The sequence below is a fragment of the Misgurnus anguillicaudatus genome, chromosome 22 (genome assembly GCF_027580225.2).
Source record: "Misgurnus anguillicaudatus chromosome 22, ASM2758022v2, whole genome shotgun sequence".
Taxonomy (NCBI): Eukaryota; Metazoa; Chordata; class Actinopteri; order Cypriniformes; family Cobitidae; genus Misgurnus; species Misgurnus anguillicaudatus.
This window is the reverse complement of record NC_073358.2, coordinates 22,343,143-22,487,321: the sequence shown is the minus strand read 5'-3', so window position 1 is coordinate 22,487,321 and position 144,179 is coordinate 22,343,143. Positions and strand designations below refer to the sequence as shown.

The following is a 144,179-nucleotide window of genomic DNA, read 5'->3' as shown; positions in this document are numbered from 1 at the left end:
AAGTTTAATTTTCGACATTTTAACTATTTTATTTAACAAAGAAATTTTACCACAAAGCTCTATGATCCTGCACAGAAATTTAATTTCAAGCCAAATAAAAACTCAATGTTACTTACATTTTTTGCTATTCTTGTTCCCAGGGTTTTTACAAATGGAAAGTGTTCTTTAAGTAAATGCACGGGACAGTCTAATAGGAAGAGAGCATAAACAATCATCTTATTATTTGAGAAGGACTGAGGCTTTAAACAACACAATGCCGGATGTAGGATAGAAAATAAAAGGCATATACAGTGTAGATGCAGAATGATGACATTGGATCTATTTTCCTACTAAAAAAAATCTAACACTCCTGTTTACCAGCATAAGGCCTAATTTGCATGTTGGTACTAACATAGGATGATAGCTACTAAAGCTAGTATGTGTTGGCTTTTAAATGCTGATATGATGCCAGCAAGTCCACAATAAAATTCACACGTCACATCTCTTATTTTTTTATAAATAGCTGAAAAGACCAAGACAATCATATAAAAGTTCAGTGTATATGGCCAAAAACTATTTTAATTGGTTACAACAAAATGTTTTTCATTTTGAACACCACATTCTTTTTGCCTGATGTGTTCATAGATTCTTTGATGTGTCTATAGATTCAGTAAACATGAATGTGTTAAAGGTATAGCGGAAGATTTCTGTTTTCCGGGTGGATCACCACTGTTATTGGTCATCCCAGATGTCAATCATTCTGATTATATGTTGACGTATAACTGTCGTACGTGCTCGCCTCTACGTTCGCTTTCTGCACATGCGCACTTTCACGTGTATGTGTGTTGTGCTACGGTTTCAACCATTCATTGAAGCTCGCGTTCTCACTGTGTTTTTTTTTTTCAATATGTCTGAGGGTCACAAGAGAAAAAGTGTCTACGAATTGTATGACAAGAAGAGAAAGGACTATAAAGAAAGAAACAAGACCAGAGTGTTGATGGGAGACTATTTCACACGCTGGCGTGAGCTAAAAGGACAGGTTGGGCTTCCCACGCGAAGTTTCTACTGAAAAGGTAAATTTTGTCATGCTATTTGGAGAAATCCATTTAAAATCACTACTAGTAAAAGTTCATGTAAGCTATGATTAGCGATGCTAGCCCTGGCACAAGTCACGAACCGCACAGACACTGTAAACATGCCGACAGCAACGAAGAGAAGAACTGAGCTCCTGCATGCTCTCTCTCTCTCTCTCTCTCTGTCTTGTGCACGCGTTTAACAGCCGTTTCCTCTCGGGAGGAGGGAGAGTGTTGCGTGTGCATTTTTTAAAAAACATGGAGGGGCGGTTATTTTAAATAATTCGGGAATCTCCAGCTATACCTTTAAATATTGTTATAAGCAAGCAAAAATTACATTCAGGGAATTACCTTTAATCTTGTACCGAAATTTGTTAGTTTGTGAGACAGGCAGATGAGGGACATTGGCAGCTGCAGAAAAAGTGTGTACATCAGCACTGTTGTCTTTTGGACCTAAAGAAAGTGTAAAATGACAGATTAGATAGACAAAAACTGGCAGACTGGATGAGGAAAGGACAAAAAAGATAGACAGGTCTAGGGAGGATGTATGGAATAATGGAAGGGAGAATGTATGGATGAGAGGATGTATGAATGTATGGATGGACATATAGAGAGTTGGCAGTATAAGTCTTACCTTTTAGTGATTTTGTGACAGGCAGATGAGGGACATTGGCAGCTGCAGAAAAAGTGTGTACATCAGCACTGTTGTCTTTTGGACCTAAAGAAAGTGTAAAGTGACAGATTAGATAGACAAAAACTGGCAGACTGGATGAGGAAAAGACAAAAAAGATAGACAGGTCTAGGGAGGATGTATGGAATAATGGAAGGGAGAATGTATGGATGAGAGGATGTATGAATGTATGGATGGACATATAGAGAGTTGGCAGTATAAGTCTTACCTTTAAGTGATTTTGTGACAGGCAGATGAGGGACATTGGCAGCTGCAGAAAAAGTGTGTACATCAGCACTGTTGTCTTTTGGACCTAAAGAAAGTGTAAAGTGACAGATTAGATAGACAAAAACTGGCAGACTGGATGAGGAAAGGACAAAAAAGATAGACAGGTCTAGGGAGGATGTATGGAATAATGGAAGGGAGAATGTATGGATGAGAGGATGTATGAATGTATGGATGGACATATAGAGAGTTGGCAGTATAAGTCTTACTTTTAAGTGATTTTGTGACAGGCAGATGAGGGACATTGGCAGCTGCAGAAAAAGTGTGTACATCAGCACTGTTGTCTTTTGGACCTAAAGAAAGTGTAAAGTGACAGATTAGATAGACAAAAACTGGCAGACTGGATGAGGAAAGGACAAAAAAGATAGACAGGTCTAGGGAGGATGTATGGAATAATGGAAGGGAGAATGTATGGATGAGAGGATGTATGAATGTATGGATGGACATATAGAGAGTTGGCAGTATAAGTCTTACCTTTAAGTGATTTTGTGACAGGCAGATGAGGGACATTGGCAGCTGCAGAAAAAGTGTGTACATCAGCACTGTTGTCTTTTGGACCTAAAGAAAGTGTAAAGTGACAGATTAGATAGACAAAAACTGGCAGACTGGATGAGGAAAGGACAAAAAAGATAGACAGGTCTAGGGAGGATGTATGGAATAATGGAAGGGAGAATGTATGGATGAGAGGATGTATGAATGTATGGATGGACATATAGAGAGTTGGCAGTATAAGTCTTACTTTTAAGTGATTTTGTGACAGGCAGATGAGGGACATTGGCAGCTGCAGAAAAAGTGTGTACATCAGCACTGTTGTCTTTTGGACCTAAAGAAAGTGTAAAGTGACAGATTAGATAGACAAAAACTGGCAGACTGGATGAGGAAAAGACAAAAAAGATAGACAGGTCTAGGGAGGATGTATGGAATAATGGAAGGGAGAATGTATGGATGAGAGGATGTATGAATGTATGGATGGACATATAGAGAGTTGGCAGTATAAGTCTTACCTTTAAGTGATTTTGTGACAGGCAGATGAGGGACATTGGCAGCTGCAGAAAAAGTGTGTACATCAGCACTGTTGTCTTTTGGACCTAAAGAAAGTGTAAAGTGACAGATTAGATAGACAAAAACTGGCAGACTGGATGAGGAAAAGACAAAAAAGATAGACAGGTCTAGGGAGGATGTATGGAATAATGGAAGGGAGAATGTATGGATGAGAGGATGTATGAATGTATGGATGGACATATAGAGAGTTGGCAGTATAAGTCTTACCTTTAAGTGATTTTGTGACAGGCAGATGAGGGACATTGGCAGCTGCAGAAAAAGTGTGTACATCAGCACTGTTGTCTTTTGGACCTAAAGAAAGTGTAAAGTGACAGATTAGATAGACAAAAACTGGCAGACTGGATGAGGAAAAGACAAAAAAGATAGACAGGTCTAGGGAGGATGTATGGAATAATGGAAGGGAGAATGTATGGATGAGAGGATGTATGAATGTATGGATGGACATATAGAGAGTTGGCAGTATAAGTCTTACCTTTAAGTGATTTTGTGACAGGCAGATGAGGGACATTGGCAGCTGCAGAAAAAGTGTGTACATCAGCACTGTTGTCTTTTGGACCTAAAGAAAGTGTAAAGTGACAGATTAGATAGACAAAAACTGGCAGACTGGATGAGGAAAGGACAAAAAAGATAGACAGGTCTAGGGAGGATGTATGGAATAATGGAAGGGAGAATGTATGGATGAGAGGATGTATGAATGTATGGATGGACATATAGAGAGTTGGCAGTATAAGTCTTACCTTTAAGTGATTTTGTGACAGGCAGATGAGGGACATTGGCAGCTGCAGAAAAAGTGTGTACATCAGCACTGTTGTCTTTTGGACCTAAAGAAAGTGTAAAGTGACAGATTAGATAGACAAAAACTTGCACACTGGATGAGGAAAGGACAAAAAAAGATAGACAGGTCTAGGGAGGATGTATGGAATAATGGAAGGGAGAATGTATGGATAAGAGGATTATGAATGGACAGATAGAGAGTTGGTAGTATAAGTGTTACTTTTAAGTGATTTTGTGACAGGCAGATGAGGGACATTGGCTGCTGCAGAAGAAGTGTGTACATCAGCACTAGAGTCTTCTGCTGTGAAATGGGTAATGTATGTGACTGGATCACAGGCACTTGTTCCTTGAGCAGGCATCTTGTAAAATAAAAATAAATGTTAAAAGGTCAAAATAACAATAAACATTATATTTTTTATGCCCAATTTGTTAAACATGCTAAAACAAAATCCTTACTTTCAAGAATACCTAAGTATGATGTCCTTCTAAAATAAAATTTGCTTTTGGACCAGTAATTCTCAATTCAGGACCCACTGTTGTCCACATTTTGCATGTTTTCCTTATTTAACACACCTGATTCAAAGCTTCATGAACTCCACTGGGTGTGTAGGAAAAGACAGACATACAAAATGTGGAGAGCAGTGAGAACCAAGGACTAGAGTCAATCTAAAAAATTTCAGGGGTGGTGAACATCAGTCCTGGAGTGCCGCCGTCATGCATAGTTTAGCTCCAACTCTAATCAAACACACCTGAACAGGCTGTTCACTAATGGATCACTATAAAGCTACAAGCAGGTAAGGTTTAATCAGGATTGGAGTTAAACTCTGCAGGACTGCAGCTCTCCAGTACCAACATTCACCACCCCTACTCTATATTGTAAAACAACATGTATAATGTGCATAATGTGTGGTTTTTAAATCACATGAAAGGTACAGCACTTTGAATGTGGTTAAGGTCTACATGAGATTATAATAACAATATCAAATTGTTACAGTCATTCTGTTTATGTTTCTGTTGGTTATATTCCTATTTTACATGCCATCCTTATTGATAATTCATTCTACACTAGTCAACATTTGAAAGGCATAAAAAAATTAATCAAAGTTGTCCAAAAACAAGAACAGGATTGAGAATTGGTTTAAAGACAACGTTTATGAAAGGTTTTGATCCACTTCCAATGTTGACTAGTATATTTAGCTGTTTTCCTATTTTCCTTTGTTTGATTTATTTCCACCATTGTGTTTTCTCAGTTTAGTTGTCTGGTATTGTCTGTGATTTTTTTGTTACTAGTTTTTGGATTAAATTTGCTCATAGTGCTTATGGCTGTAGTAAACCACACAATGAATTATATTTTATTAAATGGTGTCTGTGGCTATATTAATTGTACAACAATGTGCTTCAAACAAGTGAGCATACAATCGAACTGTTAACGGAGTGTAAGATCTTTACAGCATGAACTGAACTTTACATTTTAACAACAGTAGTTTAACATAGATCAAGTTTTTACATATATGCTTATTTATTTAAATCATACTAAATAAAGAGTTAACTTAAATCGTAATATAGAAATGCATATTCACTTTAGGTGAAAGTGAAGTTTACATGCAAAAGAACATACCTTTGGGGGTGGAGCAATGACATTTTCCAAGTTAGGAAAAGGGGGATTTGTCAGGCGGGTAGATTTTGGAGGTGAAGCAATAGCTGAAACTGGTAAAGTGAGCTTGTGAGTTATTGTGGGAAACAACATAGATGTATCAATGCAAATGACATCAAAGGTTTTTGTAACTGTTACAAAATGTGATGCTTAATAATTAATTAGATGGTTGTGTACATTTGGTAAATCTAGAAAAGACAGCTGTTATTCATTAACAAAATAGATTATACATAATTACCTTTAGTTTTCTCCAGGATTCTCTTTTTAATTGGTGGCTGGAAGGTGAGAGAGGGTTCTTCTGAGAGATCCACTGGAGTAAGGATTAAAGTTACAACATTCTCTTCGTCAATGCTGGCCCTGGGATTATCCTCTTTATGGAAGGCTGTGGTATTAACTCCAGCACTGACAACACAATCTTCCTCACTGGAGAACATGCTTTGGCTGCTTTCAACTTCACTGTCCTGGGCAGAATATTTAACTGTAAAATAAGTAGCACAAAAGCAGTCAGATCGATGGCTGAATAAATGTCTATTTCTACAGTCAAAAAAGCCTTATACTGACATAGCCTGAAAGGCTGCTCTGTTAGAAAGGACCCATTCCAAATGTTTCGCTAAAAGGTATGGTCAGAACTAACATAAAATATCTTTAACAGTACAGTTACCTTTTAGAAGACTTGAGAAAATATTCTTAATGGTTTCAATGGACAACTTCTCCTCTGGGGATGAAAAGGAACTATCAGTTATCACGTCAGTTGTAAAAGACCCTGACATATTCCTCTTCCCCAAGAGCAGAACAGGATATCTTCCCAAAGCCTGCATTTTGTGCATCTGTAATCACAAGAGAAAAACATTAGTTGGACACTAATATTAAAATACTAAATGTAAAATCATAAACCTATTTAAATAGTAATAAAATGTTTACTACAATTAATAAGCCAGTTTAAATTAAATTTACTGCTAAAACATACTTAATCAGTGGAAGACAGGAAAGATTTCTGGAATCTTTTAAAAACAAACAGTGGTTACTTACTTCACATTTCAGCTTTATCTGAGGCCAAACACACATGCTAACATATAGACACACATATACACATGCAGATACAATAAAGGGCAACTTCAACATTGGAATGTATTAATGACTTACCAGAACATTCGCTGAATTTACAAGTTTACAGAAATTATTTGCTACTTTCATATTTTTGACCCATTTCTCATTTATTTTTTGTTTGGCTACTTGTATAGCTTTTTTCATTTCTTGTTTTTGTCCGCAGTGTTTGCAAGTTTTGCAAGCCACAGAAATGTGAACATTGCATGATTTACACTTTTTGAATGTTGATCCAGGCATCCTGTGACACACGCAAGTGAATACCTGTAAAAAATCATTCAATGCAATGTTATATAGGTTTGCTTCTACAAAATAGCATAGATCAATACAATTTTCATGGTTAACGTTGCTGGTGTGGTGTTGTGTTAGAGTTAAAATTAAACATGTTAAAGCTGGTCCAAGCCGTTTTAAGATAGTAATGAGCAAAAAAGCCGGTCTAAGTTAATTAGGAAATGGGTTAAGTGAGCTTTTTCAAGTGTAATATGAACTGGTGCATTAAATATCTTACATTTACACAGTACAGTACTTAGTGTAAGGGATAACATTAGCATATGCCGCAGACACTTTAATACATTATAAAATTTGAACGTTTTTCGCGTAAAACGAGAAACTACACGTGAAGACCATGCAACTATACACACACTAAAATTATATTTTACTTTGAATACAATATCAGCTAACAAATAATATAAATAAGGAAACTGTTGGTTGGATGGATGGATGGCTTACCTGTACCGCTATATTTCTTTGCACACAGTGCGCGGGAGATGCAAAAGGCGTGACCGGAAGTGGTCCAAGCAAAGCGAAAAAAAAAAATGCGTACCTGATAACATAGCATGTTAAATATTATACAACCCCCCCAAAATACATGCAGATGTTTCTACTAAACTTCCATAACGAAATATGAGCCAAATGCCAAATGGTATTGCTTTTGATAAGTCTAGGCTAACTATATATAGTTTATTTCGTTTTAGTTATTAAAGCATATGCTAATTATAATATTTTTTTTATAGATTTTTACTATATTTTATTTCATTTTTTTATTATTACGCGTCCTCTGAAATACGTCACGTGATTGGTCGCGACATACACCCTTAACCAACCATGATTTTACCCGTTTTTATCTATCTATTTTCCTTTCTCTTCCCTTATTATTTTTTTTAATGTATGTTATTCCTTGTGTTATTGCATATGACAATAATGTATGTCTAACATACTTATGTTCTGTAAAAAACATGATTTTACTACAAGTGATTATTAAAAAATTATGCTACAACGCGAGAGTGTGACACTAATGTCATGCGTCCTGAAAGAATCATTTTTGTATTGTTTTGCAAAGCGTTAAAATCGTGATAAGGAGAATTATTTCAACACATCTCAAATAAAAACAACGGACAAGCACAGACACCAGAAATGTTTTTTATTGGGTATAAAATGATTAGCAACAGAGGCACATTGCCCATGACTTTTTGAATGCTTTTGTTTAATTGGTGACCTACGTGCCATTCTTCCCGGACCCGTCCTGGCCAGGATTTCGGTGCGTCTTCCGGAAGTCGTATTTTTGACCGCATACGCCATTCAGTTAAAAAAAATAAGAAATACCATCGTAGTTTTATTCTTACATTAAAATGTAACGGTTGTTTTTAATAATACTAATAATCCTCTAAGACTTTTGAGGTCGACAAATACGATTTCCGGAAGACGAACCCGAAATCCTAGCCAGGCACGTATGGTCACCCCTGACACCTTTTGTAAGTAAAACTGGTGCTCTTACAGTTTATTGGCGTGTGTTGCAACTTCTTGCACTCAGTAAATGCACAATTGTTTATAAGAATAAAGGGATTTGCAGCATTTAAACTCGTAAGGTGTGTAGGCAATTTAGTCCAAAACCGAAATCATATAATGTCCGAGTATGCCAGTAATTTAACGTTAGAGGCGGTATGTCTGTAATCCATAATTTGGGCTGCCAACTCGCGTACGTGTCGATAGTCTTTCATTTGTCCAAAAACTGCTGTTTTGCGATAACAGCTTTTCCCAGAAGAGAACACTTTTTATTTCCTTCAGCGTACATTATGATTTTAAAGGTTCAGACAAAAAATTGAACAGGGGGCTTACAGTAACTCCAGCAGAGAACTTTCCTTCCTGCATAGCGGGGCGGTAACAACATGCGACTGAGACTGACGTCATCTCACATTCTCTATACGTAAGCATTTTTACGTAATTAATGTGAAAAAACGTAGGAATTTTACGTTTTTGAAGCCTTAATACGTGCATATTATACGTATAGGCATCTATTTAAACGTCTCACGCATACGTTTGCAATAGACATATTTTACGTACAAATAGATACGTATTTGCATGAGATCACGTTGTGCTGCATGCAGTAGTTGCTCTGAACCAATAAAAACAAAGTTTAAATCAAACATGTCAAATTACTGTCATGTTATATTGTCATCATTTTATACTATATATAAGCAACATAAACAGATAAGATAAGTTTCTTTTTTCTGTCCCCAAACCCTTACAAAATCCTTTGCTTGGCCGCTTGACATGAATGTGGTTCTGAGGGAACAGCAGTGTTTCCCCATGCTGAACTCACTAAAACCCACATTTGTCAGCCTGACAGACCACGAGGTGTGCATGTGTGCATTAAGGTGCAATACAAGAAATCCTAGATGACCAGATGCAGATGGTGGCACAGTTTAGTTACTCCCTGGGCAGACCAGTAGTTCTGGGGAAAAGGGGCTAGTTGTCACATTTTTTCCTACAGCGAATATTTCTCAGCGTGAGAACATTTTAATAGCCACATAACTTCAAGATTTTGCTGTAATACAGCAATTAAACACTTCCAGTCTTAAAGGTCTGAAAGATAGATGTTTTTTAACATATGTTCAGTGGCGGCCGGTGCCTCCTTATTTTTGAGAAGGCAACAAAAGCAAAATATGTGTTATATGTGTGTCTCATCATGTCAAAATATGAGTTTGGATGCATCATGGGAACCTATGTGCATTGCGTGCAATATGTTATTGAAAGGGTTCATGATAAAAGAGACACATCACTTCCATCACTTCACTAAACTCTAGATTAAGCAAGTATCTAGCAAACGTGAGCGTCTCCTTTATTATAAATCCTTATGGATCATCTGTAGCAGGCATGTATTTTTCAGACTGATCTCACGGAAAGTTGTGTTATAGTCACAAAAAATTTGATTAATTTATTTGTGTCCATGGCACGAATTTCAGCTTTTTGGTGCCTTGAGCACGAATGTCTTTTTTGTGTGAGTCGCACAAATTTCTATAAATAATTTTTTGTGTCTGTGGCACGACTTTCTTTTTCGTGGCATTTTATGTATTATGTATGTGTTTTTCCTATTTTCTTAACATTGTTGCTAGGGGTTAGGGTTAGAATCACTTTCTGTTACATTTTTGGACATCCTAACTCTAACCCCAACTCCAGGTGAGAATAGTTTTAAAAGCAGAAGAAAAACATGTAGAAACCAATACATAAAAGTACATCCTAACCCAAACCCCAAATCGAACCCCTAAGCGACAATGATTTAAAAATAGGGGGAAAAATGAGATACAATACATAAAATGACACGAAAAAGAAAGTTGAGCCACGGACACGAAAAACTATTTATAGAAATTCGTGCGACTGACATGAAAAAGACATACGCGACCAAGGCACGAAAAAAGCTGAATTTCGTGCCATTGACACAAATAAATTAATCAAATTTTTCGTTACTATAACACGACTTGCCATAAGATCATGTTGGTATTTTGACATGACGCACAATGGACATAGGTTCACATGACGCACCAAACACATATTTTGACATGGTGATCCACACACATGGCGATGTTTTGACGAGTTTCACATTCGTGCCTCCTCAGAAAATAAGTTATGAGCCATCACAGCATATGTTACCTCTACCCTGTCTCACGGCAAGTCGTGTTATTGTCACAATAAAAATTTTTTTAATGTTTTTGTGTTACTGACACGATTTTTCGCTGTTTTTCGTGCCTCTGGAGCATGAATGTCTTTTTTGTGCCATCCAGGACGAATTTCTATAAGTTTTTCCCCATCTGTGCCATGACTTTCTTTATTGTCTCACTTTATATTTTTTCTCATCGTTTTTTCCTATTTTTAACCCTTTGCCGCCATTGACGAGATAACTCGTGAATGAAGAGCAAACGCTTCCCTGCCAATGACGAGAATTCCCAGCTTTCCGCAATACCGCTATTATCCAACAGGTGGCACTTCAGCAACTTATACAACCCAGAAGTAGATCCTCACGTGAAACAGAAAGAACTCCATGTATGTTTTAAAGATTGCTCTGCATCTGATCTTTATCAAAAGTCCTTCACAAAAATGGAATTATCTCAGCTTTTTGGTAAAATTTGGGTGTTTTTGATGAAAAAAAAAACTCTCATATTTGAGAGGTGATAAAAAGAGAACTAATGAAGGTAGGATTAAACTTTTTTTGTTGTTGTTTTAAGCAGAGGGTCTGTTTTTTCATTTGATATATTGTTTGTTTATATATTTAAAGAAGAACATTTTCTGGAAGGCATTAAACTTTTGTAAAAATCATGAAAATGCTGGCGCTGGCTGGCATCTTTTTTAAAAACGCTGGCGGGGAAAGAGTTAAATGATTGTAGCTTGGGATTAGGGTTGGATTCGGGGTTTGCGTTAAAGGGACTGTAAGTAAGATTTTAAGTGTTTTATTAATCAAAATCAATGTCTTTATTCATAAATATGTCCTCGTTGGTGTCAAATGACCTCGGCCAGTGATCCGACTTTTCTTTTTAAGCTTATAATTTCTTCTCTTTACTTACATTGAACGGGTAAGTCCAAGGAGGCTTCCATGTCGTTCTGCCATACTGATAAACCATAATAGCAGAGAGGGACAAAAGGCACTAGTCGACCAATGCGTTTCCACAACGCGTTTTCTTTCAGAACACTTGAACCAGCTGAAACAGACAAGGAGATCAGTGAGTACATAACGGCTACCGTAGTTGCAGCACACATTTGGACTACAGCCCTCTACTTCCTGCTTTAATGACGTCACTAGAACAGTTTTTCGACTAAACTCCGCCCACAGGAATACGTCAGTCGCCAGCTAAGCTAACGGCAAGCTAAGCTGCTATCGAATCACAACACACTAAACAAGCTACACAATCAGAACTCGTTACGTATTTCTGGAGGAGGGACTTCATAAAACAAGTAAGACATCAGCCTGTTTTGAGGACAGTGAAAACAGCGCTGTACAGATAAGTAAATTATGTGAAAAATACTGCATTTTTTTACACGTGAAACATGAACACATGTTATATTGCACACTAACCCAAACCCCAAGCGACAATGGTAAAAAAATAGGAAAAAAACAATGAGAAAACAAAAAAGAAAATGAGACGATAAAGACACAGACACGAAATTTGTGCAGAGTGGAACTAAAAAGACATTCGTACTCCACAGGCACGAAAAACAGTGGAAAATCCTGCCAATAACATGAAAACATTAATCAAATTTTCCGTGACAATAATACGAATTTCCGTGAGATTGATGGTTACGTAAGGGATAATGTAGAGGCAGCCGGTAGTTATTGGGAAATAAGCCCCGACAGTGTGATCAGGACCCGACGCGAAGCGGAGGGTCTTGTATCACACTGAAGGGGCTTATTTCCCAATAACTACCGGCTGCCTCTACATTATCCCGCTTATTACACGGCTACTTGCCACATAAGAAAAAAAACTGAACATGAATATGAATTTTAAACATTTTATTGGCTTATTTGTTTTAAATTAACATTTTTATCCTTCCGCGAAACTTTGCACAGATGCATAAAATGATCGTAATACCTTATTAAGATCCGCTGCTTCATACTTGTCTGTCTCCATTTTTTCTCTTTTAGCCAGTCTTTGAGAAGTTTTAATGCCCATTCTGTATTTTTGTGTGTGTTGGCTTCGTAGCTGTCATGCTCTATTTTGTCAAGTTCAGTCTCAGTAAGCTGTCTGTGTCTTGTGGTGGTTGTCCAGTGTTTGTCACAAGATGGCGCCAAGCACACAGTAATCTTTATTGATCTTTATTGGCGCGGAGCGATTTTACTCGTGCAAGTAGTCCGGCTATGCGTTATTAATTTGGAGCGGTTATTATTTGAAAAGAACGAACCTGCAAATGTCTCAACTGACCAATCAGAATCAAGCATTCCACAGAGCCGTGTAATAACTATATATAAATTTTCCCTTTGAGGAACCAGTATTTACCTTTTAGGTACCAATGTGTACCTTTGAGGTACCAATATGCACCATTTGGGTACAAAAGTGTAAAGGTACCTCCCCAGTGACACCTTTTGTACCTTTTTATAACTTTTTTTTGAGAGTGTTACGTTTTTGGTTTTCCTTATGTCTCTATGTCTTTACTAATATTTACCATATAAGCTGTTTTCCAACAATGCAAAACTGTGTAAAGGGCTCCTAAAATAAACTTCAACTGAATTGTTTTTTTGGTAACACTTTACAATAAGGGTGCACTAATAATCATGAATTCATGCTTAACTAATGCACAGATAATACTGAATTAATGTATTACTCATGATTATCCAAGCTATTCATTAGCTATTCATTAATGATTGCCTCATTAGCAACTAATGAAGAGTCTGTCTGATTAATATATTAGTTCATATATGAATTGTTATTAATTAAACATGTAATTGTGGATTAATTCCATCATCACTTATTTTATGAACTAATAGTGTTAATTAATTTGTTAATTACCACAATGAACTTCCAGATAATACAGGTAAACTAATATGCATTAATATATTATTAATTACAGCATTAGTAGTGTGTTAATTAATACTATGACTAAATAATGAGTTAATAATGATGTGCCTCAACAAGTAAAGTCACAACATAATGATATATTTGCAAACCATTAGCTAACGATGAATTAATAATGAAAGACCATCACTAGAGTTTATAAATGCTATTTATTAAACACTGGTTTCCAAAAACATCACCAAAAACACATTTCCATAACACACTACATTTAAACACAACATTAAAACATTAAAAATATATATAAAATGAAATAATATAAAAATAATACAAAAAGAACACTGATCAAAATTAGTCCACACGTTCAGATACCTCATAGTTATCCGTATTAATCTGGGACCCGTGCTAATACATAACACAAATGTACATTTTTAAGTCCAACCGTTTCAGACTGTCAGTCGTACAAGTGAATCAAACTGTGATAGACAAAACACATGCACAGACAAATCCAAATTAAACCCTGCGGCTCGTGACGACACATCGATGTCCCAAGAAACGATCGGTTTGTGTGAAAAACCAAACAGTATTTATTTTTTACCTCTATCCATTTTTTACACTATCCATAGCAACACGTGCATTCACTTCATCGTCTTATTCATCTAATGTCTAATGGCGGGTTGCGAAACAACTTCATACGTGCATACCGCCCCCTAGTGTATTGGGTGCACGGCATGAGGGCGCTTATAAACTATACGGGGCTCCCGATACAATAGGTGGCAGTATGCACCTATAAAGTTGTTTCACAACCCGCCATTAAACGTTAGATGAATAAGACGGTGATGTGAAAAATAAATAAAACGGAGATGTGAAGGCACGTGTTGCTCTGGGGATAGTGTTGTATTAGAGGTAAAAACTATTTATATAAATACTGTTCGGTTTTTCACACAAACCGATCGTTTCTTAGGACATCGATGTGTCGCCACGAGCCGCAGGGTTTAATTTGGATTTGTCTGTGCATATTTTTTTGTCTATCAGAGTTTGATTCACTTGTACGACTGACAGACTGAAACGGTTGGACTTAAAAATGTTCATTTGTGTTATGTATTAGCACAGGTGCCAGATTAATACGTATAACTGTGAGGTATCTGAACGTGTTGTCTAATTTTGATCAGTGTTCTTTTTGTATTATTTTTATATTATTTCATTTTATATTATTTTTTAAAATGTTTTAATGTTGTGTTTAAATGTAGTGTGTTATGGAAATGTGTTTTTGGTGATGTTTTTGGAAACCAGTGTTTAATAAATAGCTTTTATAAACTCTAGTGATGGTCATTAATTATTAATTAATCATTAGCTAATGGTTTGCAAATATATCATTATGTTCTGACTTTACTTGTTGAGGCACATCATTATTAATTATTATTTAGTAATAGTATTAATTAACACACTACTAATGCTGTAATTAATAATATATTCATGCATATTAGTTTACCTGTATTATCTGGAAGTTCATTGTGGTAATTAATAAATTAATTAACACTATTAGTTAATAAAAGAAGTGATGATGGAATTGATCCACAGTTGCATATTTAATTAGTGGCAATTCATGTATGAACTGGTGTATTAATCAGACAGACTCTTCGTTGGTTGCTAGTGGGGCAATCATTAATGAATAGCTAATGAATAGCTTAGATAATCATTAGTAATACATTAATTCAGTATTATCTGTGCATTAGTTAAGCATGAATTCATGATTATTAGTGCACCCTTATTGTAAAGTGTTACCGTTTTTTTTTTAAGACAGCCTTTCCCTGTGTGACAATGACAACTAGCCCCACTTTTCACTATATGTTGCAGAAAAAATAAACTAAAATGTACTAAAAGCAATAGAGAAGTTTCATGGAGGAGTAAAAAAAGGAGTAACAAATATGACAATACAAAAAAGTTGTAGACAATGTTGACAAAATAAAAGTAATGTGCAATGACAAGATTGATAGAGATAGAGAGATAGAGAGAGAGAGAGATGTTCTACTGTGAATCAGTTGTGAAACTGCCTCTGTGTCTAATGTTTCACACCTGTGAGACACTGAAACAGAGAGGTCAAAGAGGGGATGGACAGTGCAAAGCCCCCATGTGGAAGACAAGCTGACAGCAAAACATGCTGGTCTGTCTGTGATATCTGTTTTAGCTGCTGTTCAGGACCTGTCCCTACAAGCTCCTCTCTCTTTCTTCTTTACCTTCATTGCTAAGTTTTCCAAACAGGAAATTCAAATGTCTGGAATGCATACTGAAGTAAAGTGGTTAATTCCCAAGGGATCAATCCCACATCATGGTCTAACTCCTTGAGTCCCATGCTGTATTTCACATTTTGACATCTGGACGGTTTAAGTGAAGTAACAGCCCTGCCATCTCACCACTCGGAGGGCTGCACTGAGATCATACAGAGATCATTATCATACAGTCTAGACTTTAGTATCAAGGCTACTCAACATCTGCAAGCAGGCCTTTACAGTAAATGCTTAGGTCCGGGGACCTAGATCGCATGAAAGATCACCTCATATGATCCAATTGTTTCCATACAGGAAGCTTGAAGCGGGGAGATATGAGCTATGTAAGGAATGCAGATAATGGCTAAGAAATAAACAAACAAATAGCAAGAAATTAGCTGGTTGCGTCAGTAGCAGCGCACACGTGAATCGTTTTGATAAAGATTTGACATGGAAAAAGTGAGCAAGGAGCAAGAGGAAAGCGTGAAAGGGGCTAAAAAAGACACGAGTTTGTGTTCTGACTCTAAGCCTCATTAATATGTCAAGTGCAGGGAAAATATTACCATGGTGAGGATGGAAAGTTTTGATGTTAGATTAGCTGAGATGTTAAGAGACTTTTATGATTTAACAAAGTTGTCGACATGTGTTTCTGGAACGTAATAAAGACTTAGATAAGGAGAGCTTGGGGAATTGTAATATTCTGAAGAATTATAAATAAAATCATAAAAAGTCTGAATACACAAACACATTATGCCTTATTTGATTTTTGTTACAAAAAAATTTGCTGTTTAAAAGAGCTAATCGTCACTTCAAAAAAGCTAAACACAGTTGAGTGATTCTCGCCAAATTAGACTTATGAGGTGTCATGAAACATCTCTTCATGCACATGTACCTCATGTACATCATACAAACCAATTTTATTGTTTTTTCCACATTTAAAGCAACACTATGTAGTTTTTGTACCTTTAAATAATGTCTCTAAAATTATTTCAGTGATAGAACAACTTTTAACTGGACAAATTGTACTGTTGCTGCAACCTGAGCAGCCTCCTAGCTGCTACAAGCACACTCTGAAAGTGGCGGTGGAGGGTAGAGCACACAGCCCCGCCCCTCCCCCTGCCTGCAGAAGAGTGTCTGATACCAGGCACTGTTGCGCTTTTCAACCACATGGGGGAGCTGTAAGTCATTTTACATGGAAACTACATAATGTTGCTTTAAGAGGAAAATTGTCATTACCGTAACCTGTCCATGACTGGATTTAGGTTATTTGACATGCAAATATTTATAATAGAAAAATCTAAAAATAAAAGGCTTTAGTGCATGTTATACTATAAACATTTACAGTAAAGAAACATGTGGCATTTGGTGATCATTGGTGAATGTAGAGACAATAATAAGAAATATAAATGTGTCCAAGAAAATTTTTCTCATCCTCCGTAACAATTTTCAATCATTGTTAAGCCCTCAAGGAACTAACATTTTCAAAAATATATATATATTGTTTTAAGTTTTGTGACACTCAAGATGGCTACCAGGTAAGCAGTTCTTATTTTTTCTCTCCAGATAAAAGTTGAAATTTTGTTTGTCATAGTACCTACACAAATTTTTAGCTCTCATTACCGAAACATGAGTTTGTAAATTCATACATTTAAAGTAATATTGTGTTGCGGTAATGATACTTTTTATAATGATAATCTAAAAAATTTAAATAATTTGATAGGAAATATTTTTTAAATCCTCTAAAATTATAGTAAGTTCAAACCTTAATCTTATATGTGCAAAAAAAATGGGCTTCAAGGCCTTTTTAAAAAAAATCGACACCACCTAAGTCTGGATTTCGTGAGAATCACCCAGTTTGAATTAATAGTTTGTCATCTAGTCATTTAGCTTTTCCTTTATTATTATAGTTGACTGGCATACAGTGTAAGTTGACTGACACCTCCAAAACAGACACTTTAATGGATATAAACAGCTGTTTTAGCATATCTGTGTCAATTATATTATTTTAGGCTTTGGACCTCTTTGAAGTTCTGTCATTGAGAGTGGATCAAAACCCCCTCCCTACCACACCAGCTGACTTCAAGCTATTAACTGCGACATCTGTACTCTCTTCCTGTGATGTCACAGTCCAAAGTATGTGAAGAACCCCATGCTTGTTTGTTGTTTTGGTTTAGCCACAGTATAAACAAACACATACAACAAATTCAGTACCAATTAAGTGTGTAAATGTTATTTTTATTGGCTTTTGTATATTATTTTTTAATGTTCTATAATTTGTTTAAAAATAATGTACACAAACTAAAAACACTGTACATATTACCATATGTTTTTTTTCAATGAGGTAAGAAGATGTAAATTGGGAAGTCTAACAGAGTTAGACTCTGAGCTCAGTGGTTAGACTGAAGACGAGCGCCCTCTTCTGGCTTCCAATAAATAAAAACACATTAGGAAGTCTGTGTGTAATTTAATAATGTTATTTAACTTAAAGTCTGGAGAACTTCTCATATCTCGGCCAGCGTTACATTTACGTGGTATTAAATTGTAATAATCAGAAATGTATTAAACAAATGTAAAAAGAGAAGTTTCATGTAGCCTACTGTATATTAGTTTAATATATCCTTCAACAACGCCTTCATGCAATATTGCAATAAGCTATAAAATGCTATATAAAAGCTATAAATATCAGATCATATGGAAAAATATGTCAAATGAATCCTGGAAAATAAAATTAACATGGACATTTGAACATTTTCTTGTTTCATTTTATGTACAAAACATCTACGGCTATTGAGCTGTGCATAGATTTGTGGTATGGTTTTTGTGTGTGAGATAAGAAAGTATACACATGCCTTTGTGATTAATACTTGCTTTTCTGACAGAAGTTGTTTGTATGTCTTGGAGCAATTAGTGCAATGTTTTTCTTTCTCCAGAGTTTAGGAGCTCAATCATGAAACATGGACACACAGGAGACCTTAATTAGAACAATAATTAGCCTGTGCTTAAAGTCCATTACTGTAACTAGTGCACAAGTTGATCAGGAATAGCGATCCCACTGGGGGGAAAGACCAGCCCATGGAGAATCAGGAGAATTGGATGAATTACAGAAGGTTTGCTGGGAAAAAGAGCAGCTCATAGCTCCAGGCCTAAAGAGGCCCAATCCCTGACATAAAGATTAGATCAAGATAAATTGGGAAATTTTCCTTGAAATAAGTAAGGTGGGGCAGAGCTAAATAGTGAGTGAGAGAGAGAGAGAGAGAGACAAAAAGACAAAGAGTGACAGAGAGAGAGAGTCCTAATGAGAGGTCAGAGGCTGTCTTGGGTGAAATAAGAGAAATCACATGTGTGCACGTCTGACACTGGAGAGTACAAAAAGCCCTAACTGGTAGACTTCATTTTTATTATGATAGTATGAGTATATACCTAAATATTACTAAGGACTAAGGATAAAAACTGACCACCAGGCAAAATGACCAGCCAAAGCAGGCCTATAGGTACCTAATGTTTGCAGTATGGTTTTAATATGGGTTCAACATGGAGACCTTGTGTCAAGGGTGTGGGTCAGAGTTTGGTGGGACAACATATGGTCTGATTCTTTTCCCACACCTCAGAGTACTGTATGCACACCCTAATGGAATCTGACCACATTTTGAACTGTTGTCAACTGATGTCAAAATGTAAAAAAAAACATTTTTAAATAATATTATGATACATTATACTTGCGTATGTTCAGTACCATTTTCAGTTTTAAGGTATAAGGCTAAATCATGGAAGTATCTCACTACATCATGACCAGTGATTAAATTTTTTTTGAAGACCACCAGTGATGTCATCATAATGAGTAATGACATCATAATAAGTATTGATGTTTTAGTCTAAAATACTTTTTTATAAAAAAAATGATAAAAAGACCCCTCACTGTAAAAAAATCAGTAGAAATTACAATGTTATTGCAGCTGGGGTGCCGGTAATTTACCGTAGATTTAAATTTATGTTATTTACTGGCAAGAGTTTGTTCAAAGTTAAATACATTTTAAATATTAACAAGTCTATCTTTACTTTATCTGTTTTTTTGCTTCAGATTTTGTTTCCCAGAATGTTTTGCTTGATGCAGTTTTTTAGTTTTACTCTGTAAAGACAAAGACTTGTAAATGTTTAATGTTCATTTAAATTTGAACAAAATGTTGTCAGTAAAAAATTTAAATCTATGGTTAGTTACTGGCAACCCAGCCGCAATTTCTACGGATTTTTTTACAGTGCTGAAATATGTTAACTTTTTATTTGGCAAATTTTTCATTCATAAGAAAAAGTTAACAAATGGGATTTCATCCTATCCCCACTTTGAAATTAAATAAGCTCACTTATTAAGTCTCTTTCATAACAAATAAGAAAAACCTAAGATTTTTTAAATTATCATGAGCAAAAAAAAAATCTAAAAATTCCGATGTGTAGAAGCTTTCCTAAAATATTACTATTTTAATATCTATATATTGTCAGGGTGTGGTGGATAGAACCCAATCGCAGACAGCTCGTAACTTAAAGACGTTTAATAAACATAAATACCCTCGAGGGGGCAAACAATAACTAGAAAATAATCATGACTTGGACAAACAAGGCACACGCGACAGCATCTCACAATACACAATGAACCGGCACAAGACGTAAGACACAATGGCTTTAAATAGGGAAAACTAAACTAGGGAACAATGACAAACAGGTGAAGGGAATTAACTAATCAAGACTTAACAAGGAAACAGGAGGGTAAGGTTAAGACTAAAGACAGGAGAGCATGCGGTACACAAAACATACACAGACCACATGACTCTCCACACAAAACAAGACAACAGTGGGCTGCCATGATCCTGTCACATGAAGCACATAAAATACATACAGGGCTGACAGGACCATGACAGTACTCCCCCCTTAACGGACGCCTCCAGGCGTCCCCAGGCAACATCTAAACATAAACACAACAAAACAAAGACAAAGTCCAGAATGGCCGACAGTACTGAAGAACAGGACCACCACGACGAGAAGCGGGACGGACGGTCACCGCACATGAAAAGGGTCCAGTACACAGCATCGCTCGGCCCGCCGATCCCGAACAGGACACAGGACCTGCCGTCCAAGAACACTCGCGGGGCTCACTGACCAGTGAGAATCACGGAGCTTGCTGATCGACTCACTCTCGCGGGGCTCGCTGACCAGAACTCCCTCGCGGTGACTCTCCGATGAAACAAACACACCCACGGGATCCGCCGACCAGGAACTCTCCCGCGAATCTCGCCATCCCGGCACCATCCACGGGGCTCACCGACCAGCACACTCCCGTGGGGCTCGTCGGCCCGGAACAGTCCCGCGGAGCTCCCAGATCAGGAACACACCCGCGAAATCCGCCGACCAGTAGCCCTACCGTAGAGACCACTGATCAGGAACACTCCCGCAGAGCTCGTAGAACGGCCACAGGAACACAGACGGACTCCAAGGACGAAAGACAGACAACAGCAGACTTGACGACCAGGTAAACTTGACAAAAACAAAAGAGCTGTCTGCTGGGTTCCAGAATGGCCGGTTCATTCTGTCAGGGTGTGGTGGTGGATAGAACCCAATCGCAGACAGCTCGTAACTTAAAGACGTTTAATAAACATAAATACCCTCGAGGGGGCAAACAATGACAATAACTAGAAAATAATCATGACTTGGACAAACAAGGCACACGCGACAGCATCTCACAATACACAATGAACCGGCACAAGACGTAAGACACAATGGCTTTAAATAGGGAAAACTAAACTAGGGAACAATGACAAACAGGTGAAGGGAATTAACTAATCAAGACTTAACAAGGAAACAGGAGGGTAAGGTTAAGACGAAAGACAGGTGAGCATGCGGTACACAAAACATACACAGACCACATGACTCTCCACACAAAACAAGACAACAGTGGGCTGCCATGATCCTGTCACATGAAACACATAAAATACATACAGGGCTGACAGGACCATGACATATATTTGTAGTGCAACATGTTTGATTTTGCAATTGATGTATGTTTTTCATGTTTTTTGTCTCTGTCTTTTTTGTATTCCTTGTCAGATGTATTTCATTATTAATTATTGGAATTTTAATTTATTATATTTATTTTGTTTTTGTAACTTTATGCACTAACTATGGCATTATTCTCATGTTGTTTTATAATTAAAGAATTAAAGAAAAATATAATGATGTCATAATAAGCATAGCAATGATGACATAATGAGTGATGATGTCATAATGAGTAATGATGTCATAATGAGCAATGATGTCATAATGAGTGATGATGTCATAATGAGCAATGATGTCATAATGAGTGATGATGTCACAATGAGTGATGATGTCATACTGAGTGATGACGTCATAATTAGCGATGATGGCATGATGATGTCAGGTATTTTGCTATGAGTAAGTGCGTGTTTCACTGACACCAGTGGCTGGGGTGGCAGTGGCTCAGTGGTTCACGTAGCTTGTCTACAAACTGGAAGGTTGGTGGTTCAATCCCCGGCTCAACCTGACCAAGTTTCAAGGTGTCCTTGAGCAAGGCACCTAACCCCAGCTGCTCCCGGCGAGCTGGATGGCACCTTGCATTGCTGACACTGCTGTTGGTGTATGAATGAATGAATGAGTGAGTGAATGGGTGAATGTGAGGCAACTTCTAAAGCGCTTTGGGTGCCCATGGGTCTGTTGAAAGCGTTATATAAGTGGAGTCCATTTACTGACGAAACAGTTATATACTTATACCTACTAGATGCTTCAATTGCAGTGTAAACATCTTTGTTGATTATAATGATCTGGTTTTGATCTAGTTCTTGCTAGCATCGTGCCATGCACCAAAGTGGAGACACCATAAAGCATTGGTAGGCTTATGTAACAGGGATGTAAATGATGTTCGAATAAAAAAAAAACAATTCCTAGTAAATAAATTTCGGTAACTCGTTTTTTTCAACTGAAAAATGACCACATTTATTAACCCGTTACTAACCAAATATGTTCTGATTACCATTAGTAGAAGACAAACAATTTTAAATAACATATTAGACTGACATTTGTCTTAAAATGTACGTAGGCGTCTTTGACAGTGATGGAGTTTTGCTTTTTCATAAAGTTATGAACTTTGCTCTATATAGCAAAGTTGTAGAGAGCAGCTCTACTGTACAACCGCTTAATCCCACATATGTAATGCGTCTGTGTGACTCTTAAGATGCATAAAAACATACACCCAGTGAAAATTGCATACTGGCATTTTCAGGAGCATGCAACTTGTTACACAAATATGCAAACAAACAAAGCCAAAGCATAGCTAAGGTCTCCAAATTGCTATGTGTGTAACCGTCAAATTACAAGGCAACGTAACAGTTTATGCAGCTATAAAAACCGTAATTATGTATTGTGGGTTCATAAATTGGTTGGATCTCAAATTTAGGTCACTGCTAGATGCTAAATACCTTCTGCTAATTTGCTCTCTCTCTTATTTTCTTTGATATACTCATTGTGGTGAGATAAACCTCATGAAATAATAGGCCCCTTGATTGGAACACTCTTCCAAAGCACACCAAGCAAATCTAGTGGTATCTATATATATAATAATGGCAATAATGAAACATTTACAATCACAAGGGAAGTGTTTAGAAACCAAAATGGCTTTCACAGAGAACCTCTTGACCTCCGGGTTACACCGACTCGTTTAGGTCTTGGTTTGATGCTTTATTTAATAGCCCAAACCTTTCTTTAATCTTTTTATATGAGCTCAAACGTCTATTCCAAGAAATGTGATGTTGCCTATAGAGACCTGCAAAGACTCTGCATAGACTTACATAGCACTCACTTCAAAAGACATTGTGGTAGCGCAACTTGTGGTATCCACACATATTCCTCAATACTAATTGGCAGCTAAATCTACACCACAGTTATTATAACCACAACATTACTGTAGATTCTGCTACAACCATTTATGTTTTCAAAATAAACACCAACCATACAAAGTTGAATCTAAATTCTTTATTTACCAAAAATAGTACTGACATTCACCATCCCTCAGCCCAAATGCTAAAACAAGACTATTCAGGAGAAATACTGTGAAGTAAATCATTGAATTTATGAAAGCAGTGTCAGATCCTATAAGGTCAGATGCTGCGCTCACACACTGAAATCACTGACAGCGGCAGAATGAAGTTAATTAGATACAGGAGTGCTCCAGCAGTGTTCGCTGAGCTGTGGCTGTGGGATCAGACTTCACTAATCCGGGTTTGGGAAGAAAACACGGGCTTGTGGTTTCTGGGAGGCTTGTGGCTCTGGACCGGACTGCTGAAGTAAGTGTTGGAGGAAGTGATGGTTTGAATGTAACTAAAAATACAGACTTGCTTTTCCTTTTAAAATATTTTGAAATGTGTTTATGTCGAATGTAAGACATACCCAGATACATTTTCCCAGAGGCTCAACCTGTGTCTAATGTGTGTGGACATGTGTAGTGGACATAATGAGAAGTATTGAGGAGCACATTACCCCGTGACAGGAACACCACCATGGGGGATGTAAGCAGGGACGAAGAAGGAAGGGAGGTGTTCTGATTTTTCTACATCCCCGGCGCGGGGCACCTAGATCTCTTGCATTTCATCCGAGCCAATCTGCTGGAAAAGAAGCTTTGACAAATAAGCTTTGGCTTCTTCTGCACCACGGGCCAAAAAAAATCATTTCCTCCTATTTATTTTAGCTCACTGCATGTGAATGTAAAACAAAATATGAAATTATTTGATTTTAGCACCTGTTGATGGCGTTTTTACTTTTGTAAATGTTTAGTGCTGGATTAAAAATAGTTAATGAAACTTGAAGTGTCTTTAATAAAGACATATTTATTATTTATTTAAGCCTCACCCAAAACAAAGAGATGTAATAGTGCAAATGAGATTAAACTCTTGAGCATCTTGGGAAATGTGTTCCCAGTCAAAGTTTGAATGAGTTCACTTCTGGCTTTTCTCCACATCCCCACACCCATAATCTGAAACATTGTGAAGGAAACCTAAAGGAACAAAACAAATGCTGTTTTCATTATTATGATGTATAAACACACACATACAGATAGTGCTTTGGAACGTATAGAAAATAAAGCATAAACCAAGCTTTGTATTGAAGCTGGAGTAGTGTGTCTGATATGCTTAAACTAAGTTTTAGTGGCTTGATGGGATGTATTTAGCAGTACACTGAGCTCTATTGTGTTTGAAATGTATGTTTGCATGTTTATTAGTAACAGTTGTTTTTCTCACTTTTAGTCATTGCTGTAAACTTGTGTTGTGTTAACATAAATTACACATACATAAATCAAAAAGAATTACACTTTAATTCACACAGGGGCTACATAAATTTTTTCAACATCGATGGCTTTAGAGGAAATTCATTGTTGTTATTATAATAAAAAAGTTTTATTGTGGTGGGGTTTGAATCGAGTGGTTAACTCTTGTGATTTCCTCTCTCTCTGTTTGTGTGCCGGAGATGTTAAGATGATGAGCAAACGTTAAATACAGTTTTAAAAATGCCTGGGCCCTCTACAGGGTGGCAAGAAAACAAAGATTCTGGATACAGTAACAGATTTTACAAGCGAGACGGCTGGCTGTGTGTGTTAGTTAAAACAAACATGTTTACACCTATCATTAACCTATCAGTATGTTATTTTAGACATTGGAAAGTGGAGAATAAATACATTTCCCTAAGGGACCTACAGTGTGTGGATGCGTTTGTCCTATTTCACCCTGTGTATGTGTATGTATGTATGTGTGTGCGAGCAGCTGCAAAAATAGTAGTAATTTATAAGCACCGGTTGGCCTGTTAACAAAACGATGGATGGCAGAGCACTTTAGGTGCTGGATGTCATTCTGTCACCCTCAAATAGCACTTGACTTGACCATGTTATTCTAACACAGACATAATAGCAGTCTGGCCATGGACATGAGATATCAGGATAGATTTGGCATTTGATCTTGTAATATATTGATATTGGTATCAACATAGAAACATTTTTTGTTGTAAATTCTTTAAAACAATTGTATGATTATTTTGTGTTACATTTGGTTACACGTATTTATGGATAATTTTATTGTTTCATTATTTGTGTTCAACTGTTTTACTTTGATTAAAATATAAACAAATTATAAACAAAACAATGATTCAAGGTAAAAATTTGCAGTTCCTGTTGTGACAATATATTTTAAGGTATGTGCACTGTTTTTTTAATTGTTCAGAAATCTTGTTTTTTGGTTGTGCATTCCAATTAATATCAATGCAACTGCAGCTGGTTTGTTTTGATTTAAACCTTCATAACTTAAAAAATGCAGCTAAGTAGCACCATAAAACAAAATAATATATCATAACATAATAATAAACATGTTTTGACAAAAATTTAAATTGATTTATCTCGTTTTGCAACGAAACACTTCATTTACTGCCATAAAAAGTGTGACAACTTGCCCCAGTCTCTTTATATATTGGTTACTTCCACTCACACAGACTGTTATTTAAATACTGTTCAAAAGTTTAGGGTCATTTGAACAAAATGTTTCCCATGATAAATATAAATCTTTTTAATTAAAAGATTAAAACAATTTGAAAATATAATTGTTCTAACATACTTATTTTGGGAAACTAAATTTATATATATATAGAGTATATATACAGTACTGTGCAAAAGTCCAGAAGGAAATGTGTGTATTAAAAACTGCATAAAAATGTAAACTAATGTCAAGTAGGATAAATTCCCCTTCCACTTGAGCAATAGCAGGAAACTGCAGGATCTCTTAAACCTAAATGAAATTAAATCCTAATTTCTAATTTTTAAAGAAATTTGTCTTTTTACTTCATTCTACACACTAAAGATGTGTTTAGTGCCAAGAGAGGTCACACTAAACACCGACGATGCCTAAAGAAGAAATTTAGTCCAGAAATTTAAATTATTTATTTTTTGTACATGTTTCCTGTATTATCTGTTTGTATCTTAATAAAATAGATGTAAAAATAAATATGGATGGACATTAAAACTTCTAAAACAACAAGTCTGGTGGTTGTGTTTTATATATATATATATATATATATATATATATATATATATATATATATATATATATATATATATATATATATATATATATATATATATATATATATATATATATATATATATATATATATATATATATATATATATAGTGAATGTATGTGTAAAATGTTTACAAATTTTAAAATTCTTTTGAGTATGTGAATCTGAATCATGGAATAGCAATTGTTTCTGGCTATTACAAAGTCAAATGTCATATTAGCAGTGTTGGGGAAAGTTACTTTTAAAAGTAATGCATTACAATATTGAGTAACTCCCCAAAAAAGTAACTAATTGCGTTTCTTTTCATGGAAAGTAATGATTATGTTACTTTTAAGTTACTTTTGAGTTACTTTTTCTTACTTGGCTGAGGCTTTATTTCTTTCAGGCCTTGCATGTGTTTTTTATGATCGCAAAAATGTCAAACTCTGGACTGCCATCTCCGTTTCTGACTCAAACTGTTCGTGCGTAATGTTAATGTGTTCAGTTTAATTCAGTACATTATTTTATTGAATTAATTAATTAAACTGAAAAGTAACTCACATTGCTTTTTCAAATAACTAACTCAAATATTAATGTGTTCATTTATAAAAGTAATGCGTTACTTTATTCGTTACTTCAGAAAGGTAATATTATTACGTAATGCGTGTTACTTGCAATGCGTTACCCTCAACACTGCATATTAGAATACAATGTCTAAAAAAACACTTTCAAATCTTTTATCCATAAGAGATTGACTGAATTATATCATATTATAAGACCAGAAGATTAGTCTGACAATCTCTTTGGATTCAGTATAGCCTCGTTCATACTAGAAAAATGCACATCTATTTTTTATTTTTTTTTATTTTTTCAACATACACTAAATAAAAGTAATAAATGTAAAATGTAAATTAAATAAACCTTAATACATTTTACTCCCAAAATAATCGTAAAACTTTGTGTCACTTCCAGCAAACAACCTGCGACTACAATTTTAGACACAAGATGGCGTAAATACTACATGAAGTAACATACGTTCATTAAGGAATTCTCGGGTAGGCTACTAGTGTAGAGAAGATGTACTGCTTGCTATCTTAAAACAGTAACGTTTGTAAAATAGACATTCAGTGAGTATCTTGCTAATTTGTTATCATCAAACAACCTCACCTTATTGCAGGTAAACAAGTTGTGTCGATGTATCATTACCTAGATAAATATGCCTACACTTCTTATCATGGAAATAGAACATACAGTTCACCTAATTGTGTCATATTTTAATGCAGTGTGTTATGTTGTACACTGCGCATGTTAACAAATATACTGTAGTAGTCGTTAGGGTATTTCAACCAAACAGAAAATTTGCATAGGCTGTATTGTTCACAGTATACAAACTGCTAAAATAATTATATGGCTATTCAATTGAACATTGAACAGTCAATAAATTGCTACAGTGTCTTCTATATCCATATCTTTCAGTTCTATCTTTAAGACTATAAAGAGAAGCATAAACAGCAAATTATACTGACATGGCAAGTCTGATGATGGATTCACAATGTATGACATCAAACCAGAGCTGTTAATAATTGGTATTTAAAACTCAACCACCTTGCTTGTCAACACATACATTCTTCTAGGCAGACACAAGTCAAAACATATAAAAGACGGATAGTTTGGCTAATGATAAGTTGTCAACAATGACATGCACTCTCAAAAAAAAAAAAGGTACATGAATGTACAAAAGTTGTGGGCGGTTCCTTTTTAAAAGTACACTTTTGTATCTTCCTCAAAGGTACATATCTGTGCCTATTAGGACCTTTTTAAAAGGTACTGTCCCAGTAAAAAAAATATGAAACTTATGTACCTTTTTTCTGAGAGAGTGTGAGCTGTAAATGCTTCATATGCTTGTAATGCTCTTTATTACAGTTGAGTTGATACTACTAATGTACGTGTATTTTTATCACTAATTTTAGTTTAAAACTGTAAAAATATTATTGGTTTTGACTAATATTTTCTGATATGTCGATTTGGGTTTCACTTTTACAATCTCTGGTCTGTCTGCTAAAAATGCCTGTCCTAAAGGCTTGGCAGCACTGCAATGTGTATATTCACCAGTAGATGGTGCGAGTGTTTCATTGTCAGGTCAGCAGGTGTTTAAAAATAATGGTTTGAAGTATTGAAATGGCATTGATATGTATACACAGCTTATATAATATTACATAGGGCATTATGTGTACATTATAGATTTCTATTTTCATCCTATTTATTTTGTATTTTAATTATTTTTCTATTATGTTTATTCCATGCACAGTTTAAGTAAGCTAACCAGATCAACATTACACTGCTGGTGGTATCCTGTCTATGTGATAAATAAACTTAATAATTTTTACAATTTTGTTTCGTTAGATACAATTAAAATGAATAGCATTGCTCCATAGCGCCCCCTCAGGCGGATCTCACGCTCCTATTATCCGGAGGGAGAGAGAGATAGAGAGAGGGAGAAAGAGCCGCACCACCATCTACATTGTTTCAATCCTCCCATTTCCTGCAACACAACACTTGTATGTCTCGTTTGAAGGGTATGCAGCATTATCGTTTAACACTTCACATTACCTGCTACCAGGACGCTGACAGCAAGGAAAACATAAAGGTAAGCTACTTTAACTCGCTTTGATCGAAGTAATGAACATTGTCCGGGTAAACCATGCTACACTATTAAATCGTGAGTAATGAACGCACGATCAGGTTTCTGTAATCATATTTAAATAATATAAAGACGCGTGTTTTAAAGAAATTTGTAATTTTAAGCAAGGTTTCACACACCAATTCCTCAGTTTGATTCAGTATTTGTCGTTTTGTTTGCCGTGGTGAATACCGGGCTTACGTATGATCAAGTGCAGTTCCTAACATACACACACAGACGCGCGCGTACGCACACACAACGCAGCGCAGCGTTCTCTTGGCAACGCCAAGCAAGCAAGCGCTGTGGACGGTCGCTCGTTCACTTCGCTTTCATGCACGACAAATCTGCGCAAAACCACTCTTGCCTTCTCCCTTGTAGCATTTATTAGTTTTGACCCCCTGGTTAAACTGCTTGAGCGCGCGCGCGCACACACAAAGATTGATGTTCGTTTGGGTCTCATAAGAGCACGCGCGAGGTTGGTGAAGGCAGAGACGCGGAAAATTTACGCACGACTGGGACTCGGACCCGCGTTTCCAATTCTGTTTGTCTATCTCTCTGTAGAGTGAATATGAGAGGGGCTCGCCGCAAACTGTCATGAGGTTGACAGAGATGGGCTGCTGATTTGGGAATCCCGGAGCGCAGGAAGCACCCAGCAGCACCATGACTGTTTTCAACCAGGAGAATGTGGAGGATTATTATGAGATTGGAGACGAGCTCGGGAGGTATGTGATGTTTTTCTTAACAGATTTGGGGCGTAGTGTGAAGTCTGTTTTACGTAGTTGTCTGTGTTGTACACTTCATTTAGCTCTTCTTGAATGCATCTAATCCTACGTTGTATTATTAGCATGCACACAATCATTTATTTGCATTTATTGATTTATGGGGTTCAGATGGTTGATAAAGGTCCACTGTGTAGATTTCTCTTCAAGAAAGCCTAACTTGACAGGTTGATCGAGACAAATTGGTTTAGCCTGCTATGCTTTGACTCACTGACAATTAGATTTTCACTTTATTATTTGACTGTTAAAGACATCCAGCTGCACAGTACCTTATAGCTCGGACCATGCAGTTAATGCATTGACGTTATGCTGGTTCTGGAAACATCAGTTGTGCACTTGTAATATTTTGCTTAACTTTATGACCGATGGTGATGGATAGATGAGCCTTTGAACTGGTTCATGAGAAGGCAGATTTGTAGATTCCCTTTGACTGGTGTGTCTTTGTGTTGGGGGGTGGACTGGGGTGATAAATCACCACGCACATTTTGATGAGTATCCTTCTTGTGTGGGTTGTGGGAAATCGGGTTCTTTTGTATTTAGGAGAAATAATATACGATAATCTATAGGATGCGTAAGTCTGTTGTATAAAACGCATCACAAGGGGCATTTGAATAGAATTTTAAGTATCTAATGCTTCTGACCACCATCATCTACCAGTTGTTGTGCATGCGTTATAGACTGACTGTAGCTGACCATTTTACTTGTTTCTGTATTAAACTGCTTTTGCAATAGAGAAACAAGGAAGCAGTATTGTTGTAACTGAGCTTTAAGAACTGTTTGAAGATTTGTTTAGAAATGGTTCTATGTATATTCATGAGGATTGATTGCATGATACAATCTTGGCGGGTTTTCATTGATTACCATTTAGTACAATTATAACCTTGTTGGCAATTTTGTCATTAGTAACTTACACACATATGATATTTGTGTGATTTGTCCTTTTACATATTCAAAATTATTTGAATATTATTGAAGATAGAACATTTAAATATTATGGTTTCTCTATGAGGACGTTATGACTAGTAATTAGGTTTAGCAGGTGTATGCAGCAACTTACTATTGGCATTGGGCAATAAATGGATTGCATCTTGTTGACGCTATCTATGGCTTTCAAAACACAGTTTATAAAGAAAACCATTTGAGACCACCACCAACCACATTTTAAGTTCACAAAAACAAATAAGCCCCTAATTTATTTACTCTCCTCACTATTATTCAATGGCGTGCCTTATTGAAATGTTAAGAAAGCCCCCCAGCACTGAAGCGTTAAATAGCACCACATCATACGGTGCTTGCATCCTACTCTGGCTGTAAGGTTAAACACACAGACACTCTTGATGGGGCTTATGGGCTTTGGCCCATGCAATCTCTTAAGTGAGGAGGTTTCTCTTTTCTTCTGATGAGAACTGCTCTGGGTGGTCTTCCTCAGAATATGAGGAACAGTGGTCTGTTGGCTTTCATGTAGTTTAACGTTGGGAAACATAGCTGCTGTCACTGACTTTTATGATTTAACATGACTTAAAGGTGAAGTGTGCATCATAGAACTGCAAAAATTATAACTTTTTTTTGAACATCACCCACATCTGCCATTAGAGAAACAAACAACTTAGTCACTTCTTTTAATCAAAGTTTCTATGCCGAGATGATCAGACAAACACTACTGTTTTGACAACACCACAGTCTTTAAACTTTACCAGGAAATCAAGTTGCTTTTTGCATACCTGCTAACCTGTAGTGGAGTAGACCTGCTGATCTGCTTGAAGATGTCACAGCAAGTCATATTTTGCATTATGTCTTTCTACAGTCAATGCAAACCTGCAGCTAGTCAGGTTGCCATTGTAACACTGGAATGATGGTTTTCCCATTAAAGAAAAGCAGATTGTGGTGTGCTCAAGAAACAGCTGACATGAATCTCTGAATGAATACTTTCTTGACGTGGTTTCCATCACTCATAAAACTTTATTCTCACTTGATGCCATATTCGTTCCATACTCAATGTATTTTGTATATTACAGAACATCCTTTGAAGATGGTTTGTATGTCTGTTCCTTGTGGACCACTTTTTAAATATCTAGCATCAGATTTAGCATAAACGCTAGCTCTTTCTAATGTGGCGTTCACACCAGACGCGGAAGAGGCGGATATTCGGAAGCTTGCAGAAGACCCTCCCATGACGCGAATTTCTGCGTGAATGTCTTAAATTACTAGAATTTCACACGCGCAAATGAAGCGAGTAAACTCAAAATGTTTAAGCGTCCAACTACATGCAAATAGCGCATTTTTGCCGCCTCTACCTCGGCTGGTGTTAATGCACAGTAAGTAAAGATTAATTCGCCTATCTCATTTTCAGTAAAGATATTAAGAGTTTGGTTCCAAAACGCAATAAATCCATTTTGACTAATTTCGGTAAAAACATGTTTTCTATACCAAGAAAGATGAAAACTACTATTTTCTGTTACAAACGTTCACATAGCATCTTTAGGTTATAAAAACATAAAAAAATTAAAATCCATAATTTGATTTTCAAAGATTTATTGTAAAAACTTTTTTCCACAAAATGCAATAAATCCATGACAGTTTTTTATTTCAAAATGCTATAAATCTATTAAATCAATGTATAAATGTGCATTCATCTTTACCATTTTATAGTTATTTAGTTGACTAGTGGTATACAATGATTAAAAAATAAACATTAATGGCATTAACCAAAACACTTACTTTGTTATATTAAGAACACATTGCTGCGGTTATACTTGACGTCGTCTCTTTACATTTTCACAGTGATCAGCTGTAAAATGTTTTGGTCCCGCTCGATTTTCGTTGAGTAAAATAATGTAAAGTTTTCATATAAGATCCTCTGGGGTCAATGTTTAAGCATGAGAAGCTTCATGCTGTCTGGAGAACAAGCACCCGAGTGCCTCTCGCGGAAATTATTAGATGTTGATGGCTTACGTTTCTTTCCCGTCACAGAAAACCATCACAGGTTTAGCAATGCAATTAAAGTATTATTTTGTTTTGTTTGTTGATCACGAAGTACAAAGTAGATGAGGAAAACTAGGACTCCGTGTACTCAGCGCGCCGCCATTGTTTGTTTACATTGCGTGACTGGTGGTCTGTAATTTCAGGAATAAATTTATTGCGTTCTGTAAAAAAGAGGAGTGGCGTTTGTCGCATTTTGGGAAAAAAGGGAGAAAAGATGACAGAATATCACGGCGGGTATTGGATTTTGCGTAAAATTAAGAATTTACTTTTAACTACTGACCTGATATAATACTGATTTTGGCAGTAACTCATTTTTTTCAAAAATGGCGTTTATCGCGTTTTGGAACCAAACTCTTCATATCTTTTAACTGTTTCTCTATTACATTACGTCTCTTGGACTCACCATAAGCTAAACCTGGCTGCCGTCAGTCTGTCCTTCCACTAATTGGTTCCTCTTTGTGTGTCGATCTGCTCTGGCTGTTTGTGTGAAAAGGGTGGAGCAGCTTTTTACTGGAGAGGCAGTACGTCTTCACCACACCACCTGACCATGTTCTGAAGAGCTTTAGAGAACTTAATACTCGAACTGTGATGTTAATGAGAAGCCTGTAACAAAAACTAAGTTCTTAAGCAGGTTCGAGTAGGACCACTTTAACAATTGCCCCACCCCCTCATAATGATATGCAGAATATGCAGGATGTTTGGTGTTGGCCTATATTCGTGCCCTAGTGAAAGAGGTGGTGGTGTATGGTGGTGTGACCAGGGTCAGAATTAACTTTTTGCTATAATATGTATACCACTGAATCTTACCTTATGAATTGTAAGGTTTTTATCTGCTTTGTATGAACAGCATTTCCTGATTTGGTGAGTTTGTTTGAAGCATTCCAAACAAAGTGGATTGTTGCACACCATCCCTCGACTGCTGAAACGAAAGGCTAAACAAAAATCTTAAATGCATATTTGCAAGTGCTCTATAAAAAGAGCATGACTGAAAAAATCATAATAAATTTCATGTTTATGCATTTGGCATTTTATCCAGAGTTACTGAGCTGCTGTCAGGTGTTAACTTCCCACCTTGGGTGTGGCTGTACCTGAGACCCCCGGTATCATGCTCAAGTATGATGGTGGTAATGGCCAGACGAACAAAACTACTAGGTCTAGTACTTCACTATGGCTGCTCGCCCATTTGTGAGTGATGTTTGGGTGTCTCTAGTGAAGCCTAATAAGATCTGTGGGGGTGAAAGTGTGAGAATGTGTATGAGATCAGAGAGTTTGTGAGCGAGCACGCCAGGAGGGTCCCGGTACACTGCAAGACAATCCTGCTGCGAAGTAATCGCCCTGACCAGTGAAGTATGCTAAGACATAAGCAAAAAAGAGAGACAGAGAGAGAAGCTTTTTCTATGTTTGGCACATTGAATGCTCCATCCAAACCAACCTTAGCTTGGGTGTCCTGCATAATACAAAGGTTAAACCGGCCACATTTGACCACAGCATGTTAATTAGAGGCAATAGAAACCCATTGTTAGTCACTGAAAAAATGTGGCGTATTTTATCTTTATATTTTAAGACTGTAAAAGCTGTTAAATCATTTAAATAATTTATTCAGTTTGCCATTGAATTCTTAAAGACATGTATTATTGTGTGATTCACGTTTTTAAATTTCCTTTGGTGTGTAATGGCGGTTTTCCATTGCATAGTACCACACGGTTTAGTTTAGTTTGGGTCGGGTCAGCTCACCTTACTTTGGCGTGGTTAGCTTTTCCATCGAGTTTAGTATCACTTCGCAGTGGGAGGGATAATAGGCGTGTCGTTGTATTTGCGCTGCCTACTGCTGTGACATCATACAAGTGAGAGCGTTGTTGTACATTCCCATACTTTTATTTATTTATCAGTCTGCCACAAAATTAAAATTGGCCACCACAAATAGATGTTTGCACATCGCGTTTATAACTACCTCTGTCTCACATGACAGTTTCTGTACAAACACCCGTGGCGTCAGTCGACTGCGCTCCGCTGAGCCTCAAGCTGCATTTAAGCATATAATGCGGACGTGCACATCGCAAATGTGCCGCCAAAAACTGCAAGTCTGGAAAAAACTGGTGTGGTGTTCCGGATTCTCAACCTGTGGATGTTTTTCATCGCTAAAAGGGAATTTGGGAATTTATAGCAGAACACAGATGACAACAGATTTGCTCGAGACAGCGCAAGCTAGCAGTAAGCTAAAGCTAATCTTTTACATTATAGCGATGACGCTGTAGTGACGATTCTCTCAGACCAATCAGTGATCTACTGTGTTTTCGCGTCACGTTTGGTATCAGCTCGGGTTGCTTGGAACCCCAACCGAGGAGGTACGAAAAAAGTATTGGGTACTACGTACTGCGCCCAATGGAGAAGCTCCCAAAAGTAAGCTGACCCGACCCAAACTAAACCAAACCGGGGTACTATGCAATGGAAAAGCGCCATAAGTGTGCATTAGTACATGTTAACGATATGCAAAAGGTACATACCCCAAAGTAAACGATGAAGCGAGTTATCATCTCCAGCGTAAATCTCTTTTTTTGAACTACAACAAACACACGGATTGTAGGCAACAGTTTACTTCCTGGGATTGGTGATGTAGACAAGACCGATCATAATTTCTTCCGCTTTGGATTTACAGCCTGTAAGTTTACTCCTGTTAGCATTGCATTGTGACCGAATCTTTCAGACATAGTAAGGAGTGTCACATTTCCGGACAGGTTAGCTGGCCAATCAGGGACACAGAGCTTTTCAAATATGTGCGTTTCAGAAGGAAAGTGAAATTTGGAGCTACAAGAATCTACCTCGCAAATACATTGTATAATACCAAATACACAAAATAACATTGCTGAAGGCCAGCAGTAGAAATATTGAAAAAGCTGTTCAATTATTGCAATGACTTGGTTTTAGAAATGTAATATCTGTTTACATTTCTGAATGCTTGCTCATGTTAATGTTGTGCATGTGGATCCTAAGTGAAACTATGTAGTGCGTCATGCTTGCTGGTGGCCTGTGTTGGCAGGTGTGCATGCACAAAGAGATATTTGTATATAGTAACCTGATTTTATTTTGCGGCACTCCTTGACAGCTAATTTGCTAGACATTGAGTGCTGTGTGTGACCCAAGGAACACCCATGCTGATGAATGTGTACCTGGAATATGCCTTGAATAAAAGCATTTACAAAATGCATGAATGTAAATGGATTATGCATGAAATTTGTTTTATTTAATAATATCTAAATTACATTTTCATTTGCAAATGTTTCACACATTTTTTTCATAATTACGGTCTTTATTACCTTACCTCTTACCATTTTTTTTTACCTTTGCAGCAGTAGCTCATAAGTCAGTTACTGTATAACATGCTGAGGTCTTTACTAATGTGGGTAATTATAGTTTGCAATTCACACTGGAGTTAATATCCCACATTGTTGTCATACACACAGGAGACCCCTTTCAGAGTCTAGGATGAGTTGCTTTACTGTAAAATATTCACCTTTTTTATTCTTTAGTGCCTGATTTATGATGCAGTCACCATAATAATTATGTGCATCGGCCATTGTGTGATTATTTAGCCTGGTGTTAAAATATGTATAGGAATAATAGAAATCCCTCTGTAAGCTGTAGCATGTGCAATATCACAAACATCAGGATTCTCAATAGAGCACCACTGGGATTGATATTCCGAATCTTGGAGTTAGAAAGTGGCTTGACCAAAATCTGTGATACAGCATTTCCTGTGGCACATTTGTGAATATTCAGCTATAAATTTGTGTGAACAGGTTATGAATTCTCCTCACACGTTTTCAGAGCGCTATAGCGCTGTTAATGCTGTTGCTAAGCTACTGGCAAAGTGATGCCGTGAAAAGAATTCAGACTCTCTGTGCTGGTTATCAAGTGCTTTTCCTTATTCCTTGTACGTCTTTGTTAATGCCTTGTTGATCATTTTGTTCATCCTGTAGTTTTGTGAACTCGCAAAGTGTTTGAACCTATTAATTGTGGCAAGAGTTATATCTTGTAACAGATCTGTCATATCACTGTTCTAGTTAAAGGCGGAGTCCATGATGTTTGAAAGCCAATGTTGATATTTGAAATCACCTAAACAAACACGCCTCTACCCCAATAGAATCTGGACCTTCTGTTGATAGACCCGCCCCACACATACGCAACCCGGCATTTGATTTGATTTGATTGGCTATAAGTGTGTTTTGGTAGTCGGCCCGTCTCCTTTTCCAACGCGTTTTTCAAACATCGTGGACTCCGCCTTTAATGCTGGCTAATCACTTTTATATAGACATTCCAAAATTCTTCCTCATAATTGAAGATGATTATGGAAGGGGGTTATTGTTATTCAAAGTAACTGTGAATATGTTACTATTAAAGCTAAAGAATTTACCTTTCAACAGTTAGGCTTATGTTTTGACAGTAAGCAGTACTTGTCGAAACCAGGTGAATGTCAGTTTCTGTCTACATTAGGGCCTTCGGAAGATAAGGCCCATAGCAGACTTCAGGTCTCCTCCCCTGGGTTGCTATGGGAACCACCCATTTATCCACTTCTTTCCAGGCGTAGCTATCAGTTAGGCTTGGTCATCTGTGCGAGGCTTCCTCCATTAGCAACGCTCCGGTAAATGAGTTCTGATTGACTGAATGCGAAACACGGAGTAAAAGTCCTTCATGCTCATAGGAGAAAGTGAATTAATCCGACAAAGCTGGTTTTATGATTGGTTCCACCACGATGATTGAATTACAAATGAGACCTCGTGTTTAAGCTGAATTTTAAGAGAGGACTGATGTTTAGTAATGGTTACTTCAGACCGTGTCATAGACTTTTGCTCCCAGTGCATCCAGACAGTGTGTTCTTTGTAACTTTAAATCCTCTGAAAAGGACAAAATTACATTCCATTGACATGTCAAATACCTTTCTAGACAGATCAAAGAGAAATTATGTGGTACCTTAAAGTGAAGTGGGTTATTTCTGCACCACTATACAATATTACAAAAATTATTATTGTACATCAATCTGCTATTAATTGAACAAAGATTTAGTCTTGCCCCAAACTTTTTGTTGAGGAAATTATTTTACATACATTGTTTAATGCTGCTGGTAGTTTACACACTTGACACTAGTGTGCTGTAAGTGTTTTTAAAATACATCAAGATTTCCCTGCTACCTAGTATTTGCATGCATTTTGGATCACAAGTGAACGGGAGGACACATTCACCTAAACCTGGTATTTTAATACATCTCTTTTGTCCACTTTCAACCACTTCTGTCCTGATATTCTGAAGGGGTGGTCTGTGGGCGAGTCCCTCTGCTTTCAGTTAAATGCCAACGGGAGAAGTGACGGGTTAAAATTAATATTAGGTCCGCTGCTTGTGCTGTTAGTAAACATGCTGCACAGAGTTTTGTACATGTAGCCTATATAAGCTTTCTCTGATATTTCCGAGCAATTGATGAAATAAGCTCGCGCAGCTTTCACACTTTTCACCAAATGAAATGAAAGTGGCGGAAATCGGCTGCTTTCGTTTTTTCAATGAAAGCCTAAAAATTGCGCTTAAACAACGTGGGTTCGCACTAGAAGTCATGTCCAATAGAAAAACAATGTGGTCGGAAGTGGATGAGTTCAAAACGCTTTACACCTGTATTTACCATCGTTCACTTGTAATACAATAGACCAAAATGCATATTAAAGGGCATCTATGGTCCGATTCACGATTTCCTTTAGTGTCCAAGTGTGTATTAGTACATGTTAACGGTATGTAAAAGGTACAAACCTCAAAGTAAACGATGGCGCGAGTTATCGTCTCCAACGTAAATCTCTTTTCTTGGACTACAACAAACACACACATTGTAGGCAACATTTTACTTCCTGGGATTGGTGATGTAGACAAGGCCGACATTATCATAATTCCTTCTGCTTCATACTCAGCCTGTAAGTTAACTCCTGTTACCATTGCCTTGTAAGCGAATCTTTCAAACATGGTAAGGAGTGTCATATTTCCGGCTGACGTCAGAGGTATTAAGGCCAATCACAACGTACAGATTAGCTGGCCAATCAGGCACACAGAGCTTTTCAAATCAGTGCGTTTCAGGAAGAGAGTGAAATCTACAAAAATGGACTGTATGTGGAAAATAATGTGTTTTTAAACCACAAGAACACATCGTATTACACCAAATACACAAAATAAGGCTGTTTTTTAGCAATGAAATATGTGCACTTTAATACCAAATGTAAATGGCCTGTAGGGACGCATTTACTGTAGGTTCACACCAGACGCGAGTTCAACGATATGCGCGAGTAGATTACATACAAAGTCAATGCAAAGACGCGATCAGACGCGTCCTCGTGTGGGGCGATGCGAATGATGTGATATGGGTTGCACGTTTGCCGCAAAAACGCGCTTTCACCTCAAACGCGTCTTCGCCCAAGTTAAAAATATTCAACTCGAGCGAAAAATTCGCATTACACGAAGTTAAAGGGACACAAGGCAGCATTTTTATGTTAATAAATCATCTTCGTAAGTCGGTATATGGTTAAATGACTCATTACATGACGAATAAAGACTCTCTCGCCCGCCCCTACCGTCTGTAGGAAGAATACCCCACTTGCAAGTTCGCTGTATCCGACCCGGTGTCCTTCAGTCTCGTAAAGTCTCAGATATAGAAAGCATGTACTCCCAGACACTAGGGGGAGCTAGTAGAGAAATAATACTCAGACTTGCCTTGTGTCCCTTTAAATCCCTCGAGTAATCTAGAGCGAGTAACGTGATGCCCCACGTTTGGTGTGTACGTGGCATTACACTACTTGTTGAAGTGACTTAATTCCGATTTTCCTCTCTCTTAAGTGGCACAGATCGTATATAACCCACAGACGTGTAAGCAGAAAAAAACGGCATAGATTCCAAAATTCTCTTATCGGTTTCAGGCCTCATTCATATGTGGTAATATCGGATACATGCATTCGCGTCCGCAGTGTAAGTCGTGCGTCATTGAAACCTGCGATCATGAGTCTTCTTCTTAGTGCATCTTTGGTGCAACGGTTCCACTTAGTGGAGTAATGTTAAAGTTTTATGTCTTGTTACAGAAATAAGCTCTATAATCTTGTACAATCAATTTGTCTGTTTCCATTACTTATCACAACGCTTTACTTCCTCTGTGGTTTAAGTTGCTCTGGGTCAATATGCCTAACTTGAATCGTTTCGCCTGGTGTTTAGTGTAAATGCATATGTCGGTTACGAATCGCTTTTAATAGATGATGTAAACAGGTCGTCAAAAAAATTGAATATAGTCATCAAATCAGAATTAGGCATCAAGATCTGCAGTGTAAATCCAGCCTTGGGTGTCACTAAAAGTTGTTCCTTAAAAAAATCACCAAATATTTACCCTAAACACCTAAAAGGAGTAACAGCCCAGCCAATCAGTAAATGCTCTTTGTCTTTGTATTTTAATGTGGTTGGATTGCCTGACTTTTAAGAGAGAGGTCATGCGTTTGAGGTTTCCTAAATGTTGAAACAAAGTTTACGAAATGAATGACATCGGCCACATCGCTGTTCTTATTATGCATCTTATTTGTATCTTTTATTTGGAGATACACCCCAAACTCTTTTTTTTCATTACTCATGCAAAGGGATGTTTTACCTTCAAGTTAGGTTAACAAATAGAGAAGTCCTCAGGAGAGAGGTGAACATTTTTCTTAATGCATAATTATAAAACCATGAAGAAGTTATTAACGAAAAACAAAGAGAAGTTAAGTTTTCACATGAAGTTACCATTTTGTTTTTTTCCTTTTTTGATTAAATCTGACAGTTTCAGTTCCTTAGATGATATTTGTTTTGGTAATCCAGAGAGCCAAGAATAAGCTTACATTGTATCTACACCAGCAATGACACGCATTTAGAAAACTTTGTTCCTGTTTTTGAGCTACATAATACCCATACCCATATGTCTTAAATAAATAGATTTTATTTACAAATACAGTGTAAATGTATTTTCTATTAATTTTATTCGTTCATTTCTGAATGATTCTGACTAATGTTAGCTGAAAATGTTTCTGGGTCTTTCGATTTCTAATTCATGTCAGCTTTTGTTTCTATCCGTATGTATACGCAGCTGTTCCAAAACTAACTATGTATGCAATTATTTTACAAGTTGTTTTGCAATTATTCTGTTTAAAATAATAAGGTCAAGTATCAACCTAATAGGTTTGTATTGAAAAATGCAGCTTATACTGTAGCTGATTCATAAACTTGACTGTATTTGTTGCAGTGTGATGTGGCACCATGCAACATTGTTCCGGTCACTTCCAATGCAAATATGGTTTTATCTGCATTGCCGTAGAGTTTCTTTGTACTCCATCCAGCAATTAAAAGTATATTCGAACTTTAGGTTTTTTTGTGGTTGACTGTAGAATGAGTTGTAATATGATGATGGGAACTGAAACGTACTAGCCTAAATGTTATGCAGTGAGATTGCCTCCTCTGATCCTACAGAGTCAAACCCAGACAGTCGTCCTTTAAACCCCCAATATCCACGGCCCAAACCTCAGATGCGTGTCAGCTCTACTACCACAGCTCTGTTTCCTTGGTTACACTTGTGTGGCACTACAGCAGAGATATTGCATAACGTGTGCAGTTTGGGTGCTAAAGATTAGTGGGCTCTGTTCTCTCTGAACTGTCCACCCACATTCATTTTTTACTAATGAACCAGTATGACTCACATAGACAAATGATCATTCCAAAATCTGCACATCTAAACAGGCTAATTTCTTGGGCTAAGATATATAGACATGTGCCCAGCCCACTATTGCCATAATATGTGAGTTATCTATATTTGAAACCGCAGCTTTGCCTTGAATATTTCTGATATGGCAACCGATTCTTGTTGACAGATGTTTACATTTTGTTGAATATTTATGATGAACATTGACAACAATAATATGATCAAGTAAACTTATATTTTTTGTTTTCGCAATGTTTCAGAATCTTTTATGTATGTTTGTTTTTTTGTTTTTTTGTTTGTTTGTAGTGTGGGACAGCACAAGCAAGGTTTATTTAATTACTGTTATCCTGAATGCTCTGGTTCAAAAGTCATTTCAGACTCGGCATAGGCGCCGATTTCTTTTTCGCCAGTGGGTGCTTTGCACAATGTCATACAACGCTTAGGTTGCTTGGCAACGGCAGATGCTACGGGAGCACCCAAGTGCTTTGGAAAGAAGCAGGAATAGTGTCACGGATGCATTTTCTGCATGGTTTAAGATGTGAAATGTGAAGGGCCCCTTTATCAAAACAATGTAGACAACTCGCGAGATCCACCAATCAGAGAGGCTCCAGAGTTTCAAAGCGTTTTTGATTAAAACTAATTAAGTATTTCTGTGGGTGCTCGGTAGAGGTCTTCACAGGTCTACTTAGATCTGAAAACCAGAGGTCCGACCCGAGACCCGATCGGGTTTGGGTCTAAAACTTTCACATGCACCTCCACATGCGGACACGGGTCGGGTACAATAATAGTGGCATCGGGTCTCTGGTAATTTAAAATGAATGTGTTTTTGCTGAACGGACCCGAGAAGACCCGAACTCTCTCGCATGTGTGCGTCAATGTCCTTTTCAAACCTCTCATCTGTTTGCCAAGAGCGCTTGCGACATTGTGTGGCTGGTAGTAGGTTAATTTTCGTTGAGACAGACATGTCAGTCAAATTTAAATGGACATTTTAGCGGTTACCTTGGTGTCGTCGTCAGGTAACAAAGTAAAACAAATGGAGCAGCTCGCCAAATTGGTTGCAAGGCCACTGGAGTTTCTTTCTGACTACTGCGTGAGTCTGCAGAATGCACACACGTCAGTGCCGTTTACATTCGGGTCCAGTCGGGTTAAAAAAATTGTCAATAGTTTGGGTCAGACTCGGGTCAAATTTTCTGAGGTTTGTGTCAGGTCGGGTCTTTCTTTAAAAAAAAAATGATGCACGTCGGGTTCGGGTATAAAGTGATTCGGGTCATTTCGGGTCGGGTACATTTCTTTGGACTCGAGAAGACCTCTAGTGCTCAGCCATTTCAGGATCAGAAACAAAACCCAAACAAAACTCTGTTCATCAACAAAAAAGAGGATCTTTGATTTTTTTCATTACTTTAAGTTTATCAAGCAAGTATTACTAAATTATTTAAATTAATAATTTATGCAAAAGTTCTAACTTCTTTTGGACACTATATCAGACTCCATTCACACCAATGGAAAGCATATTTACATTGTCTGAATAATTGTTTATGCATTCAGCCGGTCTCCGGGTCTGGCGGTACCACTTTTAGCATAGCTTAGCATAATCCATTGAATCTGATTAGACCATTAGCATCGCGCCCAAAAATTACCAAAGAGTTTCAATATTTTTCCTATTTAAAACTTGACTGTTCTGTAGTTACATTGTGTACAAAGAACAACAAACAATTAAAAGTTGTGATTTTCTAGGCAGATATGGCTAAGAACTATACTCTCTCTGGCGTAATAATCAAGGACTTTGCTGCCTTAACGTGTGTAGCAGGCGCAGCAGCAGAAAATCTCCTTTTTCTCTCTAACCATTTAGACAGAAAAGGTTCTTCTATGGCATTATTTGTAATAGTGTAGAGAACATTAGATTGGACAGAAACTTGATGAGGAGCATGATGGGAAATTTAATCAGTGTTTTCATTTGTTCGGTCGAACACCGAAATGCCTTTTTGCCTATTTTCGCCAAATTATTTTAGTTGTCGAACATTTGGTTCATAACTGTAAGTATGCTTATATCTTCTGAATGCGAATTTTGGCAGCATTTAGGAGGACCACACTTAAGCCTTAACAAATTTATACTAAAAGGAACAAGTTTAAATTTTATTTCATGGGAACTTTAACTGGTAAGCCAAACAGTCCCACTCCAAACAAGGTTGCCAGTTGCTGGTCGGAATGCACAAACAAATAGCATTCTTTTTAAAGTGCCATCAAGCAGAACATTGTTTATGCTTTTCTGGGAAATCAACCTCCTAATGCTTTAAACCAAATTTGTGATCCTACACTAAAGTTAGGATCAAAACGGTGAGCCAACCACAGTAAAAGTGATTTTGTTAAATGTTAACAAATCAATGAAAGAGGTGCATTTGATTGCTGGAAACTTGGCAGATTGCCTAGAAGGCCAACAGCCTGCACTTTTCACACTGTTTTAAAATCACTCTATTGATCTAACAGTGAGCATTGACTTTAATATACCCAAACTGTTTGCATGCATGTAGTCAGCATTTTTTATTCATTCACTTTGCAATTTTTGCTGTGTTAACATGTCCCATTTAGACAGTGATGCTGAGTAAGCATGTTACTTGAAGTCTGATAGATGGCTACATAAAAGTTGGTTGCACTACATTTTCTTATGACTGATAACCAAGATTATGCATACATTTCATTAAATGCTAAAATGTAATAAATATCAAATATAGCAACAAAACAGCGAACTAGTGTTCAAACTAAATAAATGAATGATAAATATCACATTTTTTGTTCGTTTGATATTGCATTTACATTTTGTGATTTATTGTACCCATATTTTCATTATAATGGGTGGGCATTAAAGGGACACACCACTTTTTTGAAAATAGACTCATTTTTGAGCTCCCCTAGAGTGAAACATTTAAGTTTTACCATTTTGGAATCCATTCAGCTGAACTCCGGGTCTGGCGGTACCACTTTTAGCATAGCTTAGCATAATCCATTAAATCTGATTAGACCATTAGCATCAAGCTCAAAAATGACCAAAGAGTTTTGATATTTTTTCTATTTAAAACTTGACTCTTCTGTAGTTTCATCGTATACTAAGACTGACGGAAAATTAAAAGTAGGGCTGGGCAAAAAAAAAGATTTTTCGATTAATCGTTTTATTTTACGTGGACGATTCAAAATCGATTCTCAAAGAGCAGAATCGATTTTTCTTTCATATTTATTTCCTCAAACATTGAACGATTAACGTTAATCTAATCACTAGTATATTTCACTAGATGTTACCCTCTTTTTTGCCTTGCGCGATGTTACCAAGGAGCGAGAAGCGAGCCTGTCATTCATTTATTCAGTGCTTAAAATGGCGGTTTCACATGCTTCATCGACGTTGATGCCACCTTCATATAAAAAGTCAGAGGTATGGAAGCATTTTAGATTTCGCAAGCAAGTAACGACAATAGTGTTGTGGCTTTTAATTCCTAATTATTAATTACCCACTTGTAAACTACGGTTCACTGTTCTTTTTTATTAATATAGTATTTGTATTAAATCTATATCCATTGAGTTGAATCGAGAATCAAGTATAAAAACCAACCTGAAAAACCGCCTCCACACCCTTTACTTAAAACAAAGCGCCAAATTGGCATTATGGTCTTAGAAACAAGTCTTTTTGAGTTGCTGCGCATTTCTTTTCAAGTGTGTTTTTATCAATCTTATGTCTGCCTGCTGCAGCTGAGTCGTCTAACTTCCGAAATTTGGATGCACATTCTTGTTTGTGCGTGCGACCGACCGACCGAACGAGAGAGAGAGAGAGAGAGAGAGATGCATCTGATAATGTTGTCATTTTCTAGTTTATTTCATCAAAACCGCATCTCCGCTATAAGGAGTACTCGGCATGTACTCAATGATTTTTTTTAACTCCTCAAAAAGAATGGAGTAATGGTGACAGCCCTAAATTCAACATAGAAATAGTCCTCCTAACACACATTTAAAGTAAAAAAATGTTTTTAAGCAGGTAGTTCTTGTCGGCTTTATCATTTTAAAAGTAGATTGCCACACCAAAAGGCTGGACACCCCTGATTTAATGTTTATGCTTAAAAAAGTGCATATAGCTGCTAATTGTATTTGTTGTTTGCTGATTTTCAAAAATAAAACTTGTTAAAATGTTTTCAGTGTGTGTATCAGTTCTTTTTGAACATTTCCATCTCAATGTAAGAAAACCATGATAATACTGATAACCGTGATAACTTTGGTCACTATAATCATGATATGAAATTTGCTAACCGTCCCATCCCTAGTACCATGGCTGCAGCAGGCACAATGATATTACGCAGTGCCTCAAAATAGTCCCCAGCTTTTGAAAGTTACCAAAGGGACTATTTTCGGGCATTGCACCCGCTGCAGCCATGGTATGTCCAATATTTCGTTGTTCTAGTATACAATGTAAATACAGAGGAATCAAGTTTTAAATTGAAAAAATATCGGAACTATTTGGTCATTTTTTTTTTATGCGATGCTAATGGTCTAATGAGATTCAATGGATTGGGCTAAGCTATGCTAAAAGTGCTAGCACCAGACCCGAAGATCGGCTGAATGGATTCCCGAACGGTAAAAATCAAATGTTTCACTCTAGGGGAGCTGGAAAATGAGCATATTTTCAGAAAAAGTTGAGTGTCCCTTCAATAATAAGCTTCTCTGAAGAAGCTTCAGTGTAATTGTCAGATTTTAGTACGTCCATAGATCAAACATGTTAATAATACAAACCATGCCATTTTGCAGTTTCGGTCTGAACATGGAGAATTCACTCTTAAAAACTCCCATTCAGTGAGAAAAATAAACCTATCCTATCCAAAAAAGTAGCTTGATCTTAAGCACAGTTGGAGCCCATGTAATTCACAGATACTTGAGCAGATAATCCCTGGTGAGGACAGAACAGACATGATCTGATGATGTTAAGGATTGAAAATGCTACTGACTCACACTTGAATAGGAACAAACATTTGCATGCATGCAGCTATATTGAATTGGACAGAACACAAATGAATAAGTGATTATGCTTGGTCTGTGTTGGGAAAAACTGGAATTATGCACTGTCAGAAAAAAGAGAGTACAAAACTGTACATTTTCCCTTGCTGAGGTGGTACCCCAAGGTTCCATTTTGTACCTTTACAGGTATACAAAACATAATACAATGTTGTACCCTTTGGGTACATTGCTGTACCATAAAGACCCATTGTGCACCTTTACAGGTACAATTAATACACAATAGGGTACAACAATAAGGGTATACCCAAAAAGGTACAACATTTCAATATATTGTACCACACCGGTGACAGAATAGGTACAGTTTTGTACTTTTTTTTCTGAGAGTGTAGCCAGAAAAGACTCAACGTTCTCGTGTATCACAAAGAGCAGTGATTTAATCAAAACCAATCAGAGGACCGCATGATTTATAGACATGAGCGCTAGCTAAGTGCTGTGTATTAGTATAAAATCAATTGTGCCCCTGCCTGTGTGAAATCTAAGATATAATCTCATAATCTAATTATGAGATTAGAACCAACAAAGTTTGATTTTAACTAGGGATGCATAACGAGTGATGGCGATTAATCTTTAGCAGAATAAAAGTTTTGGTTTACATCATATGTGTGTGTGAACTGTGTATAATAACTTTGTATAGATAAGCACACACATGCATGTATATATTTAAGAAATGTGTACAAGTGTATATACATTTTTATACACATTTGTACATATACTGTATATCAGCATTTATCGGTGAACCCCTCCTATTCAAATTCACTCTCAATTTACCCCCTGTAAAACTTTTGAAATGAGTTAAGCCCCATCAAAATTGCTGATGTCATGCCCCACCTTCTAAAGGAAACCAAATTTGGCTCCCTTTCCTAATGATGGCTCACATAGAGACTAAAGTAGATGTTTGGCAGACCCTGCTGCCAAGAGACAACTTTGTTTTTAAGTCTGGAGAAAGAAAAGCCAGGATGAGAGACAAGAGGAAGTGAGCAGAAATGATGGTAACTGAAACGGTGCCACATTCTCAGGTGTGGTTCCCTCGCTGAAGAGTTCAAAAGTGCATACCTTTCAAAAAATGGTGGGAGAAATTGTATGGTGACCCCCGCTACTGTAATGCTTTCAGAATTGTTTATGGATCAGACCGGCTTGGATAATTAACCACTCTTATCGCAGGGCTCATTGGTTGTAATAATATGAGGGTTGTTGAAAGCTGTCTGGGGGCTGGTGTTGTGTTAACCAGTCAGGCACCCCAGCGGACAGCCTGACTAACCAACGGTAGAGCGGCACAAAAGCTGCTTTGTCACAAAGATTGCAGGGGTCAAACCCCAGGCAACATGATTATACAGAGCAGTTATTACCAGATGAAGGCAGAGGCCAATCTGAAATCCATACTAGTGTTAAGTCTTTGTGGCTCTATATTTTCACCCAAAAATACAGATCCCACTATTTATATCTACTTATATATTAAGTGTTTGAAGAATGAACACTTGGTAATACTGCCAATTAATACTTTTCAGATTGTATGTTGCAGTTATTCTTTTTGAATAGTGGAATTTCTGGAGTTTCTAGTGCTGGGTTTTCCAAATCCCTGCTGAATCCAGTCTCTTAGTTTGGTTTTCCCCACACACATGTGGATGGAGACCAGATCAATCTCTCTGCTACTATTCTAAGCTTTTGCAACGTTAGTCTGGCACCAGGTGAAAATGTATTTCATTTCCATAGTGTGAACCTGCTGCAAAGCCCAGATGAGAACGAACACATTCCCAGAGCAACCCGACAATCACTTCTTCAGGTGAGACGTTTGGGAATTAAACCAGGGCTGATAAAAACCAACAACAGACTTTGCATACTGAATTGGCTTGTAAACATTACTCTTGAGGTTCCTGATTTTTCCCTTTTTATTTAACAACAAATTAAACAGTTTTCTTCCAAGGATCTGCCGATGGATCTTATTTTATAAACTGATATTTACGTTTATTGTTTAGGGCTGTGTATCAGCAAGAATCTGGCGATAAGATAGAAAAACACGATACAGGGGTTGCAATGCAGTGTGTGTTGCGATACTTTGCACTACTGTAAAGCGGTGCAGTATATTGGAATATTTTCTGTTTTGGGAAAATAATAGGATATACTTTTAGGAAAGGTTAGGAACAGACCACCATATGCAAACCTCAGCAATAAAATAATGTGGCGCACATCTATGCTAGTACTTACTTTTACTGTTTAATTTTAGAGATAAGAGGAATGCTATTTAGTGGTAGAGAATTAGGCTTGGGCGGTATCCAAATGTTGATACCATCAAACCTCCTCCCTATTTTACCTCGGTATATGGTATTACCGTGAATAATTATTAAATTATGACATAAGGCTCAGACAGCGTCACCAAACTAAATTAAATTTAATCATACCGTTCTAACAACTTTTAATAACAAAAAGCAGCTTATAAAAAAAGTGAAAATAGACTCATTTGCGGTGTCCTTTTTGTTGCACAATTTGCAAACAGCCTCTCCCTTCTCGTTCGGTCGAAACCCGAAATACTGCCAAACTGTAAAAGGTGTGTTCTCTTTTTGAGACCAGGTCACTCGGTGCGCGACTCGCCATCTTCCCCCCTCTCACTTTCTCTCCACACTGTCATGTGATGACAACCACGCATATGCATTTTTAGGCATTAAATAAATTATATTTAATATTTGATCATTGTCTGCTATATAAGTGCATTGTTTGTTTTATGACGGTATTGAAGCTGATACCTTTGCTATTTTTCGATCTTGCAGTATACCGTATTACCGCCCAAGCCTAGTCGGGATGTAAACTCCAAATGAAACAACTGTCATATAGATATATAGAATATAGATATTTCCTTTTTTTATCCATACAGTATTGCCAAACAAAATATCACGATACGCGTGTATCAATATTTACTTGCACCCCAATATTGTAAATTGTAAATAAATATATATTTTATATTTTATGGTTACCAAAAAAAGAATGCTTACCATTAAGCATTGCTTAAGTACTACTTATAATATACTGTAAATAGTTAAAGAAAATTGGAAGAATATTAAAGATGAAAGTAGTGATGCACCGATGTATCAGCCGCCGATATTTATCGGCCAATTTTTGATGAATTTGAAACCATCGGCATATCGGCAATAGCACGAGAAAGGCCAATACCGATTGTTTATTAATTAACTGCATAAAGAAATCCATTATATGTAAAAAAAAAAAAAAAAGGTTAAGGTTGTTAATAAAATAAATGCTGAATAGCAAAAACCACCTTTGAAGGTTGTCATGCTGTTTTATTATATTTGTTTTAGCTTAATTTGTGCCTCTCTTATTATGTTGGTCAGTTGAATGGTAATTAGATAGACCAGCTAATAGACCAACTGTATAGTATTTTATACAAGTGTTTAATATCGGTATTGGCCAGAAGTTGTCTGTTTAAATCGGTATCGGCCCAAAAAAGATTATATTGTGCATCCCTAGATGAAAGACATTTGGCTATAAAAAATGAACACTTGGTTTACACACTTATTTATTTTGCCGTGGGCACCCACTTAATGTAGGTTCACCTCTGACCGGGGGTAGTGTTCATGTTCAGTGATGGGAGTAACGCGTTACAAAGTATATGTGTTGTTTTTTTGCTTGTTATATAAATAAACTACGTTTAAAGAACTTGTTGTTATTTATTTTTAGCGGAGTTTATCGGAAGTTACGTGCGGACCACGACAGCCGCTTGTTTATGTTGTTACTGCTGAAACCGTCTATACAAGCATAATGCTAGTGCATAACATTAAGAGAAATGTGGCCCCCAGTGGTTCAGGGGGCCCATTTATACACACATTATAAGAATGCTTCAAATTAATGAAATCCAGTTTTTGTCATTAAGGGAAATCATCTTGTCTCAGTTACAAATTTAACTGGTAAATAATAAAGAAGAATGATTCGCCCTTTTGTATTTATTGCATAGCATGTTGTATGTTCAGTGATGGCCGATTGATAAGCAGACATGCTATTTATGACTGGATGTAACTTTTGATACGTTGCTGTAAAGGGGCTCTCCTATTGACTTTGACCTATCAGTGTGGCTTCAATAAAAAAAATAGTAAAGACCACTGATCTAGTGTTTCCTTTTGGCACATGCTGAGGAAACAGTGGTCAGTGATGAGAGTGAGAGATTCAAAGATCATTGCTTGTTGCGCTCTGACATTTCCTTTCGTATTAAAGAGTTTTGATGAGTCTCATTTTGATTGGGATTACTGCAGGATTGGGGTCAAAGATTAGAAGAATGGTTATCTTCTGATCCTCCACCTGCTTAAACCCTCTGTTGGCCTAAGAGCAGCAGGAGAATGCCCTTTGCAATGTCTGTCAGTTATAATAACCCATGAGCTGATTTTAGGTCAGTGTTAGTCTTAAGGGCTCTTCACACGGCACTTAACCCGTTCTTTGGCGATGTAAACATATACACATTATAAGATTTTATAAGATCAATCTTTATCCATGAAAATATAAATTCGTGAGCATCACATGAACCAAAAGGACAGCAATTTTAAAAATATTCCAAATCCAATAAATATGTACTTTTGTACCATAAATGGTTTCAGCAGTAACAACATAAACAAACTGCTTCTGGTAAACGTCCACAAAGAATCAATAACAACAGAGTCCTTTTGGAGTAGTTTATTAGTCGGGAGTGAGGATGTTACTGCACCGAGGTTGAAGTGCTGCAAACTAAGTGCTCTTCTGCCATACAATATAGTTCTCATTTTTTATCCGCTTAAAAAATCGCCACGTTTTGTGCCACCATACTCGTGTAACTACTCGTGCAACAGTCTTTAAATAGAGAAAACATGGAAGTGTTTGGTGGCTTCTAAATTCATCTCTCTTTGGATCCTAAGGGATGAATGGGGCTAGGCTAAATGCTAACAAATTCACGACACGCTGGACAAAAATTAAGTGCACGCATTGAATAAAGATAGGTATGTATTAATTCATCTAAGTTGAGGTTAGAACAAAGCAAAAAATTAAAAAACGGTGGTGTTTTTCTTTCACTTTTTACGTAGTTGTCCAGTTATGGAGCAGTTAACATTTCGGGTCCTGAGTATACATTCTAACTAATTTTATAATTATTAATTGCTGATAAACTAACTGTGAAACCAGATACTAGTAACACATTACTTCTGCGGATATTATTTTCTTGTTTATAGAAGCTGGTTTAAAACCAGTATCATAATGGCAATTGTATGCTGTTGTACTAAATATCAGCACAGTTGAATCCGAAATTCGTTTAGCTTTTTTATCATTATAAACAGTATAGCCAGTTATAGTGGATTTGTGATAACTTGTTTATGAAAACTAGTCTGTTTTATGAAACCAAATGTATTCAGTACCGTTAAAAGGCTTGATAAAAGATCATATCTGCATTTTCATTTTCTTAGTCTATAATAGATGAGGCATTCCTGTATGTCTCAGTGGTTGTAGATCACAGTAGAAATGCTGCATAATGACTGTGCAGCACAACAAAAGGTGCTCGGAATCCTAATGGCAAGTTGGACCGATGTTTAGCTTCTTCGCACAGGAGAGAAGAAAATCATTCAAGGAAAGAAATCACGAAACATTCAAAAGGGAAAGCAAGCACAAAGGAACATTCCCTCAACAGTGGCATCTGATCATTATTGGTCATTATTTCTCCCCTGAGCCCATGTTCATTACTTCTTGGCTGTCATATGTGAGATTTTGATTTTGACAGGGACTTAAAAATCCTTTTTCAGCGAGCCAAGAAAATGCTTGAATCTGTAAGCAGAAGCTCTATGCCGGCCCGTGTTTGTTACGCTAATGGAGCACACCTGGCATTGTGCTTTCATTATGAAGCAGCCACTTAGTGAAGAATCTTTTAAAGTATCTTGGGCCTTGTCCACATGGACACGGGTATTTTTATAACCGTGACTTTTTTTACGCGGTTCGGACGTTCGTCCACAGGAAAACGCAATATCAGGGCACCGAAACCAAACATTTTTGAAAATCCCTGCCAGGGTGAGGATTTTAAGAAACGCCGGTTGCAGTGTTGTCATGTAGACAGTAAAACCAGGGTTTTTGCCTTGCGACGTCACTTTTGTTAGGCTTCTGATTGGGCAAGGTGGCTTTACGATTTGGGTTATATCGCCACTTGCTGGTGTGGCATGCTCTTGACAGTGCTGAATAGCGTGTTTTTGCTTTTTCATGAGGACTGAGATTTCTTTTAAACCGACAGGGTTCCCACAGGTCCTTGAAATACTTGAAAGTTTGTGAATCTGGGGAAAATAATTCAAGGCCCTGGGAAGTTTTTGAAAATATATATACATAGAAACAGGTGATTTAAAGTGCTTGAATCTATTTTATGCAATAAGTTTTCTGAAAAAATATCCATATTATTCCCAGTGTAATGTAGTATATCATAAATATCATAAAATATCATAAAAAATATTTTTAAGCACACGTGCTTAACAGTTCACTTTCAAGGTTCTCTAAGCGAATTCACGCGTTTTAGACCATACATTTTTTTTGTTACATACAGCAAACATCTCCTCACTGTCTGCTTCCTACCTGACCGCTGATCAAACTGTAAAAAAAACGCGATCTCTGTAGACAGCTCAGGCTCGACAAACGGCAATAACAACATAGTGGCCAAACCTAGCACAACAAAACATAACAAAGTGTTCCAGCCAATAAACGACAAGAAGGATTTGGGGGTGGGGGTTGAGCGCGTTCATGAAAGCACGGACGGGAGAGGGAGGGGGAGGCATTAGCTACGCTCCGTTTGTTTGAAAACAGTTCAAACATCAACAGGAAGTGACATCGCACATTATTCGCTTAGAGAGCCTTTAAATGCTTATATCTTCTGTATGCATAGTTGTGTTTGACACATCAAAACGTCTCGGGTTTCGTATGTAACTGTTGTTCCCTGAGAAGGGAATGAGATGCTGCGTCTTCATTGCCATACTTCCTGCATCCCTGTAACGCCGTCTTTGCCAACATTTCAGATAGCGATACTTTCTGGCTCCTGCGTCACCCTGTCTTTGTCGTTAAGCCTCACCATTGGTTAAATTTGATATACACATTTAGACGAACTTACCCCTGGAAGCGTCCCCAAAGTGTCACCGCAGTGACGCAGCGCGAGTTCCCTCGAAAGGATGTAACCTTGCTCACCTCACTTAAAATGTGTCCCCACATTTAGTCCTACATTTTTAGGGTATAGGACCTGGAAAGTCCGTGAAAGGTCCTTGAATTTGAAGTTAACTAAGGTGTGGGAACCATGAACCGAGCATGTTTGGACGGGATTTTTTTGGAAGAAAAACTTGTGTTATATAAATATAATAGTCCGTGTGGACTAGGCCTTGTCTACTATTCATTTTTATTTGCTTGTCTTCATGTTTTTAGGACACAACAACAGCTTCCTATCTGACAGGATACAACTTAACAAGTAACTTATATTGCATCCGAGACATGCATTTTATCAGTGTGTGTTATCTTAGAATCAAACCCATAATAGTGGCATTGCTATGGCCATGCTCCACACACTAAGCTACAGAAACGCATCTTGTTTGTCCCGTAAATCTTCATTCTTACAAAGCAGAACAAGAGTTTGTGGTTTCACGAGAGCCAAAAAATAGCTTTTGACACGCACCTTTGTTCAGGAAGCTCACAATTACACATAATTGGGCATTCAGACGCCAACAGGCTGCATGAAAGACCAAAGCACCTGCGAACAAAGTACGCCCCTGTGCTTCAGAGTCAGACTTGAGGATAGGTTAGATCATACAGCTAAAATGATCAATCTTGACTGTTCAGTTTTCCTTCTATACACGTCAGAAATTCTACACCTCATGTATGAAAATCTGCGTGTTTATCAGCACGAAAGATACGTTTCAGTAGAGAAAATCAATAATTAACTGTCACTTTAGGACATACAACGCAGATGGTGTTTGAACAGCATTCCTCTATCCTGTGTCATATTCTGATTAGCAATCCTTGTGATCCGCATATATTAAAAGGTTGCAGTAAACAGATGCTATAAAGCTACGTATTTCATACAAGCAACTTCTGCAAATGTGGTTTCCTCGATCAGCATTCCCACCCATTTGTGTTGTGTAATGCAAATCTTTGTCTCTCGGTTCGCCTTGCTTAAAGATCTTTTCAGTCAGACCTGGACTGGAGTAGGTACACAGAAAACAGGACGCAGAAGGGAAACAGAGGATGTTCTCATTCCTCCCTCTAGCCCTTCTCCTGGCTCAAGTTTCACTGCAAAAAATTGAAGGCTGTTTTCAAAGAACAACACGATCCCTTGCTTGGCGCGTCTGGGAGTAGAAGTTTAGTTTGCTAGGCTTTGTTTACGTTTTAATTTTTCATATGCCATTTTAGTTTAAACCTGCTAATTAAGTCATTAACAATGCTTGGATATTTGGCATCATTAAGTTTGTGCGGGGTCTACAGTTGAAAAGTGTGGGGTTTTCCTTTGGTTCCCAATGGGAATAATTAGAGAGCGCAGGATTTTTTGCTGAATGAGTTGTTGTGAACTTCATATAATGTAGTTGTAAATGTGAGTTAACTGTAGTGGGTTTGAAATTGGCATGTATGCCTTTTACAATGTACTTGGCAGTGTTGGGGGTAACGCATTACAAGTAACTTGAGTTACGTAATAATATTACTTTTCTGAAGTAACGAGTAAAGTAACGCATTACTTTTTAAATGTACACATTAATATTTGAGTTACTTTTTCAAAAAAGTAACTCAAGTTACTTTTTTAGTTTAATTAATTTGATTAAAAAATGTGTACTGAATTAAACTAAATGTATGCACTCTCTGTGCCTGTGTGGAAACAGTTTGAGTCAGAAACTAAGATGGTAGGCCAGAGCTACACATTTTTGTGATGAAATATGCAATTTCTGAATGCAGAACTTTTCAGTCATAAAAACACCGGCAAGGCCTGAAAGAGATCAAGCTTTAGCCAAGAAAAAGTAACGCAAAAGTAACTAAAAGTAACGTAAGCATTACTTTCCATGAAAAGTAACTAAGTAATGCAATTAGTTACTTTTTTTGGGAGTAACTTAATATTGTAATGCATTACTTTTAAAAGTAACTTTCCCCAACACTGGTACTTGGTTCTTTGTGCTCTCTTAAGGCCACTGTTTTTCTGGGTTTAAACTCTGTTTATAGCTTATTAACTCTGTATGAATCACTTTTTGCCGAATTATGTAACATCCTAACCGATATATCCTGTTATAAATTTGCTATTATTATTTTTTTAAACATAAACATTTTTGTATTTGTACTGATTACCTGAAAGTTTTCTCAAAGTTGCTGCCATGATGATGTGTTTTCCATGCGTTTCTGTGCATTTGCTTATGTGTTTCGAGTATACAGTATATTCAGGTGTAGTTTTTTTTCCTATATGTTTTGTGTCACCAGACTTTATCGCTGATCTGTTTTATGTCACCACCAGCCAGCTCTAGTCAATATTTTCTAATCAACAAAAGTGATTTAAAGGCGGGGTGCACGATTGTTGAAAAACACTTTGGAGTTGGGTCGAGTACCAAAACACACTCGTAGCCAATCAGCAGTAAGGGGCGTGTCTACTAAACGACATTGTTGCGTATGTGTGGGATGGGTCTATCAAAAGAAGGTCCAGATTCTGTTGGGGAAGGGGTGTGTTTGTTTAGGTGATTTCAAATGTCAAACATTGGCTTTCAGAGATCATGCACCCCGCCTTTAAAGTATTTATGTTACACCTTTTAATTCTATAGTGACATGAATACATGAAAACATGTTTTGTTTGCTAATACCATGTAAAATCTTCATAATATTTATTATTATTCATATTATATTGGAGATTGATGTACAATTGCAGAGAGATTGTGGACACACGGTTTAAATAATGCCTGCTTTTTAGTCTTCTGTAATATAATATAAGTTAGATCCACTGTTATTTATTTCAAAATTAAATTGAATATATATTTTGAAAGCTTTTTTTCAATCTCTTACACAGTTTTGTCACTCATGCTTTCATTGCACTTTTGTTTCTTTTAATGTCGTTTATAGTAATTGAGGAACAAATTTGCCTTTGAGAATGTTTTACTTTTCTGAATTTTGTATGCGTTTCTTTCTGCCTTTACATAGATGAAAGAGCCAGGTTTTAGTATTGGTTACACAGAAAACTTAATACAGTAGATTTAACTCAAACACATTAAATAACAACTATACTTTTTCATTAAACTGTATGTTGTACCTTCTTGACATGTTCATGAAGAGTCATGTGAGATATACTGTGGATGATGTTTCACTTCCCTTTTAGCATTGGCCATGACTTGGGATTTTATGAAAAGTTTATGAAGGATCTCATGAACATTAACCCTTTATCATATTTACCCATGCATAATTCACTGGTTTTCTTTTACACGTGCATTCAGTCAGATGCTATGTAGACAGAGAAGGGCCCTCCTAATAGCACATGTTATTATTTTCATGACCATGATGTAGTCGGTGGAAATTTGAAAAAAAAGTGACTTATCCCCTTTGATATGCCTCACCCAACCTTAAATTAAGTGCAAAGCCTGTTCGCCCTTTCTTGTCTTTTTAATTGAACCTAAAAGGGACATCCCACTTTTTTTGAACATATGCTTATTTTCCAGTTCCCCTAGAGTTAAACATTTGATTTTTACCGTTTTGGAATCCATTCAGCTGATCTCCAGGTCAGGTCACGTTACCAATTTTAGCATAGCTTAGCATAATCCATTGAATCTGATTAGACCATTAGCATCACGCTAAAAAATAACCAAAGAGTTTTGATTTTCTTTCTTATTTAAAACTTGACTCTTCTGTAGTTACATCATGTACTAAGACCGACAAAAAATTAAAAGTTGCGGTTTTCTAGGCAGATATGGCTAGGAACTATACTGGCTGCAGGATGTGCAATGATATTACGCAGTGCTCGAAAATAGTCCCCTGCTATTGAAAGTTACCAAGGGGACTATTTTCAGGCGCTGTGTAATATCATTACAATAGAAAAAATATCGAAACTCTTATGGTTATTTTTTTGCGTGATGCTAATGGTCTAATCAGATTTAATGGATTATGCTAAGCTATGCTACAAGTGGTAGCGCCAGACCCGGAGATCAGCTGAATGGATTCCAAAACAGTCTCTTTTAATTGATGGATTTTTAATACAAATGTATTTATTATTTAAATTGTGTCATACTTTTGTGGTTTCATAAAAATAGCTGGTAGCATAAGGTACTTCAGGTATTTGGGTAATCAATGCAGAATCATGATCAGCTTGCATTTCATAACTTCACTTTGTTGAAAGAAATCAAAGAAACAAAATATAATGATGTCATACTGTGAAGCATCTGTCATCAAGCAAAAGACACAAAATCAAATGGCTTAACAAAACTCCTACTCCAGTATGACAAAAGACTTGACTGACTGCAGTACTTCAAATGGATGCCATCTTCTTCAGACTTCATAATGGGGCAAAACTCATGGTTTGTGCCTGATTTGAAGAGTGCTTTCATTGGCGAGCTCTTTTTGATATTCACTGTGATTGCCATAGCACTTTATCATCGTGTTTCTGCCAATTTTCAAGCCCGAGAGCCGTGCCAGATCGACATCTTGATATGCACATTTGCCCTTTTCACCCATTCAAAACCGGCAGAAATTGATCTAATGCTGCCTGACTTTTGTAACTGAAAAACATGCTGTCTTTTTCGTCGGCCGGTTGCTTAGTGATGTGTGATGTTGTTTGGACCGTTATGCTCCACAGGCCCCTTTCTGGCTGACATGACCCCCTCCCTTCCTGATGCCCTGCCCTAGCACTGCTATTGGAACTGGCCCAGATAAAGACCAATGCCCTCTTCTCATTGAGAAGTGTTGCTGACAAATAAGTTTAGACATGCTTGAATGCCAAAAGCCACACTATGAAGACTGACCTTTTGACTCTTAACTCTTTTATGATTCAGTTTATCAAACATCAAGTGCACACTCTAAAAATGCTGGGGGTTTTCAACCCATGGCTGGATCTAAAAGGGACAAAACAGTCTGTTTTAGGATAGGGGTTCTTTTCATAAAGACCCCATTAAATTGTATGACAAGGGTTGCTTTCGTGTTGACATGTTTCAGTTTGGGTGACTTGTCATATTTTTATGCAAGGATTCTTTAGTTTTGTCACAGCAATAAATCTACTTGAGTCTGTTGCAGGTGGTATTATGGTGAGGATTTCTTTGGACCATTGCCAGTCAGACCATTCATTGTCAGTATTTTTTCAAACTAAAAAAATTAAATGTGTTTAGCTGGCAAAAGTTAAAGTAACTGTTTAGGTGTACTTTAGAATAGAGTTCATGAGGTCTTTAAGGTTACACAGCAAGCTTGTCTGCTACCTCCAACCCTTTCAGGCCCCAGTTAATGCAAATGCACCGTCCCTTACTGCTGTGGGGACTGATTGCTGGATGACAAAAAATAAAGGCCCTGTGTTTTTAATTTGCATGAAAAAGCCCATCCCAAGATCCTCTTTTCCTTCCTCATGTTTGGCTTTTTGTTTCTTTTCCCAAAGGCAATTATCAATTTCTTGGAAGAAATCTTTCAAACAGCTGTATAACAGTCAGTCATGGTTTTAAAAGCCAAATATGTTGCAAGGCTGTGACAGTACAGGAAAGATTATACGGATGTGCTGTAAGGGAAGAATCTTTATAATATCTTTAGTTAGCTTTATTTGATATTATTTTGTTTTGTATTCCACTATGTAGTTTATAGTAGCTTCTAGTATATCGGCTTGTGTACTGGTGTTTTGGTATGGTGCCATAGATTGATATAGCACTGGAGTTATTGTTATCCACCTCAATAACATCAACCTATGAAACCATAAGCAAAACATTGTTATCACACTGTATTGTGTTTAATCTGCTTGTGTTTAATAATAATGCTTTATTATGATTGGTTGAGAAATGTTTCATGCTTATGCATTATTTTTCGATAAACGCACACCTGACCTGTCAAATGTCTTGAAATAACCATCAGAGCAATGTCTGTGGTAACCGTGGTATACGTGGAATTCTTGACTTCGGCCCTTTAAATTAGGCTATTGGAAAATAATGCTCATCCGTTTGTGCATTCCGCATTGCCACCTTGGGTGTGCATTATTTTCAAATAATTCAGTGGCCTATTGTCAATTATTCCTTACATAATAAATGACATCATCTGAAAGAAATTCTTACTGGAAAGTAAATGATGCAGTAGTTATTATCTAACCGGTTTGACATTAGTGATTGGATAGGGTTGTGACTTGATTTTGTTGTCGATTAAAGTTCGTTTAGCTTGAGCGACTGTCAGTTTCTGGCAGTGATTCAGCATGCATGTCGTGACTTACAGTGACTGAAATTGGAACATGCTGAAGAGAAATGTGGCCGGTAATGTGCTGTAGAGGAGCAAACCTATAGCAATAGATTTAAAGAGATATTTTTTTCTGTGGATGTTATAGATTTCAAAACAAGGCCTGTCATTTTTTGGAGTAAAAAATATGAAAAATGTGCATTTGTAAAACAAACCTCTCCATAAATTTAGCAGGCTGTTGCATTGACTAGACTATTTTAATTCTGGGTTTTAGGAAATGTGTGCCTAAGAAAACCCACCTAAAGGATTATTAGGAACACCTGTTCAATTTCTCATTAATGCAATTATCTAATCAACCAATCACATGGCAGTTGCTTCAATGCATTTAGGGGTGTGGTCCTGGTCAAGACAATCTCCTGAACTCCAAACTGAATGTCAGAATGGGAAAGAAAGGTGATTTAAGCAATTTTGAGCATGGCATGGTTGTTGGTGTCGGACGGGTCGGTGTGAGTATTTCACAATCTGCTCAGTTACTGGGATTTTCACGCACAACCATTTCTAGGGTTTACAAAGAATGGTGTGAAAAGGGGAAATCATCCAGTATGCAGCAGTCCTGTGGCCGAAAATGCCTTGTTGATGCTAGAGGTCAGAGGAGAATTGGCCGACTGATTCAAGCTGATAAAAGAGCAACTGTGACTGAAATAACCACTCGTTACAACTGAGATATGCAGCAAAGCATTTGTGAAGCCACAACACGCATGGGCTACAACAGCAGAAGACCCCACTGGGTACCACTCATCTCCACTACAAATAGGATAAAGAGGCTACAATTTGCACAAGCTTACCAAAATTGGACAGTTAAAGGCTGGAAAAATGTTGCCTTGTCTGATAAGTCTCGATTTCTGTTGAGACATTCAGATGGTAGAGTCGAATTTGGCGTAAACAGAATGAGAACATGGGTCCATCATGCCTTGAAACCACTGTGCAGGCTGGTGGTGGTGGTGTAATGGTTTGGGGGATGTTCTCTTGGCATACTTTAGGCCCCTTAGTGCCAATTGGTCATTGTTTAAATGCCACGGCCTACCTGAGCCTTGTTTCTGACCATGTCCATCCCTTTATGACCACCATGTACCCCTTCTCTGATGGCTACTTCCAGCAGAATAATGCACCATGTCACAAAGCTCGAATCATTTCAAATTGGTTTCTTGAACATGACAATGAGTTCCCATATCTCAACCCAATAGAGCATATTTGGGATGTGGTGGAACGGGAGCTTCGTGCCCTGGATGTGCATTCCACAAATCTCCATCAACTGCAAGATGCTATTCTATCAATATGGGCCAACATTTCTAAAGAATGCTTTCAGCACCTTGTTGAATCAATGCCACGTAGAATTAAGGCAGTTCTGAAGGTGAAAGGGGGTCAAACGCAGTATTAGTATGGTGTTCCTAATAATCCTTTAGGTTAGTGTACATAAGTAAGTTTTGACGTGTGATAAGTTGACATAACTTATAAAAAAAATTGAAAAATTGAAATTGTTTTGCTTAAAGTAACATGAAATAATGTTAATTTGACATAATTTTTTTTACAGTGGCTCACCCACATTAACAATGCAAATGTCATGGGTTCAATCCCAGAAACATACATATTAATAAAAGATATAAAATCGTCAAGGCACTTCAAAGTCTCTGAGTAAATGTTTATGACAAATTGAAACGTAAATATATGACCACTGTATTTTTTTACATAGTCTTTTTTGTTTGTTTTTTCAGTGGCCAGTTTGCTGTTGTTAAGAAGTGCCGTCATAAGAGCACCGGTGTGGAATACGCAGCCAAATTTATCAAGAAGAGACGCAGCAAATCCAGTCGGCGAGGAGTATCAAAAGAGGACATTGAGAGGGAGGTCAGCATCTTGAAGGAAATTCAGCACCCCAATGTCATCACTCTTCACGATGTATTTGAAAACAAGAACGAGGTCATCCTCATCCTGGAGCTGTGAGTGAATTTTTTTTCTCTTTACTTTTCTGAGTCATGGAATAATTTACAGCCTTCAGATATTTTATTTCACAATGCAAGGCTTAAATACAGTAGGCTGGAGAAGTTGCTAGTTCAAACCAACTGATTGCTTTAGAGCTCTGGAACTACAGTGCAGTCAGTTTTCTTTCTTAAGTCTCTCATTAATAAGAGTTCATTGGATAGGAGACAGGAGAAGACCGGAAGGGAAATATAAAAGGGTTGTGAGCTGGAGTTGCTGCCCACATGAGCATCATAGCTTATTATGTCAGAGCAAATGCATCAAAACAGCTTTGACACTGTGTACACTGTAGTATTCTAAAATTAGCATTTTGCGTAGAAATGGGTCTATAAAAGAATTTGTCAAAGGCTCGCCACTGAATTCATTTTTACCAGCCATCGCTCACAAAACAAACACTTGACAAGGTCAACAGTTGGGGGGTGAGGGAAACCAGTAAATTGAGTGGATGGACCAGTTTGGCTTGTTTCATTGTTTACATTCATAAACTAGTGCCGGTGTTTTCAAACAGGAAAAAATGTGTATTAAAGGAATAGCTCATCCAGATCATGTCATCCCAGCCTGAGCCTATATTAATTTCTTTTTCTGTTGAATGCAACAAAATTATATAAATTTGAAAGTGCAACCAGGTTAGGGTCAACGTGGCGAAGCATCAAAAATGCGTCCATCAAAATGTACAGTATACTGAAGTTTTGCTTTAGATGACATTTATTAACTTAACTAGTATTTACTTTATTGAGGGATGAGCTCACCAAACCAATTGTGTGTTCCAATTAATCAGTGCTAAGTAGTTACAGGTATTCAAATCAACAAAATGACAAGGGTGCCTTTTGTCTAATTTCGTTTTGATGCGTATTGCACATTTTCTGTTAATCCAATAAACCTAATTTTGCTACTGAAATATTACTGTGTCCTTCAGTTATTTGATAGATCAAAATGAAATTGCGGATCCAAAAAAATATTTATAAATGAAAATCTTGGAAATTGTCAGGGTTGCCCAAACCTTTGCATACGACTGTATTTGCTTTAATTAATCAAGTTTATACTACAGGTCAGTTGAATGCTTGAATCTGATTGGCTGATGAACATTCTAAAGTGTGTAATTATTTTCTGGAAAAAGCATGGCAAACGTAGTTCCAGGCAGCTTTTTTAACCGCATTACACTTACATATCACTTCGCATGGTTAACTGTAATAACAGAATAACAAAAACAACATAACATACGATTTTCCAAGGCAATAACAGCGCTGTTTAGAGACGCACAGAGGTAGCCTCATTCACACAATCTCTCTCTCTCGCTCGCCCTCTCTCTCTTGCTCGTTCGCTCGCCTTCACTCTCTCTCTCTCTCTCTCTCTCTCTCTTTCTTTCTTTCTCTCTCTGTGTCTCTGTTGCTCTCGCTATCTTTCTAATAACTTCATTAATAACTGCATTTAAATGCTATCAACGGCTCAAGCCTCCATTGCCAGCTTTAAAAGGATGTTTTGGAACAAACAAAAGAGCCGTTGGATAAGGCGTGGAAGAAATAGTCCTTCTCACGATTTAAGTACAAAAACTGGACAAATACCTTAAAATATATCATGTGATTGATGTTTTGAGGTATGGTAACCGTAGTATAAGCGGAATAATTGACTTCGGGCATTTGAATCATTGAAAAATAATGCATCACCACCTCAGGTGTGCATTATTTTTCCTAATAATTCAGCGGTCCATCGTCAGTTATTCCTTGGAATCTGAATACACCTTCTGGTGCTACTTGGACACGTCATCAGTGAAGCCGCGTCGTGCCGCATTACCATCTTGGATGTGCATTATTTTCAAATAATTCAATGGCCCGTCGTCAATTATTCCTTACTTAATGCACAGATGAGATGTGTTTTAAATGCCTGATATGCAATTTTTGGAGCTAAGCTAAGAAATAGAGACGAACTCACAGAGTCACGTAGACTGATCTATCGAATCCTGTCCTAATAACGACGTAGCTTAATTAATTAAATTAATTTTTCTGTTATTTATGCTTATCATTACCTTGTAAAATCACATTCATGTTTACTCACCAGGTTGAAGGCTCAAGCACAGCCACCGCATGTAGCTAACTTTTAATAAGATTTACACTAAGTTATATTAACATTTACTAGATAAAAATTATTGCGCTAAAACATCTAAATAAATGTCTGTGGAAAGTAAGTAATTATTTATTACCTCAGCGCGCTAATGCAGTTTTATTCAGTTAATGCATGAGTAAAAGCATAGATAAACAGGGCTTTGTCAACAGCCATTTCATAAGCTATAACAACAAAATACCAGTGAGGAAATGCAATGATATATATAAGCTGTTTTGTTTGTTACTTTCCTGTCAATGTATTATTCCAGTTATATTATTCAGTAAATGAATATTATCCAGCAAATTATTTAAATCACTCTTTCAGACCCCTCTATTTATAGAGGATATACATCACTTTCCCACATGACCACGCGAGAGCTTGACCGGTTGAGTGGCAAAACGTGCAACAAAATGGCTGGTTTTCATAGGGCTGCTGCAAAAGTGCCAGTAAAACTGACTGTTATCAGCTTAAATTAAATTTAGTTGGACTTGATAGCAGAGGTGGACAATACTTAGTTACATTAGTTACATTTTCCAAGCATGTGTGCTTTATTAGGGTGTTTGTATTGGGAAAAACATTACTTCACTACATTCTAAAGCATAGAATCATACTGTGTATTCTTTAATAGTGCATATTAAAATGTATTTAATACCTTATTACATTTAAATTGTGTACTTTTACCTGAGTAAAAGTATGTTAATGTACTTAAATATTAAATGTAAAACAAACACGTGTATTTATGAAATGTAATAGAATAAAAATTATAATAATATGCTTTGGAATGTGTTTTCCAAAGAAAAACACGGATAAAATACGAATACTTGTAAAATACTTTTAAAGCCTCTGCTTGATAGTGGCCCTAGCGGCTTGTCGACCCACCTGTGGTCTGTGGACGTTGGCGTGAACGATATATTTATTTCTTCTTTCGGTGTAAAACAATAGCTCCGAAATTCAGTCTATCGCACAACAGCTTTTTCCCATTTAGACGCGTTTTCACCGTGTTTTCACCGATGTCACGCTGTACACTCATTCTGCCACTCTGTCTTTTGCCACTCAGTGGCCATAACCGCAGTCCCTCTCGCTGACGGTGATGTCATATGCATACCCTCTATTATCTTGTATACAAAGAGGGATTGATTGTTATTATTATTATTATTATAAGGGTTTGTTCAGTTCAGTAGTGTTGTAGTGATTGTGTGTCAAAAACAAAAGTATAACAGTAAATATAAATCAGTTCAGCATATTGGTTATCGGGCACATAAGCATCCAAATATTTGATATCAGTATCGGTTATAAAAAAAATCAGTATCGGTTTCTGGAAAAATATAATCTTCATGTTTAACACTGGCTGAGCAAGTCTATGCCAAAGATTGAAATTAGATTATAAAACAGAGTCACATATATTGAATGTTGTTAAACTGACTTAATGACTGAAGTTTATCATTTCAGTTCTTTCAGTGAAAACCACAATTCAACGCCATAATCTTGTTTTCAAATGTTTTGTAGATGTATTTGCTTTGTTAAAATACAGTAATATTATGTGCTATACATAATATGTTGTATTATCATGAGATATAATTTCTGGTTTTAAAATTATCCAAACTGAATGTTAAAATGAGTCCAGCGATCATGGCAGGGAGCTGATTACGAAAGGTTTTGATATAAGTAAATATTTAGGGACCCTTGTTGTAAATTGATACTTTGTCATGAGGGCCATGAGGAAAATGCTAACTAGTAATTAGATAAGATCTATGATGATAGATGATTGTTAAACAATGTTAACAAAAATGGAATGCAAAGCTTCAACATTTCAGTAGAATTTTTTTGTTACACATCAATTGCGTGGAGGAAGTATCCTTCTTCTAAAGCTCTCGAAGTGTGTCTCCTAACCCAACTGGTTTGCATTACTTCTTCATAACTTGCCGTATGTATATAATCTTTTTGTCTAGCAGCCAGTACTACTGTTACAAGGGACGTCCCTGGAGCTGTTCTGATCTCATGTTTTACACATTACTCATCTGTGAAGCTCTTTTTATTGTTGTTTGTTTTTAACTGAGACATCTGAAGCTAAGTACCTTACATACACAATTCCGACTTCAGGTCTGAAGGTCAAGTTTCTTTTCCGGGTCATTTAGCGTCCTTCGTAACCCATGTACGGTTAAACGCTATTGTGAAGTGAGATGTTAAGCTATCATTGCTGTTTCTCACGTTGTTCAGGGTGGGGGCGGGTGTTTTTCTTTCTGTTCCCATGAGGGGAATACAGACCTATCTGAGGCGTGTGTTTTTGCAGCTGGGCGGCTTGTCGCTGCACTTGCTCAAGCTCTCTATTAGCAGCATGTGTTATCATGTCATCAGCGTGCAGCTGGTTTGCACCTTCTTTGCTGCATAAATTCAAACCCAGATCCCAAAGTCTATGATTATAGGCCATATTTGCCAAAGTTAATCCCTCTGGGACATATAGAGAACCCATTGCTTCTATTTAATAAGCCAGACTCTCTCTTGGTCATTTTTGGTTAATCTGTATCTATCATATTAACCTTAGTCACCTCAAGTTTAATTTTTTGCAAAGGACAGGGAGGATGTCAAGTATGGACACACAATGGGATAGTCTGTTTAATGTATCTAGTTTACTAAAAAATTCAAATTCTTCCATTTACTTTAACAATGTATTGATTCATTCCAGATATTCATTCAATTATCTTTTGTTTGTTATTTTGGAAATTTTTATTGTTCAGTAAACAATTTATTTAAATGGGGTTTAATGGTGTTTTATGCATTCTGACTTATTAACACAGTTTAAGAGTTGGATTCTTCATGCTAAACATAATCAAAGTGTTAAAAATGCAGTTGGACAAGTATTTCTGTGCCGAATGCACTTCCCCAGGGTTCGTACAAGTTTCTGAAAGTTTTTTTAAACATTGGTACATTACTTACCATAGGTAAACGTTATTTATCTCATTTCTTTTGTGGGCACTTTCCCTGGAAAAGCACACCCACACGTCAATCAGCGTGAGAGCGAGAACAAGGACGCTACAAGTCACAACCATCACTTCACGCAACAGCTTTGTTTTATATCAGGGATGGGCAACTTTGGTCCTGGAGGGCCGTCGTCCTGCAGAGTTTAGCTTCAACCATAATTAAACACACCTGAAGCAGCCAATTAAGGTCTTACTAGGCATACTAGAAACATTAAGGCAGGTGTGCTGAGGCAAGTTGGAGCTAAACTCTGCAGGACACCGGCCCTCCAGGACCTCAGTTGCCCATCCCTGTTTTATATCAAGACTTAACAATGGCACGAAAGAAGAAGTGTGTTTTTGGATTTAAGAAGAAGAAAGCCGTATTCAGCTTTCCAAGTAAGCCAACCTTATGGAAACAATGGATATAGTTTGTTTATCCGTGGTAGAAGTGGATTTTTGCGTGTGTGTGTTTGTTTAACACTGGATTTCGTTGAAAAGTCCCAACCGGGTCATGAGTTGCAGGCGGTAAGACAGACTTCTGTGTTATGTTGGAAATCGGCACGTAAGTGCATATAATGTAAACGACACCAACATGTAGTGAATCATAAGTTATCACGCCATGTCCCAAGGGGGTTGTGTTTTTCCGGAAAAATTAGCTAGTTCTCAAAAACCATAACATTTTTTGTAAGGGATTGGGAGCTTTAAGGTTTCACACATTAGATTTTCAAAAGATGTTTTATAGATCCTTTTTGTCACTTAGATATGTTGTGGAAAGTTGTATTTTCAGTCAACACAACAATACCAGCCAATTTGGCTACAAATTTTTTTTAATTACCAGGCATTTAGAACTTCTACTAGCCAGAAAAAAAAGACTTTGTTTTTGTATGTACTACTTAAAGCAGCATAATACATTGTTTTTTATACTGTTCTTTAATATTTTTTAAATAAGTCATAGAGATGTGGTTTCTGCGTGAAGCTTTTTAATATCAGTTTCAATAAGGACGTCACCGAAAAATAAGTCATCAAGTAGGGGAGAGCGGGGTATGTTGTCACACTTTTCACACTGTCTAACATTTACTGAGCACCATACATCAAAATGGTATAAATCTCATACCAAATGAAAGAAGGAAGTCTTGGGTACATATGTTGTATTCATAACATCTTTATATCTTATCTCATTACAGAGTTGTAGACTGTTGAATAGTGACTGTGCACTTGTGACAATTTGCCCCATCGGAGGGTAAGTTGTCACACTAGGGCGGGTAAGTTGTCACACTAGATTATCTAAAAATAAGAACACAACTACTTAATTGTGAATATTGATTTTAATTTTTAAACTCAAACCAAACTGGAAATATAAACATCCGTGCCTGGAGAATCTGGAAAAACAATTATTTCAATCCAAATAATGCACATTTCAATTAAGTGGCAAGACCACTTTACTTTGAACTTTGGTTCAAATGTTCTATGGCTTTCACATAAAACCAGATAACTGAATGGAACGCTGCAGATAACTTGCTTAACTTAACATGTTTAACCTCTGAACAAAACAGATGCCCTGTATGACTAATAGGACTCATCTCCAGAATCACAATTCTGACACACATAAATTGCCTGGCCTGAGGTGCAAGCATCATGGGCCCAATTGTTGCATTTTAACCATTTTACCCAGGTCTCCTTTGGACGACTCTTTGAAAATGGCTCTACACAGACGAGGCAGAAGCACTCTTCATCATCTGATGATGACTCTTGCATGATTTTTCTTCTTTTAGCTGCCTTGTTTTTCATAGGTCCAGATTTCTGCTTCCCTTTCTTTTGAAACAGCTTTTTGCTAGATTGAGGCTTATTCTTTTCTATATCATGTTTTCTGAGCATGTTCGATGTGTTTGTTTGTACAGGGGCAAGTTGTCAGATGTGACGACTTGCCCCAAAGTCATTGAGACAACTTGCCCCATACTTACTTGTGTGCTAATGTTGTCTAAATCTCAAGTTTAGCTCATCATATCACTTTAGCTAAAGTATCAAAAGACACTTTACGGTCTCCTCTATTTTGTGCAAAATAATCATTTTAAACATTCACACCTAACAAAGTTGTATTGCATAAAATGTAAAGTGATTTTTTTTTACTTTTTAAGCAGAAAAATAAGAAAATTGTGCTAACCTCAGATTACAGTGATCTTGACCACATGTGAACAGGAAGTTCACTATAGAAGAAGAAGTCACATAAAGTGGCTATTTGATTTTTGAGATAGAGCCTCTACTGTTGGAGTTATTAACAGTGTGACAACTTACCCGTGTGACAACTTACCCCGCTCTCCCCTATGTATAGTGAGCCATGTGTCCTTACCAGGGCCAAGCCCCTATACACGACCTAGGGAGCTAGGGAACTGATTGAGACACACAAATAGATGAGCCATTTACGTCCAGTTTGCCACTTGGTATTGAAACTTCGGCTCATCTTCTCTTGGTCTTCTTGGTTGTTTGGGGTTACTTTCCTTTTTTTGTTGGGTAGTGAGGGGTGAGTTCAAGTAAGCCATAGATGCGCAGATGCTGCGCAGTAATGCTGTATGTGTACCATGATGACTCACAATTTAAGTATTCGGGCTAAAACTGTGCAGATTTGGCTTACAAAGAAATTAACGATTTAACATAAAAATGCGGTATTTTTCACACAATTTACTTATCTGTACAGCGCTGTTTTCACTGTCATAAAAACGGGCTGATGTCCTCCTTTTTCTATGAAGTCCCTCCTTCAGAAATACGTAAGCCATTAGCTTAGCTGGGGACTGACGTATTCATGTGGGCGGAGTTTAGTCAAAAACTCTCTTATTGAAATTAGGGATGCACCAATGGGATTTTTTTTGTCGATACCGATTTAAACAGACAACTTCTGGCCGATACCGATATTAAACACTTGTATACAATACTAAATTGTTTGTCTATTAGCTAGTTTATTTCTGCATCAAATTATTTTTACTGAACATGGATTGGATCTAATTAACATTCAACTGACCAACATAATAAGAGAGCCACAAATTAAGCTAAAAAAATATAATAAGACAGCATGACAATCATTTACTCATTTTTTACATATAATGGATTTCTTTATGCAGTTAATTAATAAATAATTGGTATCGGCCTTTCTCGTGCTATTGCCGATATGCCGATGGTTTCAAATTCATAAAAAATCGCCCGATAAATATCGGCGGCTGATACATCGGTGCATCACTAATTGAAATCATTAAAGCAGGAAGTAGAGGGCTGTAAAGGGGAATTCTGTTAAAGAAAATATATCGCCTTCCAGTGAACTTTGAGCTTTATCATTTTGCAGGTATTATTTATGCTCTAACAGCAACATTGCACACTAACTAAAGTTTGAAAAATGAGATCAGGAAAAACGTGACCTTTAATTTCAAACTCTGAACATTACAACCTTTTCAACAGACTGTACATCTGTACTTGCACAGTTCTGTTTTCATTTTGCATTAATTTGGTGAATCCTAACCTAAGATTATTCTTAAGAATTAACTATTTGTCCAGGTAATGTGATTCATTAGCATACCGATTTGAGTAAATTATAAGAGAATTTACCCTATGGGGTGAACTATCCCTTTAAGCAATCTAGCACCCAGATGTATTAACTCAGCTTATGTGCATTTTTCACATCAACCTCAACGTTGCTCATCCGATGTTTCTGCATTTCTGATGTTAATCTGGAGTACCTATAGAGTAGGATTACATCCTTTATATTTCCGAAGAGTCTTTAGTTTTATCAGATTTTTTAAAGAAAGATACCGAATCTTTCCGATAAAGTGCAAATAAATGAAGAAGGAGGAGTTACTACCACGGAAGGAGGGAGTACGAGTTATGCAACACTATACAACACTGTTTAAATTATGATTCACTACATGTTCGTGTCACTTACCACATGCAACTCATGACCCGGTTGAGAAATCCTGCGCAACAAACACACACACAAAACTCCGCTGCTACCCAGATAAACAAACTATATCCACTGTTTCCCTGAGGCTGGCTTTCTTCTCCTTACATCCAAAAACACAGTTCTTCTTTCATGGCATTGTTGAGTCTTGATATTAAACAAAGCTATCACATGAAGTGATGTTTGTAAGTTCTAGCCATAGACTGTAAAAAAATATGGACGACGCGACGTCGCCTCCCACCATTGTAATGAATTGAAGCCAAAAATGTCCGACCACGGTCGCCGCCATGTTACATAAAAACGTCAGTTTGGAGCCGAGGCATGCGCAGAAGGAATCGTCCGTGAAGCCAGAGGCAGAGCCGCGGTATTAAACTTCCGCCCAAACGCTCGCGCGGCCAATTCAACCACTCCAATCATAACGACACGCCCCGTTTCTATAGCATCAAATTACAAGCTAAAATGAAACTTATCACAAAAATTAACACTTGAACATATATCAGCGTGATAACAACTACTTGAAAGGACCAAAACCATCTTTCGAAAACTTTTATTGGAAGTGTAAATATTTTTTTAATTTAGAGCAAAGTCCTATTCATTTGAATGGAGAGGGCGGGGTTATGACTTGTACTGCAGCCAGCCACCAGGGGGCGATCAAAGAGCCAAAGGCTTCACTTTTCAAGGCTTATGAGGCACACCCGGTTCTAGCGTCTCCCGCTGATTGACGGGTGGGCGGGGTTTTCCAGGGGAAGTGCCCATATAAAGAAGTGATACGTATAGAAACTCCTAAAATGTCAGCTGGACCTGTAATCTCAAAAAACTTTCAGAAACTTGTACGATCCCTGGCGAAGTGCATTTGGGACAGAAATACTCTGTAACACGTCCAACTGCTTTTTTGACACTTTGCTTATGTTTAGCATGAGAAAACAACTCTATAACTGTGTTAATAAGTCAGAATGCATGAAATACCATTGAACCACCCCTTTAATATAACTCTGGCATGTTTTTGGACAAGAAGTCTTGTTGTAAAGAAGATATTTTAAAGATTTTTAAAGGGGAGGTTTAATGCTATTTCAAGCATTCTGACTTATTAATACAGTTTAAGAGTTGCAGTCCTCATGCTAAACATAAGCAAAGTGTCAAAAAAGCAGTTGAGCTTGTAACAGAGTATTTCTGAGCCAAACTCACGCCTCCTTTTTCCTACAAGTTTCTGAAAGTTTTTTTCAAATGGGGGTATCCGTTACGACTGATTGACCCCATATTCCTTTTATGGGCCTTTACCCCCAGAAAAGCACGACTGCCCTCCAGGTCAAGTGAGAGCGAGTACGCGCATTAGCATTGCACCGTCGAGTAAAAGTCACCGGTATCACTGCACAGCACGCGACAACTTTGTTTTAGCAAGACAGTTCGACAAAAGAAGTGTGTTTTTGGATGTAAGGAGAAGAAAACCTTTTTTAGCTTTTCTTGTAAGACAACAGTGGATGCAGTTCGTTTTTCCCGGACAGCAACGTAATTTCGAATGAGTTTGTTTGTTTGTATTTCAGAGAGGACTGCTTTACAAACAGTTTGATGCCGGATTTTCCACTTTTTTTACAACTATTGAAGCGGTCAAAACTTTAAAAGACCCCGTTTAGGAGTCACAACCACAGGCGTAAGTAATTCAAAATCTCACGTGTTTTGTTTGCAATTGCGCATACGTGCATGTAATGTAAACAACACCAACAACAGCACTTTTGTACTGCATTTACAACATTTACAACATTTAAAACGGGCAAATGCAGTTTAAAATTTGATTATGTTGCTTTTTTATTAAAATAGCGGATAAACAAGCAAGGATTAATTACCTGATAGAGACGTCCTGGTGTAATCGTTGCTGCTATTCTTCCTGTTCGTCCATTACTGACTAAGTATCTGATTCTGGATCATATTTATAATATAAGGCTGGTTATTAAAAAAAAGTTTTTTTAAAATTTGATTTACATCTATGTCGGCTGTAAATCCAAAAGTAGTATCCGAAGCTGCGCGTACTCGTAACTCTTCAGCTCCGCCTACCGCACGCCTTCAAGTATTCGACCTTTTACGCCAAAAATCGGAAAGGCTGTTTTTTTTTATAAATCTGACTAAACAAAAGACTCTTTGGACATATGAATGATGAAATACTACTCTATATATAAGCAAGATTAACATTAGATTGGCAAAAACGTCCTGTGTTATGTCAGCTTTAAGGAAGTGTTTGAAGGTAAAAAATAAAAAAATGTTATAGCAGTTTAAAATTTTTGTAATATATTAAAAATTACGCAAAATTGTATTATTTTATACATTAAATTATTTTAAAAAATGAGGTTTGTGTTGGTTTGTTGTGAGGATTGCTGCATACTCTTGTCACAAATTAATAAATTACAGTCACTGCATTATTATTGCTGCTAAAAGGTTTTTAAAATATGAAAACTACATCTTAGACCTTTCCAACAATATATAGTTTGTTGTGATAGAATAATACTGAAGTAAATTCTGGTGTGCCGCTCACGGGACAGTGACCATTAACAGGTTTAAGCCAGTTTTTTATGTTTTATACTGATTGTTTCCAACAACTTTTTTAGTTGCAAGTACCAGCATCTATCCTCTCTTTACAGAGTGGCAGGTGGGGAACTCTTTGACTTCCTGGCTGAAAAAGAGTCACTGAGTGAAGAGGAAGCCACCGAGTTTCTCAAGCAGATCTTGGATGGAGTCAGTTACCTGCACTCCAAACAGATCGCCCATTTTGACCTTAAGGTAGGCAGTCTATTCTGAATAAGTTGTACGATTTGATTTGCATTTGCATTCATGTCCTTAACCGACTTGTCTGTGATTGGTCAGGATACCTAACATTTTAATCGAAATGCAATGCACTTGTAATCTTCTTTTTACCTGTATGTTATTTTTGCCTCTGGCACAATAACACGACTGACACAAATAAATAAACAGAGATTATGTTTTTTCCCCCTTCCACTTAAATCACTTCCTAGTGTAACCGGTCTAACTTGATGGCTAACATGATGTTTAACACTTACAACAACACTCACATTACCTACAGAACAAAATTAAATAAATGACACAACATTAACATTTATGTTATATGTAATCCCTCGTGTCATTCTAACAATGACATTTATGTCATTAGATCCCTTGCTTTCAGAGCAGTCATCCATGCAACTTTCCTTAGCATATCTGTGACATATTTTCAAAGTCATTTGAGCTTTAAAGAGATTAGGGCATAAATAAAGAAAGCTCACTTCAGTAAGTATTGTTTCTATGGAATGTTAAAATAAGAATCTGTTACTGCCAGGCTTGAAAACGGCTGTGCTTTCTTTCTAGAGAGCGTTTCTGAAGCTTTGCATGTGATTTTCATGTGCTATGGCCAGTTTCCTGGTTTCTCTCTCTCCCTCACACACTCTCTATTCGTCCTGCTTTTTTGTTCTGTATATCATTAGTGTCTGTATTTTGATCGTTTCTTTCTTTCTTCATGTCATCTCAGCCGGAGAACATCATGCTGTTGAACCGGAGCGTGCCTCATCCACGCATTAAGATCATTGACTTTGGCCTGGCCCACAAAATCGATTTTGGCAACGATTTCAAAAACATCTTTGGTACTCCGGAGTTTGTAGGTCAGTGTTATCCACTGGTCATACTATGGAGATCTGTTGTAATTACACCTGCTTTTATTGTTATGGGACTCTTTACTCCTTTCATGTGTAATCTGCACTTCTGACATGACTGTAAAAAGCACCATGAATTAATCCCTTGTGACCCAGTGAATCCTGCTAGATAATTGAACTGTCATGTTCTTCACAGTTGCCTCCTCTATGCATTCGCTCAAACAACTTTATCCTGGAAAGTAAAGATTATGCAAACATTTGACAGGTAGTCAGTATTTATTTTTGTACAACTCGAAAAAAGCCATCAACAAGCCCCCAGTCATCCTGTAAAGCAAACAGACATGTACTCACACCCACCCTGCTGTGTGTCTTTGACATTACATCCAGTACTACCTGTATGACAGTCAGTATGGCTTCAGGCAGTGATAATAAAACGGCGCTATAAGAGACACAGTGCTAAAGGCTATTTCAGTGCACAAAAATACACCCAGGCTCTGGTCAATCTGGACACATGGTCTTAAAGACATTAATTCAATACAGTCCTAAAACAGTAGTTGACCGATTAACCAATTACACAGGCACAACTCTATTGATTTTTATATAGCCGCAGGGTGTAGCTTGATTTCTTATAGGCATGATCAAGGACCAAATCCAGACTTCAAGCTAGATAAGCGAAATTGTTAATCTAGTCACTTCTCAGGCTTAGGGGGCAACATCTCTCCTGTCTTTTTTCCGTGTTTGTTAATTAACACATCAGAGACTGAGATCCGATGAGTCATTTTACAGCTTCTGAAGAGAGAAACTATTATAAAATCCTACGTCATCAAGTCATCTTTTTCGGACAGAACTTTTTACTTTAAACTGCGATTTTGTTTTGTTGTTTCAGCCCCAGAAGTGGTAAACTATGAACCTCTTGGGTTGGAGGCAGACATGTGGTAAGAATTATTGTTAATATTAATATAATTTACTGTTACCTCACTTTTCCTATGCTAACTGGTTGTTGTTTTTCTTTCTGTCTAAATATAGGAGTATAGGAGTGATCACTTACATTCTGTGAGTATCCATATAGCTGTCAGTGTTGAGATGTTGTAAAGATAGCAGATATCGTTACAAATGAAATCTGAATGCATTTATGGATTTTTACTCTGGCTGGAAATAGTCTCCATTTTCCTAATTGAATTTTTTCACATAGCATTGCTGTAATCACATTCCACCATAAAATTAAGCATAGTGGCCAAATATAGTTAAATATGGAAAAAAAATTACTTTGTTTTGCACTAACCGTGTTAGTTACTTTAGTTGGTTATTCATAAGCTTGCTTAATAGAAAAACAGCATCCACAACTATGGCACTGCCTTGGGCATTTATGTTTCCATGATCTGCACATTGTCTGATTGTAAAGCTGGTGCTGTGTTTCCTGAGGGGACAGTAGGTTTTCCTGTTAAAACTATGTGTGTGTGCGTGTGTTAATGGGAAAGGGACCTGTAAGTATACCACAAAGGGATAAGAGCTGAAATGGCCCTTCTTTTTGATTGGAAATATATTTTTATGTCTCTGAATAAATGGAAGACTAATCAGTAAATGAAAGAGTCTTTCAAGAGTGTCTCTTATAAAAATGATCATTAAGATGGCATATAAACTGTATTAATGGTAATGGTCAAAAGTAATGGAACAGTTAAAAGCTGTTTTATGGACAGGCATTGTCTATTTTTAAATAATGTCCTCATGAATGACAGATGTTAAAGGTCTAGAGTTGATTGTAAGTGTGGTATTTGCGTTTGGAAGCTGTGGCTGTGAACCCAAATCATTCAGATCAGGGACATCTTCATGCAAGTGACACAGACCACACCTAGGTCCCAAAAACACAACAAATCCACCAGAGAGATAGCAGGGACATTAAGAGTGACCAGATCAACAATTTGGTACATCCAGATTAATAAGAAAAACACACTGGTGAGCTCAGCAACACAAAAATCCTGCTTGTCCACATAGGACAACAGTGGTGGATGATCACATTATCCTCTCCATGATAAAGAAAAACCCCCCCACAACGTCCAGACAAATGAAGAACACTCTACAGGAGGTAAAGATATCACTGTCAATCAAAACAATAAAGAGAAGATATTACAAGGAGAAATACAGAGGGTTCACCACAAGAAACAAAAGCCACAAGAATAGGAAGGGGAGATTAGACTCCAAAAAAAGTCAGACAAGCTTTCAGAAATCTTTTTTTGGAGAGATTAAACTAATATCAACCTGTATAAGACTAATGAAAATAAAAATTATGGAGAAGGCCAAGAACATCTCATGATATCAGCAGACAACATCTTCAGTAAAATAGTGTTCAGGCAGTGGGATTGCATTTTCATGCATGGTTTCCTAAGGCACTGGATCACTGGTGTTTTTCTGTGATGTATCAGAAGACAGAAGCATTCAGATTTATTTTTCACTTCTCTGGACGTTGTGACGGGGTCCTTCTCTATCATGGAGAGGACAATGCGATCATCCAACACTGCCATCCCACAAAGACAAACAGGATTTTTATGTTGCTGAGCTCACCAGTGTGTTGTTTTTTAATCAGGATGCACCAAATTGTTGATCTGGTCACTCTTAATGTTCCTGCTATCTCTCTGATGGATTTGTTTTGTTTTTGAGGCCTAGGTGTGGTCTGTATCACTTGCGTGGGGATGTCCCTGGTCTGAATGATTTGGGTTCACAGCCACAGCTTCCAAACGCAAATACCACACCTACAATCAACTCCAGACCCTCAACATCTGTCACCCATGAGGAAACTATTCAAAAATAGACAATACCTGTCCACAAAACAGCTTCCAAGTCAACTGCTCCATCACTTTTGACCCCTTCAAAAAGGGGGAGTTACATATAAAACAGCTGTAATTCCTGAATCCTTCAGCCAATTTGGATGTGAATGCCCTTAAAGTAAAGCTGAGTGTGTGCACTTTAAGCCAATATTCATTATATGACTTTAACTGGAATACATTTTGGTAAACAGCTAAAATAACACAAAATGTGCCTCTGTTCCAATACTTATGGAGGACACTGTACTTGTCAGACAACAAAAGATAAATGTCTACATAATGCTTGGATTGTATACTTTTAAACTATTTAAGTGAAATCGAAAACAAATATTCTTATTTTGTGTAAACTGTATTAGAAAAAGGAGAGGTACAGTCTTTCTCCTGTTACTTCATTACTTGAAATGGGCCGAGATCGCCACACCTCCACACTATTGACAAATAGAAGAGCTGAGAAAGTCCATATGCATAGATCACGGCCCACATTCAAGGGAGAGTCAGTGCATCATCCAGTTTATGCATTCAGTGCTGTGAATCTGTTGAATCCGTGTTGTTTTACTCGAGTGCAGCAAACAGGACATCTAAATCCTTATTTACTTGCGTTTGTCTCTTCACTGCAAGTTCTCTCCAGACACGAGTGAATAATTTTTGCTTCTATCAAACAGTACGAAGCGATGGCCACACACATCCGCAAACACACGAGGCATCATATTTGATGCGCTTTGTGCTATTCTTATAAATGACGTGATTGCAAACGGGACATCCCGTCTGTCTTCGCACAGCAAGTACATTAGATGCACGTTCACACCTTGCCAGGCATTCCTTTGTGCTTCTTTCAAACAACACACGATGGAGTAATGTCGTCTGACCACGTGACTTTCCTCTACGACTCCTCTGGATTATCCAGATGGTCATTGGCAAACTTAAGACGGGCCTGGACATGTGCTGGTTTAAGCAGGGGAACCTGCAGGATTTCAAACCATGACGTCTTAGTGTATTACCAACAGTAACTTTGGAAACAGTGGTCCCAGCTCTTTTCAGGTCATTGACCAGGTCCTCCCGTGTAGTTCTGGGCTGATTTCTTACCATTCTTAGGATCATTGAGACCCCACGAGTTGAGATCTTGCATGGAGCCCCAGTCCGAGGGAGATTGACAGTCATGTTTCGCTTCTTCCATTTTCTAATGATTGCTCCAACAGCGGTTCTTTTTTCACCAAGCTGCTTGGCAATTTCCCCGTAGCCCATTTCAGCCTTGTGGAGGTGTACAATTTTGTCTCTAGTGTCTTTGGACAGCTCTTTGGTCTTGGCTATGTTAGTAGTTGGATTCTTACTGATTGTATGGGGTGGACAGGTGTCTTTATGCAGCTAACAACCTCAAACAGGTGCATCTAATTTAGGATAATAAATGGAGTGGAGGAGGACATTTTAAAGGCACACTAACAGGTCTTTGGGGGTCAGAATTCTAGCTGATAGACAGGTGTTCAAATACTTATTTTGCAGCTTTATCATACAAATAAATAGTTGAAAAAAATCACATATTGTGATTTCTGGATTTTTTTAGATTATGTCTCTCACAGTGGACATGCACCTACGATGACAATTTAAAATTATAATTTTAAATTAACCACAAACAAAACTCTCACATTCATTATGCGCCTTATTATGTGAGTCTTTGTTTCCTCGGGTGTCAATCACAGATTATTCAGGAGCTTTCACGCCTCCTCGCATATGGCATTTTTAAGCAAAAAGTGTCATATTTAAATTTGTCAAATACCAATGAAATGACTGAAGTGACATTTGTAAAAACAAAGCATTTTCAATTACAGACTATAAAACGTTTTCATTGCCATTAAAGTCTTTCTATTCATCCATCAGCAAACGCTAATATCAACAGTCTATAAATAGCAGGAAACTCCTCATTCATGATTGGCAAATTAAAATAAAGCTTTGCTTCAGGTAGATCTCACTCACCATTTTCATGTGCAATTTTGTCACTTGCCTTGCGGTCTTATTCTACCTTTCTTTTTTCACACTTTTCAAGACAAACTGTTTCTCAACCACAGGGAGTGCATGTAATTGGCAGTGTGAACTGAGAACAGCTGTAATGCTACAATAAGTAATGAAGTTGATCATCGCACAGATTTATCAGTTTTTGAACTTCAGTTATAAATTAAAAAGGTAATCATGAAAGAAGTGGTCTGCACAGTGCAAACCTTAGTCTATAATAACAGAGAAATTCACATCACAAAAGAAAAATAGAGCATAAAAAGGCATTCATGCATTAAATGCTATATGCCAGGCCTATTCAATTCTGTTCCCAGAGGACCATGTCCTGCAGAGTTTAGATTTAACCCTGATCAAACACACCTCCCTGTAATATAAAGTAATCCTGATGAAGCTGGTTTAGATGTGTTTGAGTAGGGTTGGACTCAAATCTAAAAGACCTCCTGTTACACTTCAGCAGGTACTTTTGACCTGCAGTTTATAAAATTGGTCCCACCGTGCTTGCCTCTGTTGAAGACATCCAAAAATCGTGTATTTACTACCTTACCTGGATGTGTTGGATGTCACTTTTTTATATCTTTAGGCTTAGTGGAGCATCACCTTTCCTGGGTGAGAATAAGCAGGAGACACTTGCCAATGTGTCAGCTGTGGACTATGAGTTTGATGAGGAGTACTTCAGCAGTACCAGTGCTCTGGCCAGAGACTTTATCGCACGGCTACTGATCAAAGACCCAAAGTAAGAACACTGAAGTAGCTTGTTATCTGTATTAAAATATCAATACCACTTAATGTGTTAGTAATGATTTACATCTTAGAATAATAACATCCCTAACTGATAAAATACTGAATCTGTTAACCCTGCAAGGTCTCCTCAAATCAGATAACTCTTAACTGCAAAGGAACTGTGTTGTCAATGAACAGGAACAAGACCTTTGCACGTTGCGCTTTAGACAAAAGATATTCCTGTTCTAGTTACATATTCAACCAAACTGCATCTCTTTTCTAGTTGACTGTCTTAACTTAGTTGTAAATTAACTGGATTGACTCAATTTAGTTCTCTTTTCTTTAAATGTGAGAACTTGCACTACTTCCATGGAAGTATTCTCTGTACTTTCCCAAAATGCATCATTCACAGCATAAATGCTGTTTACGTCAATACCGACTGATGCTGATATGCAGCATTCCACCTTAGACAGCGTTCAATCACACAATTCCTTCTGTAGCGCATACTCTGATAATCATCTTTTGCTTTGTACTATAAATCTGCTGTTGTTTTCCACCTAAGGTCATGTATATGCTTCTCTGTAACTGCTTATTGTTTAACTTAGAAAAAAAACTTGGCAAAGGATCAAGATGAAGAGAGATTCTAGGACTGCTTGGCTGTTGCTTATTACAAGAAATGAGTAACAAAAGTGTAACTTTCTTTTCTCACAGAAAAAGAATGACAATCTTGGACAGTCTTCAGCATCCCTGGATCAAGGTTTGCCCAACAACTATTACATATATAAATCGGTTATCAACCAGCTCTAATGTTAGCTTAAATCAATGGTTCTCAAACTTGGGGACGCAAGATGGTGCCAGGGGGTCCAGTTTTATGATATTTTATAAAATAAATTTATCATAAATTCTGTGCAATTAAAGGGGACATTTCACAAGAATTTTTAAAGATGTAAAATAAATCCCCAGAGTACGTATGTGAAGTTTTAGCTCAAAATACAATATAAAGAATTTATTATAGCATGTTAAAATTGCCCCTATGTAGGTGTGAACAAAAAATGTGCTGGTTTTGGGTGTGTCCTTTAAAATGCAAATGAGCTGATCCCTGCACTAATTGGAAGCACCGGTGTTTGGATAGTGCCGATTAGGGGGCGGTATTATCCCCTTTTGACCAGTGTTGTTTTCGTAAATGATGACTATAACAAAATGATTTCATTGACCCACCTCTTTTTTATGATGATAACGCAATGATGACTAGCTAAAAATGGCTCTAAGGTGACGAAAACATGACGAGACACTTTCGAGTTTTCGTTGACGAGACGAGACGGAACGAAAATGATATGTCTGACGTTCACAATGCATGTCATTTCTACCTATTTTGCGTGAAATCTGCTAAAAAGTATCAGCAATGCTGCCGCTTCTTATCCTTGTTTTGGGTACGCCCACCACCCAGTTGCCGCCATGCCGCGCACCAGATTTCACACAACACACCTGGGGCTGTGGCGAGTTCGAAGGACCGTGGCGGTGACGCCAATAAACGGAAACGACGAAATTACTTATGGATATACTTTCAGTATAATCCATCAGAGAGAAAAACGGAATGCATATTGGGAGACGACGGAAAATGTGGCCACAAACTAGGTGGGAAGAATACCACCAACCTCAAGCGGCACCTGAAGGCTCATCACGCTGATTTTTTTAACTTCTAATCTTTTGACTAGGGTAACTAACAAGTCACGCTGTTAACATATCATATACATTAAATTTTACTCGACAATAGGCTTGTGACACATTTCATGGTAAGCTTAAGGTTTTACATGTATCTACTTGTCAAACCTAAGCACATTTTCAAACCTTTTTAACCTAAATTAATTTGTTAAAGACTACTTTTATTACTAAAATTGACTTAAACTTAACTAAAACCTTTTCGTGGTTTCATCGACTAAAACTTGACTAAAACCTTTTCGTGTTTTCATCGACTAAAACTTGACTAAAACTATCAAGTTACTAAAATGTGACTAAAACTAAAAAGCATTTTCATCCAAAAGACTAAGACTAAAACAAAAAGGGCTGCCAAAAACAACACTGCTTCTGACATCACAAGGGGAGCCAATTGAGCTATTTTTTCACATGCTTGCAGAGAATGGTTTACCAAAACTAAGTTACTGGGTTTATCTTTTTCACATTTTTTAGGTTACATAGAAGCACTGGGGACACAATTATAGCACTTAAACATGGATAAAGTCCATGATATGTTTATGATATGTCCTCTTTAAACCTTAGACAAATAAGGCTACTAAACAGCGCAACATTGCATCATTTAATATTTTTTGTTTAATTAATATTCTACGTTTTATGTCATGAATGGTCTTTGGGGGCACTGAGGAATGCACCCTACATGGGGGGTGGGTCACACCAAAACGTTTGAGAACCACTGGCTTAAATGTATTAAATATGTCCTGATAATTTGTTTTCTTCTTTAGCCAAAGGACACGCAGCAGGCACTGAGCCGTAAAGAGTCAGCTGTGAACATGGAAAAATTCAAGAAATTTGCTGCACGAAGAAAGTGGAAGGTAATTTGCAAATATTTTATCTAAATGTGAATTTAATAATGCTTTCAGAGGAATCAGCATTAGGTACCATAGTAAAACTAAGTCATTTTGTCTCCACATGCTATTTAAAGTATACAAAACAAACCCTCACCTCTATAAAACAATAATCAACCTTGCACACAATTGCACTGCTCTTAAGCGTAGTATTACAGTAATTTCTTAAAAACACATAATAAGCAGACTACATGTTTGAATTTGAAGGCTTATCTTTATTACATCTTATTTCAATTTAACAAGATTGTAATTGCTGGGTTTGATGCTATAAAATAAAAAAAACACGGGGGCAGGTGTTATGAATATGCTTTTATATAGTTTGTTTGTTTTATCTCTCTTTCTCAGCAATCGGTTCGCCTCATCTCGCTGTGTAACCGGCTCTCCCGCTCCTTTCTGTCCAGAAGCAACATGAGTGTAGCACGCAGTGATGACACACTGGTAAGAGCTCATGTTTAGTCACCATTTATTATCATTATATCCCTGAGTTACACTTAAACATTAACCGGCATGTGGGGAGATGAGTGGCAGACACAATTTGTGTTGAAGCTTCTGCATTACAAACCCAGTTTCCAAGTTCAGGCAGATACACAAAATAGCAAACAAGCACAAACTCGTCTCCTTGGCAGCAAACTGGTAAAAGGGAAGAGTAAAAAGGAAGAGCATAAAGCCTGACTACAGCAGAGGAAGCCAGTGTGTCTGAGTGCTTAAATGCTCGGTCTTTATAGAGAGAAACAGAGTCAGCGCTAATGAGTTTCTGTAGCCTCCCACACACCTGAACATAAAGAGAGACTCGCACACAGACTAAAGACCTTTTCACACACAGATCGCAGAAAATACATGGACAATGTGTCCAGGGATAATTTGATTTTGATTCATTCACACTGCCAATGATTTTGCATTTACACATATCCCATAAAGACACATGGCGTAACGTGACTTCTAGTCGTTCTGTTTCTAGTCGTGGATTTTGTCCGCAGCGACTTTATTTTCTTATTATCTGCGATTTCTCTTTCGCAAAACTTTTTTTTTATCATGAACTAGTGCATGATGTTCATTTTTGCAGGTGAACGATCTCAGTTTTCTCACGGAAAGTGATGTGCTCCCTGATTTTTTTCTTTATTCCAGTTTGCAGACATTTCTCGTCATGAATGTTGATCTGCATTTAAAACCTCTGCGTCAAAGCAATTGAACGATTGACTGACACACCTGTCCTTACTACAACACGCCCCTTATGCCATTGTTTTTTTACTTTTTTTCACCCAGGACAGCAATGTTACTAGGTCCCCTTTCCCAAAAACAATTACAGGACTTGTTTAAGTTCACACAGATGCCACACTGACAATTTTATTGGTCTTTTCTGTAGGGATGTAACGATTCAACCGTGTGTCCCATTAAAAATGCCTGTCTGGAGTCGATTCTGAATCGCAAGGGTGCGATTCTTTGTGCGTATACTACGGCATTTGGTCGGTGGGAGGTCCTTGTCAATCTGGGGTCATGACGAGTTGGAGTCGTTTGTGGCGTGCATTTAAAAAAGCAACACTCGTAAAAACCAAATCATTTAAAATATTCTTTATTATCATGAAAATACCTGAAACAATTTGAAGAACAGTGATATAAATATGCATTTAGACATTTCCTGGAATAGCATTCGTAATGCTACTTCTTCCGTGGCACAAAGGGAGTTTCTGCATGGGAGCGCCCCCTGGCCTTCGGATGTGCCTGGATTTCACCGTAATTCATTCAAATTCACTAGGCACTTTTAAAGGGAAATTCAGTCATCATTTACTCACCCTCATGTTGTTTTAAACCTGTATGAATTTCTTTATTCTGTTGAACACAAAAGAAGATATTTTAATAAATGATGGTGAGCACACAGTTGACCGTAACCATTGACTACCATAATATTTGTTTTTGCTCATATGGAAGTCAATGGGTACCGTCAACAACATTAGGGTGAGTAAATGATGACAGAATTGTCATTTTTGGGTAAACTCTGCTTTTAATATTGAACTTGGCTTGATTATATAGCTAGGGATCTTTTCATTTATTTTAACTAGGGCTGTTAAAAGATTAATCGCGATTAATCGCATCCAAAATAAAAGTTTGTGTTAACATAACAAATGTGTGTGTATGGTGTATAATTATTATTCATATATAAAAACACACCCAATTATGTATATATTTAAGAAAAATTTATTATATTTATATATAAAATATTTATATTCATATATAATATAAATTATATAAATGTATATACAGTATTTAAATGCAAATATTTCTTAAATATATTCCCTGAATGTGTCTGTATTTATATATACATAATATTTAGACACAGTACACACACATATGTTATGTAAACACAAACTTTTATTTTAGATGCGATTAATCGCGATTAATCTTTTGACAGCCCTAATTTTAACATTATTTTCCCTGCTGTCCATTACTTTACAAAGCAAATTGGCCAAGAGATCTGAAATATCATGTAAAGAGACCTTTTATCAGAAACTCAATACAACTTTAAAGGAACCGTATGTAGGATGGTGGCCAAAAATGGTACTGCAATCCCTTTCAAATTACTGTAGAGCGGTGTATATTGCCAGATAGTAGGCTGCAGGATCCAACAGGAACGTACTGGTTGATACAAGAAGCATCCAATGGCAAGTGACAGGGGTGGAGTGGGACCAAAAAATCTACCAGGATATTTTGTATACCACCGGCCCTCCGTGGTAAAAAAAATGTCTCGTAGCCTATTTGTAGTAAAACTAGGGTAATACAAATCGTAATCAATTTGCCCCCCCAAAAAACATTTTCATAATATTAATAAAATCATTAAATCATGGCTAATTTTCCTAAATGAGTAACTATACAAAATGATACCTGGTTGAAAGACGGAGATGCGCACCTCAATCAACTATTACATAACAGAGCGAGGCCAGAGATGAATGTGCTCATAAACGGAGTAATATGGAATAATTTGTGCATCTTTGAATAACTGTAAGAATATTTCCTTTAAATATAATTTTTGTCATCTAAGTTTTGAGAGATAATAATGGTTTTTCCACGGTTATTGCTTATTTGTTTTAACGTGTTTGGCGCATTACCTCAGAGTTTATTTCAGTAATATTGCTTTTTTTCCCGCTAATAATAATACAATTTACATGCCAATCCTGCTTCCTTGTCTTTTTATTCATTTCATTATGCTGTAATGTTAATTTATATGTGGATATTATATAATCTCGTCTAATATTCAAATCATATCTGGAATAATGTGTGCATCTTTGAATAACTGTAAGAATACAGTTCATTTGAAAATAATTTTTGTCAAAGTTTTGAGAAATAATAATGTTGTGAGGATATTTATATATTCAAGTTGAATACTCTCGTCTATTAATATGGAAATCTAATAGAAGGAAATATAAAATGTGATACTGCCAAGTTACCCTTCTAAATTTTATTTATGATATCTAGCCATATGGAGCTAAACCTTTGCAAATGTGCTGATTTTATCCATTCAAGTACTGACCACCCGGCTAGAGAGTGTAAACATCCTTCATCCACACTTGTTATCAAATAGTCTCCGCTTGATGGATCAATCCGACCGCATATGTACTGCAATAAACAGGCATTCGGCGACGCTGCTTTTCACATCAAATGCAGACAGGCTATGCAATTTGGAGAGGGGCCGTTCAATAATCCCCCTATATTAACTTGGACCTGCCGAACAGGTTGATCACTTTTATATAGCCTACGTGTTGAGCAAAGAGGCTGCACAGTTTGACCAGCGGGAAGCGGCCGCACATCAGGCCGCCAGACGGGGTTGCTATATAACTTGCAATGTATAACTATTATCAGACCAGCCCTCGCAGCCTCAAAACACTACCGGCCCACCGGGAAATGTCCCGACTCTCCCGATGGCCACTCCGCTACTGGCAAGTGACGAGTCCTACACATTACGTTTTTTACTTTTAAACCTTTTACGACGAGTCTTTGTTTACAAGCTATTAAGTTTACAATGTTTCATATTGATAGAGAAGAGTATTAAACTTGTCATGCCGTATATCATTACAAAGGGTTTAGATGTCATTTTGAAGTGCTGTTTCATAAATAATGCTCTAGCAAAATTAATAATACATTTAATGCAATGAGGTCATATCTGAATTGTTCATTCATAAAATGACATCATACCTTTAGTATGAAACAGCACGTCCATAATAACTCCAGACTCCCGCTGCTCCATGCCAAACGTTCACAATATAACATCCACTTGCAGTTTTTGTCCACAAACATATTACATATGAGTAATATTTTTTTTTCAAACCAATTTTTATTATCCAGACAAGTTTACATTAAATCATTAAAGAAACAAACATTAAAAAAAGAGGAAACATTGCCTGCGCTTTTATCTTTTACATTAAACTAAAAGAAAAACAAAACAAAAAGAAATCACACTAACAACAGAATAGCTACCATTCAAAACCCCCACACCCACCCACTCAGGAGGATTAAAAAATATTGACGGTCTCTACAAGCGATTATACTTAAAAACTAAGAATAACTTAAAAAAAATAATAAGTCAAAAAAGGAAGACCAGTATGAGGCCAGTTTTGGGCAGCTAAAAAAGTATTGGTGTGATTGGCAGGAGAAAATGAGCATCTGATACAGGAGTAATCTTTTTCGGGAAACAACCTATGAAGTTTAGCTTTGGTAAAATGAATTCGATGAATGACTTTTAGCTGAATATCAATATTACATATGAGTAATATTGATATTCTATTGGATTTTGTATAATATAATCCTCAATACATATTGTTTTTCAATAATTGTGCACAGAGAGCATTTCTACTATGGAGAAGGCATAACGTTATGCGATCAGGGCAGATTCAAATTCTTCTCCGTTACAGCCGTCTCCATCTTTCAAATGCATCTCCTATAGACCGTTTCAGCAGTAACAACATAAACAAGCGGTTGTCGCGGTCCGCACGTAACTTCCGGTAAACTCCGCTAAGAATAAATAACAACAAAGTTCTTTAAACGTAGTTTATTTATATAACAAGCAAAAAAACAACACATAGATTACCTAGGAAACCTAGGTAACACAGACTTAAGTAGGTTAATCTGACTGTAATCTATACATACACTTAAGACATAAACAAATGTTTTTATTAGAAAAAGAATACTGTGGAGATAATTTTGTTTATATGTGCCCTGTCAATAACAGCGAGATTTTATGTTTCCTTGTTTTTTTTTTAAACGCGTTTCTCTCGTATGTGCACTACCGAGGGCACTTAAACGCGTGCACATACAGAGACCGAGAGTGAATCGCAAACAGCGCAACAGTCCCTCCACATAAAAACGTTACGTTGTTTTTCATTGCTTTATTCGCCAAATGTATGTTAATGGATTACAGTATGAGACACATTAGCGCGCCTCTCTCTAAAGTTTACACATCAAGACATGCTTAATCTTTGCAGACACGTGCAAACAGCTCGAACGTGAGTGAAACCTGCTTGAGCACGAAGGGGAGGAGTGGGAGACGACTGATCACCGTGAGTGAAACCCAAGCGCTAGCGCACAGATGGGAGGGGCGCGGTTGACATTCATTTTCGTCTGGATTCGGCCCGAAACCGATAATGCCATTTTTGGCCGAAATTTTCGCCGACCGAAATTTCTGCGCACCCCTAATCTATACAAATCCTTGTTTTATTTCAGACTTTGTCACGACGTAACTAGAGCAGATTTGGCAACCTGTATTACAAAACACTTTTGACTTTGTGATTGGTTGGTAGAAGTAGGGTGGCGCATCAGACCAAACAAACACTACATGACAACATAAACATCAGTTGAACTCCACTTTTTAAATGACAATATCCTGGCCATACCACTGTTGTGAGTGATATAAGTATTTGAAATGAACATGATTTCTTAATGTCTAGTGACATATCAGGGCCATTTTATGATTAATTGATATATTACTATAATTTCTTACATACTGTTCCTTTAAAGTAATTTGAACCATGTTAATAAGATGGTAAATTATACTGTACTTACCATTACAAAGGGAGACTCACAATTGACAGCAGATAGGTACATAGCAGGTAACATATATACAGGATAGTAGAATTTTTTGTCTTTAGCTTATCACAGATGTTTACAAACAAAACATAATCACATTAAATCACATTGGAGTCATGTGTCACAATCCACGAGTGGCTCTAACATGAATATCCTTAGAAGCCGTGGGATGTTTTTGTGTACAGGGTGTTACCTTTTGTGCGTAGAGTATGTTAGTGCGTGTATTGTGTGTAATTGGATATGCTTGTCCAGTATGAATGTATATGTATGTGGGTCTATCTGGGTGTTACTCTATAGTGCGCTCAGCTTGCATGGCTTCGCCGCTGTGCCAATGACAGCCAGTCCGTTTTCTCTCCAGCTGCGTATTTGTGTTTTCTGACCCAGAAGTCAAAGCTATCAGTTGCTCTGTGGGGGTGACTGGGTGACATGGCAGTGAACATTGAGGAGAAAGTCTCTGCTCCGCCCCCGTCTGCATTATTCAACAGGATTAGGACTTCACGCTGTGTACTTGCTGATAAAACTGTCTGTAGTACTACTGAGCGTAAAAGGATTTGCTCAAACTGTGACTGTCAAGAAGCTGCGCTTGTTTTCCTCTCAAAGCTTATTGTATAGTTTTCAAAATATTTTTTGTATTGTCTAAGCTCATATTATTTCCTTTTTTATTATTTGAGATAAGCATTTATTTTAATGAATATATATACGAACCATGGAGCTCAAATGAGTAGCACAGGTTCTTGTTTGGCCTGCTATATGCTGATACATTGCCTCTTTGAGTGTGTCTCAAACTATATCGAAAGGCATGTTAGTGAACAGCAGTAATCCTTTTATGTGCAGCATCCACTTACCGGTAAATTGGTTACTGTAGGACTTCTGAACAGTTATGACATAACCTAATTAATATTCATAAGGTTTACAATATGCCCCCACCACATTTCGAAATGTTTTACGCTGATGAAAACTATGCAATCACTTAAATGATACTTTAATTTCAGTGTCATTATGAAAGTAATATTTCGATTCATTCATGCAAGGACATTTTGTCTTTTGGCAGGATGAGGAAGACTCGTTTGTGATGAAGGCTATCATCCACGCAATCAACGATGACAATGTTCCAGGCCTAAAACACCTACTTGACTCACTGACCAGCTATGATATCAACCAACCCAACAAGGTAAGAGGGAGAAACAAACAAACAGACATACACTCACCTAAAGGATTATTAGGAACACCTGTTCAATTTATCATTAATGCAATTATCTAACCAACCAATCACATGGCAGTTGCTTCAATGCATTTAGGGGTGTGGTCCTGGTCAAGACAATCTCCTGAACTCCAAACTGAATTTCAGAATGGGAAAAAAAGGTGATTTAAGCAATTTTGAGCGAGGCATGGTTGTTGGTGCCAGACGGGTCGGTGTGAGTATTTCACAATCTGCTCAGTTACTGGGATTTTCAAGCACAACCATTTCTAGTGTTTACAAAGAATGGTGTGAAAAGGAAAAAAACATCCAGTATGCGGCAGTCCTGTGGGCGAAAATGCCTTGTTGATGCTAGAGGTCAGAGGAGAATGAGCCGACTGATTCAAGCTGATAAAAGAGCAACTTTGACTGAAATAACCACTCGTTACAACCGAGGTATGCAGCAAAGCATTTGTGAAGCCACAACACGCACAACCTTGAGGCAGATGGGCTACAACAGCAGAAGACCCCACCGGGTGTCACTCATCTCCACTACAAATAGGAAAAAGAGGCTACAATTTGCACAAGCTCACCAAAATTGGACAGTTGAAGACTGTTCTGATGAGTCTCGATTGCTGTTGAGACACTCAGATGGTAGAGTCAGAATTTGGCGTTAACAGAATGAAAACATGCATCCATCATGCCTTGTTACCACTGTGCAGGCTGGTGGTGTAATGGTGTGGAGGATGTTTTCTTGGCACACTCTAGGCCCCTTAGTGCCAATTGGGCAAATCGTATAAATGCCACGGCCCACCTAAGCATTGTTTCTGACCATGCCCATCCCTTTATGACCACCATGTACACATCCTCTGATGGCTACTTCCAGCAGGATAATGCACCATGTCACAAAGCTCGAATCATTTTAAATTGGTTTCCTGAACATGACAATGAGTTCATTGTACTAAAATGGCCCCCAAAGTCACCAGATCTCAACCCTATAGAGCATCTTTGGGATGTGGTGGAACGGGAGCTTCGTGCCCTGGATGTGCATCCCACAAATCTCCATCAACTGCAAGATGCTATCCTATCAATATGAGCCAACATTTCTAAAGAATGCTTTCAGCACCTTGTTGAATCAATGACATGTAGAATTAAGGCACTTCTGAAGGCGAAAGGGGATCAAACACAGTATTAGTATGGTGTACCTAATAATCCTTTCGGTGAGTGTACAGTATAAAGGCGATACAGGGACTGCAAAAGATAGAATGACTGACGGCTACGCTCATAAACATGGAGACTGAGTGATGTTATAAATGAAGTGGTGACTTGGTGTCAGTCCAGGCGATCAGTAGCCAGACTGAGCTCGATTGAGCTGATATCAGTATATCAGTGTCACTGGGAAGCACTGACGTCTGAATTAATGCACGTGGTTGAATTGCATTTTTCAGCCCTGCTCAGCATGTGACTAAGAAAAAGTCATAAGACTCTCATGCTGGCACTTTCCACAAATTTGGGGAACAAAATGCTCAGAAATTGTGTGTCAGAAGGTTCATACTTAATATTATGAGCTGTTTAGGTTTATTTACAACACTGTACATGTCTGAATACTGTTAACAATGTTGGTTTGTGTTATTGATTAATACAATATAAATTTGCTGCTATGCTAGTAGGCTCCAGCTTGGAAGCAAATGTCGGTATGTGCCGATGTGTATCAATGCCTGTTATTGGAATTTAAGAGCGTTTAAAATAAAATAACGTGTGGCATTAATTACCATTATTGTTTAATCATGTTAGATATTTGCAAGAGTGTAAGGATGTGTAAAAGTGTTTGTGTTTGTGTAAGTGAAGAATGGGGCAGGGGTTTATTGAATTTGTATCAGCTCACTAATGTAAAGAGATAAGTGTGCATTTAATTGCTTTGCTCAGAGGTGTCTTGTGTATGCATGTGTGTGTATGCACTATTCCCACAGCTCATGCATTTATTCATTTAGATGAGTTGATCGTCATTTTAGAGAAATTATTTCAGTCTTACTCAAATTTTTGGGCAACTACTGAGATCCGTCTTTGTCAATTAAAACTGCTGTGTGAATGATTCAAATTAATCACGCTTATTTGACTCGGCCTGTTCACACTAACTGGCATAAATTGAATTAAAGATGCTTTTAAAAGCTGTGAGGAGCTATTAGTGCCTTGTTATACTAAATGCATTGATTCAATTTTTGTTTCTGTTTGTGTGCATACTTCAGCATGGAACACCCCCACTCCTGACTGCTGCCGGCGGTGGAAACGTCCAGATCATTGACGTGTTAATGAAAAAAGGGGCAGAGATTCAAGCCCTTGATAAGGTATTCCATTCTCTAAGATGATTGATGTACATGCACTAATAACCTTGTTTTCTCTTGTAATATCACAAATTGTTTCTGAGCCTTTACTAAATGCAGCAAACACCGGTTATTTCATGCATTATGTTTGTCAGCAACAAAAGTTGCATTTGTGCCACAAAAGCAAGCTAAACTATCTAAAGCAGGAGAATCAAAGGGCTTTATAGCCTCGAACTCCTTAAATTATGGACCAAGGTGTCTTTGATATTAGTAACCTTATTGTATGAAATCTTTAAAGATTTAAATGTAAACATTGAATGCAATTTTGTTTACCATTAATGATTATGTAAGGAATAATTGATGACAAGCCGTTGAATTATCTGAAAATAATGCACACCCAAGGTGGTAATGCAACACGACTCAAAAACATTTTCACAAAAGTTTCACAAAATGCCTTCCAGAAAAATTTTCTCCTGAAAATATATAAACATACAAATATATAAAATGAAAGAACAGACCCTCTGCTTACAAACAAACAAAAGGAAAAAAGTTTCATCCTATCTAGGGCTGGGACAACGCGTCGACGTCATCAACGCCGTCAATGCAAAAAATACGTCAACGCAAAATATGCGCATCGATTCGTCAGACCCAAAATGGAGGCGCTGTAGAGTAGTAGCAACGCGAGTGGCTCCAGTTCACGCCGGTTTCACACAGCAAGTGTGAGCAGTGCGTATGCACCGTGTGTTTTTTTCAGCGCCCATGTTAACAAGTATGCACCCCGCCGCATGAGCAGTGTGAGCGATCGTTTCTGCATCGGTTCTATTTTTGCTGCGCTGCTCACGCTCAATTAAAGTGACAGTGCTTTTTTTATGGTTTAAATGCTCGTGGATTGACGCGAAAAAGTGTCATTTTACCATAAAATCGTGAATGTGATGCCAAGTGTGTTTTAAACAGTCATGACTTTGAGCAATTTAACAAAAAGCGATTAAATATGTGAAAACACACTGTTGCCAGAAGACTGCACTTTCATTCACTCTCTGTCCAGCAGTAAGAGTCCTCATCTATCTTAACAAACTTAAGAGAAAGAGATTTAATAATGTATGTGCTTCTTAAGTCTATAATTGATTTATATCTGTTATTACATGGACTAGAACAGCATGAAAACAATGTGGATTAAACAAATCAAGTTATAAAAATTACACTGACCATCAAAAGGCACATTGAAGAGGTTTTGCTCATAAATGCATGTAAAATAAAGTAATGTGAACTTTAGATTTTTATACCGTTACTAAACTGCACAGTATGTGCTGCAAACGCTTTATTGAATGCTACCTCTGACTAAGAATGCATTATTTTGTATAGTCTTTTTTATTTTGAAATTTTAAGAGCAATAAACAAATATTGAAATGTTTCCATTCAGATATGAAAATCAACATGTATAAATTGCTATTAGTTAATTAATGGGGAGATAATGGAGAATCGAACCGAAGTCGAATCGGAATTATAAAATGAATCGTTAGATTAATCGATGCATTGAAAAAATAATCGGTAGATTAATCGTTTAAAAAAAATTGTTTATCCCAGCCCTAATCCTATATTTATTTTTTTCTGTTTATAAACTCTTAAATATTGGTATTTTTCTTCAAAAATATAACATTTTGAGGAAAATAGCTAAAATAATCACATTTTGTGAAGGAAAGTTGTTATCAAAACATAAACACAGTGTAAAATTAATAAATAATGTTTTGCTTCAGGTTTTTTTAATAAATTGGGTAAGGTGCCATCTAGTGGATTGGTATTACAGATTAACCTAAAAACTAATCAGGAACATGTTTTCTCTTAATTGACGAGATAACTCGTCAATGGCGGGGAATGAGTTAAGAGAAAACACTTCCTTGCCAATGACGAGTTTTTCCAGCAATCTATATTTCCGCTATTATCCACCAGTTGGCAGTCTTACACAACATCTTAGGGCAAACAGTAAGAACTCCATGTATGTTTTGTTCATCGCTCTGATCTCTATCAATAGTTCTCATTATTTTAAATTTGGTATTTTCGAAGAAACCTACCCATATTTGAGAGGTGATAAAAAGAGAATAAATGATGGTAGGATAAAACGGTTTTGTTTGTTTGAAAGCAGACGGTCTGTTCTTTCATTTGATATATGGTATGTAGGGATGCTCCGATCAATCGTCCGAAAACGTCATTAAATGACTCGATCGGCCCTCGCTAAATTTGCCGATTTCATGAACCGATCTTTGTGTTTACTTTTGTCATCATAGGGCTCCTGAATGCGGCTGCAGTTAGAGACCATTTTTACACAGTGCAAGCATTTTTATAACCCGTCGTTCATGTGCGACATGCAGATTTGGAATTCTATCTTTGCCTTTACAGAGATATGTGTATTATCTATGAGGACGCGCTCCGGTCCTAACAGCGCAACGCGTTTTCACATCCCCATCAAACAGCGTATACAACACATATCTATTGCGGACAATTGCATCCATGCCAAACGTTTATTATTTGCATGCGTTTTAAAGTTTTGAGCCTTTAAACTTTAATTTTCCTCACAGCTGCTCTCGTCCGCGTACATCCGACGCGCGCACACACAAAAGCCTGTCATCAGTGCACGTGAACAGAGCGATCTCTCTCACTTCTTAAAGCTACAGTAACCTAATTCATCTCTTGATAAAATCTCTCTCTGCTCTTTTCAATAAAGAACTGTTATACTTCATACGAATGCGTGTATATTTAATTCATACAGTTAAGACTGTGAAGTATTTTATTTTCATTACTTTAACAGACATAAACCTTTTTAAAGGCATATTAAATTTCTTTTTGAAGAATAAATATTTGTTGTGCTTCTTTATTTGATTCTCTATTAAAACAATAATATATCTAATTACTGCAAGTAATATAACAAAGGCAACATCTGTGGTATTACTTTTTCTAGAAAAAATTTTAACAGTTACAGTCGCCAAAGAGCTTGCATATCATCTTGAAAAATGCCGGTATTGGCATTGGTATCGGCCGATTACGAAGACAACAAAGCGGTGATCGGTATCGGCCTGCAAAAATCTTGATCGGAGCATCCCTAATTGTATGTTTATATATTTAAGGAAGAACATTTTCTGAAAGGCATTAAACTTTTGTGAAAATCTTAAAAAATGCTGCCGTTTGCTGGCAACTTTTAAAAAAAGAAACGCTGGCGGGGAAAGAGTTAAACTACCCCTGAACTCCCATTTTTTTACAGGAGAAGCCCTGAAGTGTAATCACTTAAACTTTAGTAGTCATGCCTAAAGAGAGGTTTAAGGTATAAATGCGGAAATGCTAATCATTAGAGTCAGCACCAAAACAACTCCTAAACCTTCAGTAAAAATGCCATCCTGTTTCTCAGACTGGAGCCAATGCTATCTACTACGCCTCCCGACATGGCCATGTGGGGACCTTGAGATTCCTGCATGAAAAGAAGTGCCCTCTGGACATCCAAGATAAGGTACCTTCATCTCAAACATAAACACAGCAATCACAACCCCAGGGAGAGGACATTCGGGTTTTTTTCAAAGGCTTTCCCCGTCCTTCACCTTTTCTCCAGAAAACCTTTCCCACCGAGTTCACACGCCTCTCTTATTTCCCATTGGTAATTTGCAGTTGCTATGGTTACCTACCGGCCCGAGGTTAGCCGTTGTATGAAATAATTGTTGACTGTTGTCGACCGCCTCACTACTCAGTGAAGTGTGCTCAGTCAGCCGAAATCACAGAGTAAAGTGTTGTTGAGGCGGTCAGAAGTGCCAAACAGAATCACTCTTTAAATGTTGGCGGCGTCATTATGGGTGTAAATTGAATTCTTTAAAAGCATGAACTGTTGCTAGGAGGAGCACGTTGAACATTAACCTTAGAAGATATAGTGCAACGTTGCCCTCTTTAGATGATTCAGATTTAGCAGTTCTTATCTTCCATAAACCAGGCACATTTTGTGTGTAGATGATGATTTTTTACGCTTTCTTATTTATTAAGAGAGATACTTATGGGTGTCTCTGAAAGTAGTTGGTCATTCTAGAATCATTCTAGAATATCGTAAATATATGCATCTTTTTGCAGTTTTTTTATTGAGAAATATCAACATGCAATTCACAATATAACATTTTTCATTTTGTTGTAGTCTGGAGAAACAGCTCTGCACGTAGCAGCTCGCTATGGTAACGTGGATGTAGTCCAATACCTGTGCAGTATCCATGCTAACCCTGACCTACCAGACCGGGTGTGTATCACACATACACGCTTTCACACTGAGTTATACTGCTGTGAACAGCTTTTGTTGTTTCTTTCATTAATTTATATAAAAAAATTAACAATTTTGTCTTGGCTCTTAGAGGTGTTGATACAACATTTAGCCAAAAAAAGTAGGAAGAAAAAATTTTTAACTAAAGAAATAGCTTAATTTCAGATGTCTACGTGCAGAAAATGCTTGTGTTATAGATGGTTTTGTGACTGCTGACATGAACAAAACGAATATGAAAATGAAATATGAATATGAAAACTAACAATTTTTTGCCACACCTTATTTTTGCAGTGCTTTGAGCTCTCAGTAGTAACTTTAATAAGCTGATATTCACAGTCTTGAAATTAAATATTGCTTACTGGGGACACATCAGTGACTAACATGTTAGGTGATTGATTTTCAATGTCTGAGTCACTATAATAAAACATTTTTAATAAGTTGCATAACGAAATCATTGTGTTAAAGGAATATTCCATTTTCTTTAAAGAAAAAACCAGATAATTTACTCACCACCATGTCATCCAAAATGTTGATGTCTTTCTTTGTTCAGTCGAGAAGAAATTATGTTTTTTGAGGACTTTAATAGAGGACTTTAATAGAGACCAACATTTAATACTTAACTCAACACTGAACAGTTTCCTTCAACAGAGTTTCAAAGGACTATAAACTAGAGGTCGACCGATATGGGTTTTTTGATGGCCGATGCCGATATGAAGCAAGCAATGTGGCCGATTGGCCGATATAAGAAATGAAATTAAAGTAAATAAAAAGCATATCAACAATTAATGAAAGTAAATTAACATTTATGTAGCATAATATGTATAAACAATTAGTGCAATTTTTGTGTTTAACTTAAACATACAGAAATTAAAGATTTATAAAAAAAATTATGCAAAAAATATAATAGTACTTTACTTAGTAAGAGGTTGTTTTTACTTTCCTAAAGTTAAAAATATATTACTAAACAAAAAAGATTGGTAACACTTTACAATAAGGTTCATTAGTTAACTACATTGGTTAACATTAACTAATAATGAACTGCACTTATACAGCATTTATTAATATTTTTAATGTTAATTTAAGCCATTACCAATACTTTATTAAAATCTTGTTAACATTAATTAATGCACTGTGAACTAACATGAACAAACATGCTTTATTTCTATTAACTAACATTAACAAAGATTAATAAATACTGTAACAAATGTATTGCTCATGGTTTGTTCATGTTAGTTAATACATTAACTAATGTTAACTAATGAACCTTATTGTAAAGTGTTACCAAAAGATTTATCTCTGTTTTTCCGTTTTGTCTTTGTAAAAACAACACGACAAAATGCACAGCCTACGTTATAACAGTATTTGCTTATTTAGCGACATGTAGCTTAGCATCAAAACAAAACAAACTTAAACATGACAATGTACAATCCGGTGCACACATTAGGTTATCATGCACAGTTAAATGCGGTGGCTAATGAAGAAAAATATATAGAAATGCAAACATATTAGCAAGTTATGTACTTACCATACAACGTGCGTCTCGTCCTCCTAACACACACCTGCGTGCACGCCCAGCTTTCATGCTGGGCTTCGGTGGCGCTGGTAATTGCGGAGGGAAACAGCGATTTTTTTTATAAGTTACCGACAACAACGCGCATATCTGAGGAAGAGCCGGTCGCGGAATTTGTCACTGTTTGGTAGGTAAAAAAATTTCAGTATGTTTTAAATCTATTTGTGTCCCAAGTTGTTGTTACCGCCGAGCTGCGGATATGACAGCTCACGGAACATTTTAAGTGAGACTTTGCTGCATGCCGGAGTTTTATACACAACACAACATCATTTTTATAAGGAAATGATGGTTGGTTATTTCACTGTGGCAGACTAGCTATGTATTTGACGTCGGGCGGCGCAGCAAGAGCCGGTCGACGTGAGGCACGGGGATCTGTGGGAGTGTTTTGAAAGCATATGAAGCAGATTGCTCTCGCAGTGCATTGACGTCATGCACCAACCCGCGCTGTGGGGTCGAGTGTATTCGTCTTCCTAAGGAACAAAATGCTAATGCGCTAACGTGACCAAAGCGGAGGATTTATCGGCCAAATGGAAAGATTTATCGGCCGATGCCGATAATAAGAAATGTCCAAATATCGGCCGATTTATTGGCCTCGGCGATATATCGGTCGACCCCTACTATAAACGATCACAAACGAGGCACAAGGGTCCCATCCAGCGAAACGACCGTCACCCTTGACAAGAAAAACAAAAAATATGCTTTTTTAAACCACAACTTTTCATCTAGGTCCGGTCCAGCGCGACCTCACGTAAATGCGTGAGGTGACGTAGGGAGGTCACGTGTTACATATATAAAACTCACATTTGCGGACCATTGTAAACAATAAACTGACACAAACACATTAATTAGTATCAGTTGACATTCAACAACGTAGGAACGGTCCTCTTTCAACACACTTGTAAACACTGGCGTGGAGTTTCGCGTTCGTCCCCTGTGACCTCTTGATGTCATGACGTATTGCGTGGGGTCACGCTGGCGCATCACGACCGGATCTAGACGAGAAGTTGTGCTTTAAAAGAGCATATTTTTATTTTTCTTGTCAAAAATGACATATAACCAAATATTGTTATAACCATGTTATAAGTGTTTTATTAGCATGTAAATCGCATCTGTTCTGTTTGTAAAGGATTTTTTTCATTACTTTATTATAGGCATAAATTTAAAATTAGCAGATAAACTATTGAAAATGGATAATAAATAACATTTGAGTTCACTTTACTTAAAGCCATCTATAATGCATTTATAGAGGTTAATAACTGCATTATAACTCATAATAAGTAACTCACAGCATGGCTGTTTTAGATAACATCTTCATGATTTCCTAACATTTTGATTAGGAAACTGTATCCTATGCTTTCACTTTACTGAAAGCCATAAATAATGAATTTATGACTCCTAATAAGTAACTTATAACATGGTTATAACAATATAAATTAAATAAGCTATTGAAATAGAACTAAATCTGCATGATTAATTATATCGTAACTATAATATAATGACAGTATACCAATGTATACGACTGAGTAGTTATTACTTATAAATCAGTGTAAAGTGGATTATGAGCATGTGCATTAAAATGCAAACGCATCACTTATAAGTAATAATAAAAATATTATAAATGTAACTACACTGTTCTTATAATGGGGTATAGGTGTGTTGTGTCTTTATAAATATATTTATAGAATAGTAATAACTGCCTATAAATAATTTTATAAAACGGTTAGTTCCAATCCTTGATTCTGATTGGTCAATAGGTGTGCTTTATTCATGATAAAACACTGCTTTGACCGCTTCACCCAACGGTTCTATTTAATATCACTGCGCCCTTAGCAACACCCTTAGCAACACATAAACATATAATGAGGCAAAGTCTGAGAACAGTTTGTTGTTTTTATTTGAGCTTTCATGTTGTTGTTCGCAGTCAGGGACTATTTTTTCTAGCGGAAGGAATGCTTTTATTGATTTAACTTCATGAAAGTTGCCCTAATATTTTTTTTACTTTAATATTGTGTGGTAACCGTTTTATAAAAGCAATAAGGTACTCGAGGCAAGTGCTGTATCGTGAATAAGTAACGGCTGAAGGGGTTGCAGGCACTCCGCTTCGCGTCGTGCCTAACAACGCCCTTCAGCCGTTACTTATTCACGATACAGCACAGCCTCTCGTACCTTATTGCTTACATAAAGGGGTGTTATAATTCATTATAAGCATGGGCTTCATAGAAAGTGTTACCGAAATATCTTATGCTCTGTTAAAAATAATATATATTATATTATATTAATATTTTTATTGGAGGTGACTTAGAACAATACATCATGTGATAGGAACTTGGCACAGACTAATGTTGTTTTTTTAACACTGTTTTAAGGTTATGATTTCGTTCAGAATGCCAATGATTATTTTGGTAACTCCACAGGAGCAAGAGACCCCTCTGCATTGCGCAGCGTGGCACGGATACTCAGCGGTGGCCAGAGTTTTGTGTGAGGCTGGCTGTGATGTGAACGCCCGAAACCGTGAGGGCGAAAGCCCGTTGCTCACTGCTTCCGCCCGGGGTTTCAAGGACATTGTGGAGTGTCTGCTGGAGCACGGGGCGAACATGGATTCTGTTGATAAGGTGAACACTGACACTAACAAAGTTTGAATTTTTTATGGATTAGTCCAGAACTTTAAACTTTAATTGTAGTTTTGATTGGCAAAGTTCTCAGGGCGTGTTATTAAAGCCATATAGGGTTAGAATGAGACTAGGCTTAAATGTGCAGTGTGTACATTTTGGCGGCATCCAGTTGTGAGGTTGTGAATTACAACCAGCGGCTCAGTCCACTGCTCACCCCTCGCTTTTGAAAAGCATTAAGAAGTTATAGCCGCCACCGGAAAAACATGTAATTGATGGAGACAACTTAGTAAAAAAGTTTATCCATTAAGGGCTTCTGTAGAAACATGGCGGCACAAAATGGCGACTTCCACTTAAGGGGACCCTCTGTGTATGTAGATCAAAACGTCTCATTCTAGGATGGTGAAAGCATAACGGTTCATTATGAAAAGGTCTTTGTGCTCCCCTGATAGTGTAGTTTTGTGTATTGTTTTGCATTTCTGTCGAAGGATCCTTCTGAAAAATTACACATTGCACCTTTAAGCCATGTCTGGGAAACCACCCCTAAAGTTTCTGAATTGCTCCCATTTATCTTTTGTCAAATTTGTTATCCCTTTGTTTGATCATCACTATATAGACTACATAGATATATTGTTTTAAATTTAAAGTATTTTCTTTTGTTATGACCACAGTCTCGCAGTCAAAATAATCCTTTATCACAGTTTTCATGGTGTGTGGATCTGTGTATTTCAGGATGGTCACATTGCTCTCCATCTGGCAGTGAGGAGATGTCAGACTGAAGTGGTCAAGTGCTTGCTAAGCCATCACTGTTATGTGGACCACCAGGATCGCCACGGCAACGCACCCCTGCACATTGCCTGCAAGGACGGCAACCTGCCAGTGGTCATCCAACTCTGTGCTGCTAAAGCCAATCTGGATATTCCTAACAAAGTCAGTTCTTGCTGTATCATATGTGCATGATCATCCTTTAAATGCGTGTCTACATTACAATGCAGGATTATGTCATTAAAAATGATTAACATGTGATGTGATAATGCTTACAGTAACTCGATGGAAGACCCAATTTGTAGTATCATTAGATTTTGATGTTAGCATGTTGCTAAGCTAATGGTGTGGAACAGCTTGCATGTTGGGACCATGCCATTAAAAGCGATCTTCATAGCCAACTCCCTCCAAAGTCCCTCCAGTTGACCGTGTTTAATTTGTTCCAGTTGTCCTGATACCAATTGCCAAATTTTACATTGTTTTCTATTTGTGTCACTGTTAGTGCCATTTCCATAAAAGCAAACTCAAGATTTACGATTCAAGCTAAGGGCTTTACAACTTAGGAGAAACTGAATTATATTTATGCGAAATTGAATTATGAGCATTTTACACTAAAAATTTTCTGTCTCTTCCTTTTGTTTACTGGTTGCCATTTGTGCTAATTCATTCCCAGAGGAACGTGCTTAGAAATATTTGTGTTTTATTTGTGTGTAGTTTGGAAGAACACCGCTCCACCTGGCAGCTAGTAACGGGGGTCTGGAGGTGGTGCGTCATCTTTGTGTTGCGGGAGCCAACACTGAAGCCATCACTAATGTAAGTTCAACCGCAGATCCTGGTCCCTTTAGGGTTTGACATGATGAAATCATGGGTGTCGTAGTTGAGTTGAGCAGTTGCATGATTCGATTTTGGCCTCAGACCACAATATAGTCATATTGTGATACTAGTTATTAATTTATATTGGGTAAGAGCTGTGGAAAGTGCACATGGTTGCGACATAAAACTCTTGTGGTTACTGGCAAATAGCTTCAAATCCAGTTTATTTGTCCTGATCCTATTCCCATTCTCTCTCCCTCCACTTTCCTGTCTGCTCTAATATATATCTACTTTCAGGGAATTGTCTTTTAGTATTTTCTCTCAATTTTTGACAGAGGTGGCATTTAGCAGTTTTTGCATTAGTTCTATGTTGATATGGATGTGTGTGTGGAGTACACCAGTGTACCTTCTTTATATATTCTTGCACATTCTCTGCACGCATCAATTCTCAAATGCCTGTAATGTAATGATGTTCCTGCAGGTCAGCACAATACAATGGCTTCTCCAGAGCGAAGCTTATTAATGAGAATTGCCAACAGAGCCACCAGAGAATAATTGTTTCCAGTGAAGGACAACATGCCCCATCATACCCCTTGCCAAACGGTTTTCAATCAATAACCCACATATCCCCCCAAACAGCCCACACACCCCCACTCATGCCCCCCTACCTAGACAGCCCTCCTCCACATTGTTAATATTGTATACTGGCTGATACAGCACACAGGAATTTAACAATCTATAATTTATTGCCAGAGGTGTATGGGTCAGCAGCATAAAGGAAATAAATGATTCACATGCAGATTGATATGGCCTGTGAAAAAGAGCTGTGCAATATACAAAAGCCAAAGAAAATCATAATTTGTAAAAAATAAAAAAATGTTACTCAACCATAATTTCAACAATAAATCTAGTTAATGGCAAGGTTAAAAATGATCAATGCTTGTTGTCTACAGAGTTTAGTTATATATACAGTGAAGAAAATAAGTATTTGAACACCCTGCTATTTTGCAAGTTCTTCCACTTAGAAATCATGAAGGCGTCTGAAATTGTCATCGTAGGTGCATGTCCACTGTGAGAGACATAATCTAAAAAAATCCAGAAATCACAATGTAGGATTTTTTTATTATTTATTTGTATGATACAGCTGCAAATAAGTATTTGAACACCTGAGAAAACCAATGTTAATATTTGGTACAGTAGCCTTTGTTTGCAATTACAGAGGTGAAACATCTCCTGTAGTTTTTCACCAGGTTACCAGCTTTTTTCAGGTCATTGACCAGCTCCTCTCGTGTAGTTCTGGGTTGATTTCTCACCTTTCTTAGGATCATTGAGACCCCACGAGGTGAGATCTTGCATGGAGCCCCAGTCCGAGGGAGATTGACAGTCATGTTTAGCTTCTCCCATTTTCTAATGATTGCTCCAATAGTGAACCTTTTTTCACCAAGCTGCTTGGCAATTTCCTCGTAGCCCTTTCCAGCCTTGTGGAGGTGTACAATTTTGTCTCTAGTGTCTTTGGACAGCTCTTTGGTCTTGGCTATGTTAGAAGTTGGATTATTACTGATTGTATGGGGTGGACAGGTGTCTTTATGCAGCTAACGACCTTGAACAGGTGCATCTAATTTAGGATAATAAATGGAGTGGAGGTGGACATTTTAAAGTTAAAAATAAATAGTTAAAAAATCATATATTGTGATTTTTTTTTAGATTATGTCTCTCACAGTGGACATGCACGTATATATGATGACAATTTCAGACCCCTCCATGATTTCTAAAGCCCGGTGCACACTGTGAGATTTCAGCCACGATTTAGCTGTCTGGGACAAATTTTGAAATCCTAAAAGATTTCTGGAATCCCAGGCTAAAATCTGCCGTCTTTGATCGCTAGTTTGACATGTTCACAGACAGCCGATTAATGACCGTTGCGATCAAAAATATCCTCCGACAAAAATCTGGCAGTGTCAGAAATTTTGAGACACAATCCTGCTGTGTGACATCTTCCTACGACAACCGGCAGATCAAGAACCAATAGAAGCACAGAACCCGATGATGCAATTAGTACGGCGACAACAACAAATCAACGCAGACAAATTTCAAAAAGAGCCAGGTTGACTATACAGCAGGAGGAGAAACTTGAGGAGTTATTGAAAGATAAAGAGTGTTTGTACAAAATGTCATCACCATGATAGGATATAAATGAAGCAGCCCGGAGAGAAACCGCGCTGGAAATTCAAATGCCAGGTACTCGTCTCCTTCTTTTTATGCTTATTATTAAAATGAACGGTAAATGTTGTTTGCACAGCCGTCGTCGATCGATGACGTAAAACTGCGGACTAATTTAAAAGTAAAAAGACTAATTTCTTTCAAATTAGAAATTAGGATTTATTTTTATTTAGGTTTAAGAAATCCTGCAGTTTCCTGCTATTGGATTGTGGTCTCAGACCTTTGCACAGTATTTTACATATGCAGAATTAATAACATATATTAGACTGTATTTACAAATGATTAACCCAAATGCATGCTTGCTCATCTTGTTTGGACTTTAAACTAGTTTGAACACATCTTGACTTAAAGCCGCTAGGAATCTAGGTTTGCATTTTTTACAAATAAGCTAAAAACATAGATCAAATCAATATTTCCTGCACATATATTAATGGCAAGTAGCCATTACTTAAAGGTCCACTGTGTAGATTTTTAGCAGCATCTAGTGGTGAGACTCTGAATTGCAACCAACGACTCAGTCCACAGCTCATTCCTCATCTTGAAAACGCATAGTGAAGCTACGTTAGACGCCACAGGACAGACACATCATCGCCTTAGACAACATAGTGACAAAATGCGCTATATAGAGCAGTTTGTCCATTTAGGGCTTCTGTAGAAACATGATGGCGACTTCCATATAAGGGGACCCACAGTGTATGTAAATATAAACAGCTCATTTAAGGTAATAAAAACAATACAGTTCATTTTGTAAGGTCTTTATAGACAGTTTCAGCAGTAACAACATAAACAAGCGGCTTTCGTGGTCCTCAAGTAACTTCAGGTAAACTCCGCGAAGAATAAATAACAACAAAGTCCTTTTAAAGTAGTTTATTTAAATAGCAAGCAAAATATACAACACGTAGATTACATAGGAACGCAAAACATTTGTTATTTTAGACGAGGTATTTGTTTAAGAGTTCAGTTTTAGCAACTAGTCAGGCCATTAAACAAACAGAAACCGAAATTAAAGTTCAGACCAGACGCTTATTGCGTCACCGCACGTGCGCCCGATGAAACAATCAATACACCACTAATAATATAGTTATTTATATTGCATTTCTTTCAAGAGATCATTCTAAACGTTACACATTGCACTTTAAACTAATTTAATATTTAAAAATGCCAGGCCAAGACTTACAGTACATAATGAGTAAACAAAAAAGTAAAAATAAAAAGTGAGTAGTCGCCCTTCTGTATATTTCTTGCTTATTTTTTGATTTGTTCTGTTCGTCCCAAGCGAGTACCATACAGTACATTTTTCATGTCTCCAAGACTATAATGATGCCATGGTCTCATGTGTCAAACAAACAGTAGGTTCTCTTCCTTCACATCAGGACTCCATTCAGCCCTGAGATATTCAAGACACCTTTAATCTTTTGGGAGACAAAAAATCAATAAATAAATGCAAATCTGTCCTCAGGGGGACAGGTTGTGGGAGACGAGTAGACATAAACAAAAAATGCTCGGGGATAAAGAAAATGGAAGGAGAAAATGGGTTTTGGATGACCGACTTTGCAGTCATATCTTTTAAATGCTCTGTATTAGATGAGAATAATTACAGTGCGGTGTAGCTCTCCTATTACTCTACTTTTATCCGTTTTTGAACACCTCTGCCGTGTTCACGTTCTCTATGGCTTTCATTTGCCTATTCATGTAACGGAGGGGGCTTGTGGGCTCTCTATTAGATAGAAGCTGGTTAATTTCTCCCCATTGGTTTTTGAGGAACACAGCTGTTTCTGGCTCTGTGGTTTGTGCTCGTGGCCCCAGGTGTTAGGTTGAATTGTGTTTGCGTGTCCCGTGGTGCTAAATCATTAATGGTTTTGAGTCAAGCACTATTACAACTGTGGTGGGTTTTGGGGTAAAGAGGGCTTAAACCAAGACGTACCCAAGGTTTATGTACGGAGTAGCACCATTGAGATACATTACTAATACTGTTAGTCTTGGTGGTTTTACATATGACCTTGAGGTTCTGTGGTTATATACCTCGTCCTCCCCAGCTACTCTCTCCCAAGGCTGATTTTTTTCCAGTCACATGCGCTTCTCCTGGGAAGTTACTGTTCCTATACCCTTTGGTTGGAATGAAATGAGCATTTTGGGCCGTTTAATGCTCTCTCTGTATTATCCTGACAAAGACTAAGTGTTTTTAAGTGCTAGTGCATAAGAGGAAGCCGCAAAGGAGTGTAAATGAATTTAAAATGTATGTATTTTATAGGCATGTACAAAACTACTTTTTCATAAATGACTAGTAGTTAGGTGGTCCCAATGATTAGTTGGTCTAAAAGAAGCCTTTTTATAGCTAATGGGGTGAAACAGGGAAATGATTGTAGGAGCCCACTGGTGTAGGGGGTCCAATGAATTCTTAGGGGGGCGTGTACACCAAGGCATTTTCGCCTGCAGCCAGCGTATGTTTTCGATTGTTTCCAATGGAAGGTCCAAGCTTTTCAAATACAGCAGGGTCATTTTTTATTTGTGGTGGCAAGATGTGTCCCTCTACTTTACAAACAGTTGAAATAAACTTTAAATGCCAATTTATTATAAAATGTTAAAATTTTTGTATCCTGTAGGATAAAAATTCGTGCACTAGTAACAATTATATTTTGTGTTTTAAAATACATATTTAATTGAGTTTGAGAGATTGGATTTATAACAAAATATGCATGTTCCCGCTATACCTCACAGAGGTATCATGGATTGTAATTGCAACAACATTTTAAACACAAATGTCCCAATAAAAAGTTATATTTTGGGAATATAGATTTTATTTGACATGTACACTTTTATTAAATACATTTGTATTAAAACAATTTAAAATACATATATTTTGTCATATTTAAGAAAAAAATAGTGTCCCCCAAAATCATGTATGTGGTGTTACAACAATGGATGTCGCCTCTTTAAGAAAAGGGGAAATCTATTTAAAAAATCTGGGAAAAAAATTCAAAAATTTGATAAATACATACTTATTAATATTTCCTAAATTCCCTCGATCTTGAAATCATCATGATGGCAGCCTCCATTTTAGAAAAGACTGGATTTAGGCTCAGTTGTCTGTTTTGTTACTGTCTTTATACTTCAAATATTGGTAACACCACAGACATGCACTCACCTAAAGGATTATTAGGAACACCTGTTCAATTTCTCATTAATGCAATGATCTAATCAACCAATCACATGGCAGTTGCTTCAATGCATTTAGGGGTGTGGTCCTGGTCAAGACAATCTCCTGAACTCCAAACTGAATGGGAAAGAAAGGTGAAATTATGCAATTTTGAGCGTGGCATGGTTTTTAGTGCCAGATGGGCCGGTCTGAGTATTTCACAATCTGCTCAGTTACTGGGATTTTCACGCACAACCATTTCTAGGGTTTACAAAGAATGGTGTGAAAAGGGATAAACATCCAGTATGCAGCAGTCCTGTGGGCGAAAATGCCTTGATGATGCTAGAGGTCAGAGGAGAATGGGCCGACTGATTCAAGCTGAAAGAAGAGCAATTTTGACTGAAATAACCACTCGTTATAACCAGGGTTTAAATTGGGATTTGTTCTGTGGGGGGGGGCTCTGCAGGGAGGGTACTTTAAGGGGTAACATGTTTAATACTGATGACAGCAAAGCCACTGGTGTGTTTTAATGACATTCTGGACCTCTGATAGGATTTGATAAGTTTCAACTTTAAATCTGTTCCAGAGATTGACCACAAATATTTTATAAAGAGTGTCTGAATTTTAAATGATGCAAATCTATGAGTTTGACACCCTATATCCATCTGTTGCACATGTCATTATGCACAGTTGATCAAACTTTAAATGAATTAAAAGGAATCAACCTCCTTGAATAATTCTATATGCATAAGATAGGCTACCCAAAAAGATTAAATTAACAAGAAAAGGTACAACACACAGTACTGTCAACATGTCTAATTTGTGTAATCAAAATACATAAATGTAATAAACTATACAGTAAGTTTTATGCAGTGTTATCCAGTTAACATACTGTAATTAGATGAGTGACATACATACTTTAGTCCTTAACACGTTTCTAGTCTTCTATTAAATTTCCTCGACGTGGGCACCATTATTATCTCTCTCTCTCTCTCTCTCTCTCTCTCTCTCTCTCTCTCTCTCTCTCTCTCTCTCTCTCTCTCTCTTGCGCGAAGACGCGTTTAAAAGGAAAAGCGTGTGTTTCCGCGGCAATTACGCCGCCCAATTCGCGTCATTTGCATCGCCCCGTGCGAGGACGCGTCTGATTGCATCTTTGTATTGACTTTGTATGTAATCTACTTGCGCAAATCGTTGAACTTGCGTTGGTGAGTATGCCCCATAATGAATGGAAACACATTATTCCCTTCGCGTCAGTGCACACGCACCAGGGCAGCGAGTACACACGCACAAGCGCAGCGGGTACACTGGCACGAGCAGAGCGAGACCTTCAGCCTATGTGCCGGAGCTTAGCCCCGGATGGCCCCGGCCCAATTTAAACCCTGGTTATAACCGAGGTATGCAGCAAAGCATTTGTGAAGCCACAACACGCACCTCCTTGAGGCGGATGGGCTACAACAGCAGAAGACCCCACCGGGTACCACTCATCTCCACTACAAATAGGAAAAAGAGGCTACAATTTGCACAAGCTCACCAAAATTGGACCGTTGAAGACTGGAAAAATGTTGCCTGGTCTGATGGGTCTCGATTTCGGTTAAGACATTTAGATGGTAGAGTCAGAATTTGGTGTAAACAGAATGAGGACATGGATCCATCATGCCTTGTTACCACTGTGCAGGTTGTGGGGGATGTTCTCTTGACACACTTTAGGCCCCTTAGTGCCAATTGGGCATTGTTTAAATGCCACGGCCTACCTGAGCATTGTTTCTGACCATGTCCATCCTTTTATGACCACCATGTACCCATCCTCTGATGGCTACTTCCAGCAGGATAATGTACCATGTCACAAAGCTCGAATCATTTCATATTGATTTCTTGAACATGACAATGAGTTCACTGTACTAAAATGGCCCGCACAGTCACCAGATCTCAACCCAATAGAGCATCTTTGGGATGTGGTGGAACGGTATGTGCATCCCACAAATCTCCGTCAATGTGATGCTTTCAGCACCTTGTTGAGTCAATGCCACATAGAATTAAGGCACTTCTGAAGCCGAAAGGGGGTCAAACACAGTATTAGTATGGTGTTCCTAATAATCCTTTAGGTAAGTGTAAGTGGATGTTTCACCTGTGTTTTTTATTTTTAAAATATTATTAAGCTTCAATTTTAATGGATATAGCATATTAAACTAATTTTAAATGCATAACAATCTATTTTATTAAAAGAAAACAAACAAGCATTTTACATTTTACAATTTCTGCCTCTCATTTGCCACCCCAATTGAAGAATGACCCAGCAGCAGCTGGTAGGTTTACAGATACATTTTTAAAGACATGTTTTCATAAACAAATCAGGACTGAACAGAATATTATTCATACAAGAACCTAGTCTGGACACTAAAATAGCCTTTAAACTGGGTGACAATTTTTAAAGATAAATAACAAGATAAGACCTACTATAATCTACGCAAAAATGGAAATCTTATTGTATGGAAGTCCATCAAAGAAGTTGCATTTCTGTATTTGTCCTCTTTAAAATACTGCTGCAAAAATAATACAGGTCATATTCATTGAGTGACTGACAGACATCCACACAGACTGATGAATGATAAAGTTACATCTTATACAAGTTTAATCTTCATCGAACAGTACTCAAATAACAAACAAACTAAACTAAACCAGTTATTCTGATCAATGCCAATGAGCTTCCCCATTATTCTTCATTTGACTCACCAAGACTCAAGACTCAGATTTTTCTACTGTTAATATGTCATTGTGGTGGTGATCATGTGCTTTCATATCATAATCACAATCATTCTGATATTGTGAAGACAGCATTACACCCATAATTAGTTTTCAATTATAATCATCACTGTACGCACTGTTCGTCTCCAGCAGCTTTTGTAATCTATTGTGGGTCACGACGTTGAGCTGTAAGGTGATATTCCCCCTCTGTCTTTCTCACTTTCTCTTGTTTACTTCTCACTTCTTTTTTTACACCCTCCAAACTCACTGTCTGTCTGGCTGTATCTTAACTTTCTATCTATCCATCTATCGAGCTTTAAATTGTGTAGGATGGACAAGTAATACTGAGCAGTCAAAGGCTGATGGACTTTTATTTATCCAGCTTTACTCATTCATCTGTGTCAACGGACGCCTGGCGCTCCCTGCATTGCCTGTAATGTTCTTTCGCTGCACTTTATCCATCACTGTCATTTGTCTCTCTCTCACTTGCAGGATGGAAAGACAGCAGAAGATCTTGCGAATGCTGAGCAGCAGGAGTATGTCGCAATGCTGCTGGCCAAGCTGAGGAAGGACAAGTCTTTATTATTCGTCTCACTGGAACACCCGCCGTTATATACCATTTTCCAGACTATAAGTCGCTCGGGAGTATATCGCAACAGTCAAAATGCGTTTTGTAGAGGAAAGAAAAGTTGTACTGGACTGTATATTGTGTTTATTTAGAAAATGATTTCACAAAATCCAAGCCGAAGAACAGACATTTAATCTGGAAAGGCAAATTATTCAACTAAACAATAGCACAGAACAGCAGGCTGAATAGGTATCCGTACATGTTAAAGTAACATAAACAGTTTTTAACACCATAGACAATAGCATACAGAACATATCTGGGAGGCTAAATTGGCCAAATTAACACGACAAGCCAAATCAAGTTCAAAAAGTCATTCCACATCACTGAATCCATTGAATTACATAAATACAGGAGCAGCATAGAGCAGACTCTTACGGCTGTAGACGGTAATGGTTACTCTTGGTTCATATGAAATAACTTTGACGTATAAGTCGCACCTGACTACAAGTTCCAGAACCCACCAAACTATGAAAAAAGTGTGACTTATAGTCTGTAAAATACGGTAAATGCTTTGTTTTAGAAATAAGTCATCCGATAGTTTGTATGATAGTGTGTTATTCACTGATAATCTTAGATCTGCCAAATCTTGGATGTTGTTCATGTCTGTATCCAAAATGGGACAATAATGCCATCAACTTCAAAAGGGCATTTATTCCTGTATTTTTATAGGAAGACAAAATTATAAATGAATAATGGGTGGGTAGCACTGTTGCCTCACAGCAAGAAGCCCCCTGGCAGGTCAGGTGGCCTTTCGATGTGAAGTTTGGATGTTCTCCATGTGTCAACGTTGGTTTACTCTGGCTACTCCGGTGTCCTCCCACAGGCCAAAAACATGCAAGTTAGGTGAATTGGAGATTCCAAATTGCCTGTATATGGATTTACTTGTGTGGATCAACTTGTGTATGGATCAACCGGATCTTGCCTTGAATATAGCCATAGATGCTGGAATGATGTGAAGAATAAAGAAAGAAAGATGAATGAATAATGACTAAAAAGCTCTACACTGTCAGAAAATAGTGAAAACATTGCCCTTAGCTGTCACTGTGGTAGTACCCATTTAAAAAGTGCACATTTGCACCTAAAGAGTTTATATTAGTACCTCAAAGGTACCAAATGTCTACATATCTGTACAATAATAGGACCTTTTTTAAAGAGTACTGCACCAGTGAAAGCTAAGGACCTTTTTTACCTTTGTTTTTTACATTATTTGAAACTGCATTAACATGACATAGAAATAAAACAATTACCAGTTACGCACATACACAACAGTAGAAATGTGATGTGCCTGACTAACACTAGTAAGCCAGCAGCCATATCACCCTGTAGCCCAAGACAGCTTGCCCACTGAAGCTAAGCAGGGCTGAGTCTGGTCAGTACTTGGATGGGAGACCACCTGGGAAAACCAGGTTGCTGCTGGTAGAGGTGTTAGTGAGACCAGCAGGGACCCTGTGGTCTGTGTGGGTCCTAACACCCCAGTATAGTGACGGGGACACTATACTGTCAAAAAAAGCACCGTCCTTCGGATGAGATGCTAAACCGAGGTCCTGACTCTCTGTGGTCATTAAAAATCCCAGGATGTCCTTCGAAAAAGAGTAGGGTTGTATCCTGGCCAAACTTGCCCATTGGCCTACTAATCATCCCTCATACTAATTGGCTATATCACTCTGTCTCCTCTCCACTAATAAGCTGGTGTGTGGTGGGCGTTCTGGCGCAATATGGCTGCCGTCGCATCATCCAGGTGGATGCTGCACATTGGTGGTGGTTGATGAGATTCCCCCATTCTATGTAAAGTGCTTTGAGCACTGAGAAAAGCGCTATATAAATGTAATTAATTAATTAATTAATTAACTAGTAGCAAGCATTACCCCAAATATTATTTTTGACATTGTGTGTCGTATTCTGTGGTATTCTGTAGATTATCAGTATACACAATGGTACAGATTACATGGTAATTCGTGATATGTAGCAGAGTATGATGATATTAGCACTAGCTACACTAACAGTACAGGACTTTCTCTAATGCTGCGTTCACACCAGCCACGATAGAGGTGTCAAGCATGAGGGATTTAAATTCATTTCAAGTAAATGTGAAGACGCGTTGACGCACATCTGGAGGTCTCGCGGTGCGAATGAGGCATTTAGCGCGGCGCGGTAGACACGATTCCACCTCATTCGCACGTCTAGTTCGCGAGAATGGCGCGAATTGAGCGTAGCCGCGGCAAACGCGCGAGTTCAAAAATTTGAACTTTGGGGGGGAAACGCGACGCGTTAATTAATCAGGAGCTTGCTGTAGTAGTGACGTGATTACAAGATTCGAGCGGAGTCGCAGAAACCCCTCCCATGACGCGAATTTCCTCGTCAATGTCTCAATGACTAGAATTTTACGCTCGGCTTTCACGCGCGAATGAAGTGAGTAAACTCAAAATGTTCAAGCGGCAAACTAGACGCGAATTTGACGCCTCAAACGCGGCTGGTGTGAATTCACGGTGCAAGTTATTTTGGGGCGGTTTCCCGGTCCCAGACTAAAATGCATGTGTGAGCTGCCTTATTTTAAAAACACTTTGTACTGACATGTCTTAACATATATCAGTGCAATTGTTTTGTCACACCAGAACTAATTTTTGTAAGATATGTTTGTAAAAACTACGTAAATTTCCTAATATAACTAAGGCCTAGTCTTGGATTAATTTAAACTCTGACTAGGAAACCGCCCCATTATGTCTTAAATGCTTGTGATTTTATTGCCTCAATAGCTCTGATTTGATACACAACTTAATTTTTTGGTTAATTATTAACCACAAACTTAACGAAGGCATAACAAAATGTTGTACATGACATCAGCCCTTTGGTATTCGTTTATATTGCACTGAACACTCAATTGGCAGACTCAGGGTAGCCATTAAGTACCTATAAATTCAACTCATTAGGATTCACCACACATTACCATTGTGTCATCAGTCCATATGTCACACTGTAACGTGATTGGATCGTGTTAATTTACGCGCCCTTTGTGATCGGTCTGACAGGACAACCACAAGGCCATTTACATCCAGCAGCTGCGGCCTACACAGACCCTCCAACCCCGTATCAAACTCAAGCTGTTCGGCCACTCGGGAGCAGGGAAGAGCACTTTGGTGGAGTCCTTAAAGTGCGGAATCTTGCGGAGTTTCTTCCGGAGAAGGAGGACCAGGCTGACTAACCCGGTCCGACATCCGGCCTCACCTGCCACTTCCAAACCTTCAGGTACAGTAGGTTTGTTTTATATGAGTACCCTGAAGTTTCAGTCAAAGAACATGACAAATTCAGTATCTATGTGCTTAGAGTTGCCAAACATCCAGCACTTCTAGAGTTTTTATCCTCACACGTTCCCGGATTAACAAATTCACGTCATCTATCTCTATTATTAGAAGGTGGAATCACATCAGTGTCAAGCGATATCTATGAAGCTTGTTTTTTTTCTCACAAATACTGCCGCTGCCAAACTGAAGGAGTCTCACGGTATCTGTAGGGAAAGTTTCTATAAAAAGCCAAAGTTCAAAGGTGTTGATTGTGTGAGACACATCCACCACAGTGTGACTAACTGCATGTAAAAAAAAATCTTGAGGAATCAAACACCGTATCTCTCTAAATGAAGTTTCTTATACTGTAGCACTTCATTTGTCTGAAATTTACTTTTTACATACTTTTTTATTTTATTTTTAGGAGAATAATGTTTGTGTTTTTATATCACAAGATATTTACTAAATATTTTGTTTTTGTCAGCACAGAAATATATATAGATATTTTTTTTAGGAGAAAAGGGTTTGTGTTTTTATATCACAAAATATTTACTAAGTATTTTGTTTTTGTCAGCACAGAAGAAAAAAAAGAGAGAAAAAAATATATATATATATTAGGAGAAAAGGGTTTGTGTTTTTTTATCACAAAATATTTACTAAGTTTTATTTTGTCAGCACAGAAATATATATATATATATGAAGAGTTTGGTTCCAAAACGCGATAAACGCCATTTTTGAAAAAAATGAGTTACTGCCAAAATCAGTATTATATCAGGTCAGTAGTTAAAAGTAAATAATTAATTTTACGCAAAATCCAATATCCGCCGTGTTATTCTGTCATCTTTTCTCCCTTTTTTCCCAAAATGCGATAAGCGCCACTCCCCTTTTTTACAGAACGCAATAAATCAATTTCTGATATTACAGCCCACCAGTCACGCAATGTAAACAAACATGGCGGACGCGCTGAGTACACGGAGTCCTAGTTTCCTCATCTACTTTGAACTTCATGATCAACAAACAAAACAAAATAATACTTTAATAGCATTGATAAACCTGTGATGGTTTTCTGTGATGGGAAAGAAACGTAAGCCATCAGCATCTAATAATTTCCCTGAGAGGCACTCGGGAGACGGGTGCTTGTTCTCCCGACAGCATCAAGCTTCTCATGCTAACACATTGACCCCAGAGGATCTTATGAAAAACTTTACATAATTTTACTCAAAGTCAACGAAAATCGAGCAGGACCAAAAACATTTTACAGCTGATGACAGTGCAATGACAGTGTTCTTAATATGACAAAGTAAGTGTTTTGATTAATGACATTAATGTTTATATTTTTAATTAGTGTGTACAACTAGTCAACTAAATGAATATAACATGGCAAAGATGAATGCACATTTATATAGGCGATTGATTCAATAGATTTATAGCATTTTGAATAAAAACTTGTCATGGATTTATTGCATTTTGTGGAAAAAATAATCAGTTTTTATAATAAATCTTTGAAAATCAACTTATGGATTTGAATTTTTTATGTTTTTATAACCTAAAGATGCTATGTGAAAGTTTGTAACAGAAAATAGTTGTTTTCATCTTGTCACTTTCTTGGTATAGAAAACACGTTTTTACCAAAATTTGTCAAAATGGATTTATTGCGTTTTGGAACCAAACTCTTCATATATATATATATATATATATATATATATATATATATATATATATATATATATATATATATATATATATATATATATATATATATATATATATATATATATATATATATATATATATATATATATATATATATATATATATATATATATATATATATATATATATTATTTTTTTTTTTTTTAGGAGAAAAGGGTTTGTGTTTTTATATCATAAGATATTTACTAAGTATTTTGTTTTTGTCAGCACAGAAATATATATATATATATTTTTTAGGAGAAAAGGGTTTACTTTATTACATAAAGTGACAGCATTACAAGTATTTTGTTTTTGTCAGCAAATCTAGGGTTTTGGCAAAGAGCTCCCCCATGTGGTTGGTTTCAACATAATCAAATGCTTTGATTTAAATGATTATACTTTTTTATAATATAATAGACATCCTTTAAATATTTCAAAAATGTATTATTTTTCCAAATTGTATTCCTTTGTTTATGTTTTCATCCAGTTGACCGTCTCTGTGTTTTCTCCTTCTGTTTATGTGGGTGTTTGTTGGTGAATTTGTGTGTGTAGTGTCTGTCAGTATCTCTAACTTGTATCCAGGCTGTGAGAATGTAAGCGTGCGTAGTCGCAGTATGATGTTTGAGCCCAGTTTGACCAAAGGCGTGCTGGAGGTCTTCAGTCCCGTACACAATGCTCTCTCCACGGCTGATGACACCGCCACCAAAGCCATCGACATCCAGAATGCCAACGTCAATGGTCAGAGTTGTTTTGTTTTATTGTCATCTTGTCGTTTACATATTTTGCAACTATATATACAGTTCAGGTTATTTTTAGTGGACCAGTAAAGTTAGTCTGTCTCACATTCACACAGGTATCCTAACAGAATAGCCACAGATATGTGCTGTAGTTCATTACATTACGCACATGTGCCAAAATGTAAAGTGTCAGGATACTTCATCTGGTATATCTATTTCTAGGTTCTATTATTTTAACTTAACAAGAATGTTTTTGCTTACAAAGAGTCACTAATATATTGTTTAGGTATACAGTAAGTGTCCACATGCTTCCTGAGGCCACTGTATTTTTTAATACTTGTGTCTGTGTCTATGTGTGTACTTTCAGGTGTTGGAGACTTTAGTATATGGGAGTTCTCTGGTAATCCTGTCTACTACTGTACATATGATTACTTTGCTGCGAATGACACGGCAGCGATTCACTTGGTTTTATTCAGCCTGGAGGATCCGTATGAGACTCAGCTCAACCAGGTCGCATTCTGGCTTAACTGCCTCAAGGCACTCACACTGCCAGAGGACAACATCGGTATGTGCCTGTGTGTGTGTGTTTATCTCTTGAGACTAAAGTGTGTAGTGTATAGATTTTTTTTCCTCTGAAGGGTTTTCCATTATAATAATTACAGGTATCATCTGAAACCGTGAAATGCTTGATTAAGAGGTCTTGGTAGAAGTACCTTGCTCGGTTTTCTCTATTTTACTGAATAATGTACGTTGTTATTATACAATATGAACGCTGTCATTGTTGTTTTTTATAATTGACTTGGTGTTTTGAAGGGAAATATAAAATTACAATTTTCTGTTTATTGTGTGTTTGTAAAGAATCTGTGTAATTTTAGTTTTATTTAGTAGTTTCTGTAAGTCATATTGTTTGAGCTTGATTTCCATAATAAACAGAACAATATTTACTAACCAACCTTATGTTTCATCCATGTACCCTGAGCTTTATTACCAGAATACTCTGAAATTATAGCTGTGAATTGATTAAAATAATAATAATGGAATTACATGAAATTCAAATTTATAAAATTTATCACAATTGCATATTAAAATGTTTTTTGCTGAGACAATATTCCAGATGAGGATATTTTAGGACTTTTATATTATTGTTGCAAATGACAAAACATTTATTAGACATTACACTGTCAAAAAAAGTTGGTTTAACGTTAAACAGTAAGTTACCTGGTTGCTTTAAAAGTTTTTGTTAATTCAACTTAAAAATATTTCTTTTTTGAGTCAACTAATATTTTTAGTTTAATTAATTAAAATTTTAAAGGGCCCATATTTTGTGGGTAAAAGCACATTACTTTGTGTATTTGGTGTAATACAATATGTTTGGCTGGTTTATTGTTTAAAAAAGCATTTTTCCACATACTGTACATTTTTAGCACCTCTAAGTCCCGCCCATCTGTAACTGATTGTTTTGTACAAAGGTCATCCAGCTATCCAATGCGTTGTGATTGGCCGAATACCTAAATTACGTAAACAGAAATGTGACGTTCCTTACCATGTTTTGAAAGATGAGCTCCCAAAGCAATAGTGAAAGCCAGGAGATACTATCGTATTTACTAGAGCCGAATCTGACCCAGAAAACACAGATGCGTCGTGAGCAGAACGTAACAGATTGGTAAGGTAAGGATACTAAAACATAAAACCATGTCTGCATTTGTGATCGTAGAAATAACATACAAGCGCTAATCTGCACTGCTCAAAACTCGCATTTGAATCGTCAGTAGGAAATAAATGTAATATGAAAACAGGCGCGTCTCTGCTCAAAACTACTTTTTCAAGTTGAACCAACAAATCGTTTTTGTACAGTGTACCAAGTGTCATTAGAACAAGGGTTCCCAAACTTTTTCAATCCAGGACCAGACAGGAGTAGTCTATTTCAAGACCCAGTATATTTTCTTTACTACCAATGGTAATATGGAAAAATACACATTTGTTCCCTTTTAGTAGAAAGTCTCATTTTCCTTACTGTATAAATGAAATACAAGTTTAATTGCAGCTGCTTGTAATATTTTTAATATAAACATCTAAAACAATACTCCTAGTATACAAATCACAAAAGGTCATCTATATATACACTACCATTCAAAAGATTAGGATTATTTGCTTATTCTTTATATTTTTTTCAAATTTAAAAAAAAAAGAGTAAATTCATTAAAACCATGGAATAAGTCTAAAGCAGTGATTCTTTTTCAGCGTGCATCCTTTTGTGGCCCCAGAAAGAAAATTTATGACATAAAACTTTGTAAAACTTAACATTTTAATTAAACAAAACATATTAAATTATTCAATGTAGTGCTGTTGGTTATAGCATTATATTATTTTCTGAGATTTAAGTACACAGAATTTATGATAAATTTATTTATTTTATAAAAACCGGGGCCCCTGTGGCACCATCTCAGGGCCCCCCAGGGTGCCACGGCCCCCAGTTTGAGAACCACTGGTCTAAAGTAACTACAGGAAGTGTAACTAAAGGATGAAAGCAAGCAATGTATGTATTTTGTCATATCAGCTCATACAGCATGTTATGGTTTAACATGTTGTTTTATGTGTGTGGGAGGTGATCACTATCGCATGAGAACAGAGTGTGATGATTATTAAAAACTAAAACAATGCTATTAAAAACAAAAGCAAAAGTAAAATAGGCACTTTTAACAGTTTGCATTTCAATAAAGTAAAATCAACTCCTTGAAATGACATGTTTTGTAAGTTAAACGTTAAATGAACTGTTATGTAATTCTCTGCAACAGCCATGACCCACATTATACTCATGTGCAACCCACAAGGGTGTTAAAAACACACTAATTTATGATACATTCTGTTAAACCTCAGAAATATAAGGCATTAACCAACAGCACTACATTGCATCATTTAACAGGGCTCCAGACTGCCACCGAATGAAAATTTGAGAGTGTGCCACTGAATTTTAACATGTGCGACCTGTAAATTTGACCCTTTTTTTTGTGATGTCCCACTGAATTTGAAACAGCACATTGTACTTTCTGCATCTATCATCAAAGTATTTATTAGTAATACAGTAGAAAGTAGTAGAAATGAGAATATTTGGTTAGCCGGTTGATTTACGGTGTGTGCCCCTAAATTTTCTGGCTGCCCCCCTAAAATTTTCAGTTGGGGGCCACTGTGCTCCCAGTGAAAAAAATTTAGTCTGGAGCCCTGTTTAATATGTTTTATTTTGTTTAATTCAAATGTTTTAAATGTTTTTTGTCATTAATTTTCTTTGGGGTGGCACGAAGGGATGCACCATACATAAGGGGGGCCGCACAGCGAAAAGTTTAAGAAAACAGTGCTTTAAACACATCTCAGGAACCCTGTGTTCTCGTGTGAACGACTGACTCATTCTGTGCTGCCTGCTCTCTCTGTGTGGTTTAGCGAGACACGTTGCCTGTAGTAGCAACTGCAGCTGACTGCAAGCTCACAAACATTTTCATTTCACATTTATGCCTTTGGCAGACGCAGACGCTTTCATCCAAAGTGACTTACAGTGCATTCAGTCTTTCATTTTTTGACAGTATGTGTTTCTTGGGTATCAAACTCATGACCTTTATTTTGCTAACACAATGCTGTACCAAGTGAGGCTAAAGGACTAGTAGCGAAAAGGTTCAGGGGCTATGAATAAATGCATCATTTTGTACTAAATTGAATTGAGTGTCCTATAAAAGAGATGAGTTAATGCATGCATGGATGTTTGTTTCCATTTACCATTGTGTCACTGTTTTCTCCTGTTAAAGGATTAGTCAATTTTCTTTAAAAAAAAATCTAGATAATTTACTCACCACCATGTCATCCAAAATGTTGATGTCTTTCTTTGTTCAGTCGAGAAGAAATTATGTTTTTTGAGGAAAACATTCCAGGATTTTTTCTCATTTTAATGGACCCCAACACTTAACACAGTTTCAAAGGACTCTAAACGATCCCGGACGAGGCATGGGGGTCTTGTCTAGTGGGGCGATTGTCATTTTTGACAAGAACAAGAAAAAATATGCACTTTTAAACCACAACTTCTCGTCTATCTCCGGTCCTGTGATGCGCCAGCGCGACTTCACGTAATTGCGTAGTGACGTAGAAAGGTCACGTGTTACACAAATGAAACGCAAATTTGCGGACCATTTTAAACAATAAACTGACACAAAGACATTAATTAGTATCATTTAACATACAACAACGTCGGAATGGTCCTCTTTCAACACACTTGTAAACACTGGGGCGTAGTTTCGCATACATCATCCGTGACCTCTTGACATGATGACGTTTTGCGTGAGGTCGCACTGGCGGATCACAGGACCGGAGATAGACGAGAAGTTGTGGTTTAAAAGTGCATATTTTTTATTTTTCTTGTCAAAAATGACGAATCGTTTCACTAGATAAGATCCTTATGCCTCGTTTAGGATCATTTAGAGTCCTTTGAAACTGTGTTAAGTGTTGGGGTCCATTAAAGTCCATTAAAATGAGAAAAATCCTGAAATGTTTTCCTCAAAAAGCATAATTTCTTCTCGACTGAACAAAGAAAGACATCAATATTTTGGATGACATGGTGCTGAGATATTATTTGGATTTTTTTTTTTTTAAGAAAATGGACTAATCCTTTAACTGTCATTCATTTTGTATGCTCTCATTTGACTTTCTCTCTCAAACTCTCTCTGGTAATTTTCAGCTGGGCTTGCCTTTGCTTTCACTGTGTAGTGACGGTTGATAACTGTGTGTAAGTAATGTAGCAGCAGGCATATCCGTAATGCTATGGATGATGCCGAAAGAGTCAGTGCATTATTTTATCTGTCTAAAGCTAGGTCTTTAGATATTGTAGGTTTGTGTTTCTTAGTTCTTAGGTTCTTATAGTTTGTCATTTGAGATTGTATGTGTTGGGTGGTGAAAAGAGATTAAACCTGGTGCTTTGTTATGTCCATAGCCTTTGGAGGGAAGATCAGGAATCCCCTGCGTGTGGTGCTGGTGGCCACACATGCTGACATCGTGAATATCCCCCGATCATTCGGGGGAGAGTTCAGCTATGACAAGGAGAGATCTCTGCTTAGAGAAGTCAAAAACAGGTAATTTAATATAAACTAATGTTTTGAGGGGCTGTGATATCAAAATATCAAAAAACTTCCTATTTGGACAATACATTGGACAGTAATTTTACAGTATGGACTGATTAAAGTGATAGACGGACGTTAATCATAAAACACGTTATTTAAGAGTTAGTTCTGGTTCCCTAATCTGTCCCTAAACTAAACTGGGGTGCGTTTCCCAAAAGCATCATTAGCTAACTATAGTTGCTTTCGGGAAACGCACCCCTGATTGTTTCAAGTTTGGTAGGGTATATTCGTAGGGATGCTTTGATGGTTGTAGATCAAACTGTTAATCTTTATGTCTGAAATAATTTTCTTTAGCATAAAATAGACAAATTAACTGTCAATGTTGTGTCTAAAACTTATGCTACTTTCAATTCTAGTTTATAAAACTGTTGTTTAAAGGGACACTCCACCTTTTTTTGAAAATATGCTATGTTTCCAGCTTCCTTAGAGTTAAACATTTAGATTTTTACCGTTTTGGAATCCATTCAGCCGATCTCCGGGTCTGGCGGTACCACTTTTAGCATAGCTTAGCATAATTCATTGAATTTGATTAGACCATTAGCTAAAAAATAACCAAAGAGTTTTGATATTTGTCCTAGTTAAAACTTGACTCTTCTGTAGTTACATCGGTACTAAGACCACCAGGAAAGATAAAAAGTTGCGATTTTCTAGGCAGATATGGCTAGTAACTATATTCTCATTCTGGCATAATAATCAAGGATTATTATTTTTAGCCATATCTGCCTAGAAAATCGCAACTTTTAACTTTCCGTCTTTCTTGCTACACAATGTAACTACAGAAGAGTCAAGTTTTAAATAGGAAAAACTCTTTGGTTATTTTTTAGTGCGATGCTAATGGTCTGATCAGATTCAATGGATTATGCTAAACTATGCTAAAAGTGGTACCGCCAGACCCAGAAATCAGCTGGATGGATTCCAAAACGGTAAAAATCAATGTTTATTTTTTTTAAATAAGCATATTTTCAAAAACTGGAGTGTCCCTTTAAAAGAGGTATCAGACTCACAATGAACATCAGCTTTGTAAAGGGTTTGTTTCTAATAACCTGATCGTATTGCATTTTGTCGCTCAGGTTTGGTAATGACCTGCTCATCGCCGAAAAGCTCTTTGTCATGGATGCAGGAGCGTCCAACTCCAAAGATATGAAGCTGCTAAGAAACCATCTCTTAGAGCTCCGAAACAGCATCATCTCAGTAAGATCAATTATCGCTCTATTACACTTCTCAGTTTTTTTCGAGCTCCGAAAAGTTCAAATAGTTTATTTCAACTGTTAAAATGTACCAATCACATTTAATGAGCCACTTTTTATACAGCGTGTGTAATGTGTCTTGACACATTTTAAACTCTGTAATGAGGCTTCCTGGTCCTCATTAACATGTCTAACCTTTACGCTGTGTACCCAGAACCCTTGCTGATACATTTTGCTTGACTATCTTTCTCCTCCTGCTCTCTCTATCTCTCTTTCTTTCTCTCTCTCTTCATTTTACCTTGTTATTCTATTTGAAAAGTAATATCAAGAAATTAAAGGACGACCTTTTGTTTGCGTTTGGTTTAACAAACGTAAAATATGATTTCTGCACACGATTTCTCCTTTTGTCCCACTTGAAAAAATGCTGTTGTATAGTTTAGTATCTACTATAGTAAATTAAAGTATAGTGTAGAATATTATAGTATTCTTTGTAGTATTGACTATAGGAAATTGATAAACTAAATACTGTAGCATACTTCAATATTTACTGTGGTAAGGTTTAAAACACTATCCACCTGTTTCTTGACGTAAATGTGGGCACCGCCATCTTTGAGCTTTCCTGTTTATGACTTCCGGTGAGCAACTATAGCTAATGGTAGTCTATTGCGAAGGACACAAGTGTGCTGTTTTGACTGGCTGTTTAATGGTTATTATGAAATCAAGGAAGACCGACATAATTTGTGCAGTTAGGGGTTGCCATAATAGCTAATACAAACGCAGTAAATCTCTACAAAAAAACATTTGTTTTAACCCCATGCACAAGAACTGAATGTGTATGGGGCGCACATGCACTCATGATTTATATTAAATACATCCAGTAAAACCTTTCATAGAAACTGCCAGTAAACAATAAATACAATAATTGTTTAAAAACAACTCTTATGCTGATAAAATTATGCTGATTTATTTATTCTGCTACTCTATATTATTACAAAAATGTGATTACAGTACAGAGTATACACGACATAATCTGCTTAGTTAATGTTTATAATAGTTCATAATGTGTTTGCGTGTACTTTTGTTATGTTTTAAATGAAAAAGAAAATACTTTAAAAAGTAAGCAAATAATTTCATAAGCGCATGTCTCCACCTGCGTAAGAAGCGATGTAATAATATTTTCATAAAATGAAAACAATACTCAATACATGTAGTAGTTTAATATGTTTATTATGGTTTGTTCAAATAACTTACAATGTGTTGAATGAGAAAGATACTGCTGATTGTGTCGGACCGCATGAAGCTCGACGTGTCGCCATAAACAAGTCCATTAAAAATTGCCATTTTAAAAAAAACTTTATACCAGAGGGACAGTTGTGACATTTTAAACCAGCCCCTGAAAAGTTAAAAACATGAAGTCTTGATAAATCCCATGTACAAAAACTCGACTGACTTTCCCATTGTAAAGATACTGTTATGTCTCTGTGCTTTTATATTTGCGCATTGAAGACCTGTCATCTCCGATCAACACGAAATGATTGAATATATCTTCATATCAAGCCACTTCTTAATTTCATTCTCACACTGGTTCATACATGGCAGGTGTAGTAAATATTAACTCTTTAAATCATGTTTTATGTGTGCTCCCACTACACTGTTTTCTACCGGCTGGCTATTGAACCGGAAGTCTCGCACCAGAAAGGAAATGCGTCATATCCCTTACTTCCGCGTTCGAGAAAAAGGTGGATAGTGTCAATTTGTTATAGTTGGTTATAGTAAATACAAAGTGTACAGTATTATTCACATAACTATTTTTCATTTGGGCATAACATTAATAAAGTATTATATTAAATATATTATAGTGTATTGATTAAAATGACGAGGCTAACGGGTATTTTTGGGTCAGATCAATTTCTTTTTAGTGATCTTGCTTCACGCTGCATTTTTCAGGCTTCCTTTTATTCTGCTTTTCTAGCTGCCCAATATACTGTAATACAAAGATGGTTCGTTCAGACCATTTTGAATCATAGTTTGTTCGATTTGCGGCATATGAATGTTTCCTGTCATAAGATGATTTCTGCACCCGGATCTCCATTTGTTTCTATGTTAGATTGATAAATGAGGCCCAATCTCTTTTCACTCCTACACATACTTGCAGCTGTTTCTTTGTCATCTGCAGGCCTCCGGATGTGATTGCATTGATGTCTTTTTGTGCATATAAAGGAACAATACTATTTTGAGCAATTTACTATGATTTTAGATCAGGGGTAACCAACCTTTTTTGTGAGCAAGGGCTACCACAATAGATAAAACAATCTGGAGGGCTACTTTTTATATAGTCAACTCAAACATTTTTGTTTTACATGTTGATTTTATTTTATTTTACTTGTTGATGTGTTTTATCATTGTTTAAAATGTTAACAGGCATAAAAGGTCTCGTACACACTGCAAACTTTCGGGAGTGACAACCGCATTAAAATGCGGGAGTGAATCCCTTAAATGTTTGTTTCATGTCTGTATGGAACAAGACTCACTCCCGAAAATGTGATGATTGACAGAAATAACCATAGCAACGTTCTGCCGTCTCGCGTGCTTATCACTCACAGCTTTGACCAAAATAATAACAGCATTATGTTTTGCAATAAACCTCCGTCTTGGCGTTGTGTATTTTACGCTTTTGTGAGGCTGCTTCACAGCGCGCTGTATTGCAGTGTTGCCAGGTCCTCGTCTTTTTTGTACGTAAATACCGTTTAGGCGCTTAACCGTTTATGGCTTTTGGCTCATGAAGCGATCAAGTTTTTGGTGTTAATAAAGTGTGAGGGTGCCGGTCCCAATATTTTGATCTTTGAGGTAAAGCATTTAGATTTATTTCGGTTTATTATTGGATTTTTCTTGTTCGCTGTTTTTTTAGTGCAAGATCTGGCAACACTAGTCAGCAAACGCTTGTGCCTCTGTCATTTTCTGAGCCGCGCATACAGAAGACTTTTTCCTCTAAGCATTTATTTTTTCAGAAGAGAGACCTGTCCTGTTTATGATGAACGTTTAAACACTTGATTAACTACTAGTTGTTCAGATCGGTTATGTACACACTGTGCAGAGTTTCAGTAAATGCGGTTGTCACTACCTGCATTTTGCGGGAGTTAATTCGGTTGTAGAATGCGGTTGTGAGTCCCGTAAATTACTGAACTGTGTGTGTACAGAACAGGATTAAGCATTAAAAGGTGAAGTGACAACCAAATTAATATGCAGTGTGTACGGGACCAAAGAAGCCAAGCTTATATAAAAAATATGTAATAAATAAATATTAAAATTGAGGCTATTAATAGAATGTGCATAACGTGCAACCATGTTGGAGACCACTGATATAGATTGATAAAGATTTTAGATACCATAATACATAGTTTTTTTTTTTAAGAAATATGGTTTAAGTTTATATGATTGTATGATTGTGTCATTTTGAGGATCTTTCTATGTTTTCACTCTGTTTACAGACCTGCAGGCCTATGACTCAGTTGGCAGAGAAGCTGTTGTCCACGCTGCCTTCCTGGAGGAAATTGAATGGTCCAAACCAGCTGATGTCATGGCAACAGTTTGTTGTGGATGTACAAGAACAAGTCAACCCTCTGGCCAGTGAAGAGGATCTGCGGGAACTGACTTTACAACTTCACAGCATGGGAGAGGTGTGTGTGTGTGTGTGTGTGTGTGTGTGTGTGTGTGTGTGTGTGTGTGTGTGTGTGTGTGTGTGTGTGAGAGAGAGAGAGAGAGAGAGAGAGAGAGCAGATGAATGATTAAATATGCAAGCACATTTGTATTAAGGCTGTATTGGTGTGGGTGGAAGGTGTATGAGCTGTTGATTGTGTTGTATTATTAATTAAAAATAATATAACCCTGTTATACTACTGTATACACCCACACTGTTAATTCCACATCCATTACCCCAAAGGCACTCGGTGCATAACAAATACAAACATATTCATGAGGTTTACATTTATTTTTGTGAATCCGAATGGTTTGAGTGTCAGCAGCTTGAATAGTAGAGGTCTTTTCAATCTATTGGACACCCACAGCTATTATAACAGCGGCTTTAGAGAGGTAGCAGGTGAATTAGTCATGATTTTTCATCAATATTAGTCATCAACATTTCAAAGGTAGAGCCGGCACTTAAAACCATTTTAGGGAACGTTTTGGTGTTGATGGGCCAAGCTATGACTCAACTTTAGCATTTACTTGTAGGTAAATATACGATGGAGAGGTGTTCTGCACCCCAGATGAAAATGTGATTTGCTCTTAAAAGAATAGTTCACATAAAAATGTTGTCATTGTTCACTCACTATTGTGAATTTATCTGTGAAACCCAAAAAGGTAAATGTACTGATCATTTTTCCATATATTAAAAGTGAATGGGAATATGGCCTGTCACAACAATATATATATAATTCCTTTTCAATTCCATAATTTCAAAACTTCTAACCAGTTTAAAGGTGCAGTGTGTAAATTTTAGTGCCGTCTAGTGGTGAGGTTGCGAATTGCAACCAACGGCTCAGTCCACTGCTCACGTCTTGCTTTTGAAACACATAGAGAAGCTACGGTAGCTGCCACCGGTCAAACATGTCATCGTTGGAGACAACTTAGTAAAAAAGTTTGTCCATTAAGGGCTTCTGTAGAAACATGGCTGTACAAAATGGCGGCTTCCATGTAAGGGGACCCTCTGTGTATGTAGATCAAACGTCTCTTTTTAAGGCAATAAACACATAACAGTTCATTATGAAAGGTCTTTATACACCCCTGATAATTTAGTTTTGTATATTATTTTGCATTTCTGTCAAGAGATCCTTCTAAAAATTACACACTGCACCTTTAAGGTAAAACTCTGTTCCCCTCTTAAAAATTCACTTCTGGACTTTTTCCCCCCATGTCCCCCATTTAAAGCCCTGCCAATAACATTAGGCCATCCAGTAACAGTAGTGTCTACTAGCAACCAGCAGTGAACCTTGATGACCTCCGGCAATAACATTCAGTAATAAACAAAACTTCTTCTTCCTTTCTTTTCTCTAGATTAACATCATGCAGAGTGAAACTGTCCAAGACGTTGTCCTTCTAGATCCCCGCTGGCTTTGTAGTAATGTCCTCGGCAAGCTTCTCTCCATTGAAACCCCCAAAGCGATCCACCATTATCGTGGTCGCTATCGTGTAGAGGAACTCCAAAACCTCGTCTCTGAAGGCGATATTGACGAACTGCTCCAGGTGCTGGATGCCATGGACGTATGTGCCCGTGACACAGCCAATCCAGGCATGGTTGACATTCCCGCCCTCATACGCACAGGTGGGCTGCAGCACACCTGGACGGACGAAGATGACATAGAAGGAGAGGACACTTTGCTTTACGGTGGGGCACGCGTGGTCCCTGCAGAGCACTTAGCACCGTTCCCCTGCGGACTCTTTCATAAACTTCAAGTAAACCTGTGTCGCTGGAGCCGGCAACAGAAACCTGAGGTCGAGCCTGAGGATGTGCGGTTATGGAGCGGCGGAGCTCGCGTTGGGCTCGGTGGTGCTGAGGCTCTAGTTCTGCTTGTTAATCATGGACAGGGCTTGGAGGTGCAGTTACGAGGCCCAGAAGCAGATCCAGGACGTTGTTATGCTCTGTTGGACACTCTATGTGGCATGACAGAGGGACTTGTGGCCGCTACGTTACCTGGTTTGTTAACTTCTCGACATTATCTAAGCCCCCAGCAGTTGCGGGAGCACCACGGACCCGTCATGCTCTACCAACCTAGGGATTTTTTCCGAGCTCAGGCGCGTGGCGAGAACGCGCTATCTAATACCATGGGAGGCTATCGCGAGAGCTTCGTTAGTATCGTAGCTTTAGGCTGCACCCAGGTCTACAAGCAGGGCAGTCTCGGCAGGGATGTTCCCGTGGTGGAGCTCAGTCACCTGACTCGACGCAAACTCTGCCGCCTACTGGACCCGCCCGATGCCCTCGGAAAGGACTGGTGTTTGATCGCCATGAATTTGGGTCTGAGCGAGCTAGCTGCTAAATACAGCGGTGGCACCAATGGGACTCCACCCGCAGACCCCTTTTCTCTTCCCAGCCCAACGGCCACACTTCTCCAAGACTGGAGCCAGCGATCAGATTCAACCATAGGCATTTTGGTGGATAAACTGAGAGAACTTGGCCGTCGAGACGCGGCAGATTTTCTCCTCAGAGCCGCGCCAGTGTTCCGGGTCAACATGGAGATCCTGGGAACTCCGCCAGAGCCGTACAGCCCAGTGTGCAATGGAGGCGGCACATCTTACAATTCCATCAGCTCTGTTATCTCGCGTTAGGGCTCAACTTGTGTTGTCTGTAGAGAAACGTGCAATTATTCAGCGGAGTGCTGTTAGATCTCAGCTCCCTGGACTTCTAGAACTAAAGTATTTGAATTAGATACTTTGTGTATGCCCTTTGCGATTTTTGAATGTTCATCCTTGGTATCTTTGAAATGGTGCCTATGTAAATTTGTCTTTCTGCAAATCTTTTATCAATTTCCCAAGGTAAAGCTGCAGAAGGCTGCCTTTCTTATTGAATGTCCTTAATATGTCCTATTAAAAAAAATTTAACCACATTTGATGACCGAATGATGGATCAACAAGTGCTTGGCAGCAGTACTTGATAAAAAGAGATAATGACGCAAGCAATTGAGTGCCTTGGAGATGGTAAACTGTTGTCATCTTTCTAGATGATTTCAAAGTTGGATGTGCCATATGTCACCATCTAATAACAAGTTTAGTATAAACACCCCTGCAAGTGTTTCAGTGTTTACCTTTACTATTACCTTTTAATGAACAAATATATTGGATAACTATTCTCAAACATTCGGAGTGTGGGTAATATAACTTTACTACCTAAACATTTCCTACTGCAGCAAAAGCATATTTTTTCAGACAGGATTTTATTCAAAAGCTGATACACACAAAAAAATGATGCAGAATAAATACCAAAACATTTTAAAGTCTGCTTCCTAAAATCATGTGAGTCTCAATGTATTTACTGACTTACACGCTCGAGTATATTTGTGTCATTTTTTTGTGAAATATTGCAGTTCTAACTGCTTGTCATATGTAAATACTGCAGGCATTTACATGGCAAAAAATGTCTCTCCATAAAATATAAAATGTCTCTCCGCAAGCATGATCCGAGTATTGTTACAGTTGTTCGACTGTTGTATCAAAAGTTTCTGTTTCACACATTGGGCAAGTTTATTTTGGACCGTTTATGTACTGAAATGATAAAAATATATATTTTTGGGACGGCATTTGGGCAAAAGCTTAATTAAATGTGTCAATATTTGCATTGAAAATTGGGAGCTGTTAAGATAATTCAGTGGTTTATTAGAGTTATCTCATTTAAAGGGATAGTTCACCCAAAAATTTAAATTCTGTTATCATTTGCTCTTCCTCATGTTGTTCTAAACCTGTATGAATTAAAAAAAATATTTTGAAAATAAATCATAGTAGACACACAGCATATAGTGTCCATTGACTTCTATAGTAGGAAACAAATATTTTGGAAGTATTGTGATAAATGATAAAGAAAATATTTTGATAAATGATGGAAAGCACACAGTTGACGGTAGCCATTAAATTCCATCATATTTTTTATTCCTACTATGGAAGTCAATGGACACTATATGCTGTGTGTTTACCATCATTTCTCTTCTTCTTTTGTGTTCATCAGAAAAAATAAACTCGTACAGGTTTAAAACAACATGAGGATGAGAAAATGATGAATTTTCATCTTTGGTTAACTATTCCTTAAATAAGAGCCATCTGATTGGATTGTACTGAATGTGATGGGCACTTAAAAGCTGTAGATGGCAGCAAAGACTTCCTCTTACAGTACTTCATGATAGGCTATGACTCTTGTTTTCTTTCAGAGAAGACAGCTGGAATTTAATTTTTAATGTGTACATTTACTTCAACTGTCCCATGTGATATTTGGGGCAGCTTTGTCTTCTAACCCCTCACCGTTTGTTTTGCAGGCAGTCTTAACATCATAAGCTTTTATAAAAAGGGAACTGGGCATATTGTGTTCTCCCATTCCAAAAGGCACATTTTTATATTGTGATTGTCTATGTATTATAAATATCTTTCTCTGTTTAGCTGTGGTCAAGGTTAATGATTTCCCCTATTAAGACTTTAACAGGGTAAATCGGAGGGGAATTTATCTTGTTGTATTTAAGACTTGTACAGTCATTTCTTTGCACAAACCTTCACATCTATTTATATTATGTTCTGAATGCATGTCTCTGAATGCCATGTCCTTAATAATTCCTTATAACTTTACAGTGTACTACATTTTTTTATAATAAATTGTTTACTCGATGACCTATTTTGTGTTCTTCTTCAAAACATCTTAAGATATCCATGTCAAAGTTGATTAGATTTTAGATAAAGCCACATTGATCAACCACTATTTTGAATATTGAATAGTGTCCCGCTTGTTGTCTGTGATGCTTGCAGCCCTGATTAAACCAGTCAATTCCTGTCTAAACAAGTATGACTTTAAACCACAAAAATCAAAACAACAGCATTTAAATATCTATAATACTGTATGATATAACACAAATAATGAAAATAATAATAAATTGTTTATTTTTTTATGTTAGATAATTCAGTTCTCTGTTGTCTTAGATTTTGATGTCATCGCCGTTTCCTGTTTTCAGTGTTTTTGGGAGTCATACTGACACAGCGAATTCAGATACAGTTTCTGACACTATAGTGAATGAAATGCTTTCTTTGCATTTTGATTTATTTCAATGCAACAAGTTATTTTAAATTATTCATTCAATTTACTCAATTTTTTAAAGGTAAGTGTTGCAATCAATTTATTTAAGCTACATTTAAACAACAACAAAGTAAAATAAAATGAAATTAAAAACTTTTGTTTAAATGTAGCTTAAATAAATTAATTGCAACCACTTACCTTAAAAAAATGTTGTAAATTGAATGAATAATTTTTTTCAGTGTAAATAAAATGAAAAAGATGATGACCAGTGCTGCTGGTGAATAAATTAGTCATGTGAATTATAAGATTTAATGTAGCATGACTAAACTGTCATTACAAACTTAAAAGACAACACTTCTGTCTTTTTTTCATTGTAGTTTCATTTACCAGCACAAGACAAAAAATTCCAATTGAATAACTGTAAGTAATAATATGCAGTGTCATGTTTCCTTTTAACTTTTGACCAGTACTGCTAAAATCTCACACACTAGATCAATGGTGTTTCTTTTAACTGTGCTTCCTTTTGATCAGCGCTGAAGCTGATTGGTTTAAGTGACAATTGATGAATCTTTCTATCAAGTGTCTATTGTGTGTGATTGTGGCAGACATGGCCATTATCAGACCGTGTTGGAATGTGGATTCAACAATCTTAATTCCCACTTGTCCCGATAGTAACCAAACAATATTGAATTTTTTTTTGAGTCAACTTATAGGACTAGATATGGTCCGCTGACGTCCTCACAGAGATATACTGATAGAAAATACAATATGATCTTTAGTAGATGTTGTTTTGGTGTTGTTGTTCTGATGTGCAGGGTCAAACAAGTTCAATGTGTATAGTCGTGTGTATCTTCTGTTTAGTTTAATAATTTGAATTTTATTGAAATGAATGAATGCACTGAATACAATGATTTTTATTCATTCAATTCTGTATTTAAAACAGTTTGCTATTATATTGTAGGCTACTGTATTCACGCATCATTAGGTCACAGACATGGAATGTGTTTTCCACAAAACTACATCAATTTTAATAGATTTTAAATGTTATGCTAATAAATATGTTTGGAGAAGTCGATGAAGAATGAACAACGCGTAATTGACAGATAATAATCAAGTTATTCATGTGTTGTAACTACTACTACTAATATATTTACTATACATGCACGAGAGAGTAAAATGTAAGCATTCACATATATTAAAAAAAAATACAATGTCCGTGTCAAAACAGTAATTGAATATTTCAATGGTTATCTAAAATGTATCAGCTTTTACGTTTGTTTGTTTGTTTGTTTGTTTGTTTGTTTGTTTGTTTTTGTTCAAATTACAACTAATTTGTAAATAGTAATTTCTGATTTATTTAAAAACAACAACAATAAACATTTCTGTATTCAGTCGAAAACCCATTAACACGTTTTGGTACTGATTGTATAACAAAACTTATCAGTATCAGTTTTTATTATTGTGTAAGACCATCTGTTGGGAAGTCGTCGTCACGTGCTGGTGGGTCACATGCTGTTACGTGTTCACTGGGGGGGCGGGATCAGCAGATCTATAGGCAAGAATCTCGACCAATGAGAATCTTTGGAATTTGCCTTCAGATGCGCTATAAACTTGCTCGCCCTGTGAGATTTGGAACATTTTCTTCAGAATTTCAGGACAAAAGGGTGAGTCACAGTTTTTATGCCCACCGGCCTGAGTTGTTTTTCTATTGCTAATGTGATCATTTGTAAATTATATAGTATTATTGCTTTATTCACAACGTTATCTTTGTGAGTCGCACAATTTGTGTATCAAATGCATTTAAAAGAAAAATGCCGCCGGCGATATGCGATTTATTGTTTTAAATAGTTAAACTCTTATATAGGCGCATTATGCTTTTTATCACAACCGTTTAGTGGAAACGGCTCTTGTAGTTTCTATTTCCACGGCCTGGTTTCGCTCTTTGTTTTCTTTTCCTGGGAAACTGGGTTGTACCAACAGATCCCGTGACTGCTGCACAGCGAACAGCAGTCCGTAGGCCTCTGTAAACAAGTTTATTTATAGAGGATTTGCGATTATTGTAAACAGTCCTGTGTGCTTTTTTAACACGTGCCTACGTTGCTTTATAGTGTGTTTTTTATTCATTCTTCATGATAATTTCGCCACTCCATTTAGATTACTAACTGTTTATTACTTTGTTATCATTGTTCATGACCACTGCTGCGTCGTCTGCACGATGAAAACAAAATGTCCTATCCGTAATTTGATCTTATGAAACGTCTGAAAAAGCACACCAGTCCAGTTCTTTTAATCATAGTACATGCATGTTTAATTAAGTTAAGCAACACTGAGGTGACACATCTGACTAATCCAAATTGTGTGTTTTTTTTAGCGATTTCATCATGTGGACCTACCTGGCATTGTCTACATTGTGCCTCAGTGCGGTATTTGCCGCACCAAGTTTAGACAAGCAGCTGGACGAGCACTGGGAACAGTGGAAGACATGGCATGGAAAAAATTACCATGAAGTAAGTGCGAAAAGTTCATTGCTGGCTTGAAATTGGCATTAAAGATAACATGAGCAAGAAGGGCAACTTACTGTTATCTGTTTCGACGCAGAAGGAGGAGGGGTGGAGGCGTATGATTTGGGAGAAGAACTTGAGAAAGATCCAATTTCACAATCTCGAGCACTCCATGGGCAAACACACGTATAGGCTTGGAATGAACCACTTTGGTGACATGGTAAGACGCAGAAAAAGTAATAATATGTGTTTACATTTTTATCTGTTGACACAGCGTTCAATAAATTGTTTTATATCGACAGAACCATGAAGAGTTCAGACAGGTAATGAATGGCTACAAGCACAAAACCGAGAGGAAATTTAAGGGATCGCTCTTCATGGAACCCAACTTCCTGGAGGTCCCAAACAAGCTGGATTGGAGGGAAAAGGGATACGTGACTCCTGTGAAAGATCAGGTGAGATGTTGTTGTTGTTGTTTTATAACCCCCACCTGCATGCCTTCTAAACTAGCCCATATATATTCGATATACAAGCGGTCTGACCAGTTCCTAAACAGGGAATAATATTGACGATATAGTATGATACAGATCTACAGTATCATAGCTTTGAATACTAACTCTAAGAATAAAAGCATATCTGCCTTAAACCTGGATATATATGAAGGTCATGATATTGTGTCTAAGCAGCATTATAACATTTGGTATTACAGGGTGAGTGTGGATCTTGCTGGGCCTTTAGCACTACTGGAGCCATGGAGGGTCAGATGTTCAGGAAACAAGGGAAGCTGGTGTCCCTCAGTGAGCAAAACCTTGTAGACTGCTCTCGTCCTGAAGGAAATGAGGGCTGCAATGGAGGTCTTATGGACCAGGCATTTCAGTATATTAAGGATAACAATGGCTTGGATTCAGAGGAATCCTACCCCTACTTGGGAACTGTAAGCATTTTACATTTTTTTTATTATATGCAGCGACAATATTTATGCTGTTACTGTACTATGCCTAGTTAATAACTGTGTTACTACCTTTATTTCCAGGATGATCAGCCCTGCCATTATGATCCCAAATACAACGCCGCCAATGACACAGGATTTGTCGACATTCCCAGTGGAAAGGAGCATGCACTAATGAAAGCTGTGGCCTCTGTGGGGCCGGTGTCTGTGGCTATTGATGCCGGACACGAGTCTTTCCAGTTCTACCAGTCAGGTGTGCATAAATACGCTTTGAATACTGCTACTAAACTTCTGAGTACCGAGATTCCTTTTAAGTGAACTAAAAGACTTCATTTTCTTGTTAGGCATCTACTTTGAGAAAGAATGCAGCAGTGAGGAGCTAGATCATGGTGTTCTTGTTGTCGGTTATGGTTTCGAGGGCGAGGATGTTGATGGCAAGAAGTACTGGATTGTAAAGAACAGGTAAGAAGACCATGCATTTGTACATAAAAATCAAATTTCTGTATTTAATAGTCAAAGTAGCCAGTAAGTTAACCCAATGTGTTTTTCTGTCCCTTTAGCTGGAGCGAGAGCTGGGGTGATAAAGGATATATCTACATGGCAAAAGACAGAAAGAACCACTGTGGCATTGCTACAGCAGCTAGCTATCCACTTGTCTAGAAAAGATTACCTCAAGCCTCAGAAGAGACAGTATCGGAAGCGTATTCAGTGAAACACACAATTATAGTGAATAAAGTCACTCGATAAAGGTGACTGTTTGTCTCAACCACCTGGTTGAGACTAGACTGAGCTACGGGCCTCAGTCAGTGTATTGCTTGAAACACTGTTTTAGTGGTTTTATGAAATTGTTTTATGGTCATCTGTATGCCACTGATTTAGTTGATTTTACCTCTTATGTATTGTACATACATGTTCTTTAGTGTAAGTCTAAATGTACAAATGTTTTTTCTATTTTATGTTTGATCAATTAAAGTTTTAAATGTAGGAATGTACATCCTGTCTTTTTTATTTAGCAGTAAACATGCCATAAAGGTTTCATAGTGCATAATAGTTGCGAAAAATTCATCATGATGACGTGAAACTGAGATAAAACCACGTACATAGGTCAGCTCTCAGGAAGTTAGCGTATTATCTATATGGCAATGCTTTTGTCTATAAGTAAGACATTAACCTTTCTAAAACTTTGCCCTAAGCTATACCATATGTTGGATTGTTATGTCACTAATATGTAAAATGCATTATTTTTACTTCTCTTAACCACGCCTGCTGTGTGCTCAATATGGAGTGTTGTTATTTTGCTTTAGCAGGACAGTACAATATGTCCTATTTGTTTATCTGTGGCATGTTGCCATTATATGGGCAGTCTGTATGACCATGTAATGGGGTGGAGTTTATTTGGGTTTTGGATCTTGAGCTAGTGGGGCAGTGACTACTAGATTGGGAGGGTGTGAGTTTTACCAACTACCAAACAACACATTGCTCAGGGCAAATATTAACATCGTGTAAAAGAGGACATGGGTTGCACAACAGATAGGTGGGACCTGAACAAAATGGACTGACAAAATTCTTAGAAACAAATCTGAATGCATGACTTCAACAACATTTAAACTGATATAAAGACCACGAGTGTGCCATTTATGTTGTAAAATAAAAAAAACAAAACCTGTCAAAACTTAATAGTGAAAATTTAATTTGGTTCTTTGTTACAAAAAGGACAATTATCACTGGCTCTAATAAAAAACAACTTAAGTTTTGTGTGACTCTGTCAGGTGAGTTAACAACTATTTTTGATATTTCTTGACAAATGACAAGTATTCCTCCACATCATCTGGGGAGCCCACCACGAAAGGGACCCTCTGGTGCAGTGCCTCGGGTTGAATATCCAGGATACGCTGAGTCCCTGTTGTGGCTATACCTCCAGCCTGCTCAATGAGGAAGGCTATGGGGTTACACTCATACAGCAACCTCAGCTGGAAAGAAAGAGAGACGTGAGAAAATGAGAACTTTACAATCTACAAGTCATGGATTGCTGATAAGACCATCAATACGTGTTGTTTATCTAAGGTTCAAATTCATTTTATACATACATCTATGGGGCAATATATCTCACATTTATGTTGGGTTTAAAGATACACAACATTTTATTCATACCTTGATTTTTTTTATGGTAAAAAAGTGCTGGTAAATATGGTACATATAGATCACATGGCAATCTTAAAGAAAAACACAGTCGTTTTTCAATATTTTACTATGTTTTTACCTCAACTTAGATGAATTAATACATACCTATCTTTTTTTCAATGCGTGCACTTTTAATCTTTGTATAGCGCTTCTTGAATGTGTTAGCATTTAGCCTAGCCCCATTCATTACTCTTTAAATAAGTGTTTGGTGGCTTCTAAATTCATCCCTGTTTGGATCCTAAGGAATGAATGGGGCTAGGCTAAATGCTAACACATTCACGACGCGCTGTACAAAGATTAAGTGCACGCATTGAAAAAAGATAGGTATGTATTAATTCACTAAGTTGAGGTAAGAACATTGTAAAATATTGAAAAACAGTGATGTTTTCCTTTAACCAGCAGCATGAACTGTAGCTACTATTTCTAGCTTTTAAACTATTTTGAATATTCTTAGCATGTACTTGCTCCTCCTGTGTTATGTTTACCTCATGCAACAACGGTGGTTATAAGAACACAGCCTGCCTGAACTTGCTATTTACCTCAAAGTATTCTGTATACAGTACAGTACAGCACAACAAAGAAGAGGTTTATGGATTAATAATGGTGTCATTTTAAACTGAAGTGACATCATTTGGTAAATGTTTTATTCATACTGTGTTTCTAACAACACTCAAAACACCTAGAATGACTCAGCTTTCCTTTTGGACTCTTTTCATTGGCTGGATACAGGAAAATGCCACCATAAGCAATGGTTCGGTGTATGTCAGACACCATAGAGCCAACATACCTGGCACCGTAAGGGGCACTGCCATCCTGTAAGACATTTTTTTTTTACATATGATATCCAAACGTTTTCATTTGAAAAATCACTTTATAGGGGGACAAAAGCTATGTGAACTTTTAAGTAGCATTTAAAATATATTAATTAAAAGTATAGCGTTAATACACTGTTTAAACAAAATGCTAGTTTTTGGATGATGAAATACGGTTGCCTACATATTTGTCATGAACTACATCTACACTCTGAGACTATTTTCGCCTGGATTTTGCCTACCCAATTTCAAAAGCTTCTCATACCCACATGCAGAGGTGTACATACAAAAGTTTGGTCTCATTTTACAGGAAACCCTTTGAAATTTCATAAAACACTGTTGAAATTGCTAAACATGGTTGTATGTGTTGTCAGTCCTCTAATAAACACAAAAATAAATAGGTGCTTTTTGATGTTTTTTTTCTAAGGTCTGTATTTAAAAGTGTATAACTCTGGCCCTGAGTGCCTCAGCTACCTGCAGATAGTTTTGTTTGATTCCAGCAATTATCTTCTTACAGATAATCTATGCAAAAGTTATTCTACTCCAACTGAAGGGAGGAATAATTCTCTTTTTGTATTTAATTTCCGCCTCAAATATTTGAAGTGTCCCCATAACCACATACAGTGAAATAAATGCAATTTTTTTTATATCATTTTACAGAAAACCCTTTGAAGTTACACAAAAAGCTGTTGTTTGTGAAAAATGTTGTTATTTATGTTTGTTTTTCATATGATGAAACATGAAATTGTCTTTTTTATGTTGTAAACACTGTATTTGAAAGTGAATAACTCTGGTTCTGTGTGCTCTAGCAGAATGCAGACAGTTCTGGTAGCAGCCTAACACCTAAAAAATGAATGAACTCTTTAGCATGTCGAATTCAAAAGTTATTCTTATTTTACTGAAGGGAGTGAAAATACATATTTCATAAAATGCTGTGAATGGACTCATTTTTTAGAGTAGGACCTAAGATAAAAGATGGTGTAGAATTTGTGGCTATCTGTGCTATCTGAGGCAGTTCATGCTCAATTTACATACGTTTACAAAAGTTTACAAAATAAATGTTTTACCTCATTATTCATTCGACGATTGTTGGATAGGTAATGACAATAGAACAAAAATAACGCTGTAGCATTATTCCTGAGAATGAGATCTTTCATTTGATATAAGACTTGCCCATGTTTGTCATACTTGAAAAATATGAAATATGTGAATATTAAATTATATTAAAAAATATGGGGGGGGTGATAGTGTTAATTAATTGTAAATAACTTTTTTACAGTAAAAGATATGTCAAAGTGATGCATATCTGCAGAAAGTAGAGACTCTAAGCTTTCAAACAGTATCTCATATGTGGTACTGGGTCCATGACAGACCATTATAAATTAAAGGAAGATTTTATATTAAGTAATAATAAATAATTCTGGACCCGGTAAAAGGGGCCAAAAGTTAAAGAAGTTAAAATGTTTTTCACAGCGATTTCGTAGAACAGTAGTTCTCAAACATTTTCGGGTGTGGCACCCCTTGTGTACGGTGCATCCCTTCATGCCCCCCAAAGAAAATCTATGACATAATAAGAAATTCTAAAACTTAAACAAAACATATTAAATTATACAATGTTGGTTAGTAGCCTTATTTTTTTAAGGTTTAATTACACAAAATGTATAATAAATGAATGTATTTAATAAAATGTCATAAAACAATGTCCTCCTGGCAATTTCTTTTAGAAGACGTCTAATAACTATAAACACAGCGCAGATGTCTAGGTTAAACAAGGCAACATTTTGGGCTGTCAGTGAAAATTTAATATACGTCTAACCATAGCTCCAAAATAAATAAAATATTTTTTTTTGGGGGGGGTAAACAGAAAGATTATCTGGATGTTAAAAGTTCTTATGGAACCAATCAGGCAAAAAATGGTTCTTCTAGGCATGTGAAGCACCTTTATTTCAAAGAGTGTAAGGACACATGTGCGAACTAGACTGACTATAATCATTTACTAAAATGACTCATAGTAAGTACAAAACAAATGGCTTGGAAAAGAGAAGTTAGCATAAAAACTCCAGCAGTATTTGTTAGCAGATGTCATTTGTGACATGACTAAGCATCTACAGTAGATGAGCAGCGGCAGAAACAAAGGTCACAAGTGTTTTAGCAGAACAGGGAAAACAGGAAGATGTGTGAGAAGGTACAGGAAACTGAAATGCTGCTGACGAGGCAAAACCACATATCTGTCATCATTACATGAAGGACTTTTTAAGGATTCAGCCAGAAAAAAATCAAAAGGAGGACAAGCTGACATGTGCTGCTTTGATTTTGCTGTTATGCGGTTTGTGTCAACATAAGCAATGACAGACACAATATGCAAACAAATCAATACTTAATGAGGTCATAAGATACCACATCTCTGACAACAGATAACCATTTCTGTAAAAACAACAGAGATATCACATGACTTTTTTTCTTTTTTTTTACTGAGAAACAGACCCTAGTAAACACAATTGTGTCTCTCTCACCTCTAGTTCTGGAGATCTCAACAACTAAGTATCAAATTATTGTATTCGCCAAAGCACAGACTGCAATCGAAAGTCAAAGTTTTTAATATGAACTCAAATATTTCTCAATGCATTATTCCAAAACTAAATAATCTAAGCTATGTTATTACCATCAGTTGTCTAATTTTTGTGTATTTTTCAGTTACAGTACTTCAATAAAACCAGAGAATACTATAAAGTCTGCTGAGCTATGCAAAAGCAACCTATGAGCAATACAATTGTCTTCTGGAAATCTATGACCAAATTTCCTATTTCGTAATGCAGATATGCTGAGCTATATGCTGAGATTTTTTGTTCTACAACGAGTCACAAGCTTACTGGCTTCAATGCTTTCTTTGTCCTTATCACCACCAGGCCACATCTTAAAATAAACAACAACAAAAACAACATTTATCTTTGGAAAGACAACTGCTATCTGACATTTACTAACCTATTAACCTTGTGTTTACCAACTGAATCATAAAAAAATCCATATATGCAGTGCATTTAAAATACACATTGTTGTCAGCATCTAAGACTTGTGATCAGTAATGTTTGCTGAATCTATATATTCCATACCGTCATCGGTCAGAAAACAGAACTGGAGTCTTTCTGCAGAGGAAGTAACGCATCACTTGCCAACATGTAACCTGTTTAAACATCAGCTGATGTTCAGAGCAGTCGTGCAAGGTTTTGTCATGTCAGCGTACGTTATTAAGTAAAGGATTCACATTTTGGCCATAGTAAGTGATCTTCAGACAAGCTAAGCAACATTCGTGTTCTTTTGCAATGCCGCGTGACCTTGACAGTGTGGTGGCTAATTCACATGATCTTTGTGAAACAAAAAAAAAAATCACCATGTGTTGCCAACAGTTAGATTTGGTGACTCAAATAAATCAAATGTTCTCTTTATGCAATGCAAGAAAATGAATAAAAACCAGAAACAGAGAAAGCCACAGTGTTTGGCTGATATCTTATGATCAAACTGTATGTATGAAACCTACCTCAGGAAATTTCTTGTGCTTTAAATACTCATTCACAGGAGGCTCAAAATACTTTGCATAGCCCTCATTGATGCTGTACGTCTTCCCCTTTTTCTTGATCTTCACATTTCTATCAGTCAGGATAAACTCACCAATTGCCTGAGCACAAAATTAATAAAGAACAATAATAATGCATGTTCTCATGCAGGTACAACTGTATGAGATACATTTTGTGATTAAACTGACTAAATGAAGGGATTACAGATGAGGAAACAGAACGGTTTCACTACCAACTAAAAATACTCGAGAATCTGAAATTGAAAAAAAGATAAAAAATTAAACCATAAAGAGAAGTGAAACATAGCTTTCACTAGTATGGGATAAAAAAACATATAAAAATAAATACAGTTTGACCACATCTACACATTAGACAGTTGGGTACATTATTATTGTAGTTTAGATAAAAAAATCTGGATTTGGATTTTGGGCACTTTGCTCATAATGTTTTAAGTACATGTAAATGATTCACTTACATTTAGTTCGGAATGTTTTCTACAAACTGTGTTTTCCAGTCACTTGTACCTCGAAACATTGTGATTTATATTTTAAATGAATATCCAAGATCCCAGGGGCCCTGGCATTATTACTCATTCCAATACATACTATCAGCAGATCTGAACTTTTTTGTGCTTACTGGGTCCAGCATGAAGAAGTTAACACCAGCTCCTGTAGTGAGAGCCACTACTGTGGCGCTGCCATACAGACCATAACCTGCACATACGATCTGTTTGCCTGGCTGAAGGGCATCTTTATCATTGGGCTCTCCATCAGAGATCTGGATCAAGAAAAACAGCAGAATCAGCACAATTACCTGGCATTAAAGACCCAGATTAACACATAAAAAAAACCTTTTAAAGTGCTTGTTGTCCCGCATATAATATTAATGACCAATTGGGTAAACCAATTTACTCATACCAATGAGTAAATTATAATATATTTATAATTATTTTATCTTGTGATATTTAATTTAAAAACAGCAAGTAGCTGTTTTTTTATTTACTAAAGATAAACAGTACTGAATGTACTTAATTGTGTACAATAAAATGTTGAAATGTCTGTTCAAAGCAAATTAACAGATTTTTTTATAAACACATGCATACACATTCAGTCCTATGACAGTCCCTACAGGTTATTTTTGGTAATGCAGTTACATGAGAGTTTCCTCCTACGAATGTAATAAAATAGCAACATAATGCACACTAGTCTAGCAAAATAAATATGTAACGCATATAAACGCTCTCTAAATAAACTTGGCTTAACATTAATTAAAAAGTCCCTGTAAAGTAAATATTGAAAATGGTCTCTAAACATATTATAATAAATGTTAAAAATGTAGTATGGCGTAAAAAACGTGTCTTATATTTTCGCTTTTGGGGCGCTCCTGTTTCTAGATAATTGGTTCGGGAGGAGAGATAAAAGCCCGCCCACACTGACAATTGATTGGCTGATTTACCGAAACAGGCGAATCAGGATGCTCTTTGTCTTACATGCGCTTAATGAGGCACACACACAGACGCAACGTCTCTCTGCCGTGCGCGCGCTAAATTACATATTCACATAGCTTTTCGGAAACCGGGACATTCAGTGTCACGGGGGAGTTGATACATTTCCCGGGTTATGTCATTAAAAAGAAGGACAATCCCGGTAAAACCGGGACGGGAGAGAGACGGTAGCGCAAAGACCTCTCCACGCGCGAGTGGGCGTGGTTTCAGCGCCGACAGCGGACACGCACCCCAGCCTTTGAGAGCAGTGAATCCTAGCTGTTTTTCAAAGATTTTGATAACTTAATTTATTTATTTATTTATTTTGGCGGTTTTTAATCATTCGAATTTGGTTGGGTGGTTAACAACCACTGATCTATATGGTGTCTCAAACTCAGAAAACATTTCATATCTGACTTTAC

General features: G+C 37.2%; 3 protein-coding genes and 1 long non-coding RNA gene across 6 annotated transcripts in view; 2 read left to right on the top strand and 2 right to left on the bottom strand.

Annotated features, from left to right (window-relative positions):
* Positions 1 to 5,657: 5,657 nt before the first annotated feature.
* On the bottom strand, positions 5,658 to 8,186 carry LOC141358858 (uncharacterized). 2 transcript variants are annotated; one of them, XR_012365350.1, is made up of 3 exons: positions 7,331 to 8,186; positions 6,159 to 6,865; positions 5,658 to 5,975 (listed from the first exon to the last, which is right to left on the bottom strand). It is a non-coding gene; the product is annotated as an uncharacterized lncRNA (long non-coding RNA). The 2 variants fall into 2 exon arrangements; XR_012365351.1 differs by having other exon boundaries at positions 5,662 to 5,975; positions 6,159 to 6,324; positions 6,465 to 8,186.
* A 21,028-nt stretch (positions 8,187 to 29,214) lies between these two features.
* Positions 29,215 to 131,859, top strand: dapk1 (death-associated protein kinase 1). Of its 2 annotated transcripts, none has more exons than XM_073860698.1 (26): positions 29,215 to 29,386; positions 29,981 to 30,141; positions 62,080 to 62,301; positions 73,969 to 74,107; positions 74,850 to 74,979; positions 75,857 to 75,905; positions 75,997 to 76,023; positions 80,374 to 80,526; positions 81,225 to 81,270; positions 82,991 to 83,080; positions 83,459 to 83,551; positions 90,237 to 90,356; positions 92,609 to 92,707; positions 96,081 to 96,179; positions 96,846 to 96,944; positions 100,950 to 101,147; positions 101,877 to 102,074; positions 102,624 to 102,722; positions 111,313 to 111,395; positions 114,480 to 114,691; positions 116,971 to 117,156; positions 117,523 to 117,720; positions 122,125 to 122,263; positions 123,382 to 123,502; positions 126,987 to 127,175; positions 128,551 to 131,859. In XM_073860698.1, exons 2-26 carry the CDS (start codon positions 30,080 to 30,082, stop codon positions 129,817 to 129,819), a joined length of 4,320 nt encoding a protein of 1,439 aa, XP_073716799.1. In that variant the 5' UTR covers positions 29,215 to 29,386; positions 29,981 to 30,079; the 3' UTR covers positions 129,820 to 131,859. The 2 variants fall into 2 exon arrangements, with proteins under 2 accessions (XP_073716799.1, XP_073716800.1); XM_073860699.1 differs by lacking the exon at positions 29,215 to 29,386 and adding an exon at positions 29,693 to 29,894.
* A 1,912-nt stretch (positions 131,860 to 133,771) lies between these two features.
* On the top strand, positions 133,772 to 136,693 carry ctsla (cathepsin La). Its single transcript, XM_055200107.2, has 8 exons — positions 133,772 to 133,923; positions 134,631 to 134,766; positions 134,858 to 134,980; positions 135,063 to 135,215; positions 135,470 to 135,694; positions 135,794 to 135,962; positions 136,054 to 136,171; positions 136,270 to 136,693. The coding sequence occupies exons 2-8, from the start codon at positions 134,641 to 134,643 to the stop codon at positions 136,367 to 136,369; spliced, it is 1,014 nt and encodes a 337-aa protein (XP_055056082.1). The 5' UTR covers positions 133,772 to 133,923; positions 134,631 to 134,640; the 3' UTR covers positions 136,370 to 136,693.
* A 684-nt stretch (positions 136,694 to 137,377) lies between these two features.
* Positions 137,378 to 144,179, bottom strand: part of fbp2 (fructose-1,6-bisphosphatase 2) — an 8,254-nt gene continuing 1,452 nt past the window's right edge. Inside the window, exons 4-7 of the mRNA XM_073860701.1 lie at positions 142,911 to 143,051; positions 142,238 to 142,375; positions 138,586 to 138,703; positions 137,378 to 137,681 (exon numbers count right to left, since the gene is read on the bottom strand). Coding sequence (XP_073716802.1) covers positions 137,491 to 137,681; positions 138,586 to 138,703; positions 142,238 to 142,375; positions 142,911 to 143,051 — 588 coding nt within the window. The 3' untranslated portion in view covers positions 137,378 to 137,490. The remainder of the gene's footprint in view (positions 137,682 to 138,585; positions 138,704 to 142,237; positions 142,376 to 142,910; positions 143,052 to 144,179) is intronic.

Bases quoted from the DNA above. Each gene is read 5' to 3' on its own strand.
- ctsla (XM_055200107.2), top strand. From the start codon at position 134,641: ATGTGGACCTACCTGGCATTGTCTACATTGTGCCTCAGTGCGGTATTT. The intron at 135,216-135,469 runs GTGAGATGTTGT...TTGGTATTACAG, and splicing joins TGACTCCTGTGAAAGATCAG to GGTGAGTGTGGATCTTGCTG. The intron at 135,695-135,793 runs GTAAGCATTTTA...CTTTATTTCCAG, and splicing joins CCTACCCCTACTTGGGAACT to GATGATCAGCCCTGCCATTA.
- dapk1 (XM_073860698.1), top strand. From the start codon at position 30,080: ATGACTGTTTTCAACCAGGAGAATGTGGAGGATTATTATGAGATTGGA. The intron at 83,081-83,458 runs GTAATTTGCAAA...TCTCTTTCTCAG, and splicing joins CTGCACGAAGAAAGTGGAAG to CAATCGGTTCGCCTCATCTC. The intron at 102,075-102,623 runs GTCAGTTCTTGC...ATTTGTGTGTAG, and splicing joins ATCTGGATATTCCTAACAAA to TTTGGAAGAACACCGCTCCA.